This window comes from Giraffa tippelskirchi, chromosome 2 (genome assembly GCF_054371585.1).
Source record: "Giraffa tippelskirchi isolate mGirTip1 chromosome 2, T2T-mGirTip1v1.2.pri, whole genome shotgun sequence".
Lineage (NCBI taxonomy): Eukaryota > Metazoa > Chordata > Mammalia > Artiodactyla > Giraffidae > Giraffa > Giraffa tippelskirchi.
This window is the reverse complement of record NC_137276.1, coordinates 172,582,470-172,726,648: the sequence shown is the minus strand read 5'-3', so window position 1 is coordinate 172,726,648 and position 144,179 is coordinate 172,582,470.

Below are 144,179 nucleotides of genomic sequence, written 5' to 3'. Positions count from 1 at the left end.
GAACTTTTGAAAGCTTAATCTCTTAACTTTGACACTGCAGCAACATGAGATGTTGAATTTAATAATATATTGCATTTTCATATACTCTTCATCACCATAGATGCAATCACACTTTATTAACTATAATGAATGTACTAGATGTAGTCATCCCAGAAGCTGTATCTCAACAACAAAGTTAAATCTCTCACTCAGCAAGAAGAATTAGTGAAATCTGATGAGGAAATCTCAAGACTGATCTAGCAAGTTTAGCGTATACCAGTATATGTTACATCAAAATGCCTATTTTAGAAAAGTTTGGTAAATTCTCCATAAGGTTACTGTTCATATTTAATTCTACAGTTTAGTACTTTAATATGTCATAAATGAATACAGTTAGAAAGATTCAGGATTCATTTATAATGTCTAGCAAATAAAGGTGTTTAAAAACTAAGATCACGGCATCTGGTCCCATCACTTCATGGCAAATAGATGGTGAAACGATGAAAACAGTGACAGACTTTATTTTCTTGGGCTCCAAAATCACTGCAGATGGTGATTGGAGCCATGAAATTAAAAGACGCTTGCTCCTTGGAAGAAAAACTACGACCAACCTAGACGGCATATTAAAAATCAGAGGCATTACTTTGCCAACAAAGGTCTATTATAGTCAAAGCTATGATTTTTCCAGTAGTCATGTGTGGATGTGAGAATTGGACCATAAAGAAGGCTGAGCCCCAAAGAATTGATGCTTTTGAACTGTGGTGTTGGAGAAGACTCTTGAGGGTCCCTTGGACCGCAAGGAGATCAAATCAGTCAATCCTAAAGGAAATCAATCCTGAATATTCATTGGAAGTACTGATGCTGAAGCTGAAGCTCCAATACTTGGCCACCTGATGCAAAGAGCTGACTCATTAGAAAAGACCCTGATGCTGGGAAAGACCAAAGGCAGGTGAAGAAGGGGACAGTAGGGGATGAGATGCTTGGATGGCATCACTGCCTCAACAGATATGAGCTTGAGCAAGCTCCAGGGGTTGGTGACAGACAGGGAAGCCTGGCGTGCTGCAGTCCATGGGGTCACAAATAGTCGGACATGAGTGAGCAATTGAACAACAGCAACATCAAATTAATAACATTTAGTAAAACATTTTCAAGGGGATTTTGACAATGTTTTTTGAGGAGAATTTGTATCATTTGATGAATTTAGATACAATAATTTAGAGATACATTTTGTCACCCCCTTTTGCTTCACTGTCAATTTCTGTGCAGCAGGTATATATATTAGAAATCATGTTGCTGTCTTTCTCCTGTGTTTGAAAATGAAAAGTCTCTCTTTTTTACTTCTTGAGTAGCCATCTTATCTGTCCCAGCAGCTTCACTTTGCACCCTAATATATTCAAGTCAAATCCGCCTTTAAAATGCATGAGTCAGCCCTCACTTGTGTTGAATTTTTCAGCCTTTGATTTCTCATCAGATTGTTATTTCACAATGTCAAAAAGCTTTAAATTTTGTCTTGAATGACCAGACTCATAGGCACTCATTGCTAAGTCTGATCCTAAAACAACAGTTTGCCTGATACTTTGTAACTAAAGAAGTAGCAATTAATAGAAGATGGTTTTGTACTTTTTTAGCCAATTTTTGAAAGTTATAAAAGTAATGGAACAGATGCATTTTATATTCACATACATTCAAATGATATGTGTATGAAGACCCTTCCATTACAAAGATTTCTCTTTCTCAGTCTCCTTGGGTGGCCTAACATGCTTCCTCTGAGTCCAGGGCATTTCTTTCTTTCTTTTTTTTCTTTCAGGGCATTCCTGAGCACCCTGCTGGAGACTCTCTTCAGTGCTGATTTACCAACAGGACAGGCAAGGACAATAGGATCCTAGCACTTGATTGTCCCCTTTTCTCTTTCTTTCATTCTCTCTGGCTCTTTAGCTCCTGGATAGCTCAATGGGTAAAGAATCCCACCTGCAATGATTGCAGGAGACACGGGGGAAGTGAGTTTGATCCCTGGGCCAGGAAGATCCCCTGGAGTACCACTCCAGTATTCTCACCTAAAAAATCCCATGGACAGAGGAGCCTGGCAGGCTGTAGTCCATGGGGTTGCAAAGAGTCAGATACAACTAAGCAACTAAGCACACATGCACTCTGGCTCTTTATTCATTCTCATGCGCAGACTGACTGAAGTCTGTGGATCCTCAAGGAAATACCAACCTAAAGCCGGCTCAAAGCAAAAAGTAAGTGGACTAGGAATTGTACCTAGCATAAATGCCCAAAATCAAATACTGTTATTAAATTTCTCAAAAATAGGAATGACAGGGTTTGGACCATGTATTCAGAAAAACAGTTGTCTAATTTTAATGAGAGTAGTGTCATCAGGTTAAATCTAATATGTAATTCAAAACTGACAAACCATTTAAATTATTGAAGAAACTAATGTAAGTGTTCTCCTCATCTAACATGTCTCATAGAATATGCTTTCTGAGTACAATTGTTAGAATTTTCCCCAAAGTCAACATCAAAAGGCTCCACAAAATGTGCATTGAAAGTACATAAATAGTTTTGTCTCTTTTCTAGCTTTGTGATTAATCCATACCACATAACATGTTGAGGTTTAAAAAAATAAAAGGAAAACAAACAGAAGTGAAACTGTAATGAGAGTACCACCAACAGAGGATCTAGTAGGGGTTTTCCTAATACAGAGGAAAGAATTAACACAGAGGTAAAATACAGTCGTGACTCAAATGGTAAAGAATCCACTTGCAATGCGGGAGACTTGGGTTCGATCCCTGGGTTGGGAAGATACCCTGGAGGAGGGCATGGCAACGCACTCCAGTATTCTTGCCTGGAGGATCCCCATGGACAGAGGAGCCTGGCAGGCTACAGTCCACGGGGTCACAAAGAGTCAGACACGACTGAGTGACTAAGAACACAGCAAAACACAGTAATGATGAGAAATTCAATTACTTGCACTTCTGCCAAAAATATTGTACTAAAGTAGAGCATCTGATCAATTCTTGATAAGACTAGAGGAGGAGAGAAGTGTGGATAGTGCCCTGACTGCATTTGATCCTAATTCCCATTGAACATCTGTATTTTTTTAATCAACTTTTATTGTAGTATAGATGATTTACAATGTTGTGTTTCAGGTGTAGATTAAAGTGAATCAGTTATGCATACACATAAATACACTCTTTCTAAGATTATTTTCCCATATAGTCATTACAGAGTTTTGAGTAGAGTTCCCTGTGCTATACAGTAGATCCTTATTAGTACTCTAGTTTGTATATGTCAATCCCAATCTCCCAATTTACCCCTACCCCTCAGTGAATATCTTTATGTGATTATAAGGTAGTTTCTAAAACATATGTGAGAATATTCCATCTGCTCACTGAATTCACAAACAAACAGTATATGATGGTTTTAACTGTGACCAAAAAGAAATTGAATTGGACTGGAAGAAGTTAGGGAGCCCTTAGGAGAAAGGGTCCTTATGATATGGAACAGAAGGAGGAAAGAAAGCAGAGACATATTTCGTTATATTATTTTTATCTTACCTCATTACACAAAGAATTTGTGGTGATTCACAAAGATTCGGACATAGCCAATAACGGTAAGTGTAAGCCCCAAATGAAGTTATTACTGTAACGCATGGCATGAATTCCTATATTGCACACATTTTAATGACAGTCACACACTTAGATTTAATTTTCTTGAAAAAGAAAGCAAGACCAGTTAAAAAGATTGAAAGGAAAATCATAAGTCTTCCAGATATAGAATACAGAAATGGCTCAGAGTGAAGACAAAGAAACATGCCAAGCCTCAACAATAACCTATATATAAGGAAAACCAAGGATTTCATAGGGATATTTCTTGCCTTGTGATGTCCATTTTAGGACATGATATTATATCAAAATGAAATCCACTTAACGAAATACATTGATGTTTGACCCATTATAAAATGATTGTTTCTCTCTACTGAGCCTTTAAAACCATTCAGGGATAAGGATTTTGAGTTCACATTTCATAAAAAGTACCTGGAGGAAAGTGTGTTTCTGCTCCCACATACGTATAGAGTGGTATGGTTTTAACAGGTAGGACCTTCGGAAGTAAGATTGACATTCTGTCAAACTTAAGGAATCAACAAAGTAGGATCCTGAAAACTCACAGCCATTTCTCTATTAGAGGTAAATAAAGCTGGATTCATACAAAAGCTGTTTCTCAAGGGAATGATTTTGTATAGAGATTCTTCACAGAATCCCTCCTCTACACAAAATTGTTTAAAATATCTGCATCTTGAATTGAATTGTTTAAACTATCTGCAGCTAAAGGAGATGAGAAATTACAGAAACGGTTTGAATCATTATTTTCAGAAAAGAAAGACATGATTAAGTTAATACAATTGCATAAACATCTCACTTATATTTTAAAAAGTCATGTAATAAAATATGAAAAGGGAGACATAAAGATAGATAACTATATATGCTGTGAAAATTTAAACAAGTATCAAGAAAGCTTAAGGACAGAATGAACTTCAGTTGAGAGGAATATCCTAATTCTAAAAGAAAAATGTGCCTATATTTGTGAGGATTATTCAGAAAAGCCTTTGGCTTAGGGAAGATACTGACCTAGCAAGAAATGGAAGAAGGAAGCCAGGATACTCAACTCTTGTGTTTCATCCATCTTCTCTAGCAAGAAATCAAATCTTCCAGTAGAGGAGGTAGGATAAACATTGTAAAATCAAATTAACATCCTGGCAGATGAGGCCGTAGTAAATTACTACCTGGGCAATTTAAATGTCTCCAAATTTCCAGGTCCAGAAAGATTTTATTGCAAAAATATAAAAGAATGGGTAGTAAATCATAGAGATTAAAGTGGGACAAAAATCCCAAGTTTAAGAAATGGGAAAAATTATGGATTGAAGAATGTAATGTTGATTTCCAGCAAAATTCTAGAATGTACTGGAGGACAGATCATTTGTAAGTGCATAAGAGTTTGTTTCTAGTTATGATGGAAATAAACTCATTTCTGTTTTCTGTAAAGCCACAGATCAAGAGAAGTCTTTTGATCCTTTTATCTTTATTTCAGCCAAGTATTTGAAAATGCATATGGAAAACTTAAGGAGACTACAGTCTGGATACTAGTTCACAGTAGTTGATTGACTCATAGATATCAAATTATTTGAAACACTTCATGCTCTTCTCCTTCCAGCATGCTATATTGATCACTGGTGAAAAGTAGCCTGCAGGTAAGTGTTCCAAGATGTGCCATAGGACATCCATGTCTATATCTATATCACCTATGTGTTCTTCTATCAATGGCTTGAATGTAAACAGAGAGTATTTATGAAATGCAACACCAAACTGGAATAGATGACAGAGTTAGAATGCAGAGTGGTCCTAAAATATGAAGTCATTAAGTTCTTTCACTTATCATCAGACATTCTGTTTGAGAGTCTATTATGTACCACTCATAGTTATAAGCACATGAATAGAAATATAAAAAAAGCCAACCCAGCCCTTAGGATGCTCAAAGTTTAGACATAGAGACAGGGGGCCTTGAAAAGAGAAAACACAAGTGACAAAGTGGAATGGGTAACAATTCCCTTCTCCAGGGGATCGTCCCAACCCAGGGATTGAACCTGGGTCTCCTGCATTGCAGGCAGATTCTTTACCTTCTAAGCCACCAGGGAATCACCCACAAAGTGGTGTAGCAGGAAAGCAATGGTGCTGTGCGAACCCAGAGGAGCATGTGCCTGTCTCTGCCTAGAGCACAAGGAGCCAGTGACTAAAAGGGTATTGAAACGTGAAACCTGAGTTCTGAGTTCTGTTCACAGAGCAGAAGAATGAATTTAGCAAACTCGCAAACACTCACACAGGCAGAGTTTATTTTAAAGGACAGAGATACAAAGCTCTCGGCATAGAGGGAGTGAAGTACCCCCCAAAAGGTGGGGATTACAGCAGTTTATATCTTTACTAGTATTTATTTGTACATTTTTGGTTGGCTTGTAATATGTCATTTTTGACCAACCAGTTTGAAGATTACAGTACCTAATTTGACATTTTTATGGCTTTTTTTGTATCCCAGTTTTTCAGTTCTCTCAGACACTGAGGTGTCAGCCTGCAACACTTTTCCTTCACCCCAGGCAACAGTTTAAGGATCAGATGTATGTTAAAGAGTCAATGGTACCCCTGATGTTTTCTCCTTGATATGTTGGACAGCAGTTAATGATTGTCCAGTCCTGGGTCTGAATGTTTTATGACTTACCAGACCAGGGAGCCATGAATGCTTAGAAATTGAAACAAAGAGTTTAAATTTAGGTTAAAAAGTGAGATGATTACTTGAGAAGAAAAAAATTGAGGTTAAAATAAAAAAAGGAACCGAGGTCTCAGAGTCACATACAGTCTAGCAATTTTTGTCTCAATATCACCAAGGAAGTCAGTCTCCAGGCAGGTGATGCTCAGAAAGAACCAAGAGAGAGAGTTGAGATGAGGAAAGCTTACAAGGAAAAGTCCTCGAGGGTCAAAGTTGAAACAGTTAAAAAGAATATCAATAATTTATTTTGTTGGAGACTTAAAAAAAATCCTATCACTTTCAGAATTCTTAATATAAACACTGAGCCTGGATTAAAGGAGAGAATAAGGGGAAGCCCTTGATATACATTTTAACCCTTTCTGTCTCTAGTTCTCTACAGAAAATAGCCAGGTGCAATAAGATGATTATAATGTTTTATTAATATACCTTCCAACTGAGGGGGAACCTCACACTGTTGAAAGCACCTTCTTACCTTCCTGACACCACAAAAGAAGAATGCAGTTGTCTTTTTATAAAAACTCATCCACAAAAACATTTTCTCTTAAATAGGTCTATAAAAAATGCCGAAGCAATAAAGCAAAGCTAAAAGGTTTTCTTTTGTTTTTAGATCTTTTCTTCTCCCTTTTCTCTTATCTTGTGTGAACACAACATTCACTAGAGGAAGAAAACATTGCAAAAATAAAGTTATTCTTTAAAATTTTGCTGTAATAGCCTCAAAGTTGAAGAAAAAATATTTTCCATGACTATATTTTGCTTTCATTAAGTGGGAAAAAAAATGTAATTTCAAACAACCAGGGAAGAAGATCTAAAAATATAGAGAGACCGACAAATCACAGTATCTGAATTATCATTTTCAAAAATCAAAGTGCAGACACACGTGTGTGTGCATGTGTACACACACACACACCCTTCCAGAAACACAGATTCGGTCCTTAACAATCCAGTCACATCAACTAACAACAGCCTGCTTTTCAGGAGGAGTTCTAAAAGACATGGCTATACAGATGAAGAGAGTCCCCATACTTATTTTTTAACAGTCTCATTTTTCTTTGAAAGCTTTCTGATTTTTCTTTGAAAGCAGAGAATCTCAAGTTGCCTAGGTAACGGAAGAGTTGACTGGAGTTGCAACAGGTAAGTTCAAAATCAATCTACACTCAAACTGAAGTGGTGAGGAAGTTGGAGATTCTGTGGCAATTCAGGACAAACAATCATTTATGCACAGAGATTAACCTATTCTCATGTAAACTAAATTAGTCCACACAAACCTCTTTGGATAGAAATAACCCGGTCAGTTTGAGCAAAATTTACTTCATTTGTTGAACTGCAATTCAACTGTAGGACTGAAAATGGATTACAAAGCACCAGCATCTGCTAAATTTGTGTAACACATAAGCAAACCAGGACCATATTCAGTTCAGTTCAGTTCAGTCGCTCAGTTATGTCTGACTCTTTGCAACCCCATGGACTACAGCACACTAGGCTTCCCTGTCCTTCACCAACACCTGGAGCTTACTCAAACTCATGTCCATTGAGTTCGTGATGCCATCTAACCATCTCATCCTCTGTCATCCCCTTTTCCTCCCACCTTCAATATCTTTCCTGGCATCAGGTCTTTTGCAATGAGTCAGTTCTTCCCATCAGGTGGCCAGTGATAGGACCAGTAAAGAGCCTCTTGATGAAAATGAAAGAGGAAAGTGAAAAAGTTGGCTTAAAGCTCAACATTCAAAAAACAAAGATCATGGCATCTGATCCCATCACTTCATGGCAAATAGATGGAGAAACAGTGGAAAGAGTGACAGACTTTATATTTTGGGGCTCCAAAATCACTATAGATGGTGACTGCAGCCATAAAATAAAAAGACAATTACTCCTTGGAAGAAAAGTTATAACCAACCTAGACAGCATATTAAAAAGCAGAGACATTACTTTGCCAACAAAGGTCCATCTAGTCAAGGTTATGTTTTTCCAGTAGTCATGAATGGATGTGAGAGTTGGACTATAAAGAAAGCTGAGCACTGAAGAATTGATGCTTTTGAACTGTGGTGTTGGAGAAGACTCTTGAGAGTCCCTTGGACTGCAAGAAGATCCAACCAGTCCATCCTAAAGGAAATCAGCCCTGAATATCCATTGGAAGGACTGATGCTGAAGCTGAAACTCCAATACTTTGGCCACCTGATGAGAAGAGCTGACTCATCTGAAAATACCCTGATGCTGGGAAAGATTGAAGGCAGGAGGAGAAGGGGATGACAGAGGATGAGATGGTTGGATGGCATCACCGACTCAATGGACATGAGTTTGAGTAAACTCCATGAGTTGGTGATGGATGGGAGGCCTTGCGTGCTGCAGTCCATGGGGTCTCAAAGAATCAGACACAACTGAGTGACTGAACTGAACTGAACTGATGAGACCAGATGCCATGATCTTAGTTTTCTGAACATTGAGCTTTAAGCCAACTTTTTCACTCCTCTTTCACCTTCATCAAGAGGCTCTTTAGTTCTTCTTCACTTTCTGCCATAAGGGTGGTGTCATCTGCATATCTGAGGTTAGTGATATTTCTCCCAGCAATCTTGATTCCAGCTTGTGCTTCTTCCAGCCCAGGGTTTCTCATGATGTACTCTGCATATAAGTTAAATAAGCAGGGTGACAATATACAGCCTTGACGTACTCCTTTTCCTATTGGAACCAGTCTGTTGTTCCATGTCCAGTTCTAACTGTTGCTTCCTGACCTGCATACAGGTTTCTCAAGAGGCAGGTCAGGTGGTCTGTTATGCCCATCCCTCTCAGAGTTTTCTACAATTTATTGTGATCTACACAGTCAAAGGCTTTGGCATAGTCAATAAAGCAGAAGTAGATGTTTTTCTGGAACTATCTTGCTTTTTTGATGATCCAGCCTATGTTGGCAATTTGATCTCTGGTTCCTCTGCCTTTTCTAAAACCAGCTTGAACATCTGGAAGTTCATGGTTCATGTATTGCTAAAGCCTGGCTTGGAGAATTTTGAGCATTACTTTACTAGCGTGTGAGATGAGTGCAATTGTGCGGTAGTTTGAGCATTCTTTGGCATTGACTTTTTTGGGACTGGAATGAAAACTGACCTTTTCCAGTCCCGTGGCCACTGCTGAATTTTCCAAATTTGCTGGCATATTGAGTGCCACACTTTCACAGTATCCTCGTTTAGGATTTGAAATAGCTTTACTGGAATTCCATCACCTCCACTAGCTTTGTTTGTAGTGATGCTTCCTAAAACCCTGTTGACTTCACATTCCAGGATGTCTGGCTCTAGGTGAGTGATCACACCATCATGATTATCTGGGTCGTGAAGATCTTTCTGTGTATGTCTGAAATGGCATCCCACTGCAGTACCCTTGCCTGGAAAATTCCATGGACAGAGGAGCCTGGTAGGTTATAGTCCACGGGGTCGCACAGGGTCGGACACGACTGGGCGACTTCACTTTCATCTTTCTTTTCTGTGTATTCTTGCCACTTCTTCTTAATATCTTCTGCTTCTGTTAGGTCCATACCATTTCTGTCCTTTATTGAGTCCATCTTTGCATGAAATGTTCCCTTGGTATCTCTAATTTTTTGCAGAGATCTCTAGTCTTTCCCATTCTATTGTTTTGCTCTATGACTTTGCACTGATGGAAGCCTGAGGAAGGCTTTCTTATCTCACCTTGCTTTTCTTTGGAACTCTGCATTCAGATGGGTATATCTTTCCTTTTCTCCTTTGCTTTTTGCTTCTGTTCTATTCACAGCTATTTGTAAGGCCTCCTCAGAGAGCCATTTTGCTTTTTTGCATTTCTTTTCCATGGGGATGGTCTCGATCCCTGTCTCTTATACAATGTCATGAATCTCCGTCCATAGTTCATCAGGCACTCTGTCTATCAGATCTAGTCCCTTAAATCTATTTCTCACTTCCACTGTATAATCATAAGGGATTTGATTTAGGTGAAACCTGAATGATCTAGTGGTTTTCCCTACTTTCTTCAATTTAAGTCTGAATTCAGCAATAAGGAGTTCATGATCTAAGCCACAATCAGCTCCCAGTCTTGTTTTTGCTGACTGACTGGAACTTCTTCATCTTTGGCTGCAAAGAATGTAATCAATCTGATTTCGGTGTTGACCTTCTGGTGATGTCCATGTGTAGAGTTTTCTCCTGTGTTGTTGGAAGAAGGTGTTTACTATGACCAGTGCATTCTCTTGGCAAAACTCTATTAGCCTTTGCCCTACTTCATTCTGTACTTCAAGGCCAATTTGCCTGTTACTCCAGATGTTTCTTGAATTCTTACTTTTGCATTCCAGTCTCTTATAATGAAAAGGACATCTTTTTTGTGTGTTAGTTCTTAAAGGTCTTGTAGGTCTTTATAGAACAGTTCAACTTCAGCTTCTTCAGCGTTACTGGTTGGGGCATAGACTTGGATTACCATGATATTGAATGGTTTGCCTTGGAAACGAAGAGATCATTCTGTTGTTTTTGAGGTCTCATCCAAATACTGCATTTCAGACTCTTTTGTTGACTATGATGGTAACTCCATATTTTCTAAGGGACTCTTGCCCACAGTAGTAGATATAATGGTCATCTGAGTTAAATTCACCCATTCTAGTCCATTTTATTTCACTGATTCCTAAAATGTCGACGTTCACTCTTGCCATCTCCTGTTTGACCACTTCCAATTTGCCTTGATTCATGGACCTAACATTCCAGGTTCCTATGCAGTATTGCTCTTTACAGCATCAGATCTTGGTTCTATCACCCGTCACATCCACAACTAGGTGTTGTTTTTCTCTGACTCCTTCTCTTCATTCTTACTGGAGTTATTTCTCCACTGATCTATTAAGCCTAAGTAAATAGTTACGGATAACTGAATTATTTACCTAAAGAGCTATTATTTACTGCTAGACTTTTTTATTCTTTTGATGAAATTTGACTCTAAGATAGATAAAAGTAGGAAGAAAATTTGGTAGATATAGCAAAGGAATGAGATGATTATTCTTCAGCCAGATAAGATGTATTTAAAATTAGTCATATTGAATGATATTCTTCAACAATGACATAACTATGGTGTAGACTGCTAACGATATTGCCAAATTAATGCCAGGCTTAAAACAAATTGGTGAAAAGATAACGTTGCTGGAAAGTGTAGGGGAGCAAAACTTCCCACTCCCAAATATCTCTGGTATATTGTCTTAAAGTGGTTATTTTCTCAGAGACAACAGACGTGGGAAGGGTTCTGAAAAAGGTAGGAGCTACTCTTTTGTAAGAAACATTAATATGTGTAAAGGAAATCTCCATTTCAAGTGTGTCTCCATGTCTGCACCTAGAAGAGGAAAAAGGCCAAATCTCTAGGAAACTCTTACCTGTGGAGATGGCTATGACTTAAATCTACATCACAATCCACCTTTTTTTTGTTTGTTTGTTTTTTAACCTTGCCTGCTTTTCCTGGTAAACTCCCATAACCATCTTTCCCCACCCTCAACATTAGCTGTCTTTAACTGAGGGTTGTATTTAAAGTAAGGACTTCAGCCATCTTGGTGAATTACTCAGCTTTCCCGTCTCCCATGTATACATGTTATTAAACTTTGGTTTGATTTCCTCCTGCTAATCTGGCTCATGTCAATTTAATTCTTAGACAAGCCAGAAGAACCCAGAAGATTAAAAGAAAATGTCTTCCTCCCTGTCAATTGCTGAAAAAAATGAGATGCTACTTTACTGGTTGGACACTACTCTGTCCCAAAGCTGCTGCAGTTAAAAGATCCTGGGATCCTTGACAAAAGCTGGCAGAAGCTAAAAATTCTTACCACTTCACTCAAGTCTCCCAGATCTCTGCCTTCAGTGTCTGTTGGAAAGGATAGTGACAATGTTTCTGGGAGAAAGCCAATTCTGACTTCATGTTGGAAACTGTTTCCTTGACTTGCTTTTATTATTACAATCATACTCGCTGGCTTGCCTAGAGGACCCTGTCCCTCTGCTTGACTGTAAACTAAAGTGCCTTTGTTCAGCTCTTGGAGAGATAGTTTGTCCCTGCCCACCTGCGAATAGAAGAGATTAACACACCCCTTCTGAAGGCTGGTTTTCCCTGGTGGCCCAGTCAGTAAAGAGTCTGCCTGTTAATGCAGGAGACCCATGTTCAATCCCTGGGTCAGGAAGATCCCCTGGAGAAGGAAATAGCAACCCACTCCAGTATTCTTGCCTGGAAAATCCCATGGACAGAGGAGCCTGGTGGGCTACAGTCCATGGGGTCACAGAGAGTTGGACACAACTGAGTGATTAACACTCACTCTGAAGCTGGACAGTCCCTTGGAGATGTTTTACAAGACTGAAGACCCTCTCACTTTACTTCCCCACTGCACCTCCCTCTCTATTCTGCCTTTTGTCTTTAGTTCCTTGTTGCTTCTTTCTCTCTGATCTATAAAAGAACCTGATATCTAGACTCAAAGAAGATGGTTATTTTCAGGCACTAGCCTGTCATCTTCTTGGTCTGCCAGCTTCTGGATTAAAGTCTCTTCCTTGCCTCAACACCTTGTCTCTCGGATTTACTAACCTATTGTGTGTGGCGAGCAAAGTAAGCTTGGACCCAGTAACAACAAGAGCATTCCTCTTTTAAAAATTAGATTAGCAGGATAAAACATCTGTAGCTCCTTAGACTCATCAACTCTTGGTTTGAAATTTGGTAGAGTACTCTTGGTACTCTCTTTCCTCCCAGAGTTTTCCTTTTTTCTTGTTCTATATCTTGAGAACTTGGCTTGTTAACCAGTGATAGTACTCTGTCTGGTCTCTGCTATCCGGAAGCTGCACATGTTGGAGTGCAGTCGGTCAAACAGACTGGTATTCCAAGCAATCTCTTTGCTTGTGCCAGCTCTCAGGAGATTTTGTCCTAAGGGGCCCAGTCCATAAGTTTGTTGCTTTGTTAATAATTCAACAAAGTCTTTGCTTTCTTAGATTATTTGGGGGAGTGACTTTTCTAGATCTTGTGAGGGTTGCATGCTTTGCACTGTTGTGGGGACACTTCTTATGTCTTACTGGTTTAAGTCACTATTAAGATCCTACTCGTCAGTGACCAGATGATGGATCCTCTGAGTTGCTTATTTGAACTTGACTTGTCAAGGACAAATACAAATCTTAAGTGTCTTCTCTATAAATATTAGTAAAAATAGTTTAGCCATCTGAACAGGTGACCTTGATTTATTTTTTTCCCACTTGCAGAAACCTGATTTGAATTCAACTCCTTTTGTGACTGGTGGATTCTGTATTACTGTATCTGATTCATAGCTGAAATTTTGAAATGTGACAGTGGGGTCTTTGTTCGAGTCTGTATTTTTGTGTATTATAGATGCGTGGTGTTTTTCACACTCAGATGATGGTATTGCAAAATTTAATTTGTAAAATAGTTCTATTTAGTTGACTTAAAGAAAGTTAAGGACTTACATAAATTTTCAGAAATATGACAATTTTTCATATTTGAAACGCAAATGATCCTTTACCAAAGAATGTTCAAACTACTGCACAATTGCACTCATCTCACATGCTAGCAAAGTAATGCTCAAAATTTTCCAAGCTAGGCTTCAATAGTACACGAACCAAGAAGATCCAGATGTTCAAGCTGGATTTGGAAAAGACAAAGGAACAAGAGATTAAATTGCCAACATCTGTTGGATCATAGAAAAAGCAACGGAATTCCAGAAAAACATCTACTTCTACTTCATTGACTATGCTAAAGCCTCTTATTATGTGGACCATAACAAACTGTGGAAAATTCTTAAAGAGATGGGAATACCAGACCACCTTACCTGCCTCCTAAGAAACCTGTATGCAGGTCAAGAAGTAACAGTTAGAATTGGACATGGAACAACATACTGGTTCCAAATAGGAAAAGGAGTTAGTCAAGGCTATATACTGTCCTCTGCTTATTTAACTTATATGCAGAGTTCATTATGCAAAATGCTGGGCTCGATGAAGCACAAGCTGGAATCAAGACTGCCAGAAGAAATATCAATAACCTCAGATATGTAGCGGAGAAGGCAATGGCACCCCACTCCAGTACTCTTGCCTGGAAAATCCCATGGACGGAGGAGCCTGGTAGGCTATAGTCCATGGGATCGCTAAGAGTCGGACACTACTGAGCGACTTCACTTCCACTTTTCCCTTTCGTGCACTGGAGAAGGAAATGGCAACCCACTCCAGTATCCCCAGAATCCTAGGGACGGCGGAGCCTGGTGAGCTGCCATCTATGGGGTCGCAGAGTCGGACACGACTGAAGCGACTTAGCAGCAGCAGTAGCAGCAGCAGCAGATATGTAGATGACACCACCCTTATGGTGGAAAACGAAGAGGAACTAAAGAGCCTCTTGATAAAAGTGAAAGAAGAGAGTGAAAAAGCTGGCTTAAAACTCAACGTTCAAAAAAACTAAGATAATATCTGGTCCCATCACTTCTTGGCAAATAAATAGGGTAACACTGGAAACAGTGACAGATTTTATTTTCTTGGGCTCCAAAATCACCACAGATGGTGACTGCAGCCATGACATTAAGATACTTGCTCCTTGGCAGAAAAGCAATGACCAACCTAAACAGCATATTAAAAAGCCAAGACATTACTTTGCCAACAAAGGTCCGTGTAGTCAAAGCTATGGTTTTTCCAGTAGTCACGTATGGATGTGAGAGTTGGACTATAAAGAAAGCTGAGCACCGAAGAATTGAAGCTTTTGAACTGTGGTGTTGGAGAAGACTCTTGAGAGTCCCTTGGACTGTAAGATCAAACCAATCAATTCTAAATATTCAAGAAATCAGTCGTGAATATTCATTGGAAGTATTGATGCTGAAGCTGAAGCTCCAATACTTTGGCCACCTGACATGAAGGACTGATTCATTGGAAAAGACCCTGATGCTGGGAAAGATCAAAGGCAGGAGGAGAAGGATACGACAGAATATGAGATTTTTGAATGGCATCACCAACTCGATGGACATGAGTTTGAGCAAGCTCCGGCAGTTGGTGACGATCAGGGAAGCCTGGCGTGCTGCAGTACATGGGATCTCAAAGAATCGGACGTGACTGAGTGACTGAACTGAACTGAATGTGAATGAATATCAGCTTCACATGATCTAGGAAACTACTTGGTATTGAAGTTAGTTTATGCTTTTTAGTTTAAAATGGGTATGTCTTTAGAGTTATTAAGAATACTACTTTTACTATACCTAGTTTAACTAGAAGTCAAATAAGACCGTGATATCTCTGTTACACAATTTGTCATGAAGAAAAACTACTCGGGATGATGACTGACTTTGTCTAAATCTCACGAAATTTAATGGGTAATCTAAAAAAAAGCTGGGAACAAGTGCTTTAGGCAGATAGAGATGGAGTAAAAGTAGTTTAGTTGAACAGTTTAAAAATAGTTACATTTTATGGTATGTCTTCTTAAAAATAATTTCTCCAAGTCTTGCAACTATGATTGGAGCTTACCTTGATAAAACATTCACATTATTTTGAAGCCACTAGTTTAAAGGAGATAACTGCTGGGGTGAACCTCTTGGTTGGCTTGACAATGGAACTGGGTAAGGTTTTCCACGGACTTTTTATGCAACAGAATGAGTCCAACTTAGACCAAAAGGTCTAAGCTATACTGTATTTACTTGGAGTAAAAAGGTTAATGCAATAAAGCCTTGAATGTTTCATGGTTGTTAACAGCCAGGAGCAGCCACAGAGATTCAGTAATTATTTAACCTAGGTAGACAACTCCTACCTATTCAGGTCTGTATGTATGCCCTTATAATTGATGCTAGTTTTATATTTAATATGCATTCAAAAATAATCAGAGTCAACAGATAACCAGACATATGGTGTCAGGTACTTCACTAGGTGCTAAGGATGTAAGACTCTACAGGACCTGCATGGATTCTAACTTCATGATACCTACAATTTAGAGAGGAAGAAAGGTACTAAACAAATGCTCATTAACATAATGGACATCACAAAAAGTAGGATGGGGCCTTGGGGAAAGAGAGCAAGTAACCCCACCAAGGCAAGGACATCTAAAGAAATGACATGTTTGCAGAGTCCCAATAGCTGAGTAAGTTAGGGAGAGAATTTCAGGCAGAAGAAATAGACCCCATGACAAGAGAGTACATGGACTTCCATTCTTTTAGACGAACTGAGAGAATTCTAAATCACTCAGAGTCAAGAGAATTAGTGTAAGGCAGGAAAGAGAAATCATGAAAGGGCATAGAGGTCATATTAAGTACTTGAAACTTTATCATAAGGGTGTGCTAAGTCACTTCAGTCATGCCCAACTCTTTCGTGACCCCAGAGACCGTAGCCCACCAGGCTCTTCTGTCCATGGGATTCTCTAGGCAAGAATACTGCAGTGGGTTGCCATGCCCTCCTGCATCTCTTAAGTCTCCTGCATTGGCAGGCATGTTCTTTACCATGAGCGCCATCTGGGAAGCCCATCATAAGGGCAATGAAAAGCAAATGAAGGATTGTGAACACAGAAAAATGTAAATCTTTGTGCTTATCATCTCATTTAATCCTCACAACAACTCTGTCTGTATGTAACGGGTACCATCACACTCTACAGATGCAGACAGAGATTACACCAAATGCTAAGATTACAAAGTCAAGTAATATCATAGGCAGGTTTTGAACGCTTATGTTTGCAAAATTCACTGCTCTTTTACTGCAAAATAATTGCCATTAGTTGGCAGAGATTTTTCATTGTAGGATCTTGTTGGTAGGAAACATCTCATACCATTTGTATTAGAGAAAAGATATGTAAAGGAAAAGGGAAAGCTCAGGGGATTCCTGTAGCCTCAAAGTCTTTCTGTTATTGCTAGCACTTGAAGGGATTAGGGAAAAGAGAGCTACTTGAGGAGGTAGATTCTCTGACTTCAGCCTTTTTATTGATTAAATGGGGGAAGAGGTGACTAGATGGTATATAAGACTTTTTCCAGTTCCAAAATACAGATTCAGGTCAAAGGGCAATGTGGAATTATAGACCTCATGCCACCATGAGAAACTAACAATCAAGAGAGTATCACTTCCTGCAATTAGGGCAGAACTATTCTCACATCTGGATAAGAGGCCAAGAGCAGAAGAACCAGAGGAGAAGTAACTACATATGGTTACCAATATAAGCTGGTAGCACGGTAGGGCTGCATCCAAAAGGATATCAGATGGGTGTAAGTGTGAAATATATATATGTGTATGTGTGTATATATAATCACTTTTCTGATATCCTTTCTGCCAACCAGTTAAAAAGGAAAAAATTCTCTAGAACCAGGGATGTTGGTTAGGACTCATCTATTTCACTCCCTCTTCCACCTGAAATTGACAACCATCTCTATGTGATCTCTTAACCACATGGCACCTCAGTTTTCTTCAAGAATAAAGTGAGAATAATGCAGTCATTTAATTGATATTTGTGATTATGGAGGAAATGGACTTGAACGAATGAAATACAATTAGAATGATGGTAATCTTTTTTAAGGTGACCCTATTCTCAATTAACTGTATTGTTCTTACAAAATGTAAAAAGTAGAAGGATGTTTTCCCTCTACACTTGGCTTGTGGGTGCTAGACAGGAAGATTTCTACAAAAAACAAAAAGAAAACTCCACACAAAAAATCCTGAAGCACTGATACTATGTAGACATCTACTGTTCTTGAAAATTCTAATAGTTTCTACAGTCATGATTTATGCCATTTGCAAGGTCAAGCAACCAATGAAAACGACAGAGGAGGAAGTGAAATGTTGCCGAGTGTTCATTCTTTCACTTCCTTCTCCTGCTAGCTGTATTCCTGTTAATATTTGTTAACATATATATTTAACATGAATATCACTTCAGGGTTTTCTAAGAAAAAATGCAAGAAGTGACATTTTTCAACGTAGCCTAGTGCAGTTGTTAAATCGTGAACTCTGGAGTCTGGTAAGTTCAACTCATGGCTCTGAATTTCCTGGTTGTGTGACCTTAGGCAAGTTAATTAATCTCTCTCTGTCTTGGCTTCCTGATTAATACAATAGAAGTAATAATAGCTCTACCTCATGGGGTTGTTGTTAGGATTTAAGAAATTAAAATATGAAAAGGACTTAGAATTGTATCTAGCACACAGTAAAAACTCTATAAGTATTAGATATCATTATCACTACCCTTTTAGTCCTTCTGTATTTCTATTCCCTGCTTGCTTTTTCACATTAATATCTTCTAATCGCCCTAAAGAGGACTAGGGCTGGTGAGAGGATAAAAGAGAATACTTTGATGTCTTAAGATTTGTGTCTCAATTATCTTTCTTATATTAATTGTAAAAATTGTTGATACTTTTTCAGGAAACAGAGGAAAACGACAGGACAAAGCCCACCTATGCACGTGTGTGTCTACACACACCCACCCCTGTGGAGAAAAATTAAAACTAATGGGGCTAGAAGAGAAAAGAGCAAGACATTATCTTCAAGTATCATTTAGGGAATTGAAGAATAATACAGTTTAATAATAATATTTTACAGGAACAAATTTCCCTTCTTTTGAGTAGAAGCTTAATGTGCTTAATTTGGTTTTCATTTATATTAATCATTTTTTATCTATATTAAAGCACTTATCACATTGTATTGCAATTTATCTATTTATACGTCTATCTCTCCAACTAGACCATGAAATCCTTGAAGACAGAGGCTTAGTATTATTCATCTTTCTGACCTCGAGGCTAATACAGTGCCCTTGGAAAATAACAGGTACTCAATATTTGGTGACCAAACAAGTGAATGAAATTCTCAATCACATTGTTGGCTTAATGAATTCCTATTACAGATAGTTCAAGTTATACATGCTTAAAGCAAGCCTATAAAAAACTCTACTTGAGCAACTTAAGCAGTAAAGTTGCAATAATATACAAAAGAGTGTTTTTTAAAAAGTCAAGTCACAGACTTTTGAATAGCAAACTTCCTGGTAGTCCAAATTTTGGTGCTTTAAAGTTTTTGTGTCAAACTGACCAGGCCATTCAGAGCTAACACTCCTCTCTTCTTGGGCCAGCTTAGATGGAAACAGCTTGAATTTTACTCCTCCTCTGCTTCCCACCCTCAAAACATACCCTGTTTGCAGTGCTCTAACTGATGGCTCAGTGTCACCCTTTCCCTGCAGAAGTTAATATAAAGATCCAGTCTTAGAAGAGACGTCTTAGGAACAGGATCAGTTTGAACCCAGTGTTCTTTTTCTTAATCCAGAGCTGCTGCCTATAATTGATCCCTGTCTACCTAGACAAGGTCTGTTTATTTACCTTGTTGCCCTGTATTTCTAGACAGTCTACACCCGTCTCCTGTGTTTCTAATCTCTGATCTCCCAGAGAAATGGCCTGAGCTCTGTTTGCTGTAAGATTGGACTTACTTCTCAGATTATAAAATAATCCAACGATTACACTGGACAAGAATTCAAGAGTCAGACAGATGAGAAACAGTGAGGACTAGAAAATTATAGTGACTTATCCTAAGGGAACTGTGCGAACCAGTGTCAAGGGGAGAGCTAGGTCTCTAGGTCTAAAGGTTTTTCATTATATCACGGAGAACTGGTTAACCTGTCCATAGCAATCCCAAGACTGGTGATCCTATATTCTCACCTGGCTAACACAGCAGGTCCTGACTAATGTCTTGCCATGATTCCAGGCTGAGCAGAACTTTCATATCACTCCATGCTTCTGTTTTTTCTCAACAGTTGGACCTATTCTCTTCTTTCCTTTCTATATATTCTTTTGAAGACTCTGCACTGACAAACTCCCTACCAGCTTCCTGTAAATGGCCATCCAATGTATAATTAAGAGATGCAATCTTTTGACAAATATTTGAGAGCCTGTCATGGACAAAGGTCCAACTTAATTTATTAAAGAGAATTCTGATGAGACAGTATATCCTCTTATTTATCTCTGAGATTTTACATTTACTTGGATGACTTGACTGGTTTGGGGCTTTAATATTGCAAATCTCAACTTCTGACATTAAATATATAATTTCTCAATAGCTATCTTGACCTACTATTTACCTACAGCTCTGCATTTCAAAACATATATTATGACATATTAGTCTGTTATGAAGTCAATTTAATGGGTTTAATACATTTTTAATAAAACAATGGAATAGAAAGGAAGGGAAAAATAGAATATGTCATGCATGTAAGGCTCAACATTCCTTTGTAAAATTTTAAAGTAAATACATATAAATATATAACAGCCCACCAGGATCCTCTGTCCAATGAGACTTTTCAGGCAAGAACACTGGAGTGGGTTGCCATTTCCTTCTCCAGGGGATCTTCCAGACCTAGGGATCGAACCCGCATTTCCTGTGTCTCCTACATTGCAGGCATATTCTTTGCCTGCTGAGCTATCAGGAAAGTCCCATAATATGTACATGCGTATACATGTATGTCTATATATATCTGACTACTATGTAGTATGTGTTTTTATTACAGGTCATGATCAGAAAAACCTGAAAGCCACTGACCTACACTGTATTTATTTTCCTTCTAAAGAAAGGCTAACATAATGACATGACATTTTTCTTAAAAATTATTAAACATTTAAAAATCAAGTATATTTACAGAAACAGGCGGAGTACAGTGTAAGTCACAATCCCCACTTCAGCTCTTTGACGGACAAAAATGTATCATCAAGTTTTCAATGCTGATGAACTGCAAGTCTAGATCACATTTTAAAGACAGAATATATATACAGCTTTTCTGAACACCAGGTACTGTAACAGAGAAGGCACATGGATTCTCTCTCATTAACACTTGCAGATTAGTCAATTCCTGGCTCTTTGGTGCTTTCCTTGCTTGCATATTGTTTTGCTGCTCTTGACTACATTAAAATTTTAAATGATTTGACCTGTATCCTTGGAGCATATAATGACTGTGGATGTGTGCTGGAGATAATCTTATATATTTTGAGTAAGCGGGGGAGGCCAAAAGAAATGAAGAGAGAAAACCTTGTAAATCCTTTATGTGTATGAAAGGTCCATTAGTGAAGAAGAAAAAGTAAAGGATGATCTGAGATTGAGGATTTTAAAATCAGAAAAAAAAAGTATCTTCCACTCACCTACACTGCAAAGTTTTCAATGTTTTTTTTTTTTTCTCTGTATTTAAAGGATAAAGTAGACATGCAAACTGGATAGATAAAAACAATAAATAGGAATGACCTTTTCTGGAGGACTAGAGATAAAAAGGAATGCATATAATTAAAAGGCTGAGAAAAGGAGATGGTTGTAAATCCAGTTGTTTTCCATCATACTCAGTGTGATTTATGAATCATTACGACTACTTCTGACCACAGAATGAGAATAGCTGGGAAATGTCCCCCTCCATTTGTTTTATTACGTTAGTTTTAAGTTTGAGTGACAAATTTCTTTTTCACCAGTTGGTACAACAAAACTTTCTAAATCAGATAGTGGATAAATCTCACATAGGTGGCTAGAGCACAGGTACCACTGGGTGGAAAACTTCCCACAAAGCCCCTCAGCTCAGCTCTTTGGTTCTGTAAGGTTGGTCTGACTCTTAATATTTAAAAAAAAGTATGTTTTTTATCTTAATTTTCTTTTATTTTATTGTGTAAGAACATGTAACATGAAGTCTAACTTCTAACGCATGTTTAAGTATACAGTACAGGCTTCAGCAATACGTGAACCGTGAACTTCCAGATGTTCAAGCTGGTTTTAGAAAAGGCAGAGGAACCAGAGATCAAATTGCCAATATCTGCTGGATCATCGAAAAAGCAAGAGAGTTCCAGAAAAACATCTATTTCTGCTTTATTGACTATGCGAAAGCCTTTGACTGTGTGGATCACAATAAACTGTGGAAAATTCTGAAAGAGATGGGAATACCAGACCATCTGATCTGTCTCTTGAGAAACCTGTATGCAGGTCAGGAAGCAACAGTTAGAACTGGACATGGAACAACAGACTGGTTCCAAATAGGAAAAGGAGTACGTCAAGGCTGTATATTGTCACCCTGCTTATTTAACTTATATGCAGAGTACATCATGAGAAACGCTGGGCTGGAAAAAACACAAGCTGGAATCAAGATTGCTGGGAGAAATATCAATAACCTCAGATATGCGGATGACACCATCCTTATGGCAGAAAGTGAGGAAGAACTAAAGAGCCTCTTGATGAAGGTGAAGGAGGAGAGTGAAAAAGTTGGCTTAAAGCTCAACATTCAGAAAACTAAGATCATGGCATCTGGTCCCATCACTTCATGGGAAATAGATGGGGAAACAGTGGAAATAGTGTCAGACTTTATTTTTTTGGGCTCCAGAATCACTGCAGATGGTGACTGCAGCCATGAAATTAAAAGACGCTTACTCCTTGGAAGGAAGGTTATGGCCAACCTAGATAGCATATTGAAAAGCAGAGACATTACTTTGCCAACAAAAGTCCGTCTAGTCAAGGCTATGGTTTTTCCGGTGGTCATGTATGATGTGAGAGTTGGACGGTGAAGAAAGCTGAGCGCCACAGGACTGATGCTTTTGAACTGTGGTGTTGGAGAAGACTCTTGAGAGTCCCTTGGACTGCAAGGAGATCCAACCAGTCCATCCTAAAGGAGATCAATCCTGGGTGTTCATTGGAAGGTCTGATGTCGAAGCTGAAACTCCAATACTTTGGCCACCTCATGCGAAGGGTTGACTCATTGGAAAAGACCCTAATGCTGGGTAGGATTGGGGGCGGGAGGAGAAGGGGATGACAGAGGATGAGATGGTTGGATGGCATCACCAACTCGATGGACATGGGTTTCGGTAGACTCTGGGAATTGGTGATGGACAGAGAGGCCTGGTGTGCTGCAATTCATGGGGTCGCAAAGTGTCGGACACGACTGAGCGACTGAACTGAACTGAACTGAACACTGCTGTTGCCCTTCAGTCCGATACTAATTACACAACAGATCTCCAAAATATACTCATCTTGCTTAACTGAGATTTTATCCTCAATGGTTAGTAACTCCCCATTTTTCTTTCCTCCCAGTATGGGAAAAACCATCATTTCACTCTTTGATTCAGTGAATCTGAAGCTGAACTGATTCTTAACGGGAATCCTTGCTTTATTCTGTCACCAAGAGCAACAGAGGAAGAGTCATAGAATTTAGAGAGGTTAAAGATCTTGAACATCATCTATCTAACTTTCTGTTTGGTTAATAGGAGCATGAGTGTATAGAGAAATGAAAAGACCTTCCCAAATTTACACAAGTTTTAATACCATAGACAACTTTAATCACTGCTAGGCCTGTTCTACAAAACTACCACCACCCACATTTGTTTAGATAAATACTTGAACTCTGATAGTGCTCCTAGTAATTCTAAAGGGAAAGTGTGTGTTTTGATTTAACCAAAGCCCAAGATCATTTTCACCACTGTCACTGAAACTGAGAGGACATTTTACAAAAGAGACATTCATTGCAATGTCTAACCAAGCCCAATGTTCCATATAAGTCTTCTCATTTGGATCAGCAATGTCAATTCATTTGCCCACATTCACATAGTAAGTAGGCGGTGGAGTTTGGGAACACAGAATATTTGATTTCCAAGGCAATTTAACCTCTATGCTGTTCGGCCAAAGTGACATTAGTAGCATGAGAGCTGAGAAATCAAGTCCAGATACAAATATAGTCTGTCTCCTAACACTTAACTCTCATAATGCTTTGGAGTTAAATGTGGCTGAGTAATGAGAGATAGTACCTTTGTGAAATGAAGTTTATCAGAAGTGATTTTCATTATGGTTTTATTAATACATGCTAGAGTTCACAGGCTGGAGATTTACGCGGCAGGCGATCCCTGTGTACAATCGGAAATATGTTGATTTTCCTGAACTAAGACAATGGTATTCATAAATCAATTTCAGTGAATTGGCCATAATTACAAACCAGGGTATAATTTTGGGAATCACTCTTTCATTATAAATGATGTTTTTCCTCTGTTTCACTTTTCATGAGCAGAAAGGGGTTTGCTCTTGCAGGTTTCCTGCTCTTTTCATATCAAAAGGTGCCCTTTAATCCAAAGAGCAAATTTATCTACACACGACTTCAGGTTTAAACATTACCTATTTACTCAACATATTCCTACTCTTTTCTAAAACATAATGAAATAAAACATAGTTGAAAGGGAAAACAAACTGCACAGTGAGAGGTAAAGTATCCCTCGATTACCCCTGTGGAAGATTTCTCTGATCAAGGTGACTGTCCATGGGCCACAGAACAGGGGCCTTGGTTCCAGCTAGTGGGCTAAGCTGTCATTTATTTCTTCTGGCCCTTCTAGTACCTGTCTTCAAGTCAGAGAGATGAAAGTGTTTCACTTAAACAAATATCAAAGTGGCATCATCACCATAGCAACCAGAAATGAGCTTTTTTAAGACAGAAAAAGTGAGTCAGGGAAGGAAAGGTATTATTATTTACTTTAGATTAAATAAAATGCATGCAAGTTTAATAGTTGAAAATAGCCTAGCATGTTGGAAAAAGAGAATAGCCTGCCTCTTTTGTTCCACTCTTACATTTTACCTGCTTTCCATTACCGTGACCAAAATCAGAATCACCCAGTGGAAGAATTCAGCCTGCTTTCATGATGAATTCCAAATGATACCTATTATTCAAGCCATTTATTATTAAAAATCTGATAGAGTTCATTTGGAAAATAAATGGGCGTGCACCCTACATCTTTAGGAAAGAGAAATTGAGAGTAAGAGCATGAGACTCTCGGGAGAGATCCTAAACATCCAGTTCTGAATCTTACAGAGCTCAAACAGCAGTCAACACGTGGATCTTAACAGCCCTTGCTGGAGAATGGAAAAAGGAATTTAAATTTGCCAGCAGAGTTGGTAGGTTAGTTTGAACACCTTAATGGCTGGATTTCAATCCCCGTCAAACCAGTCTGAGCGGCATGTGTGCACATTACCTATGCCTGGGTCTTCCATCTTTCTTTTGCTTTCAAAATTTGTATAAAATAGTACACAACACAGAGCAATTGTATTCCTAACATTACATATACGCTTAAATACATTTAATGAATTTTTCTTGAAATCTGGAGGCTGAAAGTGTTTCATTGTTTAGTCCTGTAGGATAGATACTCAGAAAAAAGCTCAAACTTCATACTGTTCAGAATGTCATTATTTTTATTGTCCTGGAGAAATTAAAGGCAAAACTAGAAGCATTAGTGAGAAAATTACTGACTTCTGCTTTTCCTCTAAAATAGAGTTGTGCAACTACCTCTGTGTGAGATAAGGACCCCGATGTCTTAGTGACAGAACAGGGGGTGAGAAATGAGGGGATCATTTCCTCTCATTTGTTCTTTGGGATTCTCTAGATACTATTTTCTGGTGCCACGGAAATTTCTAAATGAGGGAGTCTGAGGCCTACTTCACAGAAACCATCTCCACCTGCTGATTTGGAGAGCAGCATAGTGCTGGCCTGAAACAAAGACTGAAAAAGAAATTGACTGACAATTCAGTGTTCCCATGTTTTATTTTGTCTGTGTGAAATAAGCCTTGCTATTTCTAAATAAAGTTTTCAGTTTAAACACACCTCACCAGGAAGTGTAAGCAGATTCCTCTAACAACCTTAAGTAGGTAACTTGGCACTGTCTATAATTTCAGTCATGTAAGTGTTAGGGGAAGCACACTGACTGAAATCACCCACCCTGGCCAGGCAACAAAGTAACCATTTGCATCAGTTGTTTTACACAGGAGGTCCTGGTAAGGAAAACGGAACTAATAAGCCACCATCAATCGGAAAAGTTTGGGAAAGGTCAAAAGGAGACAACACATGTCCGACCACCTCCCAGAATCCTTCTCGCTGGCATCCATCTTGGCTGAACAAGGCGTGCACCACCAGGAAGGACTCTGAGTCAGAATGATTGACTAAAGACAACCCGGAAACTAATCCCATCACCATAAAACCAGAGAGAGAGCTGTTCTTCTGGGTTCCCTTACTCTACTGCTCTCCACCCGGGTGCCCTTTCCCAATAAAATCTCTTGCTTTGTCAACACATGTGTCTCCTCGAACAATGCATTTCCGAGTGTTAGACAAGAGCTCAGTTTCGGGCCCTGGAAGGGGTTCCCCTTCCTGCAACATAAGCACTGCCTATAATGGAAACATAAGTGGAGGAAGAAGCAGTAAATGATGGTAAAGTCACTTCTGGTCAGAATTAGGTCAGGGAATTTAGCTTTCATGAGCACTCACCCCTTGGCACCTTTACGTGTGCCAAGATTTGATTCGTCATGCTAGTTTTGGAAAAACAGCAATGGACAGGGAACAGGGATGCCCAGCCTATTTCCATTCCTTCATGGTTTGCTCTGTGAATGTGGGACAGTAACATCTTTCAAAGCAGAGAGAATATTAGGGCTTCTGAGCATTTGAGAAATTATTTCAGGGTTTCTCACTGCATCTTTTAGAAGAATTATATTAGGTGTTAGTTACTAAAAGATGTAATATGCAAAAACAAAATTCCAGGGTAAATCACTTTGGGAAATACTAGATGACCCAGAGTTAAACAGTGCTCTTATTCTAAGGATTCTTAGAGTCTTTTATATGGTACGTATATTATGACTCTCCAGAAGGTGATTAAATACTCCATTTTCCACAACCATATTTGATTACATGCACACGCATACACACACGTATTTATCTATTAAGAACACTGAGAAGACAATATTACTGAGACCATAATTTGAGAAGACTGATGCCATCTAAACTTTTTAGTTTATCAGGGAGACTAAGGCCCAGAAGGCTTAAATGATAGCAATTGAATGACAAAAACACAAAACACAGGACCTTAGCCCTGCTCTCCGGACCCCCAGCTTAGGAATTCTATGTATTATATCAGGCTGTCTTAAGCTTTGTTGTGTTCCACTTTCTGCAACTGTGAAATGGGGAAAATTATTATTTTTTTCTGACTCCTTAGCAGAGATTCTATAAGAATCAAATGAGTAAAGGATGTGGAAAGTTCTCCTATGTGAGTTATTATGTGAAAAACACTAATATTTCACATTAGTACATGAAGTATGTGCAAGTTTGTGAAATAGTTAATCCAAGTATGTGAATTCATGTAAACAAGCACATACTTTTAGGGTTTCTCAGGCAGCGTTAGCGGTAAAGAACCCTCCTGTCAATACAGGAAATATAAGAAATGTAGGCTTGATTCCTAAGTTGGGAAGATCCCTAAGAGATGTAGGCTTGATTCCTAAGTCAGGAAGATACCCTGGAAAAGGGCATGGCAACTCACTTCAGTATTTTTGCCTGCAGAATACCCCTGGACAGAGGAGCCTGGTGGGCTATAGTCCATAGGGTTGCAAAGAGTCAAACACAACTGAAGCAACTTAGCATGCACACACACAAGCACATCCTTTTACAATTGGTGTCTGTTATTACACTTTAAGAAAACTAGTTATAAGTCACTTATTCTGGAAACTCTACATGTCCTTTGTGAGAGTGAGATATAGTTTATCCTACACCTATGTGATTTTCACTGAAAAAGAGATCTCCAGGGCACTAGGGAATCCATCAGAAGTATAAGGATACCCAGGGCCCTTGTGTAATTTTTTTCTTTAAATTATTTTCTCATATATTTGCTTCCCAGATAGTGAGAAACCATGTAAGTCTTTGTTTTCAATTTTGTGGGAGTTGTAACTAAATAGAAACTGAAGCTAAGAACAAAAGGCTCTGAGTCCTCCTTTCTGAGTCATTTCCACACAAGGTGGCTGAACGGTGCTATTTCAGCTGAACCAGCAATAGAACCCACTTTTCCTACAGTAAAGAAGTTCTAAAGTTAAACATAAACTTACTATATGATCTATTTTATCCTAGGTATTTATTTAACAGAAAAAAAAAGCATATGTCTGCACAGAAATAATACTTACACATGAATGTGCATATCAACCTTCTTTATAATATCCCCAAATTGGTAGCAGTCCAAATGCCCATCAAAGATGAGTGGATCAACAGTATGTGGTATATCTGTACAGCAGAATAGTACTCAGCAATAAAAAGGAATAAACTTGATATATTCAACACCATAGATGAAACTTAAAGTCATTATATTGAGTGAAAGAAGCCAAAGGAGAGTACATGCTATATGATCCCATTTATATAAAATATTAGAAAATTCAGATTATAGGAACAGAAAGTAGACCAGTGGTTGCCTAAAGACAGTAGGAGGCCGAGAATGGAAGAGAGATGAATTATAAAGATGCATGAGGAAACATTTGAGGATAATGAATATGGTTATTAACCTTGACTGTGCTATGGTTTCACAGATACGTACACACATCAAAACTATTGTAGACTTTACATAACTGCAGTTTGTTGTATATTGATTATATTAAAAATTTTTAAAGAAAACTAAAAAACTGTCACTAGGTGAGTGAAGGAATGAAGAAATAAAGGAAAGGCAGTCAAGAAACAACAGTGTAGTGATGTGCAGGTCCCTGGTGCCTCCTCAAAGGATAAGCATAATAATCTGATACATGTCTCTGAATCCTCCTGCAGGAACTAGGCCCCCACCCAGGTGGAAAATAGTAACTGCAGCCTAAGCCTGCACATACTGACTGGTCAAGACCAAAAGGTTGCTGAGATTTCTGGAACACCACCCTGTTACCTCACCACCAACCGATCAGAAGAAAGTTACACACTCAGGAGCCCTCCCCTCAAATTTGCCTTTAAAAACTTACCTGAAACCCATCTAGGAGCTCAGCTCTTTTGAGAATGAGCTGTCCATTCTCCCTGTTTGGCCTGAAATAAACCTTACTTTGCTCCAAACTCCAGTGTTATGATTTGTTTGGCTTTATCTGCCTGTATGTCCAGCACGTGAACTTGGGCTCAACAATACATTATGGGAAAGAAGGATACATTTTAAAGCTTGAATAGGTCTCCTTTCCCCCACAACAGACTGCCCACATGATTTCCAGTAATGCATCCACAGTTTGCCTTTCAGGAAATCCCAAGTCATGAGAACCCCTCATTCTCTCCCCTACTCTAGAGGACACTGCTGCTGCTGCTGCCGCTAAGTCGCATCAGTCGTGTCCAACTCTGTGCGACCCCATAGATGGCAGCCCACCAGGCTCCCTCGTCCCTGGGATTCTCCAGGCAAGAACACTGGAGTGGGTTGCCATGTTCTTCTCCAATGCATGAAGGTGAAAGGGGAAAGTGAAGTTGCTCAGTCACGTCTGACTCTTAGCGACCCCCCAGACTGCAGCCCACCAGGCCCCTCCGTCCATGGGATTTTCCAGGCAAGAGTACTGGAGCGGGGTGCCATTGCCTTCTCCGCTAGAGGATACAGTATCTATAAAACAGAATTTCTGATTCTTTTTAAAATGATATCTCTATGAATTACCACAGTGTGTATATAAAGGCAGTTCTCTTGGCAATTATTTCTCTGGTGTGCTCCCAGCTCTAACCTTTCTTCCTGTGAATTCTCCTTGTTACTCAAACCTTTAATGCTGCTGTGTCCAGGAATATTTTTTTCCAGTAGTATCTGAGCATCAAAGAACTTCTAGTGGTAAGGGATGACTCAGAGATGTTTTCTCGCTAACTGACATAGTTACTGAGCATCATCAGATTCCAGAAATTCTGTTGGAGGTACTTGCTTTCCACATTTATATGATGTGCTCAGTGTGGAAGAACTAACAAGATAGAATTTTTGTGTTATTAAACTAAAAACACATTTGTATTTGTATTATTTGTGGTATGTTTTTAAATGAAATGAATCCTTTTAATGAAGCAAATTTAAGGCACAAGAATAGTTTTTACTGTTCTTATTCTGCTGGCTAGAATAGCACACTTGAAGATAAATGTTAATTTTCACACCTCTTAAAGGAAGACAGTGTAGGAAGAAACAGAAAGTCCAGACAAGCCAATGTTGAAGTCAAAAACTCATGGATCAGGAGACTGAAGAGCTGAGTTTCTCTTACTTTTGCCACTAATTAACTGAAATTTTAGACAAATGAGTAATCCTTATTGGGACATGGATTCTTTATCTATTGGATAAAAGATCATAGCAAATGTTTCAAAGATACTTTCAAGCTCTTCACTAAAATCAGTACCTTCTTTATGGCATAAAATGGGACAGACACGAAAGTCACATTGTCTTTAATTGTAGGTGCCTTTTAGTTGTACCACTGTACAAAACTGTAAGTTTTCTTCTTATTACTTAGAGTAACAGGAAGTGTCCTTTTTAACTTATGTTTCTAGAATAAGGCACTTACACCATTTAGTACCATCCATTATTGATGTTGTTGTTTAGGTGTTAAGCTGTGTCCTAATCTTTTGTGACCTTATGGACAGTAGCCCACCATGCTCCTCTGTCAATGCATTAGATATTATTTATACAAATGTCTCTTTATATTGTCACAAACATAATTGGCCTGTTATAAATACTGTGTGTGTGTGTGCTCAGTTGTGTCCACCTCTTTGTGACTCCATGAACTGTAGCCCACCAGGCTCCTCTGTCCATGGATTTCCCAGGAAAGAATAATGGAGTGGGTTGCCATTTTATACCTAATTCTGCCCCATAGTTATAAATGTGGTGATTCAGGACAGGTGTCCACATTGCACCAACAAAATGAAATAGTAAGATAAACATGATAAACATGTTAAATAATAGCTCAGCAAATACTTCTGTTAGATGATTTTAGGCTTGAAACAATACATTTTTCTTGGCAATTTGGAAACAATGGATGACAATTCAATGCCTGGAGCTTAGAATTATGCCCCCCGCCCTGCCTCGCCCCCAACCTCTCACCCTTGTGGTTGTATGGATGTGCTGCAGGGAATCTAAAAGATTTACACAGTATAATCTGTTTTTATTCCTATGACCCTTATAATGGAAAACATCTTTGTTTTCAGTACCATACTATTCAGTCTTGGCCATCAGTGTTACAGGTATATTTTTTTTCCAATGGAATAATAAAAAATTGTTCTGAGTACCAGGACTAACATAAAATTAGAGAAAACACTGGAAAAGTGATCATAGATTGTCTTTAAGTGACAGCCAGGAAATATTCATCTCAAAGTGTTATATCTGCCATCAGGAATACAGAAGGCAGTAAAAGAATTTAGTGGATACTCTTATAATTGACCATTTCCATTTCTCCTAATGGTATCAGTCTCTAAGGTATTATTAATCACTAGGTTTTTCGGAATCTTTCTAAATCTCTCTCTTCCTTCCTCCCTCCTTCCCTTCCTTTGTTCTTATTATCATTAGGAAATCTTTAAAACATTCAATTCTATGTGATTATTTTCTTGAACTTCACATTTAAGAGTGTGCTATACAAAGGAATTTGAAATAAATCCCTCATTTACCCCTGAGGTGGTCTGTGCCCTCCTGTGGGTCCCCGGTTTCTTCCTGGTCGTGTCACTGATTGAACCTGCGTATTGGGACTTGGAAAATCCTGCCTTTTGTTTATTGTTCAAACAAACTCTTTAATAGCAGCACATGTAAAAGAAAACTTTAGAATTTAATTTATTCCAGTATAATGAGGCTGCCAAGAAGAGATCAATGTAAAAGTCAACCTTCCTATTTTTAAAACAGAGCGCAGAAGAGCTTGCCTCATTTCCAATCTTCTCCAAAACTCCTCCCTCTGGTAGGCATCTTACACTCCATCCATATTCAGCCACTTACAATGCCCATCAAATTCTTTCCTCCACACCTTTGTATATGCACATCTATTGCTTGAAATGCCATCTTCCTCTCCTTCTTCTCTCCCAGGCTGCTCTAATTTGTCCTCCAAGACTTGATTCAAGGCTTCCCCTCTGGGAAGTCTAAGTCTTTCTCCACAACCCACCACCAGCTCCAGCCAGGAAGAGATGTGTGGGGTTGCTTTGTGTTCCCATTTTGTACCAATGAAAATCATAGCCCTTCTCTCTCAGAGTTACAGTTATCTCTGAATATCTGTTTCTTCCAAACAGGCAGTAATCTTCTTTAGATCTGGTATTGTTTGTTCACTGTCACATCTCTAGATCTAGCCACGTATTTGGTCTTAGTAGTCAGCCAGTCAGTTTTAGATGAATGAATAAATGAATGAATGACCCACCTTAGGAATGCAGAGTTTTAACCTGGAGTACAGGATTCTAAGAGGCACATGACAGGTGTATAGATATCCCGAGGTACTAACATTACCATAATAATAGTTAATCTTTACTTAGGGCTTAATAAGTATCATGCCATGTTTTAAAAATTTTATATGGACCATGTCATTTATTCCTGGACAAAACCCAGTACTATAACTATCCTCATTTTGCTCATAGAAAATCTGAGACACAGAGAAGTTAGGTAAACCTCACAGACTTGGGAAGTACAGGGTGAGGTCAGGTGTTAAACCAAAAGGTTTGACCCCAGAGCCCACACTCTTAATTCCCAGTACAGGGTGACTGCCTTGGCTGCTACTGTAGAAGGAGGAAACTGTTTTCAGAATCGAAGCACAAAGCTGGCATATACTATTAACTCAGAAACTGTCTCTATGATGCTTTGCTTTGAGTGACCAAAAGGAATTCTGTTGAAGAGTCTTGGCTATTGACTCAACAGAAAAAATATCAACAGTTTATTATTATTGTTTTTTTAATTAGAGCTATCCAACAACACAATGGCCTAGTTCTGAAGCCATTCATTTGAAAAACTAAGCAGAGACTGAGCTACAACTTAGTGGGGGATTTTAGATCTGGGATGTGTACGTATCTAAAGGATTAGGAGCTGGTAAATTGTCTGCATTGATGCCACTGGAGCTATGATTTGGTTAGCCATATGTGAGATGTAGAGTCTAGTATAGAACTTGTCCAAATGAGATCAGTGAATATTTTCAACACTAAGACACCATTCAGGGCCCAACTCAAGAATTTTCCAAAGTAGAGATGGACAAAAAGTACAGTGGAAAGCAGGTGGAATGAAAGGACAGAAGACAGATCTGCTTCATTGTCAAGTGACAGTGTCTGCATCATTTAATCTTTCAGAGACTCAGTTTCTTCAGCTATAGAATGGGGGTAACAATCACTTTCTTATTTTCAATATGTGGGGATCAACAATTTTTGAAAGTGGTAGAATATGATATAAATATAAATTGCCATGAAGGAGATATGAAAGAGATGTAAAGTTATGAGACAACTGGAACTTAAAATCAAGTATGTGTGTGTTAGTCAGTCATGTCTGACTCTTTGCAACCCCATGGACTGTAGCCCACAAGGCTCCTCTGTCCATGGAATTCTCCAGGCAAGAATGCTAGAGTGGGTTGCCATTCCCTTCTCTGGGGGATCTTTCCAACCCAAGGATCAAACTCAGGTCTCCTGTATTGCAGGCAGATTCTTTACCAGCAGAGCCACCAGAGAAGCCACAAAATCAAGTGTATATATATGTGTGTGTGTGTGTGTGTGTGTGTGTGTATACACACACACACACACACACACACACACTTGAAGTGAAGTGAAGAGAAAGTCACTCAGTCGTGTCCAACTCTTTGCAACTCCATGGACTATATAGTCCATGGAATCCTCTAGACCAGAATACTGGAGTAGGTAGCCTTTTCCTTCTCCAGGGGATCATCCCAACTCAGGGATTGAAACCAGGTCTCCCACATTGCAGGCAGATTCTTTACCAGCTGAGCCACAAGGGAAGTCCAAAAAATACTGGAAGGGGGTTGCCATTTCGTTCTCCAGGGAATCTTTCCAACGCAGGGGTTGAACCCACATTTCTATGTCTCCTGCACTGGCAGGCGAGTTGTTTACCACCAGCACCACCTGGGAAGCCCTTTGTGTGTGTGTGTGTGTGTGTGTATATATATATATATGCACTTATTCAGCCTATAATTACTATCAGCTCTCAAAATTTTTCAGCATGACTCAGGCATCTTTGTCTAAATGTCACCCTCTCATGAACTTGAATGTATTGGTTTACCTCATATGAACTGGTACTTTTCCTGGATGATATTTTCTACGTCTCAGCCCTTATACTAGAACTCAGCATATAAGCAGCCTTGACTATTTACAACTCTTAAGTTGCTGAGGTCAGAGACACCTTAGGAATTTTAAGGTTGGTAGTCTGAGAATCATTTTCTTTCCCTTTGCTATACAGATACCATCCACTGAGCATGCACAGTAACAGCTTTCATTTGACAGTTATACCTGCAGTAGCATCTGTATGTGGAACTCTGGACTGTGGTTTCATTTCAGTAGTAGGCAGCCTTGGTCAAAGAAAGAAAAATTTTTATCCTCAGGTTACGGAATCACCATTGGTATAAAGCACACTCTACACATCAAATTGCCAAAGGACATGTAATGGAATTAAAGAAAAAAGTAGTGCTAGAACAAATGAGAAAGGATAAAGGAAAAAAGAAAACTAAAAGAAGAAAAGAATAACAGGAAAAAGTAAAATAAGAAGATAAAAAAACTTAAGGAGAGAAGACAACAGAATGAGAAAAGTAAAACAAACAAACAAAACAACCCATTGAAGAGGTGAAGAAAAGAACAAGTCTTCAGTACCTGTTTTGCTGGACAGTTGAAGGGGTCCCCTGAACCCTGCTGTTATCCTGATTTACAGAGATGGTTTAGCAAAATATAGAGTGAGCATAAATTTGCTAACTGTGTTGGTGCAGAGTCACCTTGGACCTCATCAGCATTGCTAAACATCACCCGTAACCCTTCCATTATCACCAAGGGTCTGCTCAGCACCAGGCACACCTTGCTCCAATAATTTCAATTACTTTCCCTGACAAATTTTATGTTTCATGTATTTTAGTGGCCTGATAATTATGATTTCTCTCATTTCTCGCTATCAAGCTTAATGGGTTCCAGCATGAGTGTGTGGTTTCAGAAATGAAGTTCCACTTGAATTCACAAGTTATTATCTACTTTCATAAATGGAATTGGAAAAGAGAGAGTGGAAAAGAGATAAAGAATGAGGAATAAGGAAGAGATGAGTGAGCAGGAGGAGAAAGAAAAGAAAACAAAAGGCCAGGATTAAAGAAAAAATCAGCCAAATGTGAAAGGAAAAATCAGACTGAGTATATATAGAAAGCAGAAAGGAAAGTACGCAGACAACTTTTTCTAAAAAATATGAAAAGCACTGAACAGGTTATTTTCATTATTAGGTACATAACTAATAAAGCAGTCTGGTGTGTTAAAAAATTCTCAGGCTCTCCAGCTAGGCCACATTGAGTTTGAGGAACCTGGTCCCTTTTTTTTTTTTCCCACTAGCTCTGGGATCAAAAACATGTTACTTGAACTTGCTCAGATGTATCTGTTTTCTTCTTTGTATGGCTAAGAACATTGACTTTATGGACTAATTTCCTTTCTTCTTTCTTAATCCTGAGTATAGTGTATATGTGTGCATATGTATGTATCAAAATATTTTAATGGAATGGCAATTATATACAAGAAAGTGCTGTTGCAGGGAGATTGGCTTTCTGAGAGGTTGTAGAGTCAGAGGCAGAGATACATGTAGAGCATAGGTTACCTGGGCACCGACACAACTCTGCTCCCACATGTGAGATGATGATTCAACTCCCACTATCTGGCATAAGAAATAGGAATATCTAGTTTTGAAGACATTCTTATCAGTGGAAGCCTTAGTAAAAAACATTATTTGTATCTTTTGTGTGATAAATAGAATAGAATAGAAGAATTACAGTTGAATAGAATAGAATAGAATCACAATTCTATGTGATGATTAGTTAAGCCCCAGGAGGAAAGGACTGTGATGCAGCAAGGTATCAAGGGTTCAGATCCAGGGATTTCCCTGGTGGTCCAGTGGTTAAGTCTCTGTGCTCTCACTGCAGGGGGCACAGTTTTGATCCCTGGTCAGGGAACTAAGATCTCACATTCTATGTGGCAAAAAAGGGGGCTGAGATCCATTAAGACTTTGGGAAACAAGCATCACTAACAGCTGTGTGAATTCTGATTTTGGGCCAAATAATTGGTAACTTAATCTGACCTTAGAGATACCAAGGGAAGATTTCATGCAAATGTGGGCTCGATAAAGGACAGAAATGGTATGGACCTAACAGAAGAAGATATTAAGAAGAGGTGGCAAGAATACACAGAAGAACTGTACAAAAAAGATCTTCACGACCCAGATAATCACGATGGTGTGATCACTCACCTAGAGCCAGACATCCTGGAATGTGAAGTCAAGTGGGCCTTAGAAAGCATCACTAGGAACAAAGCTAGTGGAGGTGATGGGATTCCAGTTGAGCTATTTCAAATCCTGAAAGATGATGCTGTGAAAGTGCTGCACTCAATATGCCAGCAAATCTGGAAAACTCAGCAGTGGCCACAGGACTGGAAAAGGTCAGTTTTCGTTCCAATCCCAAAGAAAGGCAATGCCAAAGAATGCTCAAACTACTGCACAATTGCACCCATCTCACACTCTAGTAAAATAATGCTCAAAATTCTCCAAGCCAGGCTTCAGCAATATGTGAATCATGAACTTCCAGATATTCAAGCTGGTTTTAGAAAAGGCAGAGGAACCAGAGATCAAATTGCCCACATCTGCTGGATCATTGAAAAAGCAAGAGAGTTCCAGAAAAACATCTATTTCTGCTTTATTGACTATGCCAAAGCCTTTGACTGTGTGGATCACAATAAACTGGAAAATTCTGAAAGAGATGGGAATACCAGACCACCTGACCTATCTTTTGAGAAACCTGTATGTAGGTCAGGAAGCAACAGTTAAAACTGGTCATGGAACAACAGACTGGTTTCAAATAGGAAAAGGAGTACGTCAAGGCTGTATGTTGTCACCTGGCTTATTTAACTTATATACAGAGTACATCATGAGAAACGCTGGGCTGGAAGAAGTACAAACTGGAATCAAGATTGCTGGGAGAAATATCAACGACCTCAGATATGCAGATTACACCACCCTTATGGCAGAAAGTGAAGAGGAACAAAAAAGCCTTTTGATGAAAGTGAAAGAGGAGGGTGAAAAAGCTGGCTTAAAGCTCAACATTAAGAAAACTAAGATCATGGCATCTGGTCCCATCACCATGGCAAATAGATGGGGAAACAGTGGAAACAGTGTCAGACTTTATTTTTTTGGGCTCCTAAATCACTGCAGATGGTGATTGCAGCCATGAAATTAAAAGACGTTTACTCCTTGGAAGGAAAGTTATAGTCAATCTAGATAGCATATTTAAAAGCAGAGACATTACTTTGCCAACAAAGGTCTGCCTAGTCAAGGCTATGGTTTTTCCAGTAGTCATGTATGGATGTGAGAGTTGGATGGTGAAGAAAGCTGAGCACTGAAGAACTGATGCTTTTGAACTGTGGTGTTGGAGAAGACTCTTGAGAGTCCCTTGGACTGCAAAGAGATCCAACCAGTCCATCCTAAAGGAGATCAGTCCTGGGTGTTCACTGGAAGGACTGATGTTGAAGCTGAAACTCCAATACTTTGGCCACCTCATGTGAAGAGTTGACTCACTTGAAAAGACCCCGATGCTGGGAAGGATTGGGGGCAGGAGGAGAAGGGGACAACAGAGGATGAGATGGCCAGATGGCATCACCAACTCGGTGGACATGAGTTTGAGTAAACTCTGAGAGTTGGTGATGGACAGGGAGACCTGGCGTGCTGCGATTCATGGGGTTGCAAAGAGTCAGACATGACTGAGCGTGTTACCTCTTATAACCAGCATTTAGTCCATTTGAAGAGATGTAGCAAGAAAAGCAGGACATAGAAAAATTAAGAAGACATAACTCATGACTTCAAGAAGCAAACAATGTCATGGGGACATAAAATAGATACGCAAATAAGTATAATAGAAAACAAATGTGATGAATGGTATAAAGATACACAGATGATATCAGTATAATGGTAGAAAGCAAAGAGGAACTAAAGAGCTTCTTTTTGAGGATGAAAGAGGAGAGTGAAAAAGCTGGTTTAAAACTGAACATTCAAAAAACTAAGATCATGGCATCTGGTCCCATCACTTTATGACAAATAGAGGGGAAAAAAGTTAAAACTGTGACAGGTTTTTACTTTCTTAGGCTCCAAAATCACTGTGGATGGTGACTGCAGTCATAAAATTAAAAGACACTTGCTCCTTGGAAGGAAAGAAATGAGAAACTTAGACAGTGTATTAAAAAGCAAAGACATCACTTTGCCAGCAAAGGTCCATATGGTCAAACCTATGGTCTTTGCAGTAACCATGTACTGATGTGAGAGTTGGACCATAATGAAGGTTGAGCACCAAAGAATTGATGCTTTCAAATTGTGGTGCTGGAGAAGACTCTTGAGAGTCCCTTGGACTGAAAGGAGATCAAACCAGTCCATCCTAAAGAAAATCAACCCTAAATAGTCACTGGAAAGACTGATGCTGAAGCTCGAATACTTTGGCCACCTAATGCGAAGAGGAGATTCATTGGAAAAGATCCTGAAGTTGGGAAAGACTAAGGGCAGGAAGAGAAGGGGGCGACAGAGGATGAGATGGTCAGATGGCATCACCAACTCAATGGACATGAGTTTGAGAAAACTCTGGGAGACACTGAAGGACAGGGAAGCCTGGTGTGCTGCAGTTCATGGGGTCACCAAGAGTCAGACACACCTTAGTGACTAAATAGCAACAATGAAATGTCACACTGGATCATAGAGGTTGAGAAGGAAAATGTTGTATCTTTTATAAAAGATCGTCTTTTAATAAGGGCCCAAAGTTTAAGCCAAAGGAATGAATCCCTAGTTTTACAATTTCAAGCATCAGTGAGCTACTTGGGAAAATGCAAGGAGGATTACAGAGTACTTTCCTATTTTCATAAAAATACACCACTTGGATAGGAACAACTGAGCCCTGTATTGCATGCACTTGATGGAATAAAATGAGAAAGAAAGTCCCCAAGAAACATTGGGATTGAAACATACTAAAAGATAACAAAAAGCAGCTCTAGTGAAAAATTAAAAACAACAGCAACAACAGCAAAGCCTCACCGTATATGGAAATAGCTGAAGTGATGATTCATATAAAATGCCTATACTCTGTATTCTGCAACTGAAAACGGTTATCAGTTTTCTCCAATAATCCTAATAGAGACCACTGAAAGATGGCTTATCTTCTTCAGTTCTGTTAAAATGAAGTAAAAATAGATGCTCTTAAAGTGGACTGAAAGAAAATAACTAATTACCTGTCAATGTGATCCTCTTTCACCAACTACCTTTCTGCCAAGGCAACTAAAACTAAAGACAACTGGATATTTTTTAAGGTTATCTACATTTTTCAGTGAATATGTTAAGATAAACCATTGTCTAGGGGGTATCTGACCAATTTATCAACTGATTGACAGTCTTATATCAGCTCTGGCTTTCAGAAAAAGCATACACCTACTGGAAAACCATGACCTGCCTGCCTCACTCTAGGGAGTGTGTGCAGCACGTGGGATACAAACATAGGTGAGGAAATCCTGCCCCTGAAACCCTAGTACTTTATTTGGAGAAACTAACACATGCAAAAAAATAATTATAGCCTCTGAGAGAGAGAGTGCAATGGACTCTGGTTGCTGGTTGGGGAGAGGTGACAATGTAGTGTGGCAGGAGGGTGGAAGTCTCATGAATACGCCAAATTTCAACCTGGCCTTGAGGAATCCCAGGAGCTGACCTGGTGGTGTTAGGAAGGGAAGGAGTCTGGTCATGTATTGAGAAGTCTACACAAGCCACTGTTTGCAAGATTCATTAAGGATTCAGGCAGGTGCTATTTGTCTTACAACCTGTGTTTTTTTGGTTGGTTTTTTTTTTTGACAATTTCCACGTTAACTTGACTAACATAATGCTAGTGGCCCATAGAGGACTTTGGCAGTAATTTAAAAAAAAAAAAAATCAAAACAAGTGCCACCTCTAGGGATTTGGGTTCTATAGGTCATAAGTCTGTTTTATCTCAGCAGGATCACAGTAGGCCCAAATGAAGAGATTTGACATCACTGTCCATCTAGTCTCATTATCTTTGACAAGGGCTTGCCTTACCTCAGTTAATTATGGCAGGGAAACACTGAATCTGAGAATACAGATGGTGAAGTGAGGGGACTTAAGGGAAACTCGGCTTCCTGTGCTCTGAGATCACCTGCTCATCACAACCTGTCATGGAGGCCAGGGCCCAAAACTCAATTAGCTACCATGAATCCAGAACCTCAGAGACAGGTCTCAGGTACCCTGGACTCATTTGAGCTCCTTAAGTGTCCTGCTTTGGTTTCTATCATATGGACTTAAATTTCCTCATCCAAGAGTCAGCTGTAATAATAAACACACAGAAATCTTGAAAAGTCAAATCTTACATTTTAATTCAAAGATTCCATAGCCTACTAAAATGACTCCTAATGTACTCTGAAGACTAAAACCTTCCTTATCTAGAGCACAAAACATTAACAAAGGATTTCTTTCCTCTTTCTTTTAGGAAGTAAGTGTATGTTTCTTGAACTACGTTAATTTTAGAGAATCTCCACCTACTCATATCTAGGTAAGAACAATGTGAGTAATCCCATGTTGGCTGGAAGTTTCTTTTTTTTTTTTTTAAGATGATGGAACAAGTGGCTTCCTGAGAGTAAATGTAATTTTTGAAATAAAATATGGGCTAAAGTGCTCTTTTAACCTTTAGAATTAGATTTTAATGTTCTTCATATCTTGGTATCATCCTCAAAGTTTTATGGATATTTTTTAATCAGTATCTGTTGAAAATAAGACTCCCAATAAAACACTAATGCAAACATGAAGATAGAGAAGGACAAAAGGTGTCAAAGATGTTTTTATAAAAGGTTGGTGGGATTTATATGTCCCTGTTATCTGCCCTAGCCCATAGTCCTGATCCTAATTGTCCCTGTTAATCATTTAACTGTATGATTTGTCATGTGAAATAATATTTGAATCACTTATTAAAGACCCATTTTATGCCTTTATATAAGTTAAGTCTAATTTTCAGAAACATATTTATCACTGATAAAACTGACTCAGAGAGGTCAAGAGACTTACCTAAGTTTACAGATTCAAGTTAACACCAAGAGAGAATTTGAACACATGTAATCTGAATCCCAAACCAAGTGTCTTCCCCCTTTCTGCTAACTCCTACTTAGAAGACTTGTGATAGAAGAATGTAGAGTCTCTCTTTCAGCTAAATAGCTCTGGTCAGGTTGCCTGTTTTCTTTTTTTCCATACACAATAAAGACACACATTTTTAAAAGAAACATTAAAATGCCATTTCTATACTCTGGCTAAAAGGGGGTCTTAATATTATCTGCATTGTAGAAGAAGGAGGAATAGATCTGCCTGAAAGTGTTTGAGTTGTAGGGAGGGATAATAAATTGGGGGAGAGGATTCTTTTGCAGAAGTTTGGAACATGAAATCTAACTCCGAGATGTCTCTACCACAGTTGCTGTCTGATAAAAATGCAACCCAAGCCACACACACAAGCCACATGCTTAAATTTAAATCTCCTAATAATCATGTTTAAAAATGCAAAAACAAACAGACAATTTTAATTTTAAGAAGACATTATGTATCTGAAGGATTACCATTTTAAGATATAGTCAACAGAAGACATTCATGATCTGTTTTATATTTTTTTTGTCCACGAAGCTTTTAAAACCTCTGCTATGTGTCTTACACTTGGAGCATATCTTTATTTAGAAAGCTTTGTTTAAAGTGCTTGAAAGTGACCTGTGGTCAAAGATGACCATACTGCACAGCAGAATTCTAGTAGCTTAAGAAAGAGACGGTGATCAAAAGGAGTCTGCATTAAAATGAACTCATTTCAGACTGAGGGGACTGAAGTATATATATGCATACTGATATATATATATATATATATATATATACATATATATATACACATATGTATATATATATATCAACAACTGGAGGTGGATAAAATTTCCATTCACTGGCAATGAGATAAGACAAATTATAGGAGAGTTCTCATTGCTTATATTAAAAAAAAAAAAAAGAAAAAGAGAGAAAGAGATAAAGAAACAAAGATGTAATTTGCCAGTTGACCTGAGTCTCTGTTGCTGATGAGGCCCAGACAGAGGGGATTTGCAAAGAGCAGGGTGGGAGGAGGCTAAAAATCTTGCCAAGGGCTGTGTTTCAAAGGCTGTGGCTCCAATCCTTAAGCCTGGAAGGTTGTTGGAAGCAGAGAGCCAGGCCCACAGCAGCTGTTATTCTAGACAGTTGTTATTCTGGGGACACGGGCCTGCTGTTCTCTTGGCATGGTTAAAGACAAAAAGCAAAAGATTGGGTCTGACATGTAGACAGAGAGCATTGGTGGAAAAATTGGAGAAACTTCTCACATGAGGTTGGTTAAAAATCAGGGGAGCTTGTCCAATGACCTGCTCTGGATTTTCAGACACTAGGATAGACTCTTGTCTAACTTACACAAGTCCAGTATGCTTCTTAGCTTGTATTTTAAAATACAAAATAACAGTCATAATTCACACTGTCCACGTGAAATACAGACCATCTTTATTCGGTGATGTACTCCACTTGGGTCATTGTGGTGAGAAGATTCTTTATCACATCGTTCTCATACAGTCAACTCTTTTAGGAGAACTTAGGAGATGGAGAAGGGGCATGAGATAGCTTTACTTTCATGAAAACTGATTTTCATGAAAGTCAAGTTATTTTCAGTTAAAGATCACTGCTGAGAGGAAAGAAAAACCAAATGAGTGGAAGAGTAATAAGGCTGTCTTTAAAAATGGGTTCATAATAAATTCTCATTTCTAGTTGAATAAGTAGTTTATGCATAATTACTTAACCTATAGGACTGTGAATTTAAAAGTTGACTACATTTATACAAAAGTTCCTTCAACAGCTGTTGTTTGAGCATCTACTCTGTGCTAAATACTATCCTTGGCTCTGACCATAGACTTGTATGGCAAAGGCTGCTGGCTGATTCCTGAACCCATTTCCTCTTCTTGGGAACACAATCAGACTACATTTTATAGACTTTGGAGTTAGGTTTGGATATGACTGAGTACTCACCAACAGAATGTAAGAGAAAATGTTACTTCTGCCCCTGCCATGTGTGATTCTCCATGAGAATCTTTCACCGACTATAGTGACCTTGGGAACTACCTGGAAGATGGTGGAACCACACTTAAGAAGGTGGAAGAATCACTGCTTAGAGAAGAACAGTAAGAACACTGGTTTTAGAGTTGAGGTGAGCTAGAAATAAACTTGTTATAGCAGCTAGTGCAACCTTGGCTAATATTAGCATAAACAACAGACTTGCTCAATCCCCTCTTGATCTTATATCCCAGTGAGAGACAGACAATAAGCAACCACACCACTAAATATAGACATCTGGTTGTATATGAAAATGTTAAACCTGGTTATAGCAGAAATTCTCATGGCTCAGGTGTACACTAGGTGCATGAGTGCTAAGTCACTTCAGTCGTGTCCGACTCTTTGCAACCCTATGGACTGCAGCCCTCCAGGCTCCTGCATCCACGGGATTCTCCAGGCAAGAATACTGGAGTGAGTTGCCAAACCCTTCTCCAGGGGATCTTTCCAACCCAGAGATCGAACCTGGGTCTCCTGCATTGAAGGCGGATTATTTACTGTCTGAGCTGCTAGGCAAGCCTTTTTGTTTGTTTGTTTTTAAAATTCAGTTTATTTAAACTAAAATACAAAACAAAAACAATTCACCCATTTCTCCCATCTACCCCAATCCCACCTCTGGCCACAGCCAATCTGTTCTCTGTATCTATGAGTTTGGGTGTATTTATGCATTTATAGATTCCACATACAAGAAATATTATTAGTATTTGTCTTTCCCTGTCTCACTTATTTCACTAAGCATAATGCCCTCAAGGTCTTTCCATGTTGTCACAAATAGCAAGATTTCATTCTTTTTTATGGCTTAGTAATCTTCCATTGTTTGTGTGTATTTGACAATTTCTTTATCCAATCATCCATCAATGAACACTTAAGTTGTTCCCAAATTTTGGCTATTCAAAATAATGCTACTATGAACATGAAGGTGGCATACATCTTTTTTGAGTTGGTGGTTTTTTTTTCTTTTCAGATGATCCAGAAGGTATTTTATTTTATTTTATTTTTATTTATTTATTTATTTATTTATTTTAGTTGGGGGCCAATCACTTTACAATATTGTAGTAGTTCTAGGCAAGCCTTTTTATCAGGTTCATGATAAGAGATGAAAACCGTCTTTGCTACAAAAAAAAAAAAAATACATTTGACTTTGGAATGAGCAATCTCTCTCTTCATCCTATCAACCCCCACACCTCTTCCCAACTTACACATGTACCTTTTTTACCAAGCAAAGCCTGTTTTCTGAAACAGTGGTGGACTGGTGTAAATAAAGGTATATATGTGGAATAAGAAAAATCACTTCATCCTAGAAATTTCAGTTCCCTGTTTTCCTTCCTGCATGTTAAGCCACTTGTAGAAAGATATAAATGCATCCTTTCTGTAGGTAATAATGAAACATTGGTTATCTAGTTAATTTTCTTCCATAAACAAAACAAATTCTGATTATATCACCTAGTATCAGAGCAGCAGAAAGATGAAGAGGCTGAGATCCTGTCCTAATTATATGATATGAGTGAAAGAAACTACTGCTGCGGTCTTAGTTCCCTCACGTACAAAACTAAAGCTTTGGGTTATGACCTATATGATTCCGCACACTTCTGTTTCTAACTTTTGAGCCTGTACCCAAATCTTTTTTTTTTTTTTTTGGCGCAGAAAAATGATAGATGTGTGGCTGAAATGCAGTGCTTGGGAGACACACTGCCTGGTTTATGGATTCAAATGATGGGACTCAGCGTATGAACTCAGAATTTTCGACTCTCCATTAGAGGCCTGATGCATTATCTACAAAAAGGAGGTTAAAGAGACATTGGAAAGTGCCTGGTGATTCAGAGATTCTGTCTGAATTATCCAAAATCTTCCCAGGACTTTTACTTCATTTGACCCCTGTCCCCTGTAGTTCTGAAGTGTGTGCACATATGTGTATATATATATAATATACTTTATTATATATACACACATATATATTATATAAATACACACATATATAATGTGTATATATAATTCTGAATTCCGAAAGCTCTGAGCCTCCTTTGTCCTTTGAAGCTTCAACTTTTCAAAATGTAACTGTATTGTTTCCAACAATTGGGTCTTTCTCTTCAGCTTTCCACCCCCTGCTCAGCTCCTGTCTCCTCGGTGTTCTGTCTCGCCCCTCTCAGCTGCCTGGCTCCTGCTGGTGTGTATTGTGATTTAAGGTACTCTGCACTTTCCCTTCCTTACCACGGTGCCTTTGATTCAGATACAGACAGATACATTATTGACCAGATTTCAGCTGCTGTTCTTCGCTTGCTGGTGCTGCACTAGTAACTAATAAGCTAATAAGAGAAGCAGAGTGAGGAGAGTCTGCCTCCTTTCATAAAGCAAGTGGATGACAACGCCACAGCCTCCATTTTGGCATCTTTAAGAAATGCTACCTGCTTTCTTACTGGTAGCCCTGGTTTGTTTGGTCAGGCCACTTCACTGAGCAGATGCTAGCGGTCCCCACGCCAGGTAGAGAAGTCCCGCTTGCATGAAGACAGAATTTATGTAGATGGAGGACCATTCTTTGTTCTACAGTGGATATGTGGTTGGACTTCTTTTATTTATTTATTTTTAGTGGTTGAACTTCTTTCTGAGTGTTCCATGTAAATCTTAAGTAGCCATTTTGAACAAGATTCTTAATAAATCTGTTTATTTTTTGCCACCAATTTAAATTGGGTCTTCAGACTCTGAACCTGCATCTTTCTCAAGAGGCAGAAATGCTGAGAATTCTCTCCTGAAACCTATTCTCCTACTTCTTATGAGACATGACTGAAAAAGCTACAAGAAAGATTCCTTTATCTTACCTAAAGTTTCCTTCTTCTCTACACATTTAAATGCCTTATTTCAAAATGTCAAACACTTTAGTGCTTGTATCCTTTAATCTAATAATTCTACTAGTGTAGTTATGCTTACAAAGGCGTGTGTGTGTGTGTGTGTGTGTGTCTATTTGTACAGATATATACATACAAATATGTAACAGCAAAATCTAGAAAAAAATTGGGGGCTACTTAAATAAATTATTGGTTATCAATAGGGATCCTTTGGTGGCTCAGATGGTAAAGAATTTGCCTGCGATGCAAGAGACCTGGGTTTGATCCTTGGGTCAGGAAGATCCCCTGGAGAAGAGAATGGCACCCACTCCAGTATTCTTTCCTGGAAGATCCCACGGACAGAGAAGACTGGCAGGCTATAGTCCATGGGGTCGCAGAGTTGGATATGACTGAACAACTTACCTCCTAACAGAGTTGAACAATATGCAGCTATTTTAAAAATGAGATAGCTATATATGAGGATTTTAAAAAAATCCATTCTACTACAAAATGGAAAACATACTTGTATAGGCTGAACTCTTGTTAAAATTTTTATCTACTGTGTATTATCTGTCTTTCTTTCCATCTATTTGTCATTCATCCATCTAGATACCTCTGCTGGTTTATGTCTTAAACATTTTATATTTTACTGACAGTGTAGATAAAATCTGTTAACAGCAACTTTCACTAGGAAGAATGACTCCAGGAAAGGGAGATTCACATGTTATGGTTTAACTTTTCGAGGTTTTTGAACTTCTACCTTGGTGTGGATATTGGTTTTATTCTTTGAAAGATGTCATGCCAGCTGAGGTAAACTGGATTCTGATATTATGGAGGATTTTTCTTCTTTTTCTCCTTATATATTTCAAACCTATATGTCTTGTTTTAAAATGCTTTCATATTAAGGTTTAATGGTTATATAAAAATATGGTTCTGGTCACTTTCCTGAAAATGAATTTTGAAATATGAAGGAAGAAAGTCACAGGGGCTGTGAATGCCTGAGCAGTGAGAAGGCACCGAGTGGGCAGAGGAAGGGCGAGGAGTGACACTGAGGGATGTGTCTCTTGATGCGCAGAGGTGAGGCGGGCGAGGGCTGGCAGTTAGGAAAATTGGATTCTAGCCCCGCTCTGCCATTTCCTGCCCTCTTACACATGTCACTTAACCTCTCCTAACCTCAGTTTCCTCATTTATAAAATAAGAGAATTGTGTTAGATGATTTCTGAGGTGCCTTCTAGCTCAGAAATCTACACAATTCTGTGAAACAGCAGCCTTTTTCCCACCACATAACTGGCAGGAGGTGGTCGTGAAATAAGGTTCAGAATGTGATTTATCTTTCAATGTACATTTTCTCTGTCCTTCAGATGGAAGTAGTCAATAGGTCTTGTTTTTTTCCCTCCTGTTACCCTGATAATAAGTGAGGATAAACTCTCTATAATGGATGCCAAAGAGACTTTTATATGCAGGGGAAAAACTGAGGTGGCCTAGAAATGCTCATTTGATAGAATACACTTCTAGTCGGAGAGCAAAGGCAGGCACAGTGAATGAACAGGCAGGTGGATCAGAGTGATCAGAGTTTTTGTGGAAAAAAAAAAGAAAAAAAAATTGAAAAATAAAAAATATATCATTCATTATTTGGAATTTTGCAGTCTGTGGTATTTTGTATTTTATCTGATTCTGTCCACCTGTCCTTTCTAAAGCATTTCAGCCTGACTGTTTTCTACTCCAAACCTACAGAGAAGAAAGAAGCCTGACCTGCTCTCTCCCATCCCAGCAGACTGTCAAGTTCCTTCAATCCTTTAAAGCCCTTGGCTTGGGGTTATAGAAACAGTAAAAACCAAAGGCTGGGTAATCAAAATGTAATAACGTAAACTAGGAAGGCCAAGGTAACATGAGAAATACATCTTGAGCCCCTATCATATATTTGGCATCATGCTAAGCATTCAATACACAAAGGTCATAGCCCTACCTTGAAGAAGATAGGAGTCTAAAGGGGGAAGAATATACATATTTGTAGCAACAGTACAAGTCTTACACTAGAAATATAGACCAGAGCTATGGAAATACACAGTAGGGGCCATTTAGCTTGGCAAAGAGTCATTAGAACTGGGTCTTAAAGACAAATAACCAATATCCAGGATCTCCTTTTGCTAACAGTTTCTGGCCTTACTGTAGCAAGGAAAATATCTCCATTTCTCTGCATACAACTACCCCAGAAGTGTGCAAGTGTCTGAAGAGCAAGTCATCTGAAAGATGGATGAAGAAAGGCCCCAAAATAGGAGAACTAGTTTGAAGATGAGGAAGAGTAAGCACTGGGGGCAAATCAGGAAAAGAATGGACTCTGTAAGGAAGTAATGGGGAGACTGAACAGCCAAGGGAGTGGGGTGAAGCACTTTGAGGGGCTGTACTTCTAAGATATTGTAGATTTCATCCCCCAATCATTGTGTTTACCTTCTCTCTTCAGGGACTGTGTTTCACTGGGCATCCTATAGTAACTATAGGACTATAGTAATAGTCAGAGTGCATCTCTTTTCATATAAGGTTCCCTGCCATCATGAGTCATCATGAGCACAGTGAGTTTTGTCCTGAAGCCTTTGGGAAAGTGGAACAAACCTAGCAGCACCTCTAAAGCACAGACACCCTGCTGGAGTGAAGATGAATGGAACCACAACCAGGAAGTATTTCACAACCAGGTGTGAAGAGGTGGAGAAAGGAAAGAAAATATTTCTATCCTGGAGTGATTTACACTAGATTTAGACTAAGACGCATAGCCAAGTGTAGGAATCAGCTGTAAGTCATTTGTGAAAGAACAACTACTATATTTTTCCCCATCAATGCATATACTTAAATCAAATCAGCAAATATTTTTTAATAATATCATTGTTCCCCAAATGTTGTCATCCCTTGATTTATTTACTTTTCTTCTAGCAGAGTAAGGCTCAGAACTGCTGGTGTCACAGGGTCAGGGAGAAAAGGACCTGACATTAATGGTTGACTGATACTGTTTTCTACTGAGGAATATATTAAGAGTCTCACATCCCAGTAGCCTGAAATTTTTGAGGCTAGAGTTGTCCCTGGGCTTAAGAATGATGAGTTTTCATAAAGGTCCTACTCAAATGTCAATGAATAGGGCAATACCTGAAGCCATTAACATGTGAAGTCATTATGCAGAAAGAGTAATTTTGTTGTATGCTTGTGGAGGAAGACTCAAGGTAAGACAGTACTCCATTTTGATGCCCAATAAGATATCGTAAAAGAAGAAGAGACATAATGACAGATGTTGTCTGTTTCATTATTTTGTGTGATGACTTGGGGTCTGAGAAATATTTACCAGCCATGAATTTTTCAGTGTCATTGTTAGAATATCTGAAATTTTGCAAAATGGGGCTATGTGTTTCAGGTGCTGGGGAACTAACTAACAATATGTAGTTATATGGAATGAGCTGCAGACTGCCCTAAATTCCTATAATTAAAAGCCATATTATTAAATGGTTTTAGCTTTATTGTACACATGTAATTAAGGACTTAAGATAGATAATTTTTCCTACAAATCACAAAATGTAATATTTAAAGTCTTTATTTGAGTTGTTTTGATACTATGAAAGCAAAACCAAAATAGAACTTTGAGCTCTCAATTCCCAGTCCAGTGTTTTCTATAGATTTCACTGTTTCTGAAATGGTAACGAGAAGAATTCTAGACAACACTTCATCACAAAAGTCACAATTCACAGAGAAATCAGAATTTTCAAAGCTAACTTAATGGCAAAACCATGCCTTTTCCTAGATTTCATCTCAGCCCTGGAACTGTCAGGTTCAGACATTGTGCGGTTTCATGCAGAGCGTATGATCAGCAGCTTGGCAGGCAAGCTAAGGCCACCTGAGAACCCAAGGGAGCTTGATCATGCGTATGTCCCAGGGGCAAGTCTAGAAATTAAGATGAATAAATGAGAACTGTGGGCAGGAAAACCTCACATAGTAGCTTTCTGTCTATAATAACCAACTTGATCCTTAATCCATGAGCAAGTATTTATTTTGAACAACCTACCTCCTCAATAGCATGTTAAGACCTACAGAAAGGCAGAGATGAGTGATGAACATGTAGAAGAAAATCAGAGATCTGAGACTATTTTCTTGGTTAATTGTATGTCCATCTCAGTAGTTGCACCCTTAATTAACCAGTCCTGATGACATGCTATTCTTGGCATCAGATGGTAAGCATTCTAAAAAAAACCAGAAGGCAAATGATTTTTCCTGATTCTTGACAACCTTCAGGATGACTTGGTATGTATCTATTATCATTTATCATTTTCCTGGCTTTAGGGAGGCACCTCACTGATGCTCAGTCATTATGTTATTCCTTATAAAACTGCTGAAAGTAAAGTCATAGCATTCAAAGTGCTTATTTTGCACAAAATAAATTAATACCTTTCACCTGAAGCTTGCCAACTTTTAACCTCTAATAGACTTAATGCTGTACTTCACCATATTCCTGAAAGTTATCAGGCAATATTGTTTGGATATATCAAATTACATATAAATGCACAGTAAGAGTTGGTTTTTTAAAATGGTTCTAATTCAACAACTTTTCCTAAGAATTAATTTCATTGCAGGCATTGAACTAGGTGCTGTGGATGTACAGACGAATATAATTTAATTTCTGTCATCAAAAAATCTGAGAGTTTAGTGTAAGAGAGAGATACATTAATACCAAATGTCAATATTGTCTGCTGAGTGCAAACACAGAGGCAAGCATAGGGTACTGTGAGAGAACAAAAGAGGAGGAACTTGTTCATGCCTGGAGATCAGTAACAGTGACTGGAAGAAAAAGAAATGGCTGAGCTGAGCTTTTTTAAAAAAAGAATGAAGATTTTTAAAGACTTTTCTGGCCTAGTAATGATTCCTTATTTATTTGTATTATTTGTATGCTGCTGATGCTGCTAAGTCACTTCAGTCGTGTCTGACTCTGTGCGACCCCATAGACGGCAGCCCACCAGGCTCCCCTGTCCCTGGAATTCTCCAGGCAAGAACACTGGAGTGGGTTGTCATTTCCTTCTCCAATGCATGAAAGTGAAAAGTGAAAGTGAAGTCGCTCAGTCATGTCCGACTCTTCGCAACTCCATGGACTGTAGCCCACCAGACTCCTCTGTCCATGGGATTTTCCAGGCAAGAGTACTGGAGTGGGTTGCCATTGCCTTCTCCGATTATTTGTATAATCTCAGCCAAAACACAGCCTTATTTGTAACTTCGGTTGTAGAAACAAGAATTAGGATTAAACTTGGCAGATGGATTGTTAAGGTCAGTTCCATGTTGGTGATAGATACATTCTTTGATCCTTTCCTGTATTTTTTTTTTTCCATATAGAAAGTGTTCTTAATGCAAAGCGCCCCTGCCTTGTACTGTAAATGTTATCAATGTATTTATATTTAACTGCAAATATAATGGGAAATGAATATTAGTGGTACCACTAACAAGTCTTACATAGAAAGTTTAGTGTGGGAGAAAGGAGCAGAGCTTTGTTTTCATGGCTACATTAATGGAAAAGCTTATACAATGGGGAGGGAATAGTCTCCTGGAGAGAAAAAAGCTGAACCATCATAAAACATCAAATTCTCTAATTCTGCCTTCTGAGAAGCATCTCTGACTATATGTCTGTTATCTTTGTATATTAATCTTCAGTTTCAAATAGTTCTCTCTTAATTAGCATATTAGTGAAGAAAGAGTTTTTATTGAATAGATTTACATTTATTTTCTCAGGCTTTTTTTTTTTTTTTTTGGTGTGGTGTGGAGGAGGATACTGATGACAGAATGATGTAAATTCAAAGGTTCTGACTGGAAAGGTATTCAGCCACACAAATAATCATAGCTAGTGTGCAGGAGCGCATAACGTTAGGGGGCAGGAGATCATTCTCCAGCTCCATCCATACTGTGCAGTGAGGACAGGCTTCCTAAGTTCTCTCACATATCCTGCTTCCTCACCTGTAAAACACAATGACCTAGGTATATTAGAGATTGAGCTTTCTTTGTCTATATTTATGGGGGAGTTGTTGAGTCATCAAAATACTGTATTATTGATCTACTAAAGAATAAGCTACAGAATAGTGAAAAATATCTAAAAATTTGAATGGACACTGACTGTCCATAAGTTGAGGAAAACCACTTTCTAATAAACTACCTACTTTAGGTGACACACGCCTTATCCAAAATTGGTAGTACTGAAATCAGACAAAACCCATCCCCAACAAAGACAGCAATAAGCAAGGGAGCCTTGCTAAATGTATTGCTAACACCCAGATGAAGATGTGTATTTAATTAGCCTTTGAACTTTCTATAAATGCTTGCCTTTATTTGTTTATTTTTCCCCTAATGATTGCATAGTATATGGAGAATATTAATTGGTACATGCTAATCCACCTTCATAAAGACCTCCTTTGGAAAAGCTCTTTAACATGTTGATATAGCCTTGACTCTAATGCTTTATAGCGCTCTGACCTTAAAAAAACAAAATGAATACATAGGGCTTCGTTTTTCTTTTGGCCTGTCAAACATTTACCAGCCAGTGGGGGTTTTTAAATAGTTTTTTTTTTTTTTTTTTTAAGCAGGGAAGTTACAGAGTTTACAAACTCAGAATTTATGGACTCAGACTACCAATATCTAAGATGCCTGATTCATTTCTCATATAGAGTGTATATCTGAGGGCTTCCAGGTTGGAAGGCTTTTTTATACATATGGAAACGAGAAGTGCACATTGCCTCTTTCCTACATCCATGACCTAGAAAGATCAGATGCATAATGAAAAATGGATAATAATCTTTTGACAAAGATGTAGATTTTTATGACTAAACAATAAATCTTCTACCAGGAGGGTAGACCAGTCCCTGCTTCCACCATCCAACTGACCCTGGGTGGAGGCAAGAGGGGTGGAAGCAAGTGATACAGAGTAGGCAGGACTCTAGGGCTTTGCAATCCCAAGCCAAAGTCTTGCCTATTCATACACAGGTGGCTTTTTTTTTTTTGGTTAAAGTTCAGAGTACTACTATTTTCCTAAACACTGAGATCTAATACCTGCAGGTGGGTTGGAGCTGGGTGGAGGGAGGTGTCTTTTTTTCCTCTCTGACATAGTAGTATCCTGAATGAAGGCCTTTGTATTAAATTTTATGTCTGAAGCCCAACATGCTGGAAGAACGCTGTGTGGAAAGGCTGCAGGCAACGGAGAGGTCACCAAAGGGATGAGCAAGGTGCCCATGCATTCAAGACAAAGTGGGTTTTCACTGCAGCCCCCTCTGCTGACTCCCAGCACAGGAAGGCAGACTGCAGCACCTGGCAGGCTCCCTTCCTGTAGAAAGGGCAGCCTCAGTCACACAAACCTGTTCATCTGCAGCTCTGGGGCTTGTCTGTGTTCAGCTGGGGCCCTGACACCCCGCAGGTGTTACACTTACCCGCAGACTCTGTCTCTCCCACAGGCCACAGCCTCTGAGATTTCAAGGAGGGTTGGTGATCTCTCCTTGAGCCAACTGGTTACCTTCATTTCAGCATGTGATGTCTCTAGGTAATGTCTGTCTCTCTTGAGTGCACACACAGGCTCAGAGTTTAGTTTTCACTCAGACTTTGCCACTTCATATTTGCACTACCACAATGAGGACATTTCACCCAAAATTAACATTGCAGAGTAGATACTAAAGAGAAGCAAGAAAGGGACAAAGAGCAGAAATCCCTCTGCACTTCCACTCACAGCCTTAACTCTGGACCTGGTTGCCTGTTATGTCAGGGTTTTTTTAGGTCTCATATTGCATCCAAGCTCCTCTCCTTGGGTCCTCCTCAAGGCAAATATTGACAATGTTTAGCCTGGCTGGACAAGACATGTGGCCAGACTTCAACACACAGGACACATTCTGAAGAATACACTAAGAATTCCATGTAATTTTGGACATTAGGCGTTTCTATTACTTTCCCACTAAAGAAAAAACATCATAACATAAAGTGAGCATGGTGTTATTATAAGGATTATTTTAAATCTTCTAATTTATGAAAAATTTGTTTGCAAGCTTTTATACCTTATCATTAGATTGTATTAGTTGCAGACAACTTGCAACTCATCTTGACATATTCACTAAAAGTTAGCATGAATGAACAAATCACATCATCATACTTGTCAAACAGGCTAATAGTATATATTTATGTTACTAAATGTGCAGAAATCCAGTGTCCCATTTTACTTATCATCACACTGGACGCCTATCTGTGGTTTTGTTGCTTTCTAGCTCCTCGTTAACTACAGAATACCAAGGAATGCAGAGATGGGAAACTATTTAATCTGAGCAACATCAAGATTTCCATGGCTTACTGCCAGTCACTCAGTGAGAAAAATCCCAGACAAGTGATAAAAAGAGCTATTTATGCAGATAATTAATAAGCATATGTTAATGAAACAGCTTTATATTTCTTTCACCAAAATATTCTTGCATTTCAAGTGCTTGGAAAAGAGTAAGTTTGAGATTTGCTCATAACTTTAAACCACTTCTTGTGTAAATTTTAGGTATTTGGGGGGGAAAATTGAGTATACTCTTTCAACTGCTTTTCCATCCTAACTGAACTCTTCTAGTCTGAAAATACTGGGTTCCTAAGACTGTTGGCGGAGAAGGCAATGGCACCCCACTCCAGTACTCTTGCCTGGAAAATCCCATGGACGGAGGAGTCTGGTAGGCTGCAGTCCATGGGGTCGCTAAGAGTCGGACACCACTGAGTGGCTTCACTTTCACTTTTCCCGTTCATGCACTGGAGAAGGAAATGGCAACCCACTCCAGTATTCTTGCCCAGAGAATCCCAGGGATGGCAGAGCCTGGTGGGCTGCCGTCTATGGGGTCGCACAGAGTCGGACACGACTGAAGCGACTTAGCAGCAGCAGCAGCAAGACTGTTAAGGGCAATGCTTAATGGAGAGTCTAGGCTTATCTCTGAATTTACAGAATTTGCTCTCAGGCTTCTCTTTGTCAATACAAGAAATCAAAGACTAACCATAATCCCATCAAACAATCTCCAGTTCTACTGGTCCTCTGAGATGGCCTTGCATGTATTATGTATGGTACTCATCTGATATTAGCAGTTAACAATGTTAACTGTGGTGAGAATGATGATGGGAAGTAAAAATTAAAAATAGAATACAGCCTTACCAAATTAGAAGTTTAATAAGCAAAGATCTCTCCTCATTAAAATCTTTCCTGTCTCTTCTGAACCAATCTTTGTACCTCCTACTGTTATGCCCATTTGATTCTTCAAACTAAGCTTTAAGCAAGAAGTTCTACCTTTGATTAAGGAGGTTCAATTATTTTATTAATGAAAGGACTAATTATGTCAAAACTCACATAACATGCCTGCATTATTCTTCACTTAAATGAGATTGGGTTGAAATAGCTCTTCCCTTGTGGAAAGTAGTTGATAGTTGCAACTATCTTTAACTAATTAGGTAAACTCAGTTCAAAATTAGAGATTTATAATTCTGGACCAATTGAGGGACCACAGTGACATAGTATAAAGTCATTTCTAATGTAAAAGGATTAGCACATTTTAATAAAATCAGTTATAATATCCTTGACCAGTACTTAGGCTATGGAATTCTGTTTTGTTGTGATTTTGAAAACCAGTTCTTACTTGAACAAGATTTATTTGACAGAGTCTCCCTGGACAATAATAAAGGGTTGATATTAACAATTATTAGTAACCAATAATCATTGTCTGATTTGGTATCAAAGGGCAAACATGATGCAAACAAGATAGGAATCAGTGTTTTTATAAATCTTGCCTGTTTTGTTTTGAAATGGAGATAAGTAAGTTGTACCATGGTACTGAAATGCTTGAATCTAAAGATAATAGCCTGGGTTCAAATTTTGTTTCTTCACTAGCCAGTTGGGACTACTAATCATACTAACCTTGTCAAGATGGTATTACAGTGAAAACAGATAATATATGCAAAGCATTGAAGGCATCAAATAACTAAAAAGTTAACAAAACTTGTGTCTACTTAAGGGACAGATATCCCTGGGTATTAGAGATATTTTATCCCTTCCTTTTCCTGTTTTTCTCTTGCTTTCAAGCAACATTATTATTATTATTTTTACTTACGACCTTTGAGCATTAAAAAAATTTTTTTTAGCTGCATCACACAGCATGTGAAATCTTAGTTCCCTGGCTGAGGATTGAAGCCATATCTTCACATTCAATATGTGGAGTCTTAACCACTGGACTGCCAGGGAAATTCCCCTTTGAGCATTTTGAAGGCATGGCCTCTTCTTGAAGGCTAGAGTTAAAACTATAAAATACTTTAAACACAGATACTAAGAGAGCCAGGGGGAAAAAGGCAGGGAATGAGCAAACTGCAGGGAACTGCAGAACTGTTCCGAGCAGCCGGGAAGGATTTACAAGGCAGAATATTCTTAAAGGAAGGACTTGGATAAAGTATGTAGAAGGATGTGTGTGTGTACATGGACCGGTGTAGAGTTTATCACTGTCTTCTCAGGTGCTTTCCTTAGCAAATGAGCTTAGCAATATTCCCCTGAAATTGCTTGCTCTGGGGTGCTTAACAAATGGTTGGCCATTTAATGGCCCGAGGCAGAGCCAGGGAAGGTTAACGCTGTGACAAAATGGGCATTAACTATGATAACAACTGTTTTCATGGGGGATTATTGCTATTATAAACCTTACTCAACACCATAATGCTAGCAATAATTTTTCTTTTTCTCCCATTTTAAAATTAAGCCATGCACCAGGATGTATACGACACAAAGGAGACCTGAAAACTCAAAGTGTTAGACCTTTAATCGTCTTTTTGTAATTCTCTGTTGTTGAAAAAAAAATTGCATATTCTAATGCTTGGATAGATTCTATTACTCATAGAAGTGAGTAACAGTAACAGAAGTGTTTTTAGGAAAAGAAATAGCAATTTATTAGATCTTATTGTGATAAAGACTCATACTCCTCTCTCCCAAACCTGACCAAACTTCATTTTGACTGTATCTGATGTCCACGATTAGGGCAGCTACTCTGGCTTAGACAACAAAAGACAGCATGTATTTATAAGAAAAATTTCTGTCCAATCTCACATTGCCAGGTTGGGAAAGAAACAACCTGAAGATGTATGTAACCCGATCTCATTAGCACAGAACATGCATAATTTATCATAGAAGCATTTGGAAGATAAAATGTCTGTGTGATGTCAAATTATTATGTAGCACATCTGAAAGTAACATAATGTGTGTCAAATATATTTCAATAAAAACAAACTTGAATGTCTGTTTAGGAAGAATGAGATATTTATCTGGTAATCCTTCAGTGGTGGAACGCAAGTTAAGAACAGTATGCGGGAGGGTACATTATCTGAAGGAAAGCGCGGTTTGCTGGGATCAGGACAGTGGGACCCCTAGTGGAGGTGTTACAGAGGGCTGGCCCTGGATGAGGGGCTCTTGATGGAGACTGTTCCTGAGCTAGTGTTTTCCTCCAAAAGAGGAAAGGGAGGGGCAACGTCCAGCATCTTACTTCCTAATTTGGTCCAAATCAGGACTGATAAATAAACCTAGTGTGAACTTGCTGAGTAAACATTTGCAACTGAGTCCCAGCATAACCAGTTCTCAAATGAGCTGGAAGAGAAAGCATTTCTGACTTCATTCACAGACTGAGTTTTTCCTTCTGTCAATTGAGTCCAAGCAGATTTGGCTTCCTTATTACTTCTTTTTCCCCTGTGTATCCTATTCATTTCTCAGATTCATTTTCTTATATTTTTGGCCTCCATTTCTACTGTTGATCCTCTTCGTTGTTAGTTTTGAATTACCTTTCTTGGCTATTCCCTTTTCCTATTTTTAGAAGTTACTTTCACACACACACACACACACACACAGACACACACACACACACACACACACATTCTCTCTTTCTCTCTCTCTCTCCCCCAGAACACAGAGAGAAATCTTTAGGATTCCTTTTCTTTTTGGACCACTCTGCTCCCAAATCCTTTGCTATGCCAGCTGGCAGCAACTCCCCACTGACTGGCAGGGATGTTCCATCACTCACCACCAATTCTGGAAAACAGCCAAGAGGCTTTCCTTTAACTCCTTCTTTCTGCTTGTACATTTAGCCTAACTTTAATTCTCCAGTTTCAAATCACCAGCAGCAAGTTCTCTATATACTACAAGATATACAGTATCAGATTTAAGCCTCTTTCACATTATCCTGTTTTTGGAGTTTGAAACAGGATGGCCAATTACTTTTTATATAATTGCGTGTTATTGTACGTATGTATGTATGTATGTTCAATTTGATATAATTGTGTTTATTGTGTTTATATTTTCTCAGGTCATTAGGAAACAGTGACCATTTGGAATGTTTCTGATGGGCGGTCATGTAGTCTCTGCTTGATCATTTCCACTGAAAACAAATTTACTACCTTCTAAAACAGCAAGCATCATTTTATTCTTAGTTTGACTTACTAGAATATTCTTCTCTGCTCTTAAGACAAAATTTGTTTCCTAAAAGCCATTTCCTGTGGACAATAGTTCTTCTATGGGCCTGTATACTTTCTCGTTTGGTAGAATTTTAACGGTTTCTAAATAGGCATCCACTCTGAGTCTTCTCTGAGCAAAATACTTTTGTTCTCTTTAATATTCATCCTGAGGGAGATGCAGTACAATTTTGACCATTCTCGTTTATCACTACTCCGACACCAGCCTTAGCACACATAGGTCCGGTCTAAGTCTTAAAGAACATAGTTCTTACTTATCAAACAATTTTAAAAGGTAAAGCTCACTAGCATATCTGGCTGATCCCATTATCCCCTTAAGCTGGCCTAAGCTGGAAATCAAAAAAAGTCAGGAGGAAATAAAATATTTTTGCTTTAAATGCCTAGGCAACTATAAAAGTCATAATTTCTTAAGGTTAATCAGAGCTATATCTACCATTGCTTTCCTATATACAACCAGATCTATTATATGTATTGTATGCCTCCCACTTTATCCAAAACAAAAGCCACCCAGCCCTCAGGGGAGCTTTCAGGATCTTTTTTTTTTTTTTTTTTAACACTAGCCAGAACCTGAGCCAGTCTGGCCACTGGCTCAGTCATACTGCAGCTTCCTTGAGTCTTGACAACCAGATTAGACCAAGCCTCCTTAGGTTCTTTTGCTACCAAACTCTGGAGTCTTAGGCACGTTAAGACTGATGTTATACAACCCCTTGAACTATTACATGATAGAGGGAGATCATGTATAGCCAGCCTAGCTTGCAAATCTCATAGTATTAAGAAAAGCTCACTGGTCTTAGAGCAGCCAGTAAAGAAAGCATTGTTTTGATGTTCTACTTGGCATGCTTCTCAACCTTAACCTTTGCTATCTGACCAATTGCAGGGGGGTGGATATTTGACTGAGTCTGAGAGGCTTAGAGTCTGAGAGGCTAAGAGTCTGAGAGGCTAATAGAGTTTTGCCAAGAGACCACACTGGTCATAGCAAACACCCTCTTCCAACAACATGAGAGAAGACTCTACACATGGACATCATCAGATGATCAACACTGAAATAAGATTGATTATATTCTTTGCAGCCAAAGATGAAGAAGTTCTATATAGTCAGCAAAAACAAGACTGGGAGCGGACTGTGGCTCAGATCGTGAACTCCTTAGGACAAATTCAGACTTAAATTGAAGAAAGTAAGGAAAACCACTAGACCATGCAGGTATGACCTAAATCAAATCCCTTACAGAGGAAGTGAGAAATAGATTCAAGGGATTAGATCTGATAGACCGAGTGCCTGATGAACTATGGACGGAGGTTCATGACATTGTACAGGAGACAGGGATCAAGATCATCCCCAAGAAAAGAAATACGAAAAAGCAAAATGGCTGTCTGAGGAGGCCTTACAAATAGCTGTGAAAAGAAGAGAAGCAAAAAGCAAAGGAGAAAAGGAAAGATATACCCATTTGAATGAAGAGTTTCAAAGAATAACAAGGAGAGATAAGAAAGCCTTCCTCAGGCTTCCATCAGTGAAAAGACATAGAGGAAAACAATAGAATGGGAAAGACTAGAGATCTCTTCAAGAAAATTAGAGATACCAAGGGACCATTTCATGCAAAGATGGGCTCAATAAAGGACAGAAATGGTATGGTCCTAACAGAAGCAGAAGATGTTAAGAAGAGGTGGCAAGAATACACAGAACTACACAAAAAAGATCTTCATGACCTAGATAATCATGATGGTATGATCACTCAACAAGAGCCAGACATCCTGGAATGTGAAGTCAGGTGGGCCTTAGGAAGCATCACTACAAACAAAGCTAGTGGAGGTGATGGAATTCCAGTTGAGCTATTTCAAATCCTAAAAGATGATGCCGTGAAAGTACTGTACTCAATATGTGAGCAAATTTGGAAAACTCAGCAGTGGCCATAGGACTGGAAAAGGTCAGTTTTCATTCCAATTCCAAAGAAAGGCAATGCCAAAGAATGCTCAAACTACCGCACAATCGCACTCATCTCACAGGCTAGTAAAGTAATGCTCAAAATTCTCCAAGTCAGGTTTCAACAGTACGTGAACTGTGAAATTCCAGATGTTTAAGTGGGATTTAGAAAAGGCAGAGAAACCAGAGATCAAATTGCCAACATCCATTGGATTATCGAAAAAGCAAGAGAGTTCCAGAAAAACATCTATCTCTGCTTTATTGTGGAGAAAGCAATGGCAACCCACTCCAGTACTCTTGCCTGGAAAATCCCATGGACGGAGGAGCCTGGTAGGCTGCAGTCCATGTGGTCACGAAGAGACAGACACGACTGAGCGACTTCACTTTCACTTTTCACTTTGATTCATTGGAGAAGGAAATGGCAACCCACTCCAGTGTTCTTTCCTGGAGAATCCCAGGGACGGTGGAGCCTGGTGGGCTGCCGTCTATGGGGTTGCACAGAGTCGGACACGACAGAAGTGATTTAGCAGCAGCAGCAGCTGCTGCTTTATTGACTCTGCCAAAGCCTTTGACTGTGTGGATCACAACAAATTGTGGAAAATTCTTCAAGAGATAGAAATACCAGACCACCTGACCTGCCTCCTGAGAAATCTGTATGCAGGTCAGGAAGAACTGAGCATGGAACAACAGACTGATTCCAAATAGGGAAAGGAGTATGTCAAGACTGCATATTGTCACTCTGCTTATTTAACTTCTATGCAGAGTACATCATAAGAAATGCTGGGTTGGATGAGGCACAAGTTGGAATCAAGATTGCCAGGAGAAACATCAATAACCTCAGATATGCAGATGACACCACCCTTATGGCAGAAAGCAAAGAACTAAAGAGCCTCTTGATGAAAGTAAAAGAGGAGAATGAAAAAGTTGGCTTAAAGCTCAGCCTTCAGAAAACTAAGATCATGGCATCTGATCCCATCACTTCATGGCAAATAGATGGGGAAAAAGTGGAAACAGTGACAGACTTTATTTCTTTGGGCTCCAAAATCACTGCAGATGGTGATTGCAGCCATGAAATTAGAAGACGCTTACTCCTTGGAAGGAAGGTTATGACCAACCTAGATAGCATATTTAAAAGCAGAGGCATTACTTTGCCAACAAAGGTCCATCTAGTCAAAGCTATAGTTTTTCCATTAGTCATGTATGGATGTGAGAGCTGGACTATAAAGAAAGCTGAGCACAGAAGAATTGATGCTTTTGAACTGTGGTGTTGGAGAAGACTCCTGAGAGTCCCTTGGACTGCAAGGAAATCCAACCAGTCCATCCTAAAGGAGATCAGTCCTGAGTGTTCATTGTAAGGACTGATGCTGAAGCTGAAACTCCAATACTTTGGCCACCTGATATGAAGAACTGACTCACTGGAAAAGACCCTGATGCTAAGAAAGATTGAAGGCGAGAGGAGAAGGGGATGACAGAGGCTGAATTGGTTGGATGGCATCACTGACTCAGTGAACATGAGTTTGAGTAAACTGCAGGAGTTGGTGATGGACAGGGAGGCCTGGTGTGCTGCAGTCCATGGGGCAGCAAAGAGTGGGACACAACTGAGCGACTGAACTGAACAGAACTGAGAGGCTTAGAGACCTCTGCAGAGGTGACAGCATTCTACTTCTCCGTTCAACATTGCTCGTTTGATGTCCAGCAGCATCTTTTAAATGGTTATGTGTTTGGGCTTAGAATTTATTTTGCGTTCATTTTGAAGACAAGAAGACTTCACCTTAGAGAAAAGAGTGTGACTTTATTAAACCTAAAAGGATGCTATAAATCTCCCCAGGCCTCATGTAGGAGGGTTATCTCACCTTAACTCAGTCTAGCTCTGAGAGACAGCCATGCCCAGGGCACAATCCAGGGTCTGGTTGAGCTAGAATCTGGGAATTAGAAACACAGATTCATACTTTAAATCAGTGTCAATTCCATCTGAACACTGTCTTTGAGGAAATTAATCAATTTCTTTCTTTTTCCTTCTGTGTGTGTGTGTGTGCGCGCGCGCGCTATGAGGTTGCCAAACAGAAGCAAATGGGTGACAGACAAATTGCTATGTATATCACTGCCCTTTGAAATGATTTAGCTGTGGCTGGCATTTGTACAATATCCAGAGTGGAAATTCATATACTATCCAATGTGTCAAACCTCTGCCTACTCATATTCTGAGCTTCAGCTTCCTCCAGCTACTGTTTCACCATTCCCGAGTGGGTTCCTGCATCTACTTTTCTGTACCTGTAACCGGAAAGCGTTTGCATTGCTCCTAATTTCTTAACCACACTGTGTCCTATCTGTTAACTCCACTGTTTAGATATTAAAGAGCAAGTAAGATTTATCGTTTCATGTCAGTAGCATCGGTTAGTAATAGCTGCCTGGAACACAGTTTGGGGAAAAGTGAGGAGGTTATGTTTGGACTCCCTGTGATTGAAAACACCTGCAGTGGGTACATGGGTAGCATGTGCCACTCTTTGATAGTTTCTATTTCAACAATCTAAGACAAATGGGCAGCTGAAGTGTATCCTGACAAGGTATTCGTGTGCAAGAGTCATTGTATCCCCGTTGGCTGCCTATATGGTAAATCCATCATCAATAATGAATAATACAGCTGTCATTTACTGAGCAAGACCAATGTGCCAGCCACTATGCTTGGTGGCTTACATGTATCATCTCAAATCTCTTCATCAACTCTACAAAGCAAGCATTATTATTTACATTTTGCAGATGACAAAACAAGGCTCAACCAGTTTCCAAAGCCACATAAATCAGTGAGGAGAGGCACAAGTCAAAATGGCTCATCATGTGCCAAAATGTAACAGTAGCACAAACAGAAATCCTAAGTATCCATGGCCCCTCTGCATCCCTGGAGAGTCTCTATTTTCTAAGAGACAAGAAGGAGCCAAGTGAAGGGACTTGGGCTCAAAATATGACCTGAGATCCAAAACGGTTGAGACTTATATATAAATGTTAAATTAATCTTAAGTCAAAATGTTTTCAAAGGTTAGAATTATGATTTATGACCTAGGATGAGATGAGTAAAAATAGGCATTGTTTCCTTTTAATTTTAAACTGTGATTCATAAGATAAGAGTACTGGTGCCTACAACATAGATGATAAATTCCATGAGGTCAAGGGTCCATATTCTCAATTTTTCTTCCAACTTGCCACAGTTAAGACCAAACACATTTCCTTAAGAATCCCCACAAATGCTTGTCATCTAAGTGTGCACTCTCCTTAAACAAAAACAAAGGAAAAAGGAAAAAATAACATACAGGATGTTTATTTTTCTTAATTCTTTGTAAATCATGGAAAGTAAAGTGGATGGTTTGTAAACAAGATGACAAAGAAAAGAACTTCCAAATTCTTAACCATTAAATGATCCAAGTGTGTGGATAAATTCCTGTCCTATGATAAAGAAGGGGCTTCCTTGGTGGCTCTATGGTAAAGAATTTGTTTGCCATTGCAGGAGATGTGGGTTCAATCTCTGGGTCAGGAAAACCCCTTGGAGAAGGAAATGGCAACCCATTCCAGTATTCTTGCCTGGGAGATCCCTTGGTCAGAGAAGTCAGGTGGGCTATAGCTCCTGGGGTTGCAGAAGAGTCAGACACAACTTAGTGACTAACAATAATAAAGAAGAGATTCTTAGGAACCGAATAGCAGTCTTTAAAAATATAGCTGAGCATGCACACACCTACACACACACACACACACACAATACAGCCTAGTTTAAGGTGGGCAGAGAGTTAGAAATTCTATGGCCAGAGCCATAACATTATTTTATTTAACACTCATGAGATGAAAACAAAGAACTGCAAGCTAAGAGTTAAATAATTCAAGCAGAAATAGCAAAGTTATCCTACAAGTGGTGGGGACAATATAATGCTGCATCATCTCATTTTAGTAGCTGAAGCAATTATTTATGTGAAATAACCACAAAGCGATTATTGCCAACATAATGATTAAGGTTTATGGTGCAATGTAGAAGGCCAAACTTGTTATATAAATGGTAAACCTCAATAACTCAGTTTTTTAATAACAGTTTGAGATTTAATCAACACAAAGTAACTGCATTAAATCTGAATTAAATTCACACTGGAGACATGATAACATCAAGCAGAACATCACGTTCCCTTTTCTCATATTTAGAACAGATCCCATGATCGTGTGAATCAATGCAGTTCAGTTCAAGTTCACTGAAGAAACAGTTTTCTACTAGAGACCATAGGTAGTATATTTCCGTCAGTGTTACACATGGATCTTGCTAGTAAGCCAGAGATATATATTGGAAATTTACTAAAATTTCTCCATACTTAAAAAAATATATTTATTTTAATTGGAGGATAATTACAATGCTGTGATATTTCTTGCCATACATCAGCGTGAATCAGCCACAGGCTTACATGTGTCCCTTCCCTTCCAAGCCCTTCCCGCCTTATACAGAACGAAGTAAGTCAGAAAGAGAAAGACAAATATTGCGTATTAATGGATATATATGGAATCTATAAAGATTGTAACCATGATCCTATGTGCAGGGCAGCAAAGGAGACACAGACATAAAGAACAGACTTTTGGATTCAGTGGGAGAAAGCGAGGGTGGTATGATTTGAGAGAATAGCATTGAAACACACACATTACCATATGTAAAACAGCCAGTGGGAGTTTGATTTATGATGCAGGGAACCCAAAGCCGGTTCTCTATAGTTTTTATTCAAACTATATTAAAATTGCTTTTAGCATTCACAGGTATTATTTTACTACGGTAGACAACTGCATCTCAAATTTTAGCACCACAGAACACTTATGACATAAGAGAAATGCACTGTTCCCCTAGGAATCTGGGCCCACAATCCACCAAAACTAAATTTTCTGTAACAGACAGTATTTTATCTTTAAAATTACTGTAAAGTTTGCATTCTCTTCCAGGATATATTTGACTTTGACTTTGTCCTTATATCAAGAAGAACATTTTAAATTGCTATCAAAGAGAAAAAAAAAAACAAAACCAAAACTGTGTAATGTTTAACCTTAAATTCTGCAAATCTCCAGTTTGAGAGGCCCAGCTTCAGATGCTTCATTTAAGTACAAACAGTATAAAATAAATATTTACACACTGGGCCATAATAAACTCATTTTACTAGTCTTTCTGAGTTGCCAAATTTGAAAGGTCAAATAATTTTCTTGAAGTTTCTAACAAAGGTTAAAATATACCTTAGCAGTTTCTATTTCTTCATGGATAGATCATATCAACATTTAATAAAAGTGTCCTTGAATCCCGAGGAAACCATAATTTAATTGAAAATGACACATGTACCCCAATGTTCATTGCAGCACTATTCACAATAGCTAGGATATCGAAGCAACCTAGACGTCCATCAACAGATGAATGGATAAACAAGTTGTGGTACATATACAGAATGGAATATTACTCAGCCATAAAAAAGAACACATTTAAATCAGTTTTAATGAGGTAGATGAACCTAGAACCTATTATACAGAATGAAGTAAGTCAGTAAAAGCAAGACAAATATCATATATAAATTTATATATATAGAATCTAGAAAGATGGTACTGACGAACCTATTTACCAAGCAGCAGTGGAGACACAGACATGGTGAACAGACTTGTAGACACAGTGGGGAAGGAGAGCGTGAGACAGATAGAGTAGCACTGACACACATACATTCAGTTCAGTTCAGTCGCTCAGTCGTGTCCGACCCTTTGCAACCCCATGAACCGCAGCACGCCAGGCCTCCCTGTCCATCCTGGAGTCCACCCAAACTCATGTCTATCGTGTCAGTGATGCCATCCAGCCATCTCATCCTCTGTCGTCCCCTTGGTCTCTTGCCCTCAATCTTTCCCAGCATCAGGGTCTTTTCAAATGAGTGAGCTCTTCGCATCAGGTGGCCAAAGTATTGGAGTTTCAGCTTCAACATCAGTCCTTTCAATGAACACCCAGGACTGATCTCCTTTAAGATGGACTGTGTTGAATCTCCTTGCAGTCCAAGGGACTCTCAAGAGTCTTCTCCAACACCATAGTTTAAAAGCATCAATTTTTATGTGCTCAGCTTTGTTTATAGTCCAACTCTCACATCCATACATGACCACTTGAAAAACCATAGCCTTGACTAGATGGACCTTTGTTGACAAAGTAACGTCTCTGCTTTTTAATATGCTGTCTAGGTTGGTCCTAACTTTCCTTCCAAGGAGTAAGTGTCTTTTAATTTCATGGCTGCAATCACCATCTGCAGTGATTTTGGAGCCCAGAAAAATAAAGTCAGCCACTGTTTCCACTGTTTCCATTACCTTAGGTAAAATAGATAGTCAGTGGGATGATTAAGGGAGATCAGACCTGGTGCTCTCTGACAACCTACACGGGTGGGATGGGACCTATGACTGATTCATGTTGATGTATGGCAGAAACCAACATAATATTGTAAAGCAAATATCCTCCAATTAAAAAATAAATAAAAGTTTAAAACGCATGCTTGAACTTGCTAATTTTTTTGTTTTGTTTTTACCACTTTGGCATGTCAGTGAATCTAGATGTTTACGCTTCCTATCTGAAGTAGTATCCCTAACATAGGAAAAAACTTCCTGAAGACTTTCAGCTGAATTATAGTCTTGTAAGACGATCTACCCATAAGAATAGGATTTCATGGTCAAATAAGTTTGGGAAACTAAGCACATGCTTTTTTGCAGCTTTATAATAAATACTGGAAAATAGAACTTACTGAGAAGTCTTGTAGTAAGTCTCATAATGCTCAATTCTTATCTTCACAAATTAGTTATTAACTGCTGGTATAACTAGTGCTTCACAGAACACACTTTCTAAGAAGTATACACTATTGATCTCATTTATTACAATCCATCTCAGTATTTGCTTTTCTAAACTGAAAAAAAAAAAAACAATATCTATTTTCATTTAGTTTGTTGCTTCACTTTTCTGTCAAATTTGAAAGAAAGTGAAAGTGAAGTTACTCAGTTGTATCCGACTCTTTGTGACCCCCCTGACTGCAGCCTACCAGCTTCTCAGTTTATGGAATTTTTCAGACAAGAGTACTGGAGTGGGTTGCCATTTCATTCTCCAGGGTATCTTCCCGACCCAGGGATCAAAGCCAGGTCTCCTGAATTGCAAGGAGACACTTTACTGTCTGAGCCACCAGGGAAACCCTCTGTTAAATTTAGAACTGCTAAATCTCTGTAGGTCAATAACGTGTATTTTGTGTTTTGGTAATAAAATCTGCATAGAGGCATTTCTGTTTGGTTTGTTATAACCTTTCCAATGATGCCCATCCATGTGTTTCTCTTAGCTATAGAAAAATATTGGGTTTATACTATTGACTTACAATTACTTTCAAGTTCCTCCTGTTTCAATAGTGTATGTTTAAAGACTCATCATGTTTACTATTGCTTTAGATTTATGTTTTTCTTTATATGAGTTATCATGAGTAGACCACTTTGGTGCCCACCAGCTACTTTTAAGTTCATGCACATATATTTTGGAAATCATTCTAAAACTCTGTATCAATCAACTTAGAAATTTTCATTCACTGTTTATAATAACAACTTATTTGGAAATTTTGCATTTGCTCCTATCAAGTCATTGAATGCATCAGTAATCCTTTTATTTCCCTTTCCAAAGATGTACCTATTCATTTTACCCCTTATTTCCTCTCTCTCATCTTGCTCCTCTCCAAGATAAAACAGTAAAATAGCAAATAACATTTGGTTAACCTATTATACTTTACAAAGATCTTTACAGGACATTATGTCATATGATTTGGACACTGAATACTGAAAGAGCCACAGGGAAGGAGAGTGGGAAATGGCATAACCCTGTGGGAAAATTGCATTGGAAAGGAATAGGAACCCGCAGAGGATATCCAAATAAAACAAACTGGAACATGAAATGGAAACCTGAGGGAAATGGAGCGGAAGATGGCAGAGGGCAGTGATACATCTCAAAACAAATAGACTCTAAGAGAGTTCATGAAAAAAAAAAAGTCGTATTGGGAGTGTATGGAATGGAGAGACGCCTAGGGGAGTTGATTGTTGACCCTCAAATGTAGCAAAGGACAGAAAAATGCAATCCAGTAGTCTGGGGAAGGCTGAAAGAAGAAAGGAAATTGCCATGTAGGAAGTCTTATTTCACAACTCAGGAACAGTTTCATTAATTTCCTATATATTCTGTCTAATAAAAATAATTCAGCATGAACTGGGGATAAATAAACAGTTATAAAATAAATTTCCTGGAAATTATTTACCCAGTTTAAGTTGGTTTTTGTTGTTGTTGTTGTTTTTATGAAGCTATTTTATTGGGTATGTAGGTGGAGTGGCACAGAAGGGACACTCAGCTCAATGATGTGAGACTTAGGAGACCCATGTTTAAAATAGATGCTTCTAGAGGGCAATGGTAATGTCGGTGCTCCATGTGATGTTTTCTGAGTGCCTAATATATAATATAAATTCAGTAAATATTCAATATTGAAGAAAATGATGATGAAGACCTTGCTTCTCCCTGTAATGTGTTCTATAACCAAGTCAATCTGCCTCATGGTTTTGTTACAAGGATTTATAACTCACTTAGAATTCCATACAAGATGAAAGATGCCATAATAGAAGGCATAATGGGAAACAAAAGCGTGAGTAGCATGAAGACTGAGATCTGGAAATAGGGGGGAGGGGTGGCAGATTTCTAAAGGACAGAGGAAGCAGGCAAATCCAGCTTCACATATAGATGAAGTATAAGCAGGTGGGATGCAGTGCTTGGTGAGAAAGGTGAACAGGTAGAAGGCAGCTCAAATAATAATAATGAGGATAACAACAGCAGCTCTAGCCCTTTTTATTGTGTCTACCCTGTTCTAGGCACTATACTAGCCACATATGTGTTCTTATTTAATCCTCACATCATCCTGTGGTTAAATGCCATTTAATTAGGTATTATTCTCATTTTGCAGATAAAGAATCTGAGGCTTAAAGAAGTTAAATAAGTTCCCTACAATTGCACAGCTAGTATTTCCAAATCCAATTCTGCCTGCAGGGTTAAAATCCTTTCCCCTTTCCCATTTAACAACCCACATCATGCAATCTCAATATGAAGCTCTTTTATATTATAGTTCTAAAGGATTTGGATAAAGCTGAAGTGCGGACATAATTCTTGTTGAAAACAGGAAAGAATCCCTGGAAGAACTGGAATGTTATCTCATGGAAAGGAACATCATTACGTAGCTATTCTTGACTGGGTTTCCCAGGTGGTTCTAGTGGTAAAAAACAAACAATAACAACAAAACCCTGCCTACCACTGCAAGTAGATGTAGGAGACCGTGGTTCGATCCCTGGGTCAGGAAGATAACCTGGAGGAGGGCATGGCAACCCACCCCAGTATTCTTGCCTGGAGAATCCCATGGACAGAGGAGCCTGGAGGGCTACAGTCCATGGGGTCGCACAGAACTGGACACGACTGAAGAGACTTAGTACTCACTCACTCTATTCTCGATTAAGAGGTCCAGATGTGAAATTAGGTAAATCTGACTCAATGCATGATCTTGAGGAAGGCTTCAACTTTCAAATCCTTTGTATTCATACCACCATAATGGAGTTAGTAATACTGGGGATAATTTCACACATTCAGAACTGAGATAGTGAAGAAAGAAAACACATTGAATCCCTAGTCTTCAAGACTTCTCCTACTCCTCTCCATTCATCCACTACCGCTACTGCTACTGCTAAGTCACCTCAGTCGTGTCCGACTCTCTGCTACCCCATAGATGGCAGCCCAGCAGGCTCCGCTGTCCCTGGGATTCTCCAGGCAAGAACACTGGAGTGGGCTGCCATTTCCTTCTCCAATGCATGAAAGTGAAAAGTGAAAGTGAAGTCACTCAGTCTTGTCCAACTCTTAGCGACCCCATGGACTGCAGCCTACCAGGCTCCTCCATCCATGAGATTTTCCAGGCAAGAGTACTGGAGTGGGGTGCCATTGCCTTCTCCGCACATCCATCCAAGTTGATGGCAAATCCATTGTTTTACCCCTGAGGTCAAACACGGTGATCTCTTCCCTGGTTTCTCTCACTCACACACCACATTTGTTCTGCCATGAGATCCTGTTCGATCAACCATAAGAGAGCTACACACACTGATTATTTCTCACCACTGCAATGCCACCCTGATCAGGGTCAGCATCTGCTTTAGTCTGCAATACTGCAGTAGTAGAACCTGTTTCTTGCTTCTGTCATGTTCTTTTACTGTATATTCCTCTCATAGCAACCAAAGTGATCATTTAAGGATTTAGGTTGGAGCTTGTCATTTTTCTGCCCAAGATTACAATGATCTCACAAAGAGAAGAACCTCAAGTCTTTAAGTGCTCTAGGGTTCCTTTCCATCTAGATTGCTGTTATCTCTCTGGCTTTGTCACTCCCTTAACCAGCCTTCAACAGCCACACTAGCCTCCTCTCTGATTTTCACACATACCAGGCACACTCCTGCCTGAGTTCTTTTGAACCTGATATTTCAACCCCGAAGCATCTGAATAGCTTATCTTTCAAGTCTTTTACTCAACTGTCAGGAAGAGGTCTAAAATGTCAGCCAATATACCTGAAAAATTTCTCATACCTGATTATTTCTATGATCTTCCCTTCTGCATGCTTCTTTCCCCCTCATGACTCCTAATATATTATAGAGTTGATTCTGTTGCTGTTTTGTTTTCTGCTTTTCTTTTCTAAAATGTGAGCTCTTTAAGGGCTTGCTTTTTCTCTGCTTCCATCACTGCTTTTTCTTTTGCATTTACAACAGTATGTGTTTCAGCAATAAATGAGTGAAATAATTTTGACCCCAAGATTTCTTTACCACTCTCTTCGACTTTCTCATATTTTGTGTTGATATCATTCTCTGTATGTCTGCTCCCAAAAGAGATTTGTTATATGTGCATACCCATATGCACACGTATATATTAAATTTTGGACTATAAAGAAAACTGAGCATTGAAGAATTGATGCTTTTGAACTGTGGTGTTGGAGAAGACTCTTGAGAGTCCCTTGGACAGAAAGGAGATACAACCAGTCAATCCTAAAGGAAATCAGTCCTGAATATTCATTGAAAGGACTGATGCTGAAGCTGAAACTCCAATATTTTGGTCACCTGATGCAAAGAACTGACTCATTGGAAAAGACCCTGATGCTGGGAAAGATTGAAGGCAGGAGGAGAAGGGGATGACATAGGATGAGATGGTTGGATGGCATCACTGACTCGATGGACATGAATTTGAGTAAGCTCGAGGAGTTGGTGCTGGACACGGAAGCCTGGCATACTGCAGTCCATGGGGTTGCAAATAGTCAGATATAACTGAGCGACTGAACTGAACTGATATTAAATTTTAAGGTCTTCATGCCTGGATCTGTGTCCCATATGTACAGTGCTAAGGATAATTATTCTAAGTGCATATAAATACTTTAAAAAATGCTTATAATTGATGTTGATGAATCAACTACAAGCAAACTTTTTAATTATGTGATGTATATTTCCATTTGCTGTACAGAAAAATGAATAGGGTAAAAACTATAAACACATTTTCCCATTAGTCACTGTGAATAAACCTTCAAATCTGCCTCCATCTTTCTTCTATCTCCCTTTTTGTTACATTTGCTTTTTTTGTTATGAAATCAGTATTTATAGCCAAGGCAGGGCTGAGTAAGATGCAGTGATTATGGCTGATTTTATCACAGCTGTATTACTTAGCTGCAAGGTGAAGCGCCGTGGTAAAATGGATCATGAATCCCTGAAATTGACTATCCGTCACCTTTATAATCTTGATGGAAAGGCAGGTCACATCAGGCCTGACAACTTCCCATGCAAACGAGAGCACCAAAGCAATGTTCTTGACTCAATTTGTCTGGAAAAGTAACTACTGAACAATAAGATAAAGATGGAAAAGGAGCCACAGTGAGAAGACTGAGAGTATTGTATAGAGCTTTACACTAATACATAGACTGTATGCAAATGATCTGAGTGGTAGCAGAGTAGACAACACAGGTATTTAAGACACACATGTTTACAATTGCCTCAGATATTATCAATTAACTACTACAGTTGCAATTCTTTCCCTTAACTCAGAATTCTGCTTTTTTTGAGTTGAGTATATCTTGGATGTTTCTAGCTAACCATCCCCTGACAAATAAAGCAGGAGTCTGATAAAAATATTTGTTAAATAAATGCATGACTGAATAAATCAATGGATGGATATTTAATAGTCATCTAGACTTTGTTTTGTCCTTACAGAGATATGGAGTTCATCACCTCATAAGAAAACCCATTCCATTACTGAAGAATTTTTAAAAATTTTTAGCACTTTCTTCTTGCAATGAATCCAAATCTTCTTTATTGCAACTTCTATTAGGAATCATCTGACTAGGAGTCAATAGTTTCGATTTGATTATCTCTTCTGTATACCAACTTACTGAATTTCTTAGTTTGGCATTTTCTGGTAGATTTTAAATTATTTCTGCATTTCATAGGATGCATCATTCAAAAGCATGGGAGAAACACCACGACGGTAACTCAGGTTCTTCTACTTTCTGACTGGAATGACCCCTAGTGAGGGAGGAGCTCTCTAGACCACCTAAATTAGAAATTGTGTATGTTCTTTCTTCGGTTGTGTGCTACCACCTTCTTCCTCTCTTTTCAGCTATCTATGAGATGTACTACATTTCTACTTAAATGGTCTCTGGGATTTCAGTTCATTATGGAGTGGCAGACAAGCATTTCAACACTGAACAGTCTATCTCAAAGAGCCCTAATCATTGCACATGTATTTCTGCATTTTCTGTCTTTCTCTTGGACATCTTGGAGAGATTAATCCTTATAATCCAAGCTTTGTTTGTACTTATCTGCTGTTCTAAATCCAAGATACCCCTCTGATGGGAATGCATGGGCTTTCTGAGACAATAAAAATGCTGTAGGGCTCAATCTCATCACATTTATGAAGTACTGCAAGTTTGGCTCCATTTCTTCATAAGGAAAAATATAGAACCCCATTATGTGACTGGACCACCAATTAATTAAGAGTATCATCTGTTTAAATAATGATGTAACAATAAACCCCATTAGTCCAAATGTGCTTTTCATTCATTTCTTCTTCATGAGAAGATGGTTTGGTTGTGTTCTCTATCTATGGTGTGTGTGTGTGTGTGTGTGTGTGTGTGTGGTGTGTGCACATGTAAAATTAGCTGTCTTTGCTATTCATTTGTTCCTTGCTAATGAAACCTCTGCGTCGCTAACAAAGCAGAAAATAAAAAAGGTAAATAGCACTTTCCAGAAACCATTTGTTTCTTGTTATATGTGCTCTTGTTAAACACCATCTGAGGGGACATTTTGCAGAGCAAGGAAAAGGAAAAAGCTGCTAACACAATTAGCTGAGTCAAAAAGAAATAATAATTATAGTCACAATGCAGTCAAATAGATACTGTGACACACACACTGTGGACTGGAAAGGAAATGGAGCATTGTATTCAGGGATAGCATAGGAAAGATGGTGCGTGAGTGCACACATAGTTGATGATTGCCTGAAAAACTCTTTGTACCAGCTTCATTTAAAGTCATAAGTGAGCTGTCACTCCTGACCCTCGCAGCCAGCCACTTGGAGTCAAACCATCCCTGAATAACACTCAGTAGGAAGCAATAAGTGTCCTTAAAATATTACTGAAACATATTTTTACTGAACAACTACTATGTGCAAGCAAATTCACTTGAAATGCTAATGACAATATGTTAGGACAGCAATGTACTGGAAAAAAATGAATCTGATAAAGTAGTCACGATAGATATGATAATGAGCATTACATGCCCCAAAGATGAATTGAGAACTGATGGCAATTCAGCATGTTTGGCTGAACACAATTCATAAACTCTCTTAAAAACAACTGAAGCAAAGCAGCTTACACACTGCAGGAGGGTGAACAGACAATATAGATATGCACTCATTATGTCATGTTTTCCCTTTAGTTACATTCCCAGAATGGAATCTTATAATGACCAGGCATAAGAGATTAACATTCTATTAAGTTTGAGGTGCTGTATTATGGAACAATTTTGAAAAACTACAGTGAACTATACCCTTCTACCCATGTTTGAAGCCATGTCTGGAGCCATGTTTGGAGCCACGACTGAATTATAATCTCTTAAATCACAGGGTAGAGACCAGTGGTTATGAAAACACTTCACTCCACTAGGGGTGGGGGATATATCCTTAATATGAGCTTAGTACTAGAGGATATCTGCAGTTTTACCTGGGTTCAGAAAAGAAAATTCTTTATCTTATTTCTATTTTAGTATAAAGTTTTGTGACTGGAATCTACCCAATTAAGGTTGTGATCTTCTTCATAGAAGGCACAACACCTTTTCTCAACAGCTTCCACAGTGCATGACAACCAACATGGGGCTCAAGAGACATGGATTAACTGAATTCATTTGAGTGAAAATATGTATGGTTCTTATGTCTCTAAACCACATCATTCCCCATAATTTTTAAAAAGTGTGTATTTCATACAAATCTGTGAAGTGAGTAATACCATCTCTGCTAAGGCTTAATAAACTGAACATCTGGCAATGGTTTTTGAAAGCATCCAGACAATGGAACAACCACACATGTGCTCCAGCATTAAATTCTCAATAGCTATTCCCCATAAATGATGTTCTTGAGTATTTTATTCCTGGAGCACTCAACCCCAGCCTTCTTCCACATCCCTTCTTCCCAGGACCTCCCTGCCACTTCTATGATAGAAGCCAGTGGGAACTTGATCAATGCAATAAGCTTGATGCTAAAGCTCTATAGAACGTGCTATAAGCGGCATGCTGAACACCTACCTCTTCATTTTACCCTGGTAGATAAAAGCTATATTTCTTGAACTCCTTTGTAGCTACTGCTTATTACTTGTATCACCAACCACATGAATACTTGTGAGACTTTGATTAGGAGCTGAAAAACATTGAAGGGGTAAGGCTTAAGTGTCTATACTTTGGTAAGGATCCTGGCAAAGAAAACATGATTTTAGAGCCAATAATTTTAGGGGCAGCTTCCTGATCTCACCACTTCCTGATCAAAGAAGCAGGGGAATGGTTTTAGTGCTGGCTGCTGGGATAATAGCTTCCTAACTGGGTGGATGGCTTTCTGATTCAGCAGCTTTCTAGATTCTAGATTACTGCAAAGACAGCAATTCACTTGGTGACCCAGTTCTATGGTGAGATGTTAGAAGTCATTCTTGGGTGTTCAGCTTGGGATTTGTTTCTTCAGAGTTCTCAATGATTTGGAGCTATCTTTAAGTTCAGTTCAGTCGCTCAGTCGTGTTCGACTCTTTGCGACCCCATGAATCGCAGCACGCCAGGCCTCCCTGTCCAACACCAACTCCCGGAGTTTACCCAAACCCATGTCCATCGAGTCGGTGATGCCATCCAACCATCTCATCCTCTGTCGTCCCATTCTCCTCCTGCCCCCAATCCTACCCAGCATTAGGGTCTTTTCCAATGAGTCAACTCTTTGCGTGAGGTGGCCAAAGTATTGGAGTTTCAGCTTCAACATCAGTCCTTCCAGTGAACACCCAGGACTGATCTCCTTTAGGATGGACTGGTTGGATCTCCTTGCAGTCCAAGTGAGTCTCAAGAGTCTTCTCCAACACCACAGTTCAAAAGCATCAATTTTTCGGCGCTCAGCTTTCTTCACCGTCCAACTCTCACATCCACACATGACTACTGGAAAAATCATAGCCTTGACTAGACAGACCTTTGTTGGCAAAGCAATGTCTCTGCTTTTAAATATGCTATCTAGGTTGGCCATAACCTTCCTTCCAAGGAGTAAGCGTCTTTTAATTTCATGGCTGCAATCACCATCTGCAATGATTTTGGAGCCCCCCAAAATAAAGTCTGACACTGTTTCCCCATCTATTTCCCACAAAGTGATGGGACCAGATGCCATGATCTTAGTTTTCTGAAGATTGAGCTTTAAGCCAACTTTTTCACTCTCCTCTTTCACTTTCATCAAGAGGCTCTTTAGTTCTTCTTCACTTTCTGCCATAAGGGTGGTGTCATCTGCATATCTGAGGTTATTGGTATTTCTCCTGGCAATCTTGATTCCAGCTTGTGTTTCTTCCAGCCCAGCGTTTCTCATGATGTACTCTGCATATCAGTTAAATAAGCAGGGTGACAATATACACCCTTGACGTACTCCTTTTCCTGTTTGGAACCAGTCTGTTGTTCCATGTGAGCTATCTTTATCTTCTAATAATTTCTTTTAAGCTTAAAAAACGTAGACTGGATTATATTGTATGTAAAGAAGAGTCCTGATCACAACATAGAGTCTATTTTTCTCTATTTGCCTAGGTGAGGGGGGAACTCTGTCTTCTAAAATATGTCTTTGAAATCTATTTAAATAGACAATATTTCCTGCAGCATTCTGTCCTGACTCCAAGTCTCTTCTTTGATAATCTCTTCGCTTTTTTAGAGACTTATAATAGACAGAGGAGCCTGGCAGGCTATTGTCCATGGGGTCATAAAGAGTTGGATGGACATGACTGAGGGATTGAGCGCTTATGCACACACACACGATGGACACTTCATTTGGTATAGCCTTAACATGGGGATATACAAACCAAAATTATAATGATTGCTATGGTCTTTAGTTTTGGAATTTCAGAAATTGAAGGCTGATTCAGAGGAGCTACCTCATCCTCTGCTTAAATTCATTGTTGGGATAATAATACTGTACACAGAGTACAATTATTACCAAAGTAATTATTCTTGAAAGTTGATCTTATAACTGATAGTAAATTCAAATAAAAGTATTATGGATTATTCACTTACCCAAACGGATTTCCGATCATCTTTTAAAAGTTCTCTAATGATATAGGATCTAGCACCTATAGATGAGGCTCTAGGGAATCAATGTCTTTAGCACATTCAAGGGAGATTCTTAATAGTATCAGCTACTGTTCACACTGATGAAGTTCCTTTGATGTTTATTGAACTCCCTGCTTCATTTTTTCTTCAGGGTTATGCTCCTATATAGTTTCATGCATTGAATTTGCCCATTCGAGCTCAGGATAGCATTTGTGAAAAGGGCTTGGAAAAGATCACCATCCTAAGATTCCTACCCTTTTCAACCTGGTATTCATTGACTTTTGAAATGGTGTCCTCTTTTCCATGTACCAGCAGAATATTGACATTTTTTATTGTGGCCATCAATAACTGGCAGAACAAATCCAGTGCCACTTGGGGCTTAAGGAAGCAGAGAATGTTAATCTCTTTCTCCAGAAGGAAAAGATTTTTTTTTAATATAATGATTCTTCCTGTGTAGTTTTGTTCTGCTTTTGCACACCATTCTAACATGTCCACACCTGCTCTCTACTAACACTTATTATCAGTAAGGATGAGCATAGAAGATGAGAGGTATTCTTATTCCACTTCATAAAAATGCTGTTTTCAACAATAATCGGAACCTTTGATATCTATATCCCATGCTGATTTTTTCTTTACCAGAACTTATTTGGGCTAGTTAAGCTTGGCAAGGTTATTTCATTGACTATACAACAGATAACTTCTGGAATTAACAGCAATGACAAAAATTTAATATATATATTTAATTGCTCATTAAATATTATTTGAATAACAAAGTGTTGAGCTTCATAACTTCAGAAGTCATGTTAAATATTTCCTGATTTAATCAGATGAGGGTTTGACTCATACATAGAAAGTAGGTTTTGTTCATCTCTATAAAGGAACAGATTTCATTTATTGCTAATTGTACTTTCTGATGAATACTTCAATGCCTCATCCCTTGAAAGCAGCTTATGGAATACATGAAATCAGACAAACATCTTTCATCCTAGCTGTCTTCAAGTCTCTTGTTATCTGCATGAGACCTAAGTAGATTGTTTCCCAAAAGATCTTTGCCTGTGACCATCTATTAAATTTGATTCATTTCAATGAATAGTGTGGGTCATTTTTGTCAAGTTTGTTGCACTAGTTAAGGTGAAGGCTAAGTTACTGTTAATAAATAAATAAGTCAAAAGCTTCAACAATAGTTTAAGAAGGTTTGTCAGTTGCTCACAGAACTCACAGAATGAAGTCATTGCTCCAGGCTGGCAGATAGCTTTGTTCCCTGAAATCATTCAAAGATTCAAGTTGCCTTCATTTTGTTGTTTTGTCCTGAACATCCTACCCTCCTTTACCTAGCTGACACATTAGGCTGTTGGCACCTCCATGCTGTCACTTGTGAGAAGAGAATAGAAAGAACATGGAGGAAGACATGGCTGTGGCTCAGACAAACATATAACACTCATCACTCTCACTCATGCTCCACTGGTACGGACTTCATCACTGCAAGGAAGGATGGGAAACAGGCCCAAATGAGGCACTGTGCACTCAACTACAGCTCCATCATCAGGGAGGAAGGGGCACATGGGTCTCTGCTTCATTTGCCAACCTTATCAATCGGTCAACTGATTTCAGCTGGTTCACCTCACTTAAGGGGAAGATATTTTTTTTATAACTATACAAAAGTCATATGTGGATTTGATCCCTCACCTTCTGCCCACAAATGTGCTCTACTAAGGGATATTTAAACATATCCCATTCATTTTTCTTACTGAGTTCTTTAAAATCTGAATAATTCTTATTTTATTGGTTAAGCATGACATATAACGTTGAGTGATAAAGTTGGGAGACTAATCATGTTTCTCCCACCTCCCTCCAAATTATATTGGTTCCAGAAAGGTGGAGTCTTGAAGCGAACAGGGTATCTCTCGGTGTCAACACATTAAAACTCTTCCTGGCCTATGTCATACTCTATACTGATCTTTTGGTTCCTCAAACCACTTTATAAAGGTTATGAAGGATGTGCTTTATGAATCTCTTATTGCAGCACTGCAAAACTTTTTAATAGCAAAGCAACCATTACAATGTGTTAAAAATAATTAATAATTCACTGGGTCCCTATTTATCTCACCATGGCTGCCTAACTTCACATAAAAAGATCAGGCTTCAGAGGTGAACCAAGGCATTAACAGGTGTTGAAGGATCACAAAGGTGATTTCCCATTAGCCACGTGGTAAATGTTCTGGAAACAGCATCAGGAATGCTGCAACTCAGTGCTGCCTATGTATCAAGTCATTTATATTAAATGAAGTTATTATTGTGGTTAAATAAATTCCAAGCCATTATTATCAACACATTAATTAAGGTAATGATGTAATGAAACAGGTTTACTGTTAGCTCCACACATGTTATAGAGGTGGAAACTGGAACAATTCAGCTCCAATGAAGACCTCAAAAGGGCACTTTGAACATTAAAGGGCATCATACCCGAGATGGAGACATATTTTCTGTTTGGTCAATGGCACTGTCCAGATCCAGAATTAGTAAACTTTTGCCGAAACAATTTAGCACAATGATGAAGAGAGCACAGACTTTAAAATGAGAATGGTTTCTGCTTGATTAGAGATTCTTTTGCATATTTCTGGGTGATTTTAAGCAGCATTACTTAGCTAAACCTCAGCAACAATATGTGCAAAATGAATGTGTTAACTGTTGTTGTCTTCCCCCACTTAAACTTGAAGTACATTTGATATACAATACTGTATTAGTTTCAGGTATAAAATAGTGATTCGAAATTTATATACCTTGCATGCATGCTTGCTCAGTTGCCTCAGTCATGTCCGACTCTTTGTGACCCCATGGACTGTAGCTCACCAGGCTCCTCTGCCCATGGGATTTTGTAGGTGAGAATACTGGAGTGGGTTGCCATGGCCTTCTCTAGAGGATCTTCCCAATCCACGGATTGAAAACAAATCTCCTGCATTTCAGGTGAGTTCTTTGTCACTGAACCACCAGGGAAACCCCTTATATATATTATGAATCGCCAGTCATGTTAAGCCTAGTAATCATCTGTTACTATGCAAAGTTACTACATTATTGACTATATTCCCTATGTTCTACATTGTATTCCTGTGACTTGTTTATTTTATAACTGGAATTTTGTACCTCTTAATTCCCTTCACCTATTTTGCCAGGCCCACTCTCACCCCTCTAGCAACTTACTAGTTTGTTCCCTGCCTCTGAGACTGTTTCTGTTTTGTTTATTCATTTCTTTTGTTAATTACTATTTCCTTATACAATTGTTGCAAGAATTAAATTAGAACTTCTATGTTAAGCACTCTGCACAGGACCAGGAGTAGTAAAGGGGTGAAAAAACATTCAGTTCAGTTAAGTTCAGTTGCTCAGTTGTGTCCGACTCTTTGCGACCCCATGAACTGCAGCACGCCAGGCCTCTCTGTCCATCACCAACTCCCGGAGTCTACCCAAACCCATGTCCATCGAGTCGGTAATGCCATCCAACCATCTCATCCTCTGTCGTCCCCTTTTCCTCTCGCCCCCAATCCTACCCAGCATTAGGGTCTTTTCCAATGAGTCAACCCTTCGCATGAGGTGCCCAAAGTATTGGAGTTTCAGCTTCAACATCAGTCCTTCCAATGAACACCCAGGATTGATCTCTTTTAGGATGGATTGATTGGATCTCCTTGCAGTCCAAGGGACTCTTGAGAGTCTTCTCCAACACCACAGTTCAAAAGCATCAATTCTTCAGCGCTCAGCTTTCTTCACCGTCCAACTCTCACATCCATACATGACCACTGGAAAAACCATAGCCTTGACTAGACGGACTTTTGTTGGCAAAATAATCTCTCTGCTTTTCAATATGCTATCTAGGTTGGCCATAACCTTCCTTCCAAGGAGTAAGCATCTTTTAATTTCATGGCTGCAGTCACCATCAGCAGTGATTCTGGAGCCCAAAAAAATAAAGTCTGACACTGTTTTCACTGTTTCCCCATCTATTTCCCATGAAGTGATGGGGCCAGATGCCATGATCTTAGTTTTCTGAACGTTGAGCTTTAAGCCAACTTTTTCACTCTCCTCTTTCACCTTCATCAAGAGGCTCTTTAGTTCTTCTTCACTTTCTGCCATAAGGGTGGTGTCATCTGCATATCTGAGGTTAGTGATATTTCTCCTGGCAATCTTGATTCCAGCTTGTGTTTCTTCCAGCCCAGCGTTTCTCATGATGTACTCTGCATAGAAGTTAAATAAGCAGGGTGACAATATACAGCCTTGACGTACTCCTTTTCCTATTTGGAACCAGTCTGTTGTTCCATGTCCAGTTCTAACTGTTGCTTCCTGACCTGCATACAGGTTTCTCAAGAGACAGGTCAGATGGTCTGGTATTCCCATCTCTTTCAGAATTTTCCACAGTTTATTGTGATCCACACAGTCAAAGGCTTTGGCATAGTCAATAAAGCAGAAATAGATGTTTTTCTGGAACTCTCTTGCTTTTTCGATGATCCAGCGGATGTTGGCAATTTGATCTCTGGTTCCTCTGCCTTTTCTAAAATCAGTTTGAACATCTGGAAGTTCACGGTTCACGTATTGCTGAAGCCTGGCTTGGAGAATTTTGAGCATTACTTTACTAGCATGTGAGATGAGTGCAATTGTGTGGTAGTTTGAGCATTCTTTGGCATTGCCTTTCTTTGGGATTGGAACGAAAACTGACCTTTTCCAGTCCTGAGGCCACTGCTGAGTTTTCCAAATTTGCTGGCATATCGAGTGCAGCACTTTCACAGCATCACCTTTGAGGATTTGAAATAGCTCAACTGGAATTCCATCACCTCCACTAGCTTTGTTCGTAGTGATGCTTTCTAAGGCCCACTTGACTTCACATTCCAGGATGTCTGGCTCTAGGTGAGTGATCACACCATCGTGATTATCTGGGTCGTGAAGATCTTTTTTGTACAGGTCTTCTGTGTATTCTTGCCACCTCTTCTTAATATCTTCTGCTTCTGTTAGGTCCATACCATTTCTGTCCTTTATCGAGCCTATCTTTGCATGAAATATTCCTTTGGTATCTCTAATCTTCTTGAAGAGATCTCTAGTCTTTCCCAATCTGTTGTTTTCCTCTATTTCTTTGCACTGATCGCTGAGGAAGGCTTTCTTATCTCTCCTTGCTATTCTTTGGAACTCTGCATTCAGATGGGAATATCTTTCCTTTTCTCCTTTGCTTTTCGCTTCTCTTCTCTTCCCAGCTATCTGTAAGGCCTCCTCAGACAGCCATTTTGCTTTTTTGCATTTCTTTTCCATGGGGATGGTCTTGATCCCTGTCTCCTGTACAATGTCACGAACCTCTGTCCATAGTTCATCAGGCACTCTGTCTATCAGGTCTAGTCCCTTAAATCTATTTGTCACTTCCACTGTATACTCATAAGGGATTTGATCTAGGTCATACCTGAATGGACTAGTGGTTTTCCCTACTTTCTTCAATTTAAGTCTGAATTTGGCAATAAGCAGTTCATGATCTGAGCCACAGTCTGCTCCTGGTCTTGTTTTTGCTGACTGTATAGAGCTTCTCCACCTTTGGCTGCAAAGAATATAATCAATCTGATTTCGGTGTTGACCATCTGGTGATGTCCACGTGTAGAGTCTTCTCTTGTGTTGTTGGAATAGGGTGTTTGCTATGGCTCGGCGTAGAAGCGAGGCGGCTGCAACTGCTCGGCGCAGAAGCGTGGCCGACAGGGGCTAGGCCCGGCTGGGGGCCGAGGGCGGCGGCCGACAGGGGCTAGGCCGGGCCGGGGGCTGGGGGCCAGCGGCGGCAGTGAGAGGAATTACCCAAGGCCCAAGGTAAGAGAAACCCAAGTAAGACGGTAAGTGTTGTGAGAGGGCATCAGAGGCCAGACACACTGAAACTAAAATTACAGAAAACTAGCTAATCTGATCACACGGACCACAGCCTTGTCTATCTCAATGAAACTAAGCCATGCAGTGTGGGGCCACCCAAGACAGATGGGTCAACATGAACGCATCATTATTATTATCCTCAAAATGTTTATATTGCCTGCCCACTCATATGGTTAAACATTGGACCTTACATTCAAAATACAAAAAGAATTGGATTATGTTGTATATAGTTGACAAGATCAATACATATTTTTTTTCCCCAATAGGGAACTTTCACATTCTAACCATCGGATACTGGAATGCAGTCTTTGAGGAGGGAGATTAAAACAGAGGACATAATGGATGACATGTAGGTGACAATATGGGCTCAAGGAACCAAATTGCTGATTCTGTAAACTATCAGAGGAGAGAACTTACAGGATGGTGAGTAGTTCTTTAAAGTGAGAGCTGAGGAAATGAGTTTTAAACAGCAACTGAATGATACATATGGGGAATTTTTTATACCCACCAATTGGTATAATTAGAAGGAGGAAGACGACTTGGATCATACCTGTTTAACATGTTTGAAGAAACCATCATTATGAAATGCCTTCAAGAACTGACCTCACTGAAAACTTAAATGAATAAATAAAGGTCATTGAGACTGTTATTTCATACACACACACACACACACACACACACACACACACATATATATATATTGCCCCTGGGTTTGCTATAAAAGGATCTCAGGGGTTATTACCATCTTATCAAATATTCCATTAAGACTAACAGCCCTAAAAGAGAACTGTCATTTACCAAAATTTCCTCTGAGCTCTAGGAATCGTTTTTGTCAGTGTCATGCCTGGACTAGGATTCAATGCAGAGAAAAATGAAGTCAGAACCTGGTTAATATATAATTAGCAATAAAAGAAGCTGAGACATTTGAATAATACATCACATGGTCACATGAGAAGAAGCCCAAGAAAATGGAGAGAACATGGGCTAGAGATAAATCACGTGTTAGTAGTAAGAAGGGAAACTGGATGGTACATAGAAAAGAGATGACAGCAAGTAGTAATAATGTCTTCTATCTGTATCTACTCTTTCTTTAAAGTAGTCCCCTGTTAATACTCACAGTATGTGCAAGAGAAGCCTGGAACAAGTATCCAAATCTTTATTTTAGAAAGAAAAAAATTATGATGATAAAGTGACTTGCACAGGCCTTCTCTAATGAGTCAGGGGCTCTGCTGGGACTTGCTCTCAATCCCTTGCTACAGCCATTAAGACGCACTGTTGCCAGGTAGTCACGGGGGAAGCACAAATACACTCCCCACATGCAAACCCATCCATGTTCTTTCCTATCATCTAATACTGAGAGGATAGCACAATTTAGATGTCCCTGTTTATGGAATCTCCTTGTATATTGGAGGTCTTACTGTCACCATGAAATGGAGTACGTATTGCTCTAAATCTGTGTTGGTATGATGTGAGAACCAGAAGCATCAATAATTATCTGAGGCTTCTTAGAAATGTAGAAGTTTAGATCCAACCCTAGACCTACTGAATCAGAATCAGCATTTCAGCGTGGTTCCCAGGTGTTTTCTCTGCTCTCAATCACTCACTGTCAGGCTTCCTTTGGGAGAACTATGTTGACAAAGTGCCTCAACTCACATTTCCCTATTTTAGTTTGCTTTCACACACATCAACAACAGGCAGGGGAAGAAGGATATATAGTTTGATTTTTTTTCTGTTTTCTGTGATGCTAAAGGCTATGTCAACACCACCACTCAGTCTGGCATAGCAGAGCTCAACGACAGTCTTCCCATCAATGCTTAGAAAAGGCCAACCCACCATTGCTCCTCCTGCTCCACTACATTCCTATCTCCAAGGTTCCCCTAGCAGCAGAGGCCTTGAAAGGCAGGATTGAGAGCGAAGGTACATTGGAACTGCTCCCCAGCCCTACCTCCTGCAAGAAGAGAGAACTTTGCAAGTATTCATTTTTTAACACGGGTGGTGAATGTAGCCATTGCCCAGGTAACAGGTGAGACACCTTAAAAGGTACACTTAGGAGTAGATTGAGGACTGGTCTGACCTGAGCATTGTGTACTCACACTCAATGAAGAGGATGAGCACACAAGAGTGTTATCTCTCAAAAGTCTGGAAAAGACAAGGGGTCTGGACAACATGAATATATTAGAGCAGATCATAGTGGAAATTTTAATGATCCAAATATGAGTTAGATAAATTTGATTCTTGAGTGATTCTGCTTTCAAGAAGTTTCATATCAAATTTGAAACAAGAACATAAATCTTATGTTTCATACACAGACCCTACTATACATTGAGCACAAAGTGCAATGTAATTCAAATACAGCTCATATTTGAACAAATCATAAATTATGTCATCAATTCCTATAAATCCTTCTGTATGTCTACCTAGCTCATTTTAGTCTGTTATCCCAGACTCAGCAAGTAGGATACTCTGAGCTTGAGAACAAAGAGATTACAGAGACAATGCTCATTTGTAATTAACTTTCTTAGTAGGAAAAAAAAAAACAAAAACTAAACAACTGGTATGATTTGAGCTTGTGCTCCCATAAATGGATGGGTAAAGAAAAATCAGTGCTGAAATTAGATAATAACAGTTATATGATAGTGTATTTAAAGATACAATGATGGTATATACATAACACAATGTCTTACTATTGATGGGAAAAACAGGTGATCAGCTAGAGAGAGGGATTCTTTAGAGAACAGTTCTTTGTGATTGCTGCTAATTCCATCTGAACTTTTACTTGCAATTGGAGACAGAATAATGGCCTCCCAAAGACATCCAGGACCCAATCACTAGAACCGATATACAGACTACTTTACATGACAAAAAGGAATTTGCTTGTGATTAAGTTAAAAATCTTGAGCTGGGGAGATTGTTCTTGGTGTGTCTAATGGAATCATACGGGTTTTAGATGTGAAAGAACAGAGAAAAAGAAAGATAGCTGACTACAGAAGAGGAGGTCGGAATGATGTCATATAAAGAGGCTTCAACCCACTATTGCAGGTTTTCAAGATGAAGGAATGGGGTCATAAACCAGGGAAGGCAAAGATATGCATTCTCCCTAGAGCTTCCAGAAGACATGCAGCCCTGCCAGTATTCTGATTTCAGCCTGGTGAGACCTGTGTCAGATTCTGGACAGACTATAAGATAATACATTTGTATTGTTTTAAGTTCCTGTGTGACTGATAACTTGTTACAGCAGTAACAGAAAACCAGTACATTAGCTTTGATACCAACAAAGAGAGGGCTCTTCTGTCACTTCCTAAGACCTAGGTATCTGTGTGCTTAGTCACTCAGTCATGTCTGACTCTTTGTGACCCCATGGACTGTAGCCCACCAGGCTCCTCTGTCCTTGGGGATTCTCCAGGCAAGAGTACTGGAATGCGTTGCTATGCCCTCCTCCAGGGCATCTTCCCAACCCAGGGATTGAACCCAGGTTTCCTGCCTTGTGGGCAGATTCTTTACCATCTGAGCTACCAGTGAAGCTCTATGTTTAAATAAAAGAACAAAAGAGGAGGGATGACTGCAAGCTTATTGATAGATTGTGTTCCTATTTTTACTAAGTGGCATCAAGGACTTGTTAACACACACACAAAATGGACATTTATTTAAAAGAATTCATACTTAGAAATTTACATCTTGTTGGTCTATGTCTAGAACTTACACAAGTCATCAAAACAATGGTGTCATATTTGAATAAATGCCGGGATAGAATATTTCTGAATATACTAGAATACATAAATGATCCTACTGCTGTAAGTGACTTTCCAGTCACATAGGAGTCACAGCTACTCAAGATGATACCCTATTTTGTGCTCTGGGAGGCCATGGCCAGCCAGTTTATATAATGGCAGATACAATCTGGTTTGGAGTGATTTGAAACATAAGACTGTTTTAGAGTGATTAGTCCTTGGGTGCACTTGAGAAATCCATACCACTCAGCAACTGGCAATAATGGGGAAAGAGGCACCCAACTCATTATAGTACTCCAAAGAACACTTCCCAGGTGGCACAGTGGTAAAGAATCTGCCGGCCAATGTAGGAGATGCAAGAGACGTGGCTTTGATCCCTGGGTTGGGAAGGTAACCTGGAGAAGGAAATCTCAACCCACTCCAGTATGCTTCCCTGGAAAATTCCATGACAGAGGAAACTTGCCATGGAAAATTCCATGACCCCATGGGGTACAGTCCATGGAGTCACAAAGAGTCAGATATGACTGAGAACATATGCTAAATACCTAGAAAGGTGCTGGGGCTACACCTGGAAATAAAACAGACATGACCAGAAAGTTAACACGCTGATTGGACGAAGAGAACACTTATAAGCAGAAGCTAATTTGGGGCCAGGGGAAACCTCAGAAGGAAATACCAAACTAGAGCAAATTTCTGGAGCTAATTCTGGTCTGGACTATAGTCATTAAAGTGAAATTCTGGATGAAGCCCACACAGCAAGAATAACAAATTAAAGACACAGAATTTTTTAGTTAATTACACACCAAATACTGACTTCAAGTACCAGCTCCCACAAAGAAATCAGTAACATTTCTATAAACAGACAGACCCATCAAATTATATACTACAACATAAATATTCTGACCCTATTTCAAACAATTTTTTTAAATAGGAAAGTAAATTGCATTTTTGTAAAATCCTAACAATACTGGATCCCAAGATAATTTGTGTGATTCTAGGAAACACAAGAGGTGCACTATGACCAAGCTAAATTGTTTGATTAGAGATCCCATCAATGATTTTAAACAGTGTTACTTAAAGAAAATACCACAAGGAAAGAACAGATTAGAGGTGAAATTCTATATAATCCAGAAATGCATGAAATGCCATAAATGGTGGCACAGCCTTCAAATTTTAAATAATCTTCAGTCTTACAGCATATTTCCTAGTAACAAGTATACTCACAGCAAAGTTTTAGAGCGGTGATAAAAAAAATTTCTCCAGCGATGAATTAAAAAAAAGACACTTATTTTCTTTATACCAGTAAAGCTCAATAATAGAAGTGATTCAAATGAGCGAGTATCTGTAGCCCTCTGTGGAGTAAATAACATGTCCCTGAACAGCATTTTTAGAAGTTGAAATTCAGAATGTATTGATTCGTTTTACAGTAGGAAAGATATTTCTGTCATTTTTTAAAAAATGAATTTCCATTGCTGAAGTCAACAGCAGTTTATAAACTGGGCTAAAAAGACTTACAGAGACTGGCCTTGACCAAGAGGAGGACAGAGAAAGTCTTCACTAAAGTAGCTTCATTGAATAGCTTTTAAAATATCTTTACTAATTTTTCATTTTTCCCCCCATGAAATTATTTGCAGTGAAGAGTTGATTGGTACAGATGGGAAAAAAAAGCGCTTAAACTATAAAGAAATATAAACAATTATCTCAAGGATAGTTTTGAAATATTTGGAAGAATATAACTTTAAGGATATGTTTGGAATCAAATTACACTTGTCTAATTGGGAAGTAAATGGTACTTGTGTTCCTGTGTGCATATGTATCTATACTTTGTCATCTATACTTTGTCATCTGTCCCTATTGCCCTCCAAAGATTTGTTAATTGCTCTGATATGCTAGGTAATTCTGCCTAATTTAGTTTCTTCTGTATCATCTTTAGCATCAATAATAATTACTGAGTGAATATTGTATACATTGCAAGATTTTTATACCAATCTGCTCAAAGAGCCCAGTTCTACAGAGTAGATTTTATATGGGAGAAAAATGTTATACTTTCTGAGTTCCATGGTCCATTCAGTACCGCAACTTATCTCTGAGAAGAACACTAAAAGGCATGTGTGAGCAGGTCTACTAAGCATCTTGATTTCAAAACAGACCAAAACCACAAATACACTTAGCTTATTGTAAAATGTTACAGCATTGGATTATATATATATATATATATTTTTTTTTTTAAATGTAAGTAGTACAGCATATGATGGTATTATTTTGAAATCACTCAGAACTGGATTTCAATTCTACATTCACCGTGTACTACTTACTAGTTAACTGACCTCTGTCTGGACCATAAATTTCTCAGGTACAAAATGGACTTGCTACTACCTCTCTCATCTATTTATTGATGGAATTAAATGAGAGAACACAAGCAGACTGAGAATCACAGCACCTGAAATTTGGTTGATATTTAATAATATTTTCTTCCCCCTTTCTACACCTTCCTTTAGGAAGAGTATGTCACTGACTAATTATTCCTATAACTTTTCTTCTTCCTAGGTAGGACTCATTTTTATTTATATTAGAAACACATTAATATATTAAAAATAATTTTTAATTTTAATATGATTAGATTTAATAATACATGCTTCCCTGATAGCTCAGATGGTAAAGAATCTGCCTGCAATGCAGGAGACCCAGTTCGATTCCTGGGTCAGGAAGATCCACTGGAGAAGGGATAGGCTATCCACTCCAGTATTCTTGGGCTTCCCTTGTGGCTCAACTGGTAAAGAATCCACCTGCAATGTGGGAGACCTGGGTTTGATCCCTGGGTTGGGAAGATCCCCTGGAGAAGGGAAAGGCTACCCACTCCAGCATTCTGGCCTGGAGAATTCCATGGACAGTCCATGGAATTGCAAAGAGTCAGACATGACTTTCACTTTTCATTTTCAGATTTAATAAACAAATATTTAGCTTCTTGCATGATTTTAATCTGTCTTATATTTCCAAACTAAAGACAAATAAATATCTTCATTTATGCTCAAGAATATTTCTTAGTTTCCCTGATCATTTTTATTGGTTTACAGACAGTTCTGTCTGATTTATATCTCTTTGCTAAATCATATATTACTTGAAATGTAGAGACATGAACTACTTGAGAAATTTAAGGTATAAACGTCATATTTAATGGAAATTAAGGGCTTCCCTTGTGGCTCAGCTGGTAAAGAATCCATCTGCAATGCAGGAGATCTGGATTCGATCCCTGGGTCGGGATTTCCCTGGAGAAGGGAAAGGCTACCCACTCCAGTATTCTGGTCTGGAGAAGTCCATGGATCACAAACAGTTGGACACGACTGAGTGACTTTCACTTTCACAGAAAACTTTACTTTTCCTGAAATTGCTACTACTTAGTTAACCAATTATATCTTCAAGAAAATATTCTTCCAGTACATTCCAGTTTTCTGCTTCAATCTTTACTATTGAAATTTATTACGATATAGAAAAATCTGAACTTTAGTCTTTCTTTGTTGACTCTACTACTTTACTACTAATTCTTTACTACTTAGTCTAAACCATGCATGCCTATTGCCATTTTTTTCCACTCCTACTGTGCATTGTGGAATCCCTGATCTATTGGGAATAAATGCCTTTATCTTCAACCTTTTTCATGAAACAGTCCATCTATAGGTGCTTGAGGTTTGGCATAAATGAAATTTAGCATCATGGTTGTTCTGTCATAGTAATTTGCCTAAGAAGGATTCACATGCTGACAAAAGCATATAAAAAAACAGTTGATGTTGGTGGAGAAGTGAGAGATGGTAAACCTGGTGGTGGTGGTAACAGTGCAGGTGAGGAGTAGAGAATGGTGAAGGACTGGGCTGGGCATGGCTCAAGTGCTGGTAGTTCAATTACTGAGGGAGAAAGCAATCCAAAGCCCAGGTGAAAAGTTGTAATGGAAGAAGAGAAATGGAACAATAACTCTCTGAACTAGGTAGTGTATTTCTACTTTGTAGATGAAGAAGATGGAGAGCAGAAAAACTGAGCAACACATCAAATGTGATACAAACAGCAAGTGGCCAAGCTGGGATATGAACTAAAAGAGTACTATTAGGCACTACAGAATGAAGCAGTAGTCTCTAGAGAATCACAAGGACCAGGCACTTCCTACCTTAGTTGACTCTGATTCTGATACTTGGAGGCATAAGTAGTAGTTTCCATTCCAGCACATCTTAAAGATATTTTGCTCTTCTAAGACTAGCTCTTAGATTATCTGAATGGTGACACTCCAAGACCATCTATTTAATAAAAACTTCTTCAGTAGCATCTGTTCCATTTCCTTCAAACTCACAAGGTCAAAAGGACAAGGTGGTCAGGATGCTTACTGCCTGCTATTTACCACCATAACCAATCACTGGCTTGACCAATATTGCTATCTTTTCCTCTTCTGAAATTAACCACATTCACTATCTTTTCCTCTTCTGAAATTAACCACATTCACTTATACTAACAGGTGGTCATGAAAATGAGTTTTTTTTTTTTTTTTCTTTTATTACAAAACTTTTTTTTTTTTTTAATTTTGTATTGGGGTAGAGTTGATTAATAATGTTGTGATAGTTTTGGGTGGACAGTGAAGGGGCTCAGGCATACATACACATGTATCTATCCTTCCCCAAACCCACCTCCCAACAGGGTGGCACAAAACATTGAGCAGAGTTCTGTGTGTTATACAGTAGGTCCTTGTTGGCTATCCATTTTAAATATATCAGTGTGTATATGCCCATCCCAAACTCCCTAACTATCCCTTCCCCTCATTCTTCCCCCAGACAACCATAAGATCATTCTCAAAGTCTGTGAGTCTGTTTCTATTTTGTAAGAAAGTTCATTGTATCGTTTCTTTTTAGACTCCACACATAAGGGATGCCATACAATATTTCTCCTTCAAAAATAAGCTGTTTCAATTTTCTGCTGCACAGAGCAGAGTTGACCAATAGTCCTAGCTTGTGTCCTCTGGAAACACCACATTTACACTGAGGCCACCCTTTCCTGGACTGGTCTCTGCTAAAGACTGAACTCAGAGATGATGTTAATTCATGTCTATTTCTGAAGTATTTGGAACTCCTCAGATGGGTGACTTTGGACCAAAGAGGACACATCAGTCTGGCCAAAACATATTAGAACTGTACTATAGTCTAAGATTCTTTACAGATGTCAGAATTACATAGTGGTTTAAAGGCTTTTCCTGTCTATTCTGGTTCTTTCCCTTTTTCCTTCAAAGATGTTTCCACAAAGTAATTCCTACCCATCTAAAGCCATTTGTCTGCTTCTTGGAGGATCTAAACTAATACCACTACCCAAAACCCTTCTCATCCCTTGTGGTGAGTCTTACTCCTCCATGGCCTGTCTTGATGGTCTGACTCATGAATGTCCTTTATATTCATTGCACAGTCATTTTTCTCTTATTGACTTTCTATTATCATCACTCTAAATTTTCTCAAACCCCAAATCATAAAACAAATCTCTCCACATTGATATATGTTTAGGAACATTCTCTCTGTACCTTCAATCACGACTGAATTTCTTTTAATAATTCCTACACTTGCTAACTACCTGCCTATTAATAACCACTGCTATTGGGCTTCTATACAAACTACCTTTTTGAAGGATTGTTTTCTCCAAATTCAATAGACATTTTCTCATTCTTATTTTCTTCAAGTTTCACACAGCATTTGATATAATGGATCACTTCTAGCTTTACTTCACCTCATCCCTGACTTTTGTAGAATTCTTGTTTATTTTTTTCTACCAATTCTATGACTGAAATTTTTGTGAATTCATTGCTCCCTTTGCAACTTTAAATGTAAATCACCTCCCCAGAAACTAATTATCAAAGGAAGTAACATAAGAAGTAAAAGAGAGTAATCTTATTCAGTCTCATGGCCTCAACGATCAACTATCATGGATGATGACCAAATCCCAGTCCTTGGCTTGTATATCTTTCTGAATTGCTATATTTCAATTACATGTTGCATATCTAACTGTATATTAAGTTCCACAAACGCATTTTATAACAAACTTACTTTTTAAACCAAACTTACTTTTAAAACCAACTTGGCTTTTTTAAACCAAGCTTACTTTATTACTCCCTAAACTTATTCTTTCTCTTGAATTCATAAGTTCTTTTAATGGCACCATCTTCCTACTCAAATTCCCATTTGAATCTTTATTTAATTTGTGACTGTTTTCCTGACCACAAATGACCACCCACCACAACTCCCTTCTCTTATCTAACACAATTAGGTCTCAAAAAGCATTGTCCTGTAATAACTCAAAAGTCTAGGCTCTACTCCATTTTCACTGGCACTTCTGAAGTTCAGGTCTTCATTATCACTTAATTAGATATTAAAATAGCATCTCATTGTTCCTTCACTCTGTTTTCTCTCATAAACAAACTCATTTACGTTCTAACATTGCAATGGGCTCCCCTGGTAGCTGGGCTGATAAAGAATCTGCCTGCAATGCGAGATCCCGGTTCGACTCCTGAGTCATGAAAATTCCCTGGAGAAGGGATAGGCTACCCACTCCAATATTCTTGGCTGTTCCTGGTGACTCAGACAGTAAAGAATCTGCCTGCAATGCAGGAGACCTGGGTTCAATCCCGGGGTTGGGAAGATCCCCTGGAGGAGGGCATGGCAACCCAATCCAGTATTCTGGCCTGGAGAATTCCATGGACAGAGGAGCCTGGCAGGCTATAGTACATGAGGTCACAGAGTCGGACACGACTGAGTGACTATCCACAGCACAGCACAATTGCAATGTATCGCTGGAAAACAAAAACAAAAAAAACTGTACTAATCATGACATTCTCTTGCTTAAATCAGACTATTTCCACAGCCTATAGCAGTGGACCTCAACCCAGTTACCTCAACACATGAGAGCATATCATCTATTTTGATATGTGTCAAAAGAAAGTTGCTATCATTTAATAATTAAAATACTTGTGTTTGCACATGACTTACACTAAAAAAAATTAAAAATTCATGACCATTCTTATTTTTAAAAATCATTCTTGTTCACTTACATGATGATGTCATTTCTTGAAGAGTTATAGTCATTTGTATAAAACTTTTTCTATAACTACATCCTGCATGTTATAACATCATCTGCCATGTGTGCTAAGGAACAAACATATGGAGAATGCTTAGTTTTCAGGATCAAGGTTAAATTCCCTAACATGACGTCACAGCTCTTCACAATTTGGCCCCGATCACCTTCCCTACTTCTGCTTGCATAAGCTGTGCTAACAAGAAAACAGCAATAACCACAAAGTCTAAATTCCTTATTGCTCACGTCTATCATTTATGCCCATTCCTACCCCCACGCTACCTTTGCCATGTTGTTCTTTGTGCTTGAAAGCTTTTTATTAACAGAAAGGCTAGAGGTCTAAAGGTCAGGTATAAATGTCATCACCTTCATGAAAATTTGACTCTTAAGCCAGAAGTAAATGCTTTGCACTCTAAAACTTAATGCTATTTTATTTACTCCTATGGGGGTCAGGTAATACTCTCTGCTTAATCTTCTGGTTTTAAAAGTAATATTTTAATCATACAGTAGAATATTAGCCACTTGAAAGTACAAGCTATTTATCTGCATTCCCCTCAATACTTGGCACCTGGTTTGTGTTCAAAAAAATATTTAAAAGACCTTATAAGTTCATTGTTAAGTTTATTCATTGGTTTGACATGTCTCTGCAAACCTGGCACTTTTCCTTTATAAGATTTCTCCTAAATCATTTATTCAAGCATTTAGTCAAACTAACCTCAGCACATTTTCCCCAGGAAGAACACTGTTACCATATCTCCATCCAAAGAGAAGAAAATTTATCTCTACACTTCAATTTCTGTTTCTTAGCTAATGCTATTTTTCTCTCAATCCTCTGATGTCTGGAAGGAAAAAATCTTATTGTGGAAATTTTTAATTACAACATATCTAATGCTCTTGTCCTTATCAATTACCTCAAAAGAAAGTAGTGAATTAGTTAAATATAATTTTTCCCTTACAGAATTTATACTCACCTTTTCATAGCATGCTTCAGAATCAAAAAGCCACATCTCCTGATTTCCAGCTCTACATTGAGCTTCCTTGTCTACTAAATCTACAGGCTACAGTGCTAGAAGTAAGGTCAATTCAACTTGAGTGGAGCTGAGCCTGACACAGTGTGGAGAAGTTGCTTCATAAAAGGAAAATAATTCCCAAATGAAATCATAATCACATAATGTGTGTTACTGCAGAGGGCAGGAAGAACCAAGAGAGGTCACTTAGTTAATCCCTTTATCCTGGGGACAGGAAGACCACTAACCTCTTCTGAAATAGTGGTTTATTTTCTTTAGCCCTCTGAAAACAAAGAATCTGGAGTGTAGACCATGGGTTCCTTCTTTCCCCATGGATTTTATTTCCCTGTGCTTATAAGCAATAGGAAAAATTTGTCAACAATCTCCTTCTGACAGAAGAGGTATGCTGAACCCAATTTCCTGAGTTATAACCTTGAGTTCGGCATAAAATTTTTGACAGTTTGATCCACTTGGCCTTTTAGTAGTTGAAGTGTAAGCATTTACTTTTCACTAAAGGAACTTAATTTTCTAAGACTGAAATTGAAAATTTTGATAAAAAGTGATAGATGTATTACTGCTCCCACTGGTGAAAAGAGAGGAAACATCAGAGATAGATGCAAAATAGAAGTTTGGTATGTACCAATGCCTTCTACTGCTCCTCAGTGACTACAAGGTTAGAAAAATGAATATATTTTCCCAGGAAGATAAAATGCTCAAGTTAACTCAAAGCAACTTTTGAGAACTTCTCCAAGGGGGAGATGGAATACTAAAATCTTCCAAGGTTCTTCTCAACTTTAGCAAGATGCATTTGTATGAGAGAAGCCATTTGGTATTTAGGACTCAATGGGGACTGCATTCCTAAAACTGCTGATTCGCCATGGGAGTAAAGGAATTTGTCACAAACTATGATTTTCTCACATTGGCGGACTTTCATAAATCATCTCTTATTGCAGACTCCATGGACAAATGTCACAGAAAAGACTGAAGGTCTTTTCCAATCTCACAATGAAGTTTGTTTCTCAAAGGCAGAAAGTATCAGCAGAATTTTCAAGGCAAAAGGATAGTCTGTGTGCCAAATCACCTTAGATCATCAAAATAATATGAAAGAAAGAATCATGTCTTTGAATATCATGCACATGCATACAAGTTCCCTTGCTCCTGCTGTTTCTAATACACACACACACACACACACACACACACACACACACACACACACACTACCCTGTCCTTTGTCAACCAGATCAATATTTCAGACCCAAATGAGATGAGCTCAGGGAAAGAAAGATTCATATTGAAGTGTGAAAACATTCCAGGAAGAAAAAGACAGATCCGTTCAAGAGTACAAATACACTCAATAAATCATGGTGAGCGTGGTGGGGTGACTGTTCTTCCTTCTGGCAGCTTTGTAATTACTCTTGATACAGCAACAACTTTCTTTGGAAACAGACACTCTATATGCAAGACAATTACAGCACCAGGTATCACTGCTGGTCAAAGCCCAGAGTACATATGTCACAATCCATTAGTTAGGAGATATATCTGAACAGCCTGAAGTTTATTAAACCCAAGTGCTACTTTTCCTGATCACTTTTCTCAAGGTCTCCCAAGGGCAGTCATTGACTAGTTCTAATAGTCTATCCATTCAGTTTGCAAATCATTCTCAAGCCCAGAGTTTATGAATTATTAATCCGATCTGTGGAATCTGGTCACTCTCAGTTCAGCTTCCCCCAAATAATTTTCTGATCCTTTGTTACAGCTCACAGTTAGAAATTCTCAGAAGACACTACAGTGAAGAACTTTATTTCACTTTATCCTCTAAGAATCTGATTTGTCTGGATTTATGCCTGAGCTCTCTAGAGTATATTCTTGGGAATTTCAAGTAGACAGAACAATGATACCAAAGACATTCTTGCTTTTCAATGTTCCTGAGACCTCCCTTATCTGAAATACTTACAATATGTCTCCTTTATCCACACCTTTTTCACAGTTAAGTATGTAGTGTCTTAAATTATCCTCTAATTGGTTCACATATAAAAGCATCATTTTTCCAATTAGTCTATAAGGAAAAGATCAAGTCTTGAATGGTCTCATTTTGCCAGCAGTGATGTGCTAGAGCTGGCTAGTACAAGCTGGTGAGAGCCAGCTTTAAATCTTCAGAAAATTCTGCCAGCCATTTAAACAAACTAAGATATACAGATCTGCAATTAAATAAATTACATTAAAAGCAAAGGTAATAACTTCTGTTTCATTTCACTGATTAGACTTGGACTGAATTTCTTTCAGTGTTATACAAATACAACCTAAGAATATCTTAACCCTTTTCATTAGGCATAGACTGACTTATATACAAACACCAATGGTAATGTTATTGACGGTAGTTCATTTTAAACATTGGGAATACCGGTTTAAAGAATAGGAAGAGTGGTTATCTCAGATTTATTGAAAATCCTCATGAAACATTGACATCAGAAATGATTGCTCCTGCTCAATTCACATCATTTTGATGTGAAGTGTAATTGTGCTTCCCAGTACCTGTGTGTTAGCTCTTTGGAGAACAGTAGAGTGAAGTTAAAAATAATGTCACATTTTACCTTCTGGAGTCCTCTGCAACTCAAACGGGTGACTAGTGAGGCTGAGATTTGATGACAGATGATGATGAATGGTTTGAAATGATTAGAAAAGTTAAAAGGAAGGGAATAAAATCATGCATGTGTGTGTACAGACTTATACCTTCACATTACTTGACAGTTGTTCTAGAACAGGTCTGTGCTTTGGGACTCTCTGCTAACATCAGGGGCTTAAGCTGCACTTCCAAATATAGTATTAGACAGTGCAGACAGAGAAGATTTTATTAATACAGAAAGCAATTGGACAGTGCTTCTAGAAGGTGAGATTGGAAGAAAGTTTGAGAAAAAGAAACCCTGGGACAGGGAAAATGATGCGGCTGAACAGGATGTGAGGGTTGTTCTTTAAACGTTGGAGATGGAGGAATAATTAATAACATTAATAACACATTAAGCATCATTTTCCTTGTGTGGACACAGAGACTGTGCAGAGGGTACAATAATGTGACTCCTCGCCTCTCCAATGAGGTCGCCTCAAAGAACCGGACATGAGTGATACAAATCTCCTGGCATTGTTGTGATTAGAGAGAAATGCATTTCAGTAGGACAGTGGGTATCCAAAATACCAAAATTAAAAAAAAAAAAAAAAGGAAACAAGCAAAAAAAAAAAAAAAAGATTCTCATAGTTGAGGCCGGCAAATCTCATCACACACTCTTTTGGAACGTGGTCTCTAAAGGAGATCTCTGTTAGCAGTGTGCTGCCATCAATCCCTGTGCCCCCTCCCTTCTGTCAAGTCACAGACGAATATTCATACCAGGCTATTTTAATCATGTTTTCCTTGATGTGATATAATTCTACATAATGTATTTTCCCTTCTAGAGGGTTAAAAAAAAAATCTCTTTATGTTTTCCACCCTCCTCCCCCACCCCCCACTGTCAAGTCCAAAACTTTTTCTTTTTCCTTTCTGGCCTTGAGACAGACTAGGGCACAGGACGACAGAGAGAGGTGACTGCACTGGCACGTTACCATTGGAAATCAATGCCCGTGTCCTTGGCCTGTTCTGCGGAATGTAACCGTCTGGAACACTAAGCTCGGCAACTAGACATGAGGTACCTCAGGGAATGAAGGGAGCCAGAATGTCAGGTCACAGAGGGTCTGGGTGGGTCTAATACATCTGTAAGAGTGAGCCTTCCAGAACAGACATATTCCAAGCCAGGCTCAAGGTGGTATTTCCAGCAGTGAATGTGGAATCCAGTGTAAATCTACCATTCTAGTTTCATTGTGGGGAAGAAGGGGTTGGGAAAGGAGAGCTTCAGGAGAAACGGAAAAAAAGAGCCAGAGATGAACAGCTGCTGCTGCTGCTGCTAAGTTGCTTCAGTCATGTCCGACTCTGTGCGACCCCATAGACAGCAGCCCACCAGGCTCCCCCATCCCTGGGATTCTCCAGGCAAGAACACTGGAGTGGGTTGCCATTTCCTTCTCCAATGCATGAAAGTGAAAAGTGAAAGTGAAGTTGTTCAGTCGTGTCCGACTTTTAGTGACCCCATGGACTGCAGCCTACCAGGCTCCTCCGTCCATGGGATTTCCCAGGTAAGAATACTGCAGTGGAGTGCCATTGCCTTCTCCAGTGCATGAAAGTGAAAAGTGAAAGTCAAGTCGCTCAGTCGTGTCTGACTCTTAGCGACTCCATGGACCGCAGCCTACCAGGCTCCTCCATCCATGGGATTCCAGGCAAGAGTACTGGAGTGGGGTGCCAGTATAGAGAGAGATATAAATACATGCACACACTCACAGCAGACAGACACACAGACAAATTGAGAGAGTCATAGATAGAGAAAACACAAAACGTTTCCTAATGCATTTCCTGTTTTTTCTTTTTTTCCTGAACCCTCAGTAAATCCCTATGCAATGGAGATTTCTAGTTTGCTCAATATTACGTTTACTCTAAGTAAGAATTAAGAAATTCTCTATGGTGGACAAAGTTCAAAACCAAAGAGAAGAGGATGATGTTTTCAAGAAAGATGTCCATTTAGCTTTAATTAAGAACTAATACAATTGGACAGATAGTAATAAACACCAACAAAGAAATCACTAGTCTGTGTCAGAATGTTGCGTTTCTCTCATTCCGGAAAGAGAAGCTTTTCATTTTCGTTACGCTCTGACGGGCTGTTTGTAAAAAGGAAACGCTCCCCAGAACCTCAACCGAGAACAATCTCAGGACCTGGCACTTGCCTCACTTAACTGTCATTATGAAATGAATAAAAATCAAATGAAGCAAAGAAATGTTTGTTGGTCTTTACTAAGCATAGATTAATTATTCCCAGATGAAAGTGCTTGTTTTTCTTTTTATCAGTTTCTGTCTTTCTCATTTTGGGGAGGGAGTTGTTTTGTTTTCCCTGAGGGTGCAAACAGAAAACTCTAGAGCACTGTGGCAAAAGTTGGGTTCAGTCAGAGTTATACTAAGTTCTACTGTTTGCCTGGGGTCATTACAGTATCTGCACAGGATAGGATACTAAAGAAGCTATGAGGCTGGATAGAACATGAGAGATGTTTGAGTCAGGACCAAAATACTGTCTGTTTCTTACCATTAGCTGCATGCGTGCGTGCAAAGTCCCTTCAGTTGTGTCTGAGTCTTTGTGACTCTGAGTTGACTCATTGGAAAAGACCCTAATGCTGGGTAGGATTGGGGGCAGGAGGAGAAGGGGACGACAGGGGATGAGATGGTTGGATGGCATCACCGACTCGATGGACATGGGTTTGGGTAGACTCTGGGAGATGGTGATGGACAGGGAGGCCTGGCGTGCTGCAATTCATGGGGTCGCAGAGTCGGACACGACTGAGTGACTGAACTGAACTGAACTGAACTGAACTGACGGTAGCCTGCCAGACTCCTCTGTCCGTGAGATTTTCCAGGCAAGAACACTGGAGTGGGTTGCCATGCCCTTCTCCAGGAGATTTTCCTGACTTAGGGATCAAACTCGCATTTCCTGTGTCTCCTGCATTGGCAGGCAGGTTCTTTACCATTGCACCACCATAATTGTTTTATACACACACACACACATACATATACATACATATTTATGGCTGATGTGCATTGTTATACAGCAGAAACCAACACAACATTGTAATACAATTATGTTCCAATCAAAAATTTTAAGAAAGGACAAAGATTCAAATAAAACTTCTCTAAAAATGTCCAAGTTCTGAGCACTGCAATATTTGCATTTTATAGAAAATGTCTTAAAATCATTTTAGTAAGTGGAATGTATTTTCTTCCATGAACTGTTAATACTGAATTCTTAATAGCTTCCCCAGGGTTTTGGGTCTTGGTATGAAACCTTCAGTGATTTCATCATTGTTAAGGCATGGTAAACAATCACAGTTTATGCTCATAAGCATAAAATTCTCCATCTATTGCTAGTTTTTATATTCTTAAAAATGGGAAACTTATTTTCCATGCAATCTGAATACAAGACAACACTAAATTGGTTTATAAGCCTAGTGAATATTGGTATAAACATTCTTAAATTGCTTTAATGTATAATATCAGCATTTGAACTTGTAGAGACAATTATGCTTTCAAATTTCTCAGGTTTTTAAATAAGACACTGTTCTTTTCCTTTGTTGGAGGCTAGTCTTCCTTTCTGTTTCTGGTTCTTTTCTTTGTTGATAAAAAAGACTATGTCAATTTGTCCCTCTTACAAGTAACACCTCTAAACCCACCTTAAAAATCTTTAATTTCCAGTCTCACTTCCAAATTCTTTTTAAAAAAATATATTACAGATCTCTATTTGAGCACAGTACAAACAAAAAAGATCCCATGACAAAGGTACAAATAAAAGATATTACAATATATGAATCCATTAATTTTTTCCCAACTGTAAAATGCATATTCACTGTCAAAAAAAATAAGATTAGTATTTAACTTCTTAGATATACATCTTTCATATATCAGTGAAACTCCCTCTGCTTATTTTTCACATACTTATGTACATGCTTAGAAACCAGTATTTTAAAAAATTGATAGAACTAAAATAGAATATAAAGTTTAATATGCTGCTTTTTATTTTAAATTGCTATTATATCTTAAGCACTTTCTCACTTTATTTTTTGTTCTTCATAAACATGATTCTGCATTAAATTTTGCTGCACAATTGTGCTGCAATTCATATAACTCTTGCTATTGTGAGGAATTTGCTTGTTTATTAACCTTTAAAAATGAATAAAAAATAAATAAATTTTCCCCAAAATATTTACTAAAACTTCCGATTATTTTTATTAGGATACCTTTCTCAAAGAGCATTAGAGATTTAAAGGGTATCATTCAAATGTAACTACCTGTTTACTTAAAACTATATAAAGCCTATAAAACAATATGGGGGGAAATACACATTCTGAAATTCTATTCATTTTGAGTCACGTCTTATATTTCCCTTAATATAGATTTTTTTTGTTTTTTTTTTTCTTAATTGGATCTTTAACCTCTTATGATCTATGATAGGTTTATAGGAAACCTATTATTTTTGTTTATTTATTTTGTATCTGGTAACTTGACCTCTCTTCTTGGAAACTTTGTACTAAAGTACAAAAAAAGCTTGTAATAGCATTATTGCAGAACTGTTATATGAAATTAAACTTTTACTTTGTCCTGATCTAGAGTTATTTTATTTCTAACTATATTTTAAAAATATGTCTTGTTTCAGTTCTCCTTGTGTACAAGTATACACACACATCAACAACAGCAAATGTTACTTCTTTTCAATAGATGGCAAATAAATAGCATTCTTGCCTTGCTCTTGATTTAATGGTTATACTCCTAGCATTTCTAGAGTTATACTTCTTAAATATGAAACAGGCTGATGGTTTCTGATGCTTATTCTTTATCAGGCTGAAAGAACATCATCCTTCTCCTAGTACATTAACATTTAAAAAAATCATTATGTATGTAAATTTTAATCAAATTACTCTTCTGGCATCTATCAGGATGATCATTATTTTTTCATTTGATGTGTTGCTATTTCCTAAAAATGGGGAAAATAATAGAATAGAATGAAAAAGAATAATAGAAAATAACTGACTAGATTCTTTTATATTAAACTATCTGATATTCATGAATCTTCCCAACTCAGGGATCAAACCAGCACCTCTAGGTCTCCCGCATTGGAAGGCAGGTTCTTTACCACTAGGCCACCTGGGAAGCCCATTCATGGTTCCTACTATCACTGAATATGAACTTCAGTGAGAAACCCAGACATCAAATAAGCAATCTCAAGAATAATTCCAGGTATTTTCCACTGGGACTTTGTATACATTTTAAAATATTTCCTTGATTTTTTTTTAATAAAACTGTTTCTTCTTTTTATGGGTACAAAGATATATACAGAGAGATAGATATATAGATATACACAAACTGGTGAGAGTCATGGACCTTTTTAGAGGATATGATAGTAGTACCACGTTTCCAGTAAAGTTCACAATCATGCACACACAATTTACATATAGCTTTAGGATTTAAAGAACTCAAGAAGCTCATCCCTATGTCTGAGGTTGAGCAATATATTTCTATGTCATTATTGTCTTCTTGTCTCTTTGATCTAGAAATGTCAAGATATTAAATTCACATATAATTTTCCTTGCATTTCTAATAATTGCATCAATTATTTAACTGTTAGAGTATTCTGCATAGAAAAGCTTTTACTTCTTAAATGTTCATCATGGAATCTCCCTTTTAAAAATATCAAATTAATCTCTATATAGCATTTTGTGATTTTTGTCTTTATATATTGTCTAACGTTAATATTTAATTAACCTTAAGTGCTGTTTTCTTCTTCTTTTGGCTGGTAAGACAAAAACACTGAACGTCTTTAATTGTTTTGTGTGTGTCTTTTAAAAAAGATGTATCTCTTGGCTAAATTATTTTTTATCAACTCAATCTGTGAGATTTTCAGATAATAATAATTGATTCATAAGATTGTCATGAGGATTAAGTGGCATAAAACACTGAAAGAATGTAGAATAACATAGTATAGTGAAAGGCAGATATTGAGAAGTAATAAATAATGAGAATAACAGTAAGAATCTGCCTACAATGCAGGAGACCTGGGTTTGATCCCAGGGTCAAGAAGATCCTTTGGAGAAGGGAATGACTACACACTCCAGTATTCTTGCCTGGACAATTCCATGGACAGAGGAGCCTAGTGGGCTACAGCCCATGGAGTCATAAAGAGTTGGCATGACTGAAAGACTAACACTTCTGGAATAATTTATAGCAATTCTCATAATGGAGCCATGGTTTTTACTTTTGTCATTTTGAGTATTTTTCTGATTCTTTCCAGGTTTTCTGTATTTTCCTGTATTATATTTTCTTGCATAGCATATACTTTGCTTTTCTAATTTTTGGTTGACATATAGGTACATACTTTGTTTTTAATTCTACTTAATGGCTATCTTTTAGCTTCTAAAAGTCATATTTTAAAATGTAAAATATTACAAACATTTGGCAAACTGCAGAAAGTAATATAACCCACAACAGACACCAGTGTTGCAGTCATATTTTGCAGATGTTAATATTTTGCTCTACTTGTTTCAGGTTTTTCTCTCTCTTAAAGAAAGAAACCATGAATGGCACCAAAGCCCTGCTCCGCATTCCCCAAAGATAATATCTATACTGAAGTCAGTGAGTATCAGTTCCATGCATGTTTTATACTTTTATTACAGCACTCTACATTCCTCTAATTGTAAAAGTTAATAATTAAATAGTGTTCTTGAGTGACATGGATGTAAAATTAGGAGTTTAGCATTTTTTTCACTACACTATATTTCTTGCTCTTGCTCTAACTTCAAGTGTTAGATGTAGAATAGTATGCTTTATTAAATTATGATTTTATATAACATACCTTTTAATTCAATAATTATTTCAGATATTTGACTTTCAGTTTTATAATAATTTACCACAACTTATAGTTCTGTTTTTAAATGGTCTTAATGATTCCTACCAATCCTTTTACATGTGATTTCTCTGTAATGGACATTTAATTCTCTTTCATCTCTTGATAGGCTTGCTTTATATTTTAAAGTAATTTAAGGATGATATCCAGATATTACATTTTATAAGTCATTGAATATTTGAAAATAAATTTAAAACTCTCTTTACAAGGAAAAAATACCTGTGAGGCAATAAACACATCCCCAAATGTTATTCCCCACTAGGTACTTTGCAGACACTGTTCATTGTTCATTGGCCTGTGGTTTCTGTGGACAGTGATGGACAGCCTTCAGCATTCCCACTATGGAGAGAACAAAGACTTTTCTAAAGTTGACTCTGTGACCTATAATGGTTATTAGAGGTCTGCTCTGCCGCACAAGTTTCTATTATTTCCTAGGCTGTGTCTTTTTTTCTCTAATCTCTCTGCATTTCTATTTAGTCAACCTCAGATAGAGACCAAATTGATTCAGATATAGTGTTATTAATAGATATGGTGTGTAGATTGCCTCTCTCCTTACTCTCCATTTACTTGGGGCTGGCCAAATATTTTTTAGATTCACTGATAGATAGAAAGTTAATATGCACAACTCATAGTCTAATTCCTGATGTTGTCAACCTTTTGTTCTATGTAGCTCTACTGGTGGAGAAGGAAATGGCAACCCACCCCAATACTCTTGCCTGGAAAATCCTATGGATGGAGGAGCCTGGTAGGTTGCAGTCCATGGGGTCGCGAAGGGTCGGACATGACTGAGTGACTTCACTTTCATGCATTGGAGAAGGAAATGGCAACTCACTCCAGTGTTCTTGCCTGGAGAATCCCAAGGACAGAGGAGACTGTGGGCTGCAGTCTATGGTGTTACACAGAGTCAGATATGACTGAAACAACTTAACAGCAGCAGAAGCAGCAGCGCTACTGGACTGAAGGAGCATCGTGTTTTATCTCAAGTATCTGATTAATCAACACAAAGAACAGATGGCAAAATGAGAATCCCCAGTGTTTGTTGACATGATCTTTTTTTTTTTGCCTCTGTACCAGCTCAAAACCTAGCTCTTTTCTTATTGCAACTACACCTCCCCCGAATACAAAACAAGCTTGGCTTCCATTGCATCTCAACTCTTTTCTGGAAGATAGAGTCTCAAGTTGGATGCAGAAAGATAGGCAAATATAACGTGGTAGGAGAAATGAAGAGCATTTGGCTGACTGAAACCGAGCACCTGTTTCGTTATAGGATCCACTTAATCATCTGATACAGACTATTTTATTTCTGATCCAGGACACAGATAACAAGAAGAGGAATACATTTCTCCTATTCAGATTCAGGTGGGCAATTGTCTTCTGTTTTTGGTTCATTGCTGATGCATATCTTTCAACCCAATTCTCTCTGTTCTATAGTTTCAGATGATAAGAGTGATAGCTTAACTTTTTGACAGCAGCTTGATATTTCAACTAACATTATTCTCAACTCAGAGTCTAGGAGATGTAAACAGAGTAGAAGTTATTTCCATGTCAGGAGTTTGGAGGTATGTTAGGCTAGGAGCGTGGGCTTTCCTGTTAGCTCAGCTAGTCAAGAATCCACCTGCAATGCAGGAGACCCCAGTACGATTCCTAGGTCAGGAAGATCTGCTGGAGAAGGGATAGGCTACCCACTCCAGTATTCTTGGGCTTTGCTGGTGGCTCAGATGGTAAAGAATCCACCTGCAATGCGGGAGACCTGGATTTAATCCCTGGGTTGGGAAGATTCCCTGGAGAAGGGAACGGCTACCCACTCTGGCCTGGAGAATTCCATGGATTGTATGGTCCATGGGGTTGCAAAGAGTCAGCCATGACTGAGTGACTTTCACTTCACTAGACTAGGGTGAGGGTAGCTTTGATCCCCAGCTTCCTGTGTTCAGGGTTTATTTTATTGCTCTGTTGTGAATGGTCTGGATTCCCAAGGTAACATCACAGACCAATATGACCACTGTCACTCAACACACTCACATTCTAGTCAAGAGGAAAGAAAGGACTAAGAAGAAATGACAAAGGACATGCACAAATTTTCTTTTAAGGGACATTCCAAGAAACTGTTACAATTTTGCTGCTTATCTTTTACTGACTAGATCTTAGCAACAGGGTCAGAAGGGTGAGTGTTACAGGGAAACAGATTCTTGTTGTGAACAATCACGTGCCCACTTGAAAGTAAAGGGTGCTAATACTGATGAAAGGGAGAAGAAAGATTGAGGACAGCTAGCAGGCTTGCCAGAGTCATGACTTCTCATTTTTTAGGGCATACTGTCATTCCAGACCCTATTTTAAACCAAAAGAGAAACTTCGCTAATCCTTCAATATGTGAAACAATTTTACCTTTTAACAACCTAATGATAAGATGCATTCATACAACTCCACAGCTATATCTACATATTTTTATTGGGAAAGTTTCTAATGTCACATCTGTTTGTGGCACTAAGATCTTGATTTACCCATGAGAAAAACACTTGTGTATCCTTAAGAGAAATATTTTTTCCCCTTTCATTCTGAGAGCATTTTTATTGTGTCTGGAACAATTCTTCACACCAGTAATATATGCATGCCCCACGCTCATTGGCATTTCAAGTGGCCTAGTTAGACACAGCTGTAGGAAACTGTAAGTGGAAGAAGAGATCACAGATGAGATATACTTGTGGGGTGCTGGAAATGGTCCCTTGCTCCTAATCTTGTCTCATCTCTGTACACATAATTCCACCTGACAGTCTGCATCAAGTTCAAGTCATGTGATTTTATATACCAAACTGGCTTCTCGAAAAGAGAAGTTTTAGTCACTATAAACTTTTCTTTGTTCACATGGTCACTTATATTTAATTAATCTCATTATTATCTCATACTTACCCTCAAGTTCATTGAAACAAAATTTTCATTGTTAATACCTCAAGAATGATTTTTTTTCGATAGCTGGTCTCTACCATCTAATCATTAAATATGTCCCACCTAATATTATCATCATCTATTTTAAAGCAAGCCACAGACCATTGCTGGATTAAGCCCAGATCACTAGAAATTGATTTTTTTTCATGTCAATTCTGTCTTTGTGGTTACTTGACTGTGCTATTCATTCATCTCACTGACTCCACAGTTCACACCATATAGTGACCAAGTAAACTTTCTTCAACTTATTATTTATCCTTGCTATTATCCTTTAGTATTTACCTTTACTCTTTGGTAATTCATACTCCATCAATTATGGAATTAGTTCCATTCTTGTTTTCTTACTAAAATTTCCCTACCCACCTGCCCAATGCACTCACATTCTTCTACCAAATCCATCTTCTGAAAACAAAGTAGGAGAAGAATATTGTGAGAGAGGTATTTTTATGGACTGAACATACATATGTCACTGTTGTTTAGTTGCTCAGTCATGTCTAACTCTTTCATGACCCCAAAAGAGTCTGTAGCCCATCAGGATCCTCTGTGAATCGGATTTTCCAGGCAGGAATACTGGAGTGGATTGCCATGCCCTCCCCCAGGGGATCCTCCAACTCAGGGATCGAGCCCGCATCCCTTATGTCTCCTACTTTGGCAGGCAGGTTCTTTACCTCTAGCACCACCTGCAAAGCCCTCACCAGGAACCAAAATCACTATCACTTTAACTTGGACTTCTAGCCTCCAAAACTGTGAGAAGACTAATTTATGTTTTCTAAGCATCCAGTATATAATATTTTGTTATGGCAGCCTGAGTGGAATAAGGAGGGTGTCACTAAACCAGATCATGACTAGAAGAAGATGAAAGGGAAGGCTTGAAGACTTCAGCTTGATGGCAATTGGTACCATATGGCATAAACACCAAGACAGTTCAGGGGCTTTCCATTTATTCTTTGCTACCATCTAGGTCAGCCTGGGCACCAGGTGGTTTTTAGTCATGTCTGCTTGGACTCACATGACTAAGGGAATGCACCAAGCAGGGATCTGAGATAGCTCTTTTCACTCCCCTGAAAGTTTTTGTCTCCCTGGTCTTGATAGGGTTAGGCTCTGCTATCATTCACAAGTTATCCTTTATATTTCAGTTTAGTGAAGAAGATGAGGAACAGGGTAGAGAATAAGAGGACCTATCGTCAGACTCACTCTAGTTGAACTAGAGAAGGCAATGGCAACCCTCTCCAGTATTCTTGCCTGGAGAATTCCATGGACAGAGGAGCCTCACGGGTTATAGTCCATAGGGTCACAGAGTCAGACACGACTGAGTGAACTCACACACACACACACACACACACACATCTGGCTGAACAGGACTGAAAGCCAAAACTTTAACAAGATGGTGGAAAGAGTATGAGTCACGTCACTAGAGAATAAGGACTTACTTCATGTCTAAAGTTTTTGATGCACTTATGAAAATAAAAGTGCACAGAGAAAAGACTGGAAGGAAATCTTCCAACAGTTTAAGAAGGATAACCTACAGATGGTCAGTTGAATGGTCATTTTCTAGCTTTTTTCTTCCAGAGGGTTCTTGTATTACTTTATAACTGGATCAAAAGCAAAATGAAAAGATGACGTGCTATACATATTTCGAATTTAAATATTATAGGCTACTATCTCCAAATCCTGACTCTTCCCATTACTTGAGTTTATGTTCTTGGCTGCATCTTTGCAGCTTTGTGACACTGTAAAGCTCAAGTCACAAACCATGCTTCACTGTGATTATCAGTGAAGCAAACAAAGTTTGAGTAAGCTTTTGCATTATTTTCATTTAATAATGCACATTATTTCACTCTTTCCTGCTTCCATCACATTACTGAGGAAATGTGTTCAAACGAAAGCATTGCTTTTCTAAGAACACACCTTGTTTTGAATCAAGGATGATTTGCATTTTTAACACAGCAGGAGTTTGGGGGAATTTCTATGTATCAACATCTTTAAAAGACCTCCATCTCCACAGGCAGATGTGGAATGTTGAATATTTAGCATTTGTTACTAGAGAAAGGATTGCTACTTATATTACTGATGTAAGTAGTTGACTGCTTGCTAAAGTGCATGCTACCATTCAACTGACTTAGTTATTGTTATTGTTGGAGCTGTCTTGGCAGTAACCTGGTTATCTTTTAAAAAATGAAATCTATGAATATCCAAATGGCACACAAACTTCACAGAGAAGCCCAGCAATCTATTCCTGCTCCAGCTTCAGCACCATGATTTCCTCACCCCAGGAAGCAGGGTGTAGAACAGGCTCATGTACTTCAGGCTCCTTTAAATGGTAAGCAGTTTAGCCTTTTCCAAATGGTAAGCGGTATGGACAGAGTGGGGCCACCCTAATTGTCCCCACTCCCTCAAAAAACAAAACTGGCAACTACTGATAATATAAGCTCCGCTGTCAAAAACTCAACTGCAAGCAACAGATTGAAGGCACAACCGTGCAAAGAAGTATCTCAAGAGGGATAATTAAAACACACATGTGCACCCAGAGAAAAAGAGATGACTTCTGTGCCACCCCTCCCCACCCCTATCTCAAACCTCTTGCATTTTTGATAAGTAATAAGACAGGAGAAAGGGGTTGCATGCTAGAGTGCCTCTAATATTGGCAATTAGTAAGGATGCTGCTTTAACTGTCTAAGATTTCCTTCCTGCTAAATGTTTAAATATATCATTCTGTTTGCCTCCACCCACATTCCATCTGCTTTAGGGAAGAGTTCTTGGTCCTTCTGACTTTTCTGACTCCAGATGTGCACAAGGGGACTTTTTCCTAAATGGAAAGATTTGTCTCTGTGTGTACCTATCTTCGTAGGGATATAGAGAAAGCCGTAACTATGTGAGTCAGGGTGAGCTAGAGTGAGCTTTTTTTTGCAGATATGCCCTGAGAATCTGTAGAGTGGTGTGTGTGTGTGTGTGTGTGTGTGTGTGTGTGTGTGTGTGTGTGTGTGTGTGTGTGTGTGTGTGTGTGTGTGTGTGTGTGTGTGTGACAGAGAGGGACAGACAGAGAAATTGAAAAACATAACCCCAACCCAATATCTTGTTCTTGCTACAATCTATCTGGATGTGGTTTTAAATGGTCTCAACACTTTCTCTACAAAGAAAAGCTTGAATCTGGATCAAGAAAAAATAAAAACCAAAAAGGCAAGTTTTTCGTTTTTTTTTTTCCTTTCAGTTGTATTATATCCAGTGCCCGGGATTATCATTGCTCACAATAGGGACACAGTCATCCAAGTGCCTTTAGTCTTTCCTGTGGCTAAAAGCTGAATGGGGATGCAGATAAAACAACAATGGTGGAAGGAAGGAAGACTGGAGGAAAGCTACATATTCCCATTGGGAGGTAGGGAAGTTTTTAAAAATTTCAGCCATGTGATGCTGTTCATTATCCAGATCACTTTAGAGAAGTCTGAAGACTGCATCAATCTAAATTTAAGCTTTCTTATAAATTGATTTATTCATTCAATAAATATTTATTGGATACATACAATGTGCCAAGCGTTCTGGAGGATATAAAATGAATAATACAGTCTTTTCTCTCAAAGAGTTTATGATTGTGTAGAGGATGATAATATATATATGCAAATAACTGTATTATTTTATTTAGGACTCTTTCAGTTGCAAATGACAGAATCCAAAAACAAAGTCACTTACACAGAAAAGGAATTTATTGGTTCAGGTAACTAAAAGTTTTTGAGTAGCTCTTCAGGCACAGCTGAATTCAGGGACTCATCTGATATAAAGTTGCTCTTATTCTCACCCTCCTCCCCTCTCCAGTACTTCAATTTTTTTGAATTTGGACTCTTTGGAAAAATCACTATAGACAGAGATGTCATACTGTGACCACGGGAAAATGGTCAAGGGAGTAGAGGCTATGGGGAAATTCAGAGCAGACTGAAAAGGAATGAGAAAGTAAGAGATGTTAAAGTGATTGTGAGACTTGATAGAAAATGAGTCTGATGCAGTGTTGCTAGGCAATTGAAGTGGAGAAGGAATGGAGGTGACGGGAGTTGAGACTGAGGCACAAGAGGTCGAGGTTGTAGGTGAGTCTTGAATTTGCAACTGTAAAATATGAAATCATACAGACGGATCTGACCCTCAGGGTGAGTAGTGGGGAGACTGGTAGTGAGGTGAGAGAGGGGGGACCATCCGAGGGGGTGAGTGACCTCTGGGGCTGTGAGTGCTGTCCATCACCATTTGTAAACAGTGCTAACAGTACCATCTGGGTCAGCCCTGGCCAGAGACAGGTCAACAGGTTCTTAGACAGGAGGTGTGGAAAGGGTGATCAGACTTTGTCTGGTGCACTGAGAGGCTGTGGACAGAGTGGGTGGCTATATAGGTACATTGTTTTGCGCTTTGAGCCTTTAATTCCTTAAAATAACTGGCAGTAGAGAAATCTTCTACCCCACAGTCCTAAAACGAGCCCTTGCTAGGTGCCCCAAAACTGGGGAAAATTTCTCCAATCATGACTTCCTAAGAAAAGTTTACCCCTGCTTTAACATTTACATTCTTAATCTGTGTCCTAAATTTCATTAATTTATCCATTTGCTTACTCATGTAGTTCTTTTGTGTCTAACCTCTCTCTTCAGAGGGCTTCCCAGGTGGCGCTAGGGGTAAAGAATCAGCCTAAGAGATGCGGGTTTGAACCTTAGGTCGGGAAGATCCTCTGGAGGAGTGAATGGCAATCCACTCCAGTATTCTTGCCTGGTGAATCCCATGGACGGAGGAGACTAAGCCATGGGATCGCAAGAGTTGAACACAACTGAGTGACTAACACTTTTCTCTCTTCAGAATGTAAGCTTTGGGAGGGTATGGCTGTTTGTTCTATTTTATGTTACCAGTTTTCTTCCCTAATCTGTGCCTTTCTTATAGAAGTTGAATACACACACATATACATTATATATATATATATAATATATATAATGTATATGTATATATTCCTTCCAATTACCTGTGCAAATTTTTCTGATATTTTAGTGCAAAAGGATCAAAATAAAGTTGGTACAATACTAAATAGATGAAATATTTCTTCTTCTCTTGCCAAAGTGTTCCTAAATAGCTTGCTTTGGTGTTATTTAAAGGATACTAAAGTGTAAGAGTAAGGAATTAAATCATGTGGTGTAGCCCTTTGTCTTTCCACACCTGATATTAACTATCTCTTAGTACAGCTGACTCTTCTGCCTAAACAAAGCAGAATTTGTTCTCTTTCTCTTTCCCCTCCTTTTCTCCCTTTCTTTTCTACATCACATCCACTTACTGCATCTTCATACTTAAACCTATTTGTCAGATCTGTGATTTCCATGTAAGCACTCTGATTCACCCTCTCTTATGCATACTTCTCCTAATTTGCATCACTAATGGGGATAATGAAATTTCTAGATTCAGTGCTATTCTTGCTGTATCTCTATAATCATCATCACATTATTAGAATAATGAAAGCAAAATGTTCTGTTGCTTGGAGTTCAGTGCTAATGAGGTCAAGGTGGTTGGTTCAATCTCTGGGCAGGCTAGTTGGTATTTCACACAGGAAAAAAAAAAAGTTTCATAGCTATGGACTGTGCACCCTTAATCTTAACTAGCCATCTTACAAAGATGGATCATTGCTTGCAAGCAGACTGTGATGAGAAAAAGGGGAAGCCTAGGGCCACTCTCATAACCAGCCCAGTTATCCTGGACCCCAAATTAAGGAGTCAAGCAAGTAGAATTAACTTTAACAAATGGCAACTGAAAATATCTCAAGAATATAAGAACAAATCAGATAAAGATAATCAAAGGAAAGAATCAATAGTAAACAATATGTACCATGTGGAGACGGCAATGCCAGAAACTGTGCTAAGCTCTTTACAAGTATTAGTTAACTTTAGGGTCCCTTCATACAGCTGCACAGCTTGTATACTGCACAACTTTAAAGGGACCCTTTCACTTCTACTATGATGTGAAAGGGCTACATAAGGGCATTGGCTCTTTAGTCTTCACGGCATCTTCAAAACATAAGCTCTGCAATCCATCACTGTCCCCTTATACATGAGGGAAAAGGAAACTATTAGAGAATAAATAATTTGCCCAAGTTATACAGATAACAAATGTTGGTGATAGGATTCAAATGTATTCCACTTCAGTTAAAGAAATCTTCAGAATGGGTAAAGTAAAATACCTATTTAATTTAGGCAGGATAATGTATTGAAATCTACGAGAAGTCCTCTGAGACCAGAAAGGGATGTGACTCTATTACTTTCAGAAAAACCCACAGGGAAAATGAAGAACACAGTTCAGGGTCACAGGGGATGACCTACAGATTCCAGAGCTAGATACAGGCAGAGAAGGTAGTGGATCTCACCAGTAATCCTGATTTGTATCTTTATCATAGCATGTCCTTATTTAGGGCACAATTTATTAGCAAGGAAAAGGTATAAACACTCACCTGTGGTTCATTTTCCAGACCTGGAAAATAGAGAAAACTACCCTTTACTCAGGACAGAGAAGATAAAATGGATATCCTTGTGTTTTTCATTATGTTTCTCCACTGGTGGAGTGGGATGCCTGTAAACTGCAGATTATTGAATTCTACCTTGAGCTATTCAATCTCCAGGTAACCAGAAGATACTTAAGCATATCAAAATTTGGAAACACTGACCTAGAAAATGGATGAGGTGATAAATGTACTCAATTCCTAAAGCACATAGATGGGCAGAGGATTTGGGAACAGATGAAAAGAGAAACTCTCAAAGGGCAATCAGGGGCATCATATTCAACCGAAAACACCAAGTCCCCTTCTTGGACCCTCTCCTTAGAGATGGATATGCAGTTGGATCATCATTTAGTGCTTCATCACATGCTCCAATCCATGTTAGGATCAAAGCTGCAACACCTGATATGATGAAAGACTAGGGGCTGGGAGTCAGAATAGGTATGCATGGGCATCATGTGTGTGCCTTCAGTTGTGTCTGATACTTTGTGACCCCCTGGACTGTAGCCTGCCAGGCTCCTCCGTCCATGGGATTTCCCAGGTAAGAATACTGGAGTGGGTTGCCATTACCTTCTCCAGGGGATCTTCCAGACCCAGGGATCTAACCTGTGTCTCTTGGGTCTCCTGCATTCTTTACCACAGAGCCACCTGGGAAGCCCTGGGAGTCAGAATTACTCAAACCCAAATCCCCGCTCAGCCTCTCACCAGTTGAGAGGGCAAATAGTGTAGTTTCTTTAGGTACCTCTGAGCAAATGGTGTACTTTGTCCAGCCTCGATTTCCTTACTTATACTATTAGGATAAAAATAAGCTCTTATAGTATTATGAGGATAAAATGAGATGATTTATGTAAAGCGCCTGGTGTAAGTTTGCACTGACGATAAGTTTAATTGTAGTTATTGTGGTTGGACAACCATTGGTTGTAGAAAGAAAAGTCACAGTTGTTTTCAGATTGGGCAAAGGAATCAGTCAAATTGGACTCTTACTAGTTAAACGTGTTAAATTATTCAACTTCAAGTCTGAAAACAAATTTGGCTTTCGAAGTGTCTTCATTATACTACTTAAAGTGGAGTTATTTTAAATGAAAAGAAAAATATTTAAGAAATACAATGACAGGAAGGAAAAGACCAAAGGAGCCTCTGATACCACTGTACCACTTGGGTCTTTCTGGTGTGGTTGAGGGGTGGAGAGCAGTGAAAATAAGCCTTTAAAGAGAAGAGAGAAGCACTCTGAGGAGAGGAGGACAAGGCAGCTAGACAATTGAGTTTGCTTCATTTTCAGGACTACCATGAAAGCAGAAAGAATCAGTGAGCACTCACATGAGGATGGTATAGTGGAAACGTTGCTGATAGGGTCAATGACTGATTTTGAGATGTTTTCTTCCTGATTTTTATGTCTGGGAGGAAAGCATTTGGCAGAAGCTTCAGGAAAGGTATAATCTTTTAGTTAGCTTAGAGAAAAAAAATAAACAGCAACAAGTCAAAAGGACTGCTGGTTAGACTTGGCAAAAATTGCCACTTAGAGGAGTGATTGAGAGAGGCAGCTTGCATGCAGGAGTGTACATTTCCGCTAATTCAGGATGTCTGGGAAACGGTGGTGCGCTGGTTAATTGAACATTATGCTTTCCTGAATGTTTCCATCACTATGCAGCACATATGGATCACAATTTTCAGATAAATGGAATGCATGTGGAATCTTAAAATATTCTGAGATTGTCTGGTCTATGGCTTCCATTTTATAGATGAGGACATTTAGGCCCCATTAGGCATAATTTGCGGAGAAGGCAATGGCACCCCACTCCAGTACTCTTGTCTGGAAAATCCCATGGACGGAGGAGCCTGGTAGGCTGCAGTCCATGGGGTCGCTAAGAGTCAGACACGACTGAGCGACTTCACTTTCACTTTACCCTTTCATGCACTGGAGAAGGAAATGGCAACCCACTCCAGTGTTCTTGCCTGGAGAATCCCAGGGACGGCGGAGCCTGGTGGGCTGCCGTCTATGGGGTCGCACAGAGTTGGACACGACTGAAGCGACTTAGCAGCAGCAGCAGCAGGCATAATTTGTGTGAAGTCACAGTTATTTAATTAGTAATGTAGCCAAGATCCGAACCCAGATCTTCTCATTTTTAGGTCAATGTTTATTTCCACTATGCCAGTGGTTACAGAACTCTTAACATTCTTGAAGAATTTTCAGTGATTGAGAATTTCAAGTACCTTGAAGGTCACCATTACTGGTACCTGTTTGCTCTGAGCCAGGCTAAAGGACAGAAATTAGACATGTAGGACATTGGGCTGACTCTCTTCCCACTCAATACAGTAGCCCCTATTTTAAACAAACTAGTGATAGTCACTTGTTCATTCATCATTTGCTTCTCTCTCACAAACTGTTTTATAAAACATGCAAATGAAAGTGATTAGGCTTTGTGGGTGTTTCAGAAACAGTACTTTTTGATGGAAATTTAGAAATGAAATAGGCACATTGAAAAATATTTCAAAATAGGATGATTAAAAGAAGGCTCATTAAGTATATTAGAAGCAACAGCCCACAGGCTTAAATTTTGGTTTTGCAAGGCTACTGCAGTGCAGGTTAACCTGACACTCAGTTGAAATACTGGAAGACAAAAGTGGAAAAGATGCTAGATGTAATTTTAGGGAAAAATCCTACCTCTACAACTCATGAAACCTGTAGCCAATCCACCTTGAAAACAAGACTGTTATGGAAATAAATTTGGGGACATTACTTGCGTTTGAAGATACGGTGGAGAATTTTGTTTAATGTTTATTCACACGCCTATGTTTAATCTCACTAACAAATTTACATTAGTCCCTAAGGCAGATAGAATTAAGGGTTGGGAGTCTTTGGCAGATTTCTAGAAAAAGCTTTTAAGACTTGAATACGCATATGAGTGAACTTGGGAATGTGCATATGCAGACTGAGATGCAGTAGGTCTCAGGTGAGAACTGCTATTCACATTTCTCAACACTTCCCAGGAGATGCTAACTCTTGGTCCTTGGACCACATTTCCATCAGGAAAGGTTGAGAGGAGTGAGAAGAAAAGTGAAGAACAAGAGAGCTCTGCTACTCAGGAAATTAAGTCTGTTTGGTTGACCTATTCTTCACTAGGAACACAAATAATAATTACTATAGATCAAAGTGAAGAGATTTTAAGGATTTGTAACTCAAAGGCAACGTGTTTTAGTGCTAAAAAAAATAAATGTGCGTACATATGTGACTCAGTATTTGTGTCCTGTCCTCACCATCTACCACATTGCAATCAATGCAATCTTATTATAAAACTTTAAATCACTCTGTCACTCTCTTTTAAAAAATTGTTCAGTAGCCCCCTTTGTACTGATAATGTGCAAACTCTTAAAATAGCTGACATCATTCCCCTATATCTGGTTACTTCCTCATGTCTCATCACTTATTACTCTCTAAACACACCAAACATCTGTTAGTCTTTCAATAACATGTTTTCTTTCCCCCATAGGTCTTCATAATACTGTTCCTTCTTCCTGAAACACTTTCTCTTCCCCTAGCATTCTACTATTTCTTCTTTTCACACAGTATCCCTTTTTGTCCCTCAGAGGGAGTCTTCCTCAATGTCTCATGTAAATTAAAGAACCTCTGCTCTAGAATTGTATGGCTCCTTGGTTTTACCCTGTCAAAACATATCATACTGCCATGGTCAGTTAATTTGAGCATGTTCCCCACTGTACTCAATTCTCCTTCGGGAGAGAGACCATGTCTTTTTTTGCCCATTATTTATCCTCTTTTCTTGGCTTGCCCATCCTTAGGCAACCGGGAACTACTGAATAAATAAATGAATGGGTAACAGTTACAATCCTGGATGGGAGTGTGGGAGAGGGATGATGTAGGGCATTGTTCAGACAGAGTTGAAAATATTGATTGGGGTAACCTAATGAGGTGTGGGCTGCCAGAATGCATTTTTCTAGAAGAAGAGGACCAAGATCATGAAGTATCCATATTGGACAACTGGAATTGGGAAGGGAAGGTAGAAACGAGAAAGTTTCAAAGGGAAGGGAAGAAAAGTGTAGAAGACAAAATATATAGATCTACCTGTGGTTCTCCTGGGGCTATTTTGATAACAAGATAGCATATCTTGGGCAGAAAGAAAACCTGCTCTGGGGATAGACAGAAGGTAGAGTAGAAGTAGAATAAATATCTTCTCCAAATCCTTGCAGAATCATAGGATAGCTACACTGGGAAGCCTGAGACTGCTGACAGTATGGATTTAGGAGGCATTTAATTGCTTAAATACTTTAAGATGTGAGAACAGGCTTGTAATAATTTACAGAACAAAAATAACATCTTGTGAGACCCATGTGACAATGAAGGACATATCTGTGAAATATTCTATATCCAGAAAAGAATAGGCAGGAAGAGAAGAGAGGATGCAAAGGGCTCCTAAAATAAAACTTGCCTTGGGCCTGGTGCATGCAGGGTGATTATTCACATACACAAGTCAGGGAGACTCTTGTTAGTTTTCAGCGGTGACACTTCTGACACTTGAATTTGATTTCTCAGTGTATCCCCTAAAATTGTTGTTTTCAAATCTTCTAATAAGCAGTGACCCTTTTGTCAAATAAAATATTACTCCTTGGACGGGAAAGAATAATCAAGTTGAAAAGAAGCCTGCGGAAATGAACAATGAGTCCAACCTCCCACACCCTCCCAGCATCCCATCTGAGGTTTTTGACAGAGTGTCAAGGCTTTGGAATAAACACTCACAGTCCAGTTTCTCTTCTCTATTGGTCTCCCTCCCCAAATACTTAGTGACTGACATTTGCTCAGACCACATGGACTGCCTTTCCCACTGATATTGTGAAAGTTTAAATTCAGTTTTGACTCCAAATGATACTTTATATATATATATATATATATATATATATATATATATATATATATATATATCAGTTCAGTTGCTCAGTCGTGTCTGACTCTATGCGATCCCACGGACTGCAGCATGCCAGGCTTCCCTGTCCATCACCAACTCCCTGAGCTTACTCAAACTCATGTCCATCAAGTCAGTGATCCCATACAACCATCTCATCCTCTGTCATCCCCTTCTCCTCCTGCCTTCAATCTTTCCCAGCATCAGGGTCTTTTCTAGTGAGTCAGTTCTTCACATCAGGAGCCAAAATACTGGAGTTTCAGCTTCAGCATCAGGCCTTGCAATGAATATTTAGGACTGATTTCCTTTAGGATGGACTGGTTGGGTCTCCTTGCAGTCCAAGGGACTCTTAATAGTCTTTTCCAACACCACAATTCAAAAGCATCAATTCTTCAGTGCTCAGCTTTCTTATATTATAGTACAACTCTCACATCCATACATGAAGTGAAGTCAAGTCACTCAGTTGTGTCCGACTCTTTGCGACCCCATGGACTGTAGCCTACCAGGCTCCGCCCATGGGATTTTCCAGGCAAGAGTACTGGACTGGGTTGCCATTTCCTTCTTCAGAGGATCTTCCCCACCCAAGGATAGAACCCGGGTCTCCCGCATTGTAGGTAGATGCTTTACCATCTGAGCCACCTGGGAAGTACATGACTACTGGTAAAAACGTAACTTTGACTAGATGGACCTTTGTTGGCAAAGTAATGTCTCTGCTTTTTAATATGCTGTCTAGGTTGCTCATAGCTTTTCTTTCAAGGGGCAAGAGTTTTCTAATTTCATGGCTGCAAGTCACCCTCTGCAGTGATTTTGGAGCCCCAAAAAATAAAGTCTCTCACTGTTTCCACTGGTTCCCTGTCTATTTGCCATGAAGTGATAGGAACAGATGCCATGATCTTAGTTTTCTGAACGTTGAGCTTTAAGCCAACTTTTTCACTCTCCTCTTTCACTTTCATCAAGAGGCTCTTTAGTTCTTCTTCACTTTCTGCCATAAGGGTGGTGTCATCTGCATATCTGAGGTTATTGATATTTCTCCTAGCAATCTTGATTCCAGCTTGTGCTTCATCCAGCCTGGCATTTTACATGATGTACTATGCATATAAGTTAAATAAGCAGGGTGATAATATGTAGCCTTGACATACTCCTTTCCTGATTTAGAACCATTCTGTTTTTCCATTTCCAGTTCTAACTGTTGCTTCCTGACCTGCATACAGGTTTCTCAGGAGACAGGTCAGATGGTCTGGTATTCCCATCTCTTTCAGAATTTTCCACAGTTTCTTGTGATACACAGAGTCAAGGGCTTTGGCATAGTCAATAAAGCAGAAATTGATGTTTTCCTGGAACTCTCTTGCTTTTGCGATGATCCAGCGGATGTTGGCAATTTGATCTCTAGTTCCTCTGCCTTTTCTAAAACCAGCTTGAATATCAGGAAGTTCACAGTTCACATCGCTGAAGGCTGGCTTGGAGAATTTTGAGCATTACTTTACTAGTGTGTGTTCAGTTCAGTTCAGTCGCTCAGTCGTGTCCGACTCTCTGCGACCCCATGAATTCCAGCACGCCAGGCCTCTCTGTCCATCACCAACTCCCGGAGTCTACCCAAACCCATGTTCATCGAGTCGGTGATGCCATCCAACCATCTCATCCTCTGTCGTCCCCTTCTCCTTCCGCCGCCAATCCTACCCAGCATTAGGGTCTTTTCCAATGAGTCAACCCTTCGCATGAGGTGCCCAAAGTATTGGAGCTTCAGCTTCAACATCAGACCTTCCAATGAACACCCAGGATTGATCTCTTTTAGGATGGATTGATTGGATCTCCTTGCAGTCCAAGGGACTCTCAAGAGTCTTCTCCAACACCACAGTTCAAAAGCATCAATCCTGCGGTGCTCAGCTTTCTTCACCGTCCAACTCTCACATCCATACATGACCACTGGAAAAACCATAGCTTTGACTAGACGGACTTTTGTTGGCAAAGTAATGTCTCTGCTTTTAAACATGCTATCTAAGTTGGCCATAACCTTCCTTCCAAGGAGTAAGCGTCTTTTAATTTCATGACTGCAGTCACCATCAACAGTGATTCTGGAGCCCAAAAAAGTAAAGTCTGACACTGTTTCCACTGTTTCCCCATCTATTTCCCATGGAGTGATGGGGCCAGATGCCATGATCTTAGTTTTCTGAACGTTGAGCTTTAAGCCAACTTTTTCACTCTCCTCTTTCACCTTCATCAAGAGGCTCTTTAGTTCTTCTTCACTCTCTGCCATAAGGGTGGTGTCATCCACATATCTGAGGTTATTGATATTTCTCCCAGCAATCTTGATTCCAGCTTGTGTTTCTTCCAGCCCAGGGTTTCTCATGATGTACTCTGCATATAAGTTAAATAAGCAGGGTGACAATATACAGCCTTGACGTACTCCTTTTCCTATTTGGAACCAGTCTGTTGTTCCATGTCCAGTTCTAACTGTTGCTTCCTGACCTGCATACAGGTTTCTCAAGAGACAGGTCAGATGGTCTGGTATTCCCATCTCTTTCAGAATTTTCCACAGTTTATTGTGATCCACACAGTCAAAGGCTTTCGCATAGTCAATAAAGCAGAAATAGATGTTTTTCTGGAACTCTCTTGCTTTTTCGATGATCCAGCGGATATTGGCAATTTCATCTCTGGTTCCTCTGCCTTTTCTAAAACCAGCTTGAACATCTGGAAGTTCACAGTTCACATATTGCTGAAGCCTGGCTTGGAGAATTTTGAGCATTACTTTACTAGCATGTGAGATGAGTGCAATTGTGCGGTAGTTTGAGCATTCTTTGGCATTGCCTTTCTTTGGGATTGGAACGAAAACTGACCTTTTCCAGTCCTGTGGCCACTGCTGAGTTTTCCAAATTTGCTGGCATATCGAGTGCAGCACTTTCACAGCATCACCTTTGAGGATTTGAAATAGCTCAACTGGAATTCCATCACCTCCACTAGCTTTGTTCGTAGTGATGCTTTCTAAGGCCCACTTGACTTCACATTCCAGGATGTCTGGCTCTAGGTGAGTGATCACACCATCGTGATTATATGGGTCGTGAAGATCTTTTTTGTACAGTTCTTCTGTGTATTCTTGCCACCTCTTCTTAATATCTTCTGCTTCTGTTAGGTCCATACCATTTCTGTCCTTTATCGAGCCTATCTTTGCATGAAATGTTCCTTTGGTATCTCTAATTTTCTTGAAGAGGTCTCTAGTCTTTCCCAATCTGTTGTTTTCCTCTATTTGTTTGCATTGATCACTGAGGAAGGCTTTCTTATCTCTCCTTGCTATTCTTTGGAACTCTGCATTCAGATGAGAATATCTTTCCTTTTCTCCTTTGCTTTTCGCTTCTCTTCTCTTCCCAGCTATCTGTAAGGCCTCCTCAGACAGCCATTTTGCTTTTTTGCATTTCTTTTCCATGGGGATTTTCTTGATCCCTGTCTCCTGTACAATGTCACGAACCTCTGTCCATAGTTTGTCAGGCACTCTGTCCATCAGGTCTAGTCCCTTAAATCTATTTGTCACTTCCACTGTATACTCATAAGGGATTTGATCTAGGTCATACCTGAATGGTCTAGTGGTTTTCCCTACTTTCTTCAATTTAAGTCTGAATTTGGCAATAAGCAGTTCATGATCTGAGCCACAGTCTGCTCCCGGTCTTGTTTTTGCTGACTGTATAGAGCTTCTCCATCTTTGGCTGAAAAGAATATAATCAATCTGATTTCGGTGTTGACCATCTGGTGATGTCCACGTGTAGAGTCTTCTCTTGTGTTGTTGGAATAGGGTGTTTGCTATTACCAGTGTGTTCTCGTGGCAAAACTCTATTAGCCTTTGCCCTGCTTCATTCTGTACTCCAAGGCCAAACTTGCCTGTTATGCCAGGTGTTTCTTGACTTCCTACTTTTGCATTCCAGTCCCCTATAATGAAAAGGACATCTTTTTAGGGTGTTAGTTCTAGAAGGTCTTGTAGGTCTTCATAGAACCGTTCAACTTCAGCTTCTTCGGCATTACTGGTCGGGGCATAGACTTGGATTACCGTGATATTGAATGGTTTGCCTTGGAAACGAACAGAGGTCATTCTGTCGTTTTTGAGATTGCATCCAAGTACTGCATTTTGGACTCTTTTGTTGACCATGATGGCTATTCCATTTCTTCTAAGGGATTCTTGCCCACAGTAGTAGATATAATGGTCATCTGAGTTAAATTCACCCATTACAGTCACTAGTGTGTGAGATGAGTGCAATTGTGTGATAGCTTGAACATTCTTTGGCGTTGCCTTTCTTAGGGACTAGAATGAAAACTGACCTTTTCCAGTCTTGTGGCCACTGATGAGTTTTCCAAATTTGTTGGCATATTGAGTGCAGCACTTTCACAGCATCATCTTTTAGGATTTGAAAGAGCTCAACTGGAATTCCATCACCTCCACTAGCTTTGTTTGTAGTGATGCTTCCTAAAACCCACTTGATTTCACATTCCAGGATGTCTGGCTCTAGGTGAGTGATCATACCATCATGGTTTTCTGGGTCATGAAGATCTTTTTCGTACAGTTCTTCTGTGTATTCTTGCCACCTCTTCTTAATATCTTCTGCTTCTGTTAGGTCCATACCATTTCTGTCCTTTATTACACCCATCTTTGCATGAAACGTCCCCTTGGTATCTCTAATTTTGTTACAGGGATCTCTAGTCTTTCCCATTCTATTGTTTTCCTCTATTTCTTTGCAGTGATCAATGAAGAAGGCTTTCTTATACACACACACAGACATATATATATACACACACACATATATAATGGACATATGTATATGTATATATTATAAATTTCATATATATACCCATATGTATATATATATATATACATATGGGTATATATATATAGCTTCCTGGTAAAGAATCTGCCTGCTAATGCAGGAGGTACAGGTTCAATCTCTGGGTCAGAAGATCCCCTGGACAAGGAAATGTCAACCCACTCCAGTATTCTTGTCTGGGAAATCCCATAGACAGAGAAGCCTGGTGGGCTACAGCCCATGGGGTTGCAACGAGTCAGACATGACTTAATGACTAAACAACAACAAATATATATACAAATATATCTGTGAATGGTTGAACCATTTACCATTAGATATAAACAAATACAAAGATTTATCAGCATTTAAAGAAACAAAAGACAATAATAGTACTTTTTTTTCTATTTTAATTTTGCCTGTTATCAATCACTTTCTACAGAATTCTGCGTTTCTAATTTATTCTGGATCTTTTCAAGTCAATGACCTTGCCAGTGAGTGATCAATACTGATCAATAATGCAACTGGCTTTCATGAAGAGATCCTCTAGAAAAGATTTTTAATAAGCTGCTCAACCTTAACTGAATATATAACAGTCACTCCCTAAATATGTTTTGAAAGATCAACTGAATGAATGAGTGTAGGATTTGGCTTTCTTTTTTAAAATTGTTATTTCATCACACAAGCCATGATAGGGTCTGAGTTATAGAGGAAATGGATATTGACCTGGAATCAGAAGATCTGGGTTGAGTGCTAACTTCAGGCAATTTTTTGTTTGACACTAAGTCTTATTTTCATTTTTTGTAAAGGTTTAGTAGCAAGTATTCCTTGAAACTACAAACTGCTATAAATATGTTGTCAATGACTATCATTGGCAATGTCTGCACTCCTCTCAAGCCCTAAAGCATGTTTCCCCAGGAATCTCAAGGAGAAGAGCAGACTTTTTCTAGACTTTTTTTTTCTATTTGTTATTTTCCTTGTCTATAACTACTCCATCTGAAGACAGTATTAATGATTTTATCCCTGATAGTTTCTCCAGCCAGGAATGTTTGTCTTAGTTTAAGGCAGCCCTCTAACCCCTACTCTAATGAATATTTCATTAACACTGAAAGTATTTAACTATCTCTGCTTTCTAACAAAATTACACTTTTACTTGCCTTTGTAACTCACAGCCAAAAATATTTTTTTTTAAGCAAGACTAACTTTTAAAACAGGGTCCCCAACCTCTGGGCCATGGACTTGTACCTCCTGTCTGATCAGTGATGGCATTAGCTTAGAAATAAAATGCATAATAAATGTAATGTGCTTGAATCATCCTGAAATCATCCCCCTTCCCCATCTGTATAAAAACTGTCTTCCATGAAACCAGTCCCTGGTGCCAAAAAGGTTGGGGACCACTGTTTTAAAAGAGCTATCCAGGCTATAGACCAAATCCATATGTTAAATCCTAACTCTTTATTATTAGGTATTAGGTGATGGTATTAGGAGGTGGGGCCTTTGGGAGGTGATTAGGTCATGAGGATGGAGCCCTAATGAATGGGATTAGTCCCCTTAATGAGAATCCACAGAGTTCCCTTGCCCCTTCTACCATGTGAGGACACAGAAGTAGGTCATCTATGAACCAAGAAATGCACTCTCACACCAGATACCAAATCTGCCAATGCCTAAATTTTAGATTTTCCAGCCTCTACAACTGTCAGAAATAAATTTCTGTTGTTTATAAACTACCCAGTCTCCCAGTCCATGGTATTCTGTTACAGCAGTTGGAATAAACAAAGTCGCTAATTGACTTTTGACTTAGGAATATCACTTGGCCTCCCTGATAACAGGTTGTACACTTGACCTTTTGCACTCATAACAATAGCAGATAATTCCTCTCAAACTGCTATAAAGGTGAAAAGGATCATACAGTGCATGCTCTATACTATCAAGATATATTTCATAAATTTTACCTGCATAACAGGATTGAGAAACCAACTGCAGAATATAACACAGCAGGGTTTAATTAAATGTTAATTAAAATTAACATTTTCTTGCTTTTCTATTTTAAAAGTATTCTTTACCATATAGCTATGCCCAGGTTATACTTAAGCAGAAGGGGGATAGCCTAAAATTTTCTGATTTGTTTAGAGAGAAGCACCATTTGTTCAGTTCCCAGCATATACCATATGTGTTTATTTAAACTTTATTACAGCCTCAGGAAGGTTTTATCCTTTCCATTTGATACACTTAGATTCTAAAGCTCAGTCAACTTAATAACCTTCCCACAATTTCACAACACAAAAGCAGTGCAGTGGAATTTCAATTCAGGTGTGAAAGATTTAAATCACAACCTCTCTCTCTAACAACCATTTAGCTTCCCAAGAGATAAGATGATTTTTAAAAGATACAGAATTTTACATTTTGATATAGAGCATATTTATATATAGATTAGATTTGTCTAACATAGAACACTAGATTTAGAACAAACATCAGGTATAATAGGATACAATATTTAACCAAAATCAGAAAATTATTAAGTCTTTAATAATAATATTCTATAAGTTTTCTATAATATTCTATAGAAACACATATTCCATAAGTGCCCTTTGCATGGCTGGTAAACACTATTACCTGATTTACAACTGTAACCAAGATACAATCTACATATATTCCTGGCAGTGGTCACCTAGCCTTAAATATTCCCCACACCTAAGTCCAAGCATCTGCCAGCAAAACTATTTAGATGAAAGCTAGACATTGTATTTCTAAAATCTGATTTAACTCTAAAGACCAAAATAGATAAATAAGTAAAGCTGAGACATTGATTCTTCTAATTTAAGTCCTGAAAAACAGAACAGGACAGGATGCTCTTTAGTTCATAATATTTCCAGAATTTGATGACCCATACTCCCTTTTTAGAAAATGAAATCAGACACCAAAACAAGAGTTAAACCTCATGTCTGGCTTAGTCTCCTTCTCCATCTCATCCTTTATCCAGCTTAGGCAACTGGGAGCTAACGGCTGAGACAGAAAATAAGCAGAATAGCTAGTCATACAAGAAAATCATTAAATCACTCACGGCTTTGATTTCTCCAGGTAAAAACGTTAATTTTGTATACCGTGCCCCTCATTAAAATATTAATTCACCCTCACCCTAGAAACATGCTGGAGATCCACAGCCCGTGCCCACTCTAGGGGCAACGATGGACCAATATTGCTACACATGCTTTCTCACACCAAACCAATGGGGATACAAAGCTGTGAAATTGCAAGACAGATTCATATTTCAGCACTGTCCCTATCAATGTAATCATCACTATATGGATTTTGAGCCTGAAATGAGGATAATATCTGAACACTATTTTGCAGAAAACTTAGACTAGGTGCATAGGTGATAGATAATCTGCAAATTGCAACGTAGTATATAACTATAACTACCTTGAGAGATTTCGTGAATTCTGATTTGTGTAAATGGTATACATGATAATTTAGCACAGAAAAGGATACAGCACCCTCTCATGGAAAGCTGTTGTTGCTCATGGAAATGACCCTCAGGATGGCAAGGGATTAATGCTGCAGGAATGTTGTCAGTAACGGTATAATGAAACATCAGATGCCTTTCACTAATAGCAAAATAAAGAAGACACAGGGTTAGAATATGATGCTTCTGATAATGTCTAATTAGCAAAAAAAAAAAAAAATCATTGTCACCGTATTTTAGTGAGTACTTGCCATGCGTCATGAACTTTGAATAAATGATTTTGTTTGCTCTGAGAAAAAACATTTCAAAGGTGGACTTATTTTCCCTATTTCTCACATGAGGAAACGGAGGCCCCTAGAGTTTGAGAAATATGTACATAAGAACGAAAAGTATATTGGAAGGAGTGTGTCTGTCTTCTGGCTGCAGTTTGATGTGCCTGCCCTGACTCACTAGGCATCTGACTGGGGTGAACTGGATTCCAACTCCTAATTAAGAATTAGTCACTCCTTTGCTTATTTACCAGAATGCATTTATTTGTTCTTTATACATTATAGGTTAACTGTGGACTATATCCCTCATTTTGCATTCTGATTTTCTTAATGATATTACTCCATGTTTGCTATTAACACCTTATCTTGTGGACCCCTAGTGGAGGAAATCTGTATCGTGTGTGTGTGTGTGTGTGTGTGTGTGTGTGGTATCAGGGCCGATGCATTAAACTTCAGCCAGAAAACGAACATATATACCAATATCCCTTTATCTACATGTATGTACTACCCCTTCATTTACTGCACATGGGCATTAAAAACTATCTTCTGTATTCTATTGACAATACATGGTATTGATTATAAGATGCAATGTTATTTTACAAGTCACCAAGAAAGAAACACATACGGCTGATTAAATTATAATGCTTTCATGGGCTTCCCTGGTAGCTCAGAAGGTAAAGAATCTGCCTGCAATGCAGGAGACCTGGGTTTGATCCTGGGTTGGGAAGATCCCCTGGAGAAGGGAATGGCTACCCACTCCACTATTCTAGCCTGGAGAATTCCATCATGGACAGAGGAGCTCTGCAGGCTATAGTCCATAAGGTTGCAACTCTAAGATATAATTCAATTTCAGAAATATTAATTTGTGAATAAAAAGTATATCCTTTAGAAGTGATGAGCTATATTATGTGTTGCGTAGCTCTTGTAGCATACTGTATTGACTTAGTATACTTTGCATGGATGTAATTTACATGTACAGCTCACTATTCATCTACCTTTACACAGCTCCAGTTTCAGTGTGCATGCATAGGAAGGCTGGCCCCATGTTTGATCATATGGACTCTGGAACCACCCTTGTCTGGGTTCAAGATGTGACTCTTACTACTTATTAGGTATATGGCCTTGGGAAAGTTTCTTAACCTGTCAGTGGATCACATTCCTCTTCTCTACAACACATAATAGAATCTAACTCTTAGAGTTATTGTGAGGATTAAATGAGTGAAACTGTGCCTTGTATATATTAAGTGCTTCAAATGTATTTACTGTTAATAGAGCTGTTACTATGATTACAAAGCACATGAAGATGTGAGCTATATTGTACCCCCAGTGAGAATCTTTACAATGCCCAGGGCACTCCATTTCAACTTCAAGATGAAGCCCTTTCCAAGCCTGCAGCTGTTCCAGACATCAGGAATGCATGCACAGGCCATCACCACACTAGTCAGACAACCTGCCACGCAAGCCACATCCTTCCAAGTTATATATCCCCAGAGGACATACACAGCTATGCATAGAGAACCTGCTGTTTCTCAAGTATATCCACTTTCCATAAATTTACAATTAATATTAATCCTGATCTTGAAAATAAGCTGTGAACCAAAGTAAATCGCCTTAAAACCAGATTTTCATTAATAAGGAGATTTATTGTAAGTTTCTCCCCGCCTACCTTCTTTACTTGGCTTTTGTGCGAAATTGCAAAGCATCTTTCCCTGGTGAGACCCACACCATGACTGCTAATACATGGTTGAGAGCACTTTTGTACTTAATTAGTGAAGAAATACAAGTAAGGGAAGACCTTCGTTCACCTCCCTCATCCATTTCTCCTCTGATCATTTACTGTGACGTAGCACACTGATAAAACATCTATACCCAGTCCTGAGCCTAACAAGTGTATCAGCTCAAGGCTTAGGCAATCTTTAACCTTGCATCCATCCCCATGCACATCTGTGAACATCAACACTGTACACATGTTCACCTCAAGCATTCACTTAATGTCAAGCACATTTAAAGTCTCCAACATGCCATTCTTCCAACCTGTACCTCTTCTCCCCTACTCATTCTCCTTGCTCACACTTGTTTGAGCTGTGTTTCTCAGAGAGCTGGCTACATCTACCCATGGCTCTAGTAAGAATCTCCTTTTCCTTTTTCTGTAAGTCCTGCAGTTTTTTTAGACAGTAGGAAAAATCATGTATCTAGTGCCCTGGTTCCAAATACATCTGAGATGAGCCAAAGGAGATCAATTATGGAGGAAAACCAAAGTCACTCATCAGGAACACATAAAAACAAACACACACTCATTTGTTCATCCTGTTCATCTCTTCTCTATTTATTATTCTTGAATAAAAAGAGAAGAAGAAAGAAAGCATGGCATAGCAGAATTAAGGGTAATGTATCTACCTTGTATAATCTGACCCTGTATCTTTTCAGAAGGAATAGGTAACAAGTGTAAATCATAAATCATGGGATTGTCTAATTATGAGTCTGTGTCCTAGTCCAACTGATAATTGAACTTTGATCCTTTTTCACAAGGTGGTGAAAATACACATGGCCACAGACAGTGGTATGTAAGACTATCCATTTGATTCATCATAATAGCTTATAAGCCACAGCAAAATGGGGAATTAAAGCTTCTGCCATTCACTCATAACTAACAAGGGAGACGGAGGTCCTCTGCTTTGTCGGTAGTGCTTTGAGCTTTATCCACTTCTAATTTTACTTTTGAAACTTTAATTCACCTTTTCCTTTATAGTTAGGATCCTTTTCCTGTGAGTTTTCCCACTTATTAATCCAGACCTTTTCCTGTGAGTTTTCCCACTTATTAATCCAGACAACATGCTACATGTTCTGCAGTCTACTAAATCATCTTTGATCAGTTTTTAAATATCTTATGACTTAAGCAAACAACCATTAGACAAACACTAGGTGCAAAGAGATGATTTCAGTTCCCAAATAAGAAACGATGCATGCTTTCTATTGGTCTTTGCTTTTTCCCATTTATTTCTCCTTTTTCTTCCCTTGAAATTTTTCTTATTCATGTCATGTTGAAAATGTCAAATTCTAACCATTTCTATATGGACTGAAGGAAAAGAGCTCTGAGGATCATGTCCCTGGCCCTTTAGCACATATAAGACTCGGGCCCTTGTATTTGAAGAGCCACTGAGGCAAGGATCTCCTTATCCTGAGTCCCTAGCATCTTTCAGTGTCTTGAATGTGGTTCTAATGGGTCAGCATTATGCTAGTGAAACTCTGGAGTATAAGGCTCAAGAATGTCTATGTGGAGGAGTAAAGGCAACACTGAAAACTGCCTACCATTTTTATAGGATTTGCAGACAACAAAACTATTCATTTATTCATTTTTAACAGTAACAATTTAACAAGTAGTTGCTATGTGCCAGCTCTAGGGTCCCATGTCCCAGATGCATGGGACACACACCTTCATCATCATTATCAGACTTTTTGAGCATTTACTATGTGCTATACACTGTTCTTACCAGGCTTCTCTGGTGGCTAAGATGGTAAAGAATCTGCCTGCAAAGCAGGAGACCCGGGTTCAATCCCTGGGTCAGGAAGATCCTCTGGAGAAGGAAATGGCAACCCACTCCAATACTCTTGCCTGGAGAATCCCATGGACTGAGGAGCCTGCTGGGTTACATAGTCTGTGAGGTTGCAAAGAGTTGGACGTGACTGAGTGACTAACACTAACTATATACTGTTCTAAGTTATTTACTTTTAATAAATACTAAATAAAATACAGTTTCCATACCAAAGGAAGCATCATTTTCCTCTTTTTCATGCTCAGTAATTTCCCCCTGAGGGATTTTGAGATTAAGGAAATCTCTGGGTTTTACCACTCATTGTCTCTAATTGGAATGAGAGCACAATTTATTTGGGATCTTCCACCTTAGTAATCAATCTTATCACTGGCAACCCATTTTGCATATTTAATCTCTTTCTTTTTATTAAGTTTCAAACTTTTCAAGGTAGGCTCTGGAAAGACAGCAAGGTAGGAGGATACGACAGCAGGATCCTGAGACACCCACCAGGATTATTATCCTGTTATTCACAACTCACATGCCACCTGCATGGGACAGGTGAATATAACCAAAGAGAATGACCCATCACACACATGCCTCAAGGCAGAAATTCCCAGGAAGACTTTAACTGCTTTCTTTAAAAACAACAAACCCAAATGAAAATAAAAACCTGAATGAAGAGAACAATCTTGTCCTGGTTGTTTATTTTGAGGAAAAAAATGGGTTACCCATGGGACATTACATATAACTCAAAACCAACCAAATGCAAAGTAGCTCAGAAGAAGGTTGCTCTGGACTTTCCTGCCCTTTTCTGCAACAGATAATTTCTTTCTAAAAATTAATGTCTGAAAAAATAAAAACAAACAAAAAGACAAGAGATGCAATTCTGTGTGCAGATTGTGAAACTGGTGAGATGTGAATAAGGAATGCTGAACAGCTCAGCAGGACCAATATCTATTTGTTTATTAAGTTTTCCAGTATAGTAGATTGATCTGAAAATAACAGAATGTTTATGAAGCATGAAGCGTTGCCTAAGCTTTCAATTAAAATGAAATAAAACAAAATGCTGGATATGTGTTCATTGTAGGAAATCTCATTAGGGGATTGGTCACCACAGCCAGGCATGGCTTCATCGCCTGTCCTGTTATTCCAGCTCACTGCCCACTGGGCCATCTCAGGGACCAATGTAAGTGAGGCAGCCCTTCGCTAACATGGGCTTTGTTCTTCAGGGTGTAATATATCATAGTGATATTTTAAGAGAAAGGCCAGCACTGTAACCCGACTTTATAGATGGGAAAAAAAAAAAAAAAAAAGAGTACATCAACTGGCTTTCCAAAGGATCCACAGTAAAAATTAGGAATAGCACACCAAAGTTCAGGAGACAATGTTAGCTCCCTGAAACACTCAGCATCTCCATGCTTGTATTTTTATGGTATCTTTTTGGCCAGGGGCTTGAACTCAGAGAAGGAAGTGGAGAAAGAAGAAAGCATTAAAGGAAGAAGAATGGGCGAGTGCAAGTCAGGGAAGGGAACAGACCAGTGACACATGCTGATAGCTGGATGCCCGGGAGCACTGACCAGAGTCCAGCAGATGTGAGCAGTGGAAGACAGAATGATATCTGTGATACTGTGATTTATAATGAAAAATATATATTTGGTTTTTGTCCCTATTTCTGGCACAGAAATCTTAACATTCTTGGAAATTCCTAATTGATAAGAGCAATAAAACTATCTTGTTATTCATAACAAGCCCTTTTCAACCATACCTGAATTTATATTAATGAGGTAACTTTTGGAGGTGGTTTAGTTGCTAAGTTATTTCCAACTCTTGCGACCCCATGAACTGTTGCCCACCGAGCTGTCAGCCCATGGGATTTTCCACGCAAGAATACTGAAGTGGGTTGTCATTTCCTTCTCCAGGGGATCTTCCCAACCCAGGGATCAAACCCACGTCTGTTACATCTACCTGCACTGGCAGGTGGGTTCTTTACCACTAGCGCCATCTGAGGTAACTTTTATATAGCCCCTAAGTGTTGGAGCTGGTTGCCAGGGAAACCAACCAAGTGAACAGAGGTTTGCAAGTTTCAGCTCCACCGCTGATCTCCAGGAAAGGGAGGGGGCTGGAGATGGAATTCATTCATCAATGATTAAAGATTAAATCAATTAATCCTATGTAATAAAACATTCATAAAACCCCCAAAAGAAGGGGTTTTGAGAGCTTCCAGGTTGGTGAATGTGTGGAGATTTAGGGAGAGGACATGAAAGCCCCACACCCCTTCCCACATACCTTGCCTTATTTTCTGGCTGATAAATGGTAACCTAAATAGAAAAATGTTTTCCTGAATTCTGTGAGCTGCTCTAACAAACTAATCCAACTTGAAGAGGAGGTAGTGGGATCCTCTGATCTATAGCTGGTGGGTTCAGATACACAGGTAACAACCTGGACTTGTGGCTATGACCTAAAGTGGGGGGAGGAGGGTAATCTTTTAGGACTGAACCTCTAACCTATGGGATCTAACACGATCTCTGAGAACACAGTGCTAGAATCCAGTTGAATTGCAGGATACCCAGCTGGTGGTGTGGAGTGGTCAGAAGTGAAGTTGTGTTGTAGAAGATGCTGGGAGGAAAGGAGCCACACAGGAGAGGGGTGTTTTCCTTTACAGGAACTTTGCCTCTTTTCTCAAGAGCCAGACAGAGGAAAGAGCTGCAGGGTCAGTTTAGTTTTCAAGGTCCAGGAAAAGTTCAAAAATAAATACACGAAGAAATGAATGAATTGATGAGTCTAAATCAGAGTAGTCTGCAAGCAATCTGTATCAGAAACAGCAGCCAAAGCCAGTACTATGGTAACTTTCTGTTCTTAGTTTTAATCGTTTTTATACGTTTATTTCCTTGCTTGTTCCTGGACTGGTAAAATCTCATTAAGCTATATATCAGGGCTGCTCATCTTTCAAATCTCTTCACTATTGTCTGTCTTAAAAGTACTTCTACATTTTCCAGTCCTCTGGAAACATGAACTGCACTGAAGTCATCTATGGGACAAATTTCCATTACACTTGGAGAAATTCCAATTGTGGACAGTTTTCACCATCCTCTGAAAGGCCTTAAGACACCCACGGTCAGTGGAAAAACTACATATGAATAGTGCATATTTATAACCTGAAATGACTCCAAAAGGAAGGCAGGGCCAGGTACAAAATAAAGCCTCATATTTCCCATTTTCTATTTTCCCTAGCATCAGGGCAAGACTTTTTCTCTTTTTTTAAGAAAGCCATGGCTCAGTAGTGAAGTTTGAAACATAATGAACCTTTTATCCATGAAGCCAAAATAGAACTTCTCCTCCTCCTGAACTTCCTTCTTCTCATCTTGTTCATGAACCACAGTAGAGTTTAGTTGGAAGAGTATTGAGTTAAGAGCCAACTAGAAGTGAAGCCACTGTGTTTCAGTCCTGGCTCAGTCAGTCAGTAGCTGTGTGATCTTGAGCAAATCGGTAAGCTTGGAGCATAATTCTGTGCTGTATCAAGGCCTTCCATTTGCCAGAAGAGCATGCTACACAAGTAGGCAGCTCTGGTGCCTGGTTTAAACCCCAGCCCTTTCCAGGGACTGAACTCAGGTGAATTGCTAGCCACCTCTCCCTCCATTTCTTCAAGTGCACAGACCTCACAGGGGTTGGTGAGGACTCAATGAGATAAGGCTTTAAAGACTTTAGAATGGCACCCAGCATATAGTAAGTGCTCATTGACTTTTGCCTTTTATTGTTATGATGATGCTTAATCGTCTCCAATAATAGTAATTTCCAGTGTGCCTGGTGTGTGTCTTTCCTAACAGGTAGACTAGGTAAGTAATGGTTTGGAACAATCAGCACTGGAGGCTGGCTTAGGCAGGAGAGTCTGGCTGATTGCTATTGTGTTATTTTTCCTTTTTTCATGACCCATAACCAGTACTTACTGGAGTGATATGTATTCACAAATTGCTGTCCCAGAGAGTTGGAAGGGAAGTTGCTATTTAAAGGCTGTTCAGACTGCCTAGATTGGCATTTTGTGGTTACCTCACAGAATAAACTACTGGAGAAGGGCTGATTTAACTAGCATGGGTTGCCTTGGTGTGTCAGACCTATTCCACACGTTTGGGGTAGATGTGGCCAAACAGATAAATAAATAGAAAACCTAAGATATTTTAATCCTAGAAGTACTTCAGGTTCCTTCAGGCATATAAAGGCACCCACAATATGAAACAATGAGGTCTACTAAAACAGTATATATTTTTGCACATGATATTATTGAGCTAAGTATAATCATACATTTGAAGGGATATTCTAGGACAGGGAGTTTCGGTGAAGTACAAATTTTCAGGGAATCTTTATGCTGAATAGAGATTTGTCCACAGGTATTTGAGGGAGGTTTGGAATTTGTAGCATATACAGAAAGAATGTAGAAGGAATGGAAAATTAGAGGCAAAAAAGGAATTTTAAAAATGAACACTGCAGAGGCAAATTCTGTAAATTCTATCTATCTATCTAAAGAAGGTACTATGAAGAAGTCTTCACTGGCTAAAGGACAGGGAGGCATAATATCTGTTAGATAAGAGGCACACATGGGTTCCATATTTCAGATTTTTGGTTTTAATCCATAAGGTATTGAATTTTGTACCAGGAAAAAAATATATATTGAAATAAGTGAAGAATCCAACTGAACCATATTAAATTGCCAATGTTTAACCATTTTTGCTCTACTGAAATGGGCATTTCCTAGGGTACTATCTAATATCCTAAAATCAATCTGCCAGTTGAATAACTGGCAGGGAGATTAACTTGGAGACTAAATACATTATATAGAGGTACAATCTCATAGGCTTTGATAAAAGTGGATATTTGGGACAAGGAGAGAAGAGTGAATTTTACTGACATATTTTTCTTGAGTTTTCTTAAACTCTCTTCTCTATTTCCTTTCTTGGTCTTATTCTTGGGGAAAGCAGAACATTTACTTTCTCTCTTCCTTTTGAGTCCAATTATGATGACCCTGATCTCTTAGCTGCTTAACCTGTAGACCCTCTATGGAACACTGCAAGGCCCCTTCTTAGCAGAGCAACTGAGGTAAGCTTAGTTTCCTAGGCTAGGACTGCTATGCTGGATTTGATAGGTGAACCGAAAAATGTATGAATAAGCCCAGGTACTGAGAACAAAATTTCTGTCTCATTATCAAAGCTCTTTGTTGGATTTGGAAAAAATGTTGTAGGTCTAAGGAAACCAAATCTCCCAGGGATATTCCTCATTTTAAACATCATAGAAAGAAAAAAAAAACACTGGTTCTTCTCTAAGAAGACTTGTGAGGCCTCTTCCTTGGAACAGTCAAATTTAGGAGTTACGCAGGAGGTCTGTATAATTAATAAAATAAGAATATATAGTCAATCAAATGTTTTAAACTCCCCAAAATGAGTATAGGTTCCATTTGGAGCTTAGGGAAAACAATTTCTTTGAACCATTTCAGCCCACTTTTAATTCTGTGGTATAGATATACAATATACCGCATGACAAAATGTGGCCATCAATTGATGTATATGCAAACAAGTGAAATACTTACAAAGTTATACCAAAAATAACACCATCCAAGTTTTCAGAGTTGGTATGGCAGAATAATTATAATTTGTGTATGTGTTGTTTTTTTTTTTTTTTTTTTACTTTTTACTTACATAATTTGTACTTAATGCTAAAGTTTTCCACCTGTGGTAATCTGCCCTCTCTCTTTTTCCCTCTGGCCTAACTACAGAACTGACTTCCCTGCTTCCTATGAAAATATAGATTTCCTGTCTTTCCTCTGGTCAGTAATTCTGAAGACAACACAACACAACAAACACCTTTGCTAACCCACTTGCTAAACAAGTAGGTGGGGGGAAAAGGGGCATCCCTGTGTGTGTGTGTGTGTGTGTGTGTGTGTGTGTGTGTGTGTGTGTGTGTGTGTGTGTGTGTATCCAGGCTTTTTCTTTATCTGCTCATTGTAACACATCCCCTCCCCCTCTTCCTCTCTCTCTTCTTCCAGAAAAGAGAGAGGGAATAAACGGAAAGTGAAGGAACTTCTCTTTCTAATAATATAGGATCATCCATTAGGCAGATCTACCAGCTCAAAGTGAGTTCCACAACTCTGCCCTGGCCCTGATGATGCATCTCAGAAGGTGTATGCCAATCTCCCTCTTTTTTGCTGACCCATTAAACTCTGAGTGATCCTTGATAGGCTGAGTGAAATGGACTCAAACCTTGGTCCAGAGGTGCTTAGCAGTTTGGAAATGTGGGCAGTTGTGCTTCTAGCCAGAAGTTTTCCGATAGTAGAATGACAGTGAAAGAAAGAAAAAAAAATATAAGAAGATTCAAGAAACTGGAGGCCAAACTGGGACATAAGAGAGGTAGTTTGGGGAACGCACCCACAAAGAAGAAAGACACAAGAGCCTCCCTTTGGTCGGGGGCCAGTGTAGAATGATACTTAGTTAGAGGTGTTTTCCTTTAGCACTTCTTCTTTTTGGTTCTCTATTCACCTCCATGTCCTCCTCCCTTTCTCTTTCTCAGTGCATAGCACCCACAGAGAACTACGTGATAAGGGTGGACAAGATCTCAACAGGGTATCCACTGTGTGGGTTAAAGATGCGGGAAGTCTGAGCAACACTGGGCTTTCTTAAAAACCAACAGGGATGGTGCCGGCAATCCTGATGGAGACTAGAGGGCAGCAGCGCCACACAACACTCAAACCCCAGCTCTCGTCAAGGCCGCTGGTCTCTACCTGTGGCTGACTTAATACAACTCTCTCTGTCCTGTTACTTTTTCTAGCATTTTGCCCTTTTCTGTGGGACCCTTGAGGATGGGGAAGAGAGCTGAGAAACGCATCCTGAGTTATTCAAGAACTGCTTAGTGAGCTCATTGCCCTGACCTCAGGAAGAGATGTCATTTTTGCTTTCAATACTTTTAAAACCATCGTCTGTTGAAAGGAAATAACCTTTCTCTCCTCAACTCTTTCCAAAGGGAAACATCGAGCCCAGGTCTATGCAGTATCCCTCTGTGTGACCGTCAGCTTTGTCTGAAGTCTGTGCAAGTTACAAACAGCAAATAAGAAAGCATGACACTCAGCTAATAATCATGAGGCCAATATAGGCTCACTCAGCACAGAGATTTCAGATCAGTTTGACTTTTCCTCTCTTTTCTTTAAATTCCCCTTTCTGTTCTTATTCCCCTCTCACTTGACCATTGCCTGCTTTTCTTTTTTTTTCTTTAAATTCCCCTTTCTGTTCTTATTCCCCTCTCACTTGACCATTGCCTGCTTTTCTTTTTTTTTTTCTGTATTTCCTTTCCTTTATCTTCTGGAATTCAGCTCTTGTCCATTCTTTCTATTTTCATGCAATTCCAGCCTTTGCCTTCCTCTCTGTGGTGGTATTGTCTGCTTTCCTGGAGATTTATGCCGAGTGACTTCATGAGCTCACAATCCCAACCAGGAAAACAGTCCCGAGAGCCAGGGCAGGTGGAAGGGGCTCTATCTTACCTTGTAACTAGGTTAAGAGTAGCCCATTGTTGTGGGGGTGATGCATTCTGGTCTTTTCTTAGTCCTGAATAGCAGCCTAACAGCTCCATTACCTCTGCATGCAGAGAGATGCTGTTTGCTTTCAAAGCAGCAGGGCCTGGCTAAAAGCCGACTGATCCAATAGAAGTCTCAATTGTGCTGGCTCTCTCCGCATCTACTCCCATCTCTGCTTGTGAGGTCCCTAAGTTAATGTTATTCATCAGAATAATACTTCTTCCAGTCAGCTTCAGTTGTGGTGTCCGGCTAATGATAGGGGGAGAGAAGTGACCTCAGGGTTGCCTGTGTGATGCATTCTCACAAGAGAGACCTGAGCTGAGGAAGAGGGGTAATGGATAGATGGGGAAGGCAGTATTTCCTTTGTAAGAGTCATATTTATCTTTCCATATTATTTTGAATTCTACTGTAGCTCAGAAGCTAAGAGGCTCTTCTACAAAGAGACACACTGGCCATTCACATAACTCCAAACACCTTAACTTGATTTATCTTTATCCAGCTTCCCCTGCATCTATCACTGCCATTCTGTCTGCCCCCCTTGATCTCTTTCTGCCTTTGTTTTTCTTTTCTTTCTCTCCTAATACCATCACTAATTCAAGGCTCTTGAAGTTGGTTTTCTAGCAAATTGTGAAAGAGCTTATGTGGATGAGCTAAAGTTGACCCAATCCTTAACCCTTTCACGCCAAACCTGTTTTTAAATTCTTTATTAGCAGAGAAAGACTCATTTCTTACAGATTTGGCTGAGAGTACCATCCTCATGATGCCGTGGCATCTGTTTTCATTGGCCTGAGGACAGTCCTACAAAAGATGCTGGAGGCACTACACTGACTGTCTTAGTGCAGACTGCAATAACAGGCTGGGCAACTTCTGATTCCTCACTGTTTTGGAGACTGGAAGTCTAAGATCAGGGTGCCAACATGGTCAGATGAGGGCCCTTTTCTGGGGTGCAGACCTCTTGCTTGTCCTCACAAGACAGAAGGGGCTAGGGATCTCTGTGGGCTCTATTTTGTAAGGTCACTAATCCCATTCAGGAGACCTCCACCCTCATGACCTAAGCACCTCCAAAGATACCATCACACTGGGCATGAAGATTTCAACAAGTGAGTTGGAGGGGTGGGGGCTATGCAAAAACATTGAGACTTTAGCACTGATGAACTCAAGCAATGATGGACAATCCTGTATTTTCCAGAAAAGTGAGACTGGCTTGGAGTTACGGTTGGACAGCAAATAGTTGGCAGCACAAGGGAAAACAACAAAGAGAGGTGAAATAGAAGACTGCTGCTGATACAAATGACTCTAGAGGAAGGAGAAAGAGAAGTCAATGAGGAGTAGAGGAGAGGAAAAATAGCTGAATCCTAAGCAAGGGCAGCCCTGAGTTGTTTCAGTGGGGTCCTCTGATCTGGCACTTCCCTCCCTGGGTAGCCTATCCTCACTGGCCTCTTCATTCTCACGTACCTTCATGTAAGCCAATCCCTTGCTGCCATGTATGCAGTCACTATTTCACTTGAGGCTGTCTAAATCTAAAGTCCTCCTTCATTAACTTTCTCTGCTTAGATTTGGAGGGTGACCCATTCTTATCACGCAGCCTGTATCTATCACTTGTCATCAGCCTCATCAGCAAGCTCTTGATTTCATCCCTGATCCAGGCTTTATTCATGTCCTACTGGTAATGCTGAGATGGTCACTGAGATCAGCTTCTTTTGCCAAGGACACCTTCAACACACTGTAGAAAATGTACACAGAAAACTGACTAACAACTGTGATGGAAATGAAGTTTTCCTCCTACTCTATAGATCCCTGGGTCCTCATCATCTGACTAGACCTATGGCTCCAACGGCCTCCATTTCTCCCACACTCTCCATCTTTCCATGGCATAGGTTTCTCCCTGAAGAATTTTTTTCTTGGATCCTTCATTATTTTCCATCATTACCTCCTCCCTCACCCTTAACATCTTCCCTGGCCTCTCTATGCTGGCCAGCAGCTATGGCAGCGAGCGGAGACTGCCTCCAGCCTCCTGAAGTGGGAGTGAGGAGGCAGAGAGCCATGCCACACAGGAGACAGGATAGGAATGGGAGCCTCCAAGGGGTCAATTAGCATTTGTGGGAGGAGAACAGGAGTATTAGTTCTGTAGCTGTGGGTTTCTCCATTAGTGGAGAGGTGCAGACCATGGAGGAGAAGAGAATGAGGCATAAACTAAGTGTTCATGTACAATATTTTTCACTCAGATCTGACCAACAGTCTTGATCCTGAACACCTTTCTTCTTTCTCTCTTTCCTCCTTTTTCTTTTTTTTTTTTTCTTCCACTACTTTCTCTGTGTCCACTTTACCAGGCAGATGGGTGAATCTTAATCATGAAACCTAAAATCCTAAAGTTTGGGTTTGGACTGTGCTTCTCATGATCTCTTTTATTACTCTCCTTTTTTTCCTCTCAAAATAAAACTCTAGGTGGTTTCATACTTGGTAGGAATGGATTGACTTATTCTAAGTAAATAATGAAAACAATCGTCAAAGATTTAAATTGATTATGTATTTGGAAGTAAGTGAAACTTTTCATTCAAGTTGGGCATCAAAGTAGGCAGATAGTGAAAACTGCAACAGTAATGTTAGGTAGTTAGAATAGAAAAAGGAGTCCAAAATGGTGGTGGCTAAAAGACAGACAAAGAAAGGGGAAAGAATCATGAAAAGGGAACAAGGAAAAAATCTACGGACGGAGGAGGAAGAACCTCAGGCAAAACAAACATGCCCCCTTCCTGATCGATGATGGGTGCTAGCCCTAATCTGCATAGGGCAAATGCAAATTGGTGGGGGGTGGGGAGGTGACATCAAGAATAAAAAGAGGGAGCCAAGCCAGACTGATGCCTCTCCTGTGGGACTGGCCTGCCTTCATGCCTCAGGGATGTACTTTCTTTACCCAAAAAAAAAAAAAAAAAACCAACAAATTCTGAGTTGTAACTGAGCTGTAACACTGATCAGTCATTTCAAATCTTTGTTGCGGTGAGACTAAACCAAGGAAACTATGCACTCTTCCGACAGTAACAACAGAGGAATGATTATACATTAAGATTGTGAGGAAACTAGAAACCATCGTGAGCTAGTACAAAAGATTACTCCTTATTTTTTACTTCTATGCTCTCCTTGATCTGATCTCTAGACTGCCTAGACAATAAATTTTAAGCAAAGACCCAAGAACTTATTTATATTTTAGTTCAAATCCTGATTCTGCCACCTACCAGGTAGATCATTTAACAAAGAAATACATCTTAGAAATTTGTTTCCTCACTTACAACATAAGGATAGTCATTGCATTCTTATAGAAGCTAGTAATTGAAGGATGATTTCTAATGATCTCTGGTATTTCCTACTAAAATATTTCCAATGGAATATATAAGTGAAATGATGGCATGTATATTCAAATATAAGTATAGTGTATTAAACCATTCTGGAAGAAGCTTCTTTTTTCTCCATATATGCTTTAGCCCACTTGAATTTAAATTCTTACTTACTAAAAAAAAGGGACTTCCCTAGTAGCTCAGATGGTGAAGAATTTGCCTGCAGTGCAGGAGACCTGAGTTCGATCCCTCAGTCACGAAAGTCCTCTGGGGAAGGGAATGGCTACACATTCTGGTATTCTTGCCTGGAGAATTCCATGGACAGAGGAGCCTGGAGGGCTACAGTCCATGGGGTCGCAAAGAGTTGGACACAACTGAGAGAATAACACTTTCACTATACTTTTCCATTAGTTATAGAGGAGCCCTCTTGCATTCAAGGAAACTGGTTTCAGGCCCTTGCACCAAAATTTTAAAAAGAGTTTCTATGGCAAGGGCGTATCCTGAGATTCTTCCTTCTGGAAACTTCCTTAATAATTTTGTTAATGTCATTTTTCCTTTAATTAAAATGGACTCAACCAATCAGGAATTCCATTTACTCTAAATACCTACCTCCATCCACTTCTGTTTGATGTTTCTAATCTGTGCTGTTGTCCAAGGCTGCACTTGGAAACAATAAATCTTGACAGAGTTTGCACTTCAAATAATGATAAAAACTGAGCCACATAAAGAAAATTCAGATTTTCTTTACTGGGATGAGGGTCTGTAAGTTGCCAGATCCTAGTATAGAGCCTTTCCAGAAAACCAGAGAAAACTCTGGGGCAGTTTCTCAGGGCTGATAGCAGTTCAGTTCAGTTGCTCAGTTGTGTCTGACTCTTTTTGACCCCATAGACTGCAGCACGCCAGGCTTCCCTGTCCATCATCACCTCCTAGTACTTGCTCAAACTCATGTCCATTAAATCGGTAATGCCATCCAACCATCTCATCCTCTGTTATACCCTTCTCCTCCTGCCTTCAATCTTTCCCAGCATCAGGGTCTTTTCCAATGAGTCAGTTCTTCATATCAGGTGGCCAAAGGGCTGGAGTTTCAGCTTTAGCATCAGTCCTTCCAATGAATATTCAGGACTGATTTCCTTTAGGATTGATTGGTTGGATCTCCTTGCAGTCAAAGGGACTCTCAAGAGTCTTCTCCAACAACACAGTTCAAAGGCATCAGTTCTTCGGTGCTCAGCTTTCTTGATGGTCCAACTCTCACATCCATACATGACTACAGGAAAAACCATAGCTTGACTAGATGGACCTTTGTTGGCAAAGTAATATCTCTGCTTTTTAATATGCTGTCTAGGTTGGTCATAGCTTTTCTTCCAAGGAGCAAGTGGCTTTAATTCCATGGCTGCAATCACCAACTGAAGTAACTTTGGAGCCCAAGAAAATAATACTCTGCTGAGAGCAGAGTAAATCTTAATGTATGGCACATTACTATATGGACTAGGATATTTGGGAACATCACTATATATTTACTGAATTAGTTGTTTATTGTTTTGTTGATATTAAATAAATTCCCCATTCACTTTTGAAAGAAAAATACTTTATATCATTCCTTTCATTTGGGGAAGTCAACAAAGATAGCCCATAGAGCCCAGTTAGGATTTCATTTTATGGCAACTAGAAACCAGGGAAAAAGCCAGTAAGAAACTTTTCATTCACAAACATCGAAACCTGGGTCAGTTTATGACTTTACTAATGAAATTGAAACTAATTTAACATAACTGTGTATGTACAATTCTCAGTAGCCAAAGGGTATTATGTTCTATTAAGATATGTTAAAAACATTGGATCTCTAAGGATAAAATAAAACTCTAAAAGTTTAAGGAACAGATCTCATTTGAAAGATCTTAAGTATTATCTACTACTTTGGGGGAGGGGAAAAATTAAAGAAAACAACAGAGCCTGAACTAGCTTCTAGGAGGTAATTTGAAAGCTTCAGCAAGACAAAAGTATGCAAAAAAGAAGCCCAGAAGAGTGTTGAGACGCAGGAGCTGGAAAAGTGAAATATTGTCTGTATTAATAACAATATTATTTTCTACTTGAAAGAGAGTGGGCAGAGAATAAAACAGAAAGGTAGAGAAGAGAGATAAAAATAGAAAGCATGAGGTATAAATTGGGAGATTAAATCTCATATTTGCATTTTAGTAAAAGAAATGTTTATGAACAAAGGTGCCTAGTATTCTATATAAAGCTGTGTGTGTG